The sequence below is a fragment of the Gopherus flavomarginatus genome, chromosome 6 (assembly GCF_025201925.1).
Source record: "Gopherus flavomarginatus isolate rGopFla2 chromosome 6, rGopFla2.mat.asm, whole genome shotgun sequence".
Classification (NCBI taxonomy): Eukaryota; Metazoa; Chordata; order Testudines; family Testudinidae; genus Gopherus; species Gopherus flavomarginatus.
Window position 1 is genome coordinate 123,918,214 of NC_066622.1, and position 144,179 is coordinate 124,062,392.

General features: G+C 41.5%; 1 protein-coding gene and 1 long non-coding RNA gene across 3 annotated transcripts; one reads left to right on the forward strand and one right to left on the reverse strand.

Annotated features, from left to right (window-relative positions):
* Nucleotides 1-37,138: 37,138 nt before the first annotated feature.
* On the reverse strand, nt 37,139-42,349 carry LOC127053790 (uncharacterized). The gene is made up of 3 exons (XR_007775118.1): nt 41,127-42,349; nt 40,309-40,482; nt 37,139-37,284 (listed from the first exon to the last, which is right to left on the reverse strand). It is a non-coding gene; the product is annotated as an uncharacterized LOC127053790 (long non-coding RNA).
* Nucleotides 42,350-42,481: 132 nt separating this feature from the next.
* On the forward strand, nt 42,482-115,566 carry CACUL1 (CDK2 associated cullin domain 1). Of its 2 annotated transcripts, XM_050959047.1 has the most exons (9): nt 42,482-42,961; nt 53,208-53,334; nt 62,182-62,284; nt 72,495-72,590; nt 84,600-84,702; nt 98,129-98,218; nt 104,470-104,608; nt 110,763-110,806; nt 111,900-115,566. In XM_050959047.1, exons 1-9 carry the CDS (start codon nt 42,637-42,639, stop codon nt 111,938-111,940), a joined length of 1,068 nt encoding a protein of 355 aa, XP_050815004.1. In that variant the 5' UTR covers nt 42,482-42,636; the 3' UTR covers nt 111,941-115,566. The 2 variants fall into 2 exon arrangements, with proteins under 2 accessions (XP_050815004.1, XP_050815005.1); XM_050959048.1 differs by lacking the exon at nt 72,495-72,590.
* The last annotated feature ends 28,613 nt before the right edge of the window (nt 115,567-144,179 follow it).

Genomic DNA, 144,179 nt, shown 5'->3' on the forward strand with positions numbered 1-144,179 from the left:
GAATAATTATGCTGCTTTGGATTTGAAATAATTGGAATAAAATCACTTTTATTCTGGAATAGAGTGTCCACATGAGGTAGCTATTCCAGAATAACCATGCTGGTCAATTTCTCTCACATAGACAAGCCCTAACCCATGACTAAGGCCTTTTCTACATGGGGAAGTTTAGTGGCATGAATATACTGGTATAGTTACATTGCTACAGTTATTCTGGTACAGAGATACTGATATAATTATATCAGTATAGTAATACTGACAAACATCTTCGTATAGACAAGCCAAACCTTAAAATGCCCTGCACTGAGAACATTCTTCCGTCTTCCCCACCATTGTACAAATTTGGGGATGATTGGTGAAATGGCTTCAGCTGATCTCTGCCATCAAGTCAGAGTCTGAAGTCTTCCCCAACAGCACCCAAACCATAAGATGCTTTGGCTAGAGCTAAACTAATAATCTGCAGCAAGTACATTTGTTGACCAATCTACCCCTCTCTTTTTTTGTTCACAAACTGTCTGTCAGACACTTACAGTTTTCACAGGTTTATAAGATATTAATAAATATTTAAATAATTTCTGCAAACAATTCTTGGTCTGTAGATCTCTCAGGCTACAGATCTACTGGCTTTACAGCCACTTTATAATGCTGGAACTAATGGCTCTTAAGGCAATGGAGATTCTGCGCCAGAACGTGTTAGTTTAGAAAAAGCAGAGCAATACTCCCAAACTAGATAGGAAGTATTATACTTATTATAGCCATAGCTAGGGCCCTACCAAATTCATGGCCATGAAAAACATGTCACAGACCATGAAATCTGGTCATCTGGTTTCCCTCCGTGAAATCTGTAGCGTATAGAGTAAAAGCACACAAAAGACCAGATTTCACAGGGGAAACCCAGTGTTTCTCAAATTGGAGGTCCTGACCCAAAAGGGAGGTGGAGGTCACAGGAGTATTTTAGGGGGATTGTGGTATTGCCACCCTTACATCTGCGCTGCTGCCTTCAGAGCTGGAGAGTGGTGGCTGCTGACTGAGGGTGGCAAGAAGTAAGGCAAGAAGTAAGGGTGGCAATACCATACCAGGCCATATTTACTTCTGCGCTGCTGCTGGCAATGGCTCTGCCTTCAGAGATGGGCTCTCAACCAACAGCTGCTGCTCTCCAGCTGCCCAGCTCTGACGGGAGCACCACCACTTCAGCAGCAGTACAGAAGTAAGGGTAGCAGTACTGTGACCTTCCCTGCACAACTTTTTTGGGTCAGGACCCCTACAATTACAACACCATGAGATTTCAGATTTAAATATCTGAAATCATTAAATTTATTATTTAAAAAACCCTATGACCATGAAATTGACCAAAATGGGCTGTGAATTTGGTAGGGCCCTAGCCATAGCTAAAGAGATTCTGAAAATGGGTACGATACAGTTGTAAGGTTTGTTTTTGGTTTTTAGCTATGGGGGTATGAATTAACTGGGGATTAATTAATGGGGGATAATCCAGAGAGGGGGAAATTTGGGCTAGTCTTCACTACAGGGAGATCAGCGCAGCTACAATCGATGGAGCAGGGGCTGATTTAGCAGGTCTAATGAAGACCTGCTAAATCGATGGCAGAGCACTTTCTGGTTGACCCTGGTACTCCAACTTTCTGAGAAGAGTAAGAGAAGTCAATCGGAGAGCATCTCCCATTGACGCAGCAGAGCAGAGACACTGGGTAAGTCGACCTAAGCTATGTTGACTCCAGCTACATTATTCACGTAGCTGGAGTAGCGTAATTTAGTTCGATTTATCCCCATAGTGAAGACAAGCCCCAACATACTCTAAAGCTGAAGTGGACCTTAAATAGTGTATGTGACCTCTGAGGACCCTCTGTATAGGGGTGAATTTCATCCCACATCGACAGCATAAGTATAATCTTGCCCATGTGATAAAACTTTTGATCCTACAGAGCTTGAACATGCAAAGTGCTGTGTGTCTCTTGTGATGTGCTGAATGCCCACAAATCCAGCAGCAATTAACTGTACTTTTAGCACCTTGCAGAATCAGGCCTTCACTAACTTAAGAATCACTGTGATGTTACATTCTCTTAATTTCAGTGAGCCAGATCCTCAGCTGGTGTCAAGTGATATAGCTCCATTGATGTCTGCATTTCCTCTGGATTGAAACCAAGTGCATTTATGTGGAGCTATGCTGATTTACACCAGCTGAAGATACGGCTCTATATGTTCACAAATCTGCCACTCGCACCAACAAATTTTTCTTTTGGAGAAATCTTCCTAGTTAGGACACAGTTAAAAGTGGAATTACACCAATATTTATATGACCCGCTACCCCAATTTTCAGTGGTCACTTTAATTTGAATTTCAGCTGCTTTGTTCTCATATGAGGCACCTGGAATGTTATGGCCAATAGGCACCATAAAAGCAAATTTATTATTATTAGCTACGAACTTCACGGCACAACAGAAAAACAAAATGATAATTTGTGCCACTGCATAAAACAAATAATGACAAGGAGCATATTTTATTACTTTATGCCATATTCAATTAGAAAATTACTGCACTTTTTGACCTCGCACTGTAGGCACTTGTACAATGGTTCCAGGGTCAGATATATAATTTTGTATGACACTATTGCTTGGTATAAAATCATAAAACTTATCCCTTAAGACCTAAACTATTCTAGAAAATGTTTACTGAGAGAGCTATATTGGCAAACCCTCCTAGTGTAGATGCAGTTTATACCTGCAAAAGGGTATTTTTGCTGGTAGAGCTTATACCAGACCCCAAATGAAATAAGCTATAGTACCAAAAGCCCCCTTTTTACCAGTATAACTGAATCTACACTTGGGCTTTTGCTAGTATAATATGTCATAAAAATCACATCCCCAACCAATATTAATACACCGGTGACAGTTTCTAGTGTTGATCTGGCCTAAGAAGCTAGCCAGTTCTCTAGCTTGTCATCTGAAGCCTGGCTTCCTAGAGGAATGAGTGCCTTCTTGGTAGTATTTGGATTCTCTCTTCTTCCCTCTCCTCTCTTTTCCCTCTTTTCTCTCTTTTTCTCTTTTCTTTTCAAATCTCTGTCCATTATGGTTGTTGAGGCTATACACACTATGGGGACAAGGGACTATGCTAGCACAGCTATGGCACAGTAGCTATCCTGGCATGGAGCCATAACTATGCCTAGGGTGACCAGATGTCCCGATTTTATAGGGACAGTCCCAATTTTTGGGTCTTGCTATCTGGTCACCCTAGCTATGCCAACATAGTGTGCTAGTGTAGACACACCCTATGCTGATGGAAAGAGTTTCTTCATCAGTGTAGGAATGCCACCTGCCTGCGCTGTGGCAGCTAGGTCAGTGGAAACATTCTTCTATTGACTTAGCTGGGGGTTAGGTTGGCATAGGCACATCACTCAGGGGTGTGAATTTTTCACAGCCCTGAGAGATGCAGCTATACTGACCTAACCTCAGTGTAGACCAATGCTAAGTTGATGGAAGAATTCTTCTGTTGACCTAGCTACCACCTCTTGGGGAGGTGGACTGCCTACACTGACAGGAGCAACTCTCCTTTTGGTGCAGGGAGTGTCTACACTGAAGCAGTACAGTGGTGCAATATGTTAAGTGTAGACAAGTCCTAAATTTTAAATGTAAACCAGGCCATAATGAACATCTGAAAAGTGAATGGGGTTTAGATGTTTGTGGAGAGCTGGAACCATAGTTCTGAGGATTGTGAACTGCCCTGTTATTCTCAGTGAGGTGTTAACTCAGTTGCTGATAATCTAATGTCAGCATTAACTATCCCTTTTCTCATGTGAGAAAGGAGAAGGGAGTGTCACAGATCTGCACAATGTACTGTGAGTGATGTCTCATTTTGGTGCCACAAGTAGGTGGCATTTAGAAAATACCGCCACTTATTTTTTTCCTCAGTCAAGAAGGAACCAAGACCAAGGAATCCAGCATAACTAATGGGCATATTCAAGACCTTTCTGCCCCACATTGGAGGGGAGCCAATCTCAAGGAGCCCAGTGAAGCTCATAAAGCTGCACAATTATATTTTGAACATCTGCACAATCGACTCTGAGCAGTATCTCATTTTGATGACTCACGTGGTTGGATCTTGCTTTGTGGGCAGAATGTGGAAGAAGACCATTGCCTCCTCTTCTCTTCCCCCACCCATTTCTCTGCCCCAAGGATGCACAGTAGCAAGGAGAAAGGATGGCCAATATCATTGGGAAACAGGGCCCAATCAAGACTTATGTCTCCCACTGGATGTCCTGAGGATTGCTGACTTGCCAGTGTTAGGGACCATGCCCTCCCCACATTGCCCTCTCACTATGCTCTAACTCCTGCTACTGCCGTGACAAGCCTCAAGCCAAGAAGTATTAGGTGATAGCAGTACATACCGGTAGCAGAAGTTCGTGTAAAGCCTACAGTAGCTTCATTCAGGAAACCAGAGTTTGCAAAACTGGGAGACATAAGTAAATGGCCAAAAGTATAACTGGGTTAAAAAAAGAATTTACTAAGTTCATGGAGGGTAGGTCCATCAATGGCTATTAGCCAAGATGGTCAGGGATGCAACCTCATGCTCTGGATGTCCCTAAAACTCTGACTGCTAGATGCTGAGACTGGACGACAATGGATGGATCACTTGTTAATTGCCCTGTTCTGGTCTTTCTCTCTGAAACATCTGACATTGGCCACTGTCAGAACACAGGATACTGGGCTATATGGACCATTGGTGTGATCCTATATGGACACTCTTATGTTCTTATGAAGTGCCCTCTCCTCGCACTGTAACTGCTCCTGGTTAGAGCTGGTTGAAATTTTTTGCAAGGAAAGATTTCTTCCCTCTTAATAAATGCCCTTTATTTTTCAAAACTGATTGTTTTTGTGAAAAATTGTGAGCATTATTAAAATTGCCTATATTTTGGCTACATTTTCCACAATATTTACCAAAATTGTTACAGAAATTTTGGTTAAAGTTTCATTTAAAAATATTATGAAAAAATGTGAAAAAGCTTAAATGGGTCCATTTTGAATCCTGTGCAATGGAAACAATGTTGCCCCTCCCCCCCACTTGTTTTCTGTTTTTCAGCCAGTTTTAGCCATGCTAGGTTGGTGTGACAGATTGGTCCATCATAGACAGCGATTTCTGATTGGTGGGAGTCTAGTGATGGCGGGGTTCGGGAACTATAAAGCTTTCTCTAGCTTTGAATAACAATCTATTCTGGGAACTTGGCTTAGACAGAGCTTTGGCCTAGTTTTGGAAGACTTCATTAGACTGGAACTAAAACTGGCCTGGAAGCCTGATGTAGACAGAGGCCTGCACAGCTTGAAAGATTCCTGTAGCCCTGAAAGACTTTGTTTAGCCTATGGGTTTGGCTTAGACACGGGCTTACTCCAGACATGAAAGCAGTCCACCTTGGAAGTTGAGTGTAGGCAATGATTTGCTCTAGTCCAGAATGACTTCGTGTAGTCAGGGAAGCTTGGTTTCAGGAAGAGGCCTGGACCAGCCCAGAAATATTGTGTTCAGCCTGGACAAAAGCTAATTCTAATTCTGTAGGGACTTTTAGCTGGAAAATACATTGTCCTCAGGGTGTATGGAAACCTTTGGCATCTAAATTTCAGTTTCTAGGGCACTTAAAATTTTTAAAAGTATATTTTACCTATTTTGCTGCCATGTCTCTTTCTGCCTTTTTCTGCCTTTTTCCCTTTCACTGGATCTCTATCATATGTATTAGACTGAGTGTTTGGGGTTGGGACAGGGTAAAGATGTCAGGGGCCATCGCTTTTGGAGAAGAAAAGGAATGGTGGAAACTGGCACACAAAGAGGATGTGCTGGGTTGAGAGTTGGGAGCTACTTCAGGTTGAGTATATCACCTTCCGGGCCAGAAGGGTTAAAAACATATTTCTTCTCCTTCTCTTCCCTGTGCCCATCCCAATTACCATGACATCTAAATTTGAATGTGCCGTGATTAATAATTCACTAGACTCCGATCCAGAGGGAACATTGATGCACTTTAGAGTTCTAAAGCACAACATCGCTAGACATATTGATGCAGGAAGTTAAAAAATTAACAACATTAAACATGTTTATTACCAAAACATTATACACCAGTAGTGACATTAGGGCTCTCTTGCATTTGTGGACTTCCAGTAGATGGGCGAGTGCTACTGAATTGTTTCGTTATCCAGAGATCATGGCTTAAGTCCTTTCATCACAGATACCATGGTGATAAGTCTGGCACAGTTGCCCAGAAAGATAGATCAAATTAGCACTCAGTTCCTGGAGCTGGATATAAAGGCCTCCATTCCATATGTGCAATGTTGCTCTTGAGATAAGGAAAAACTGGCCTATAAAATTCTCATTGACCTAACAAGTCAATTAAAGGTACAAAAGGAGCAGTCTGATGGCTCAGTGTGGCAGTGGAAAATATTTGCTGTTGATCAGCTTGGACCTCAACAGTTTCACTGCTTGCAGAGCTGAATAACTAAGTGGGCTTTCAGGGATAATGCAGCCACAGAAGAGAGAGAAACCAAATCAGGAAAATAAAATGGGCTGAATTCATCCGTGGTGTAACTCAGTGAAATGGCACCAGGTATTAAATGTGTCCTAACACCATTTACGTTCCCAAAGAGCTAGCATTACAGGCTTTATTCATCAGCGTCTGATGAAATATAAAGGATCTGTATCATTCAGAAAATCCTTCGGAGGTCAGAAAGTGCATTGTTTTACTCTGGGGTTTTTAGTGTCAATGGTAGATTTAGTTTCTAAATACCAAGGGAAAATCTAATGACTTCCTGATATGGGCAGGAGGATGCTAATAACCAAGTGAAAATTTCCAGATTAAAATCAGACATGGATATGGGCAGCTCAGCTGCCCTTTCTGCTCACAGAAGAATTAATCATAAGAAGGATAATTTACATCATCCTTGTGTGAGAAAAAAGCAGAGACATTGCTACTACTTGCTAATCCACATCAACAATAACATGGCTCTGTGGAAGGGAACTGGCAAAGGTTATCTCTGACCTACTTCTTCTTTCATAATTTTAAAACCAGCCCTGTAAACAAGATACAATGGTGAAGCAAAGGGCTGAGTTGGATGAGATACTGAGAGCTTCTTGCCGAGTGTTGTGTGCCACTAGGTCAATGGGTGTTAGGGATATTCAGCATCTTGCTGGATAGTTCTCGAATTCACATAGTCTCAGGTATGCAATCTACTTGTGTATTCTTTTAATTGAATAGCCCAGAATAGTCAATGGGTTTATAGCACCAATGTGCAGTAACTTAATTTTTACATGGCAACTGTGAGGCCCTCAGCAATTCTCTTTCTTTTTTTTAACTGAGTGTTCATTAACATTTAAGTGAAGAAAGGGAATTCTTTGTGGAATCACTTTGAACTTTTTGAGCTTGCTCATTCTCTTATAGAGTACCCTCCAGTTGCTCTGCCCACAAGCATTGATAGGGCTTAGGGCTGGCCAAAAACTTTCCATCAAAACTGAGTTTTTGAGAAAATAATTTTTTTGCATGAAAAATGCCTCTATTACATGGAAAATGTCAACTTTTTTTGTCAGGAAACTCAAACTCCAGAAAACTGAAGTAAGTGTATTCAGAAATGCTGCAGTAGTGCCTCATGGAAGTTGTAGTTAAGTTTTGTCTTGTCTCCATTCTCCTCTGTAGACTGAGCTCACTAGCTGGACTACATCTCCCATGATGGACCACAACCAAGAACTGCCTTGTTGCAACTGCCTCCCCTCACCATGAAAGGCAATCAGGATGCATTGTGGGAGATGTAGTGTAACCCTGGCACCCAGCCTACAGAAGAGAAAGGGAGCTGGAGGCATCCAAAGTACACTATGACAGTGTTTGTAAATTACAATATATTGGTTTTTAGTTTTTTTCATTGAAAAGTTGAAATTTTCCACTGGGGAGGGGGAATTTCCTACCAGTTCTAATCTTGGCTGTCTACTATCCAGTGTGAAGCACAGATATAGGAATATATTTTATATAAATTTGACATGATAAAAATTTACAGGAAATATGACATTTAAATAAAAAATTTGTTTTAAAAAGTGAAGGCATGGTTCTGCCACCCTTACCCACATCCAGAGGGATCTTACTCTGTGAACAGTTCCACTGACATCAAAGGGGCTACTCAAGGTAGTACTTACTGTGAGTAAGGGCTTAATTATGCAATTGTTGCTGACCCTGTTACCTCTGCTGTGCCCCCACAAGGACAGTCTAGGGATAAATTAGTGACTCTGGGCCATATTCTATTTTCACACCAGTATAAATTCAGGGTAATCTCTTATTTACATTGTTGCAAATGAAAGTAGAATTTGGCCCCTGAGCTATAAACAGAGAAGATTTCAGGCCTCCATTCTATTCTCTTCCTCTTCCTCCTTTTTTATCTCTCTTACCTTTCCTGCTCCTCTTCATTCTCCTCCATCTCCCCTCAGATATGACTGCTTTCCAGCTAAGACTGAAGGGCAATGTGGAATAAATACATTAATCTCACACACTTTCATGAACATCAATTAAAACTTGAATCCCAGAAGATTCTTCTTACTTTTGGTAGATCTGAGGCCTAATTCCATAGTCTTTACTCAAATCTTTTCTCTGGGGGGTTTCTCTTGACTCGAGTCTGCCATCTTTCCCTCCAAGCATGAGGGTATTGGTGGAATTTTCTTGCTTTTTCCCCTTTGTTTCTATGGATATGATCATCATCAGGAATAGGAATTTCCCCTTCTGTCCTTGAAAGGCAATATTCATATAAGTGCTTCGATAGACTTTGGAACACAGGGAGGAGTATAAGCCTATGTAGTTCAATTACCCTCGAATTTAGCTCTTTCATGTGTGACCAGATATCATGGAGTTTTTCCAGTAAAACTGAAGTTTAAAAGGAAAGAAAAATTGGGGGTGGGTAGTGTTAACTGGCAGAGTTACAGCCCTGTCTCCCAGTTGTACATAAATGCTTCTCTGATTTTGTAGTCTCTGTGGTGTTAGTTTCAAATCTTCCTGGCAACGAAAAGGCCAACAACATAAAGCAAACGAACTCTATTCTGTTCTGCACATGAAATCCCCCTTTGCTTTCAAAGAATCCAATTTTACGCTCAACAAAACTCTCACTCACTTTACTGCAAGCAGGAAAAGGCCCAAAGACAGATGGTAACTGGTCCAAGTTATTATTAGTAGTATTTACTATTTATTTGTATTGTGATACTGCCTGAATGCACCAGTCAATGACCCCATTGTGCCAAGCACTGTACAAACACGGAACAAAAAAGGAGACCCAACCCATAGAGCTCACAGTCCAAGTAACACATACAAATAGTGATCCCAGCAGTTTTGATAAGGGACAGAGTTGTTGATATCCTAGTCACAACTCCTTCCGGTTACACTCCTAACATTGTTTTAAAATGGAGAGTAGGGAACGTGAAAGCTGTGCGTAAAGGGAATCTGTCATTAGACCTGCTCAGGAAGTCGGCCTTAAAAATGTCTACGTGATTCGGGAAGGGTGAAAATGTGTCAACAAAGCCCAAATGTATATCTAGCACTCCTAGGTTAAGGTCTTGTAGGCTGGTGAAGTTTTACAGCCAGAGATTGCCATAGGAACGCTGACCTTCAATTATAGCAGAGATAATGGGCATTGCTATAATAGAGAAATAATTAAAAATAAAAGCTTAAAATGCCAGTTTAAATAAACAAAGTATTTTGAAATGTGATCATAGTTTCTGCTAATGGAACAATACCATGTGAGCCTATGCACTGCTGAAGTATGTCTTATCTTTCAGATAGTAAGGGCATATTTACATGCAGAGTTGGACTGGTTTAAGTCAAGGTGTGATTTTGAACCAGCGTAAAAGACTGTGAGGACACTTTTATTTCATTTAAACCAGGTGTATTTTGATTGATCTTAAACTGATTAGGTGCCCTTCCCCCTCCAAAAAACCTGTCCACACAGGGTGTTGCATGAAATTAACTAAACTGGTTTAAATAAACCAATGCAAGTTTGTTTGTAGATGAGGTCTGTTTATCAGAGCGTAGATTCCTTTATAGAGTGTAGTCCACTTAGGGCCTGCTCCTTTGAAGTGATGAGTATCTCCATTTCCCACATCAGCAGACATTGAGGTGCTGTGCTTTTCTCAGACTGGGACATTAAATACCTATTTTTTGATGAAATGGAGGCTACCAAATGTTCTTTATTTGTTTTGTGGCTTGAAAATACTTTGTTTTATTTTCTAATGTGAAATTTCCCAAAATTGTATGTTCCGTTTCCAATAGTGCCACAAAGCTTAATTTGAAGAAATTATAGTTAATTTATATTAATTTAATTTATATAATTTCTTTATAAATTAAATTAATTATATAAATTAAATTGATATAAATTAACTATCATTTCTTCAAATTAAATTGGCATGTTGGAATGAGATCAGCAAACCAAACAAGGGAAAGAGAGAACTGTTTATCGTTCTAAAGGCCCTGTAATAACAAGATGCATAAACTTAAGACCCCTTGAAGTTCATTCATCACTTTTAAGGAATTTTGAGGATCTGAGATTTTTTGGATTTTTGGGGGGAGGGGGGTAGGGAAAGGGGAAAGCTCTATCTAGGTTTTGTTGACAAACCCGGGCCTATGCAGAAGAATCAATTTGTGCATTGTTTTAAAATGTACCAACAGTTGTAAACTTTGAAAAGCAGCTCTATTATTATGCTAGTCAGGGCTAATGTTACGATACAAGTTACAGAGAGAGCCTCAAAAGTTTGAGGAACAAATGTCTGGGTATTAAAAGTAACCATACCCCACCCATGTGCATATTCTTCCACAATAGAATCTTTTTCCTATTGCTGTTGACAAACTTTGGCTAATGTTTCTGCTCACTAAATGTTTTCTGTCAATGCAGCAGCATATTGCAGATAAAACCTAATGAGCTGAGTTCAACAAAAAATGCCATGTGGCTTTCTCACAGTGATGCCCATCTGTCGGCTTGGTGAAGCAGCAGTGCACTGCAGCTGTACTCCTTTTCTTTTTATCAAATCAAAATAAAGCGGTGCACCCCAGAGTCAGGTATGATAAACAGGCTAGCAAATTGCCTTACATGGGTATCATACAGCTCCTTATCTGTCTCACTTTTCAGTGCAGCATAACCAGATGGCTTCTAATAGTGGGTGAAAATTTCTCCGTTATGTTTTTGGCATCGAGCTAGAAGGAGGTAGTCCAGAAGTCCACCACCGAAACAACAGATATTTAAATTGGACAGGGGCTGAGATTACAGCCTGCAAACAGAACTTTTGAAATTAAAGCAGATTCCATTAATAGCAAAGGAAATGCCTATTGAGAGCAGGCTTGGTGTAACAGAAAGGGCACAAAACAAAAAAGAGGGGCTTTGTGTGCAGCCTTCCAGAACAACAGGGGCACTGGCTATGCTCCAATCACCCTACTGGCTAGTGCAGCATGACAGCTCTTTCCTCACCCTCTTGTTCATGAGCAGGTTGTTGTTACTAGGCTCAGAGACTCCTCTGACCGGTAGGTGGTCCCTGGCTGCCTGCTCACTATTTCTCTGTTCCTCTCTGGTGTTCAGAAGTGCAGAGGGGACAAATAATCATGCTGGTCTTTGGAAGAATGGTCATTAGGGAGGTCTGGAGATATGGAGCAGCTGTATGCGGTTGCAAATACTAGCTGAGAACTGGAATCCACAAATTTAGAGCCAAGGTTTCTCCTGGATCACCAGCCAGCCATGTGGCCAATATTTCTCTTGTTAATCTTCTCAATTTGTTGTGGCAAGATATAAAATGTAATGTGGAATTCACTCCTCTTTCAGTGGAGCACCACACAAATACTGGTTTTGGTAATCTGTGGTCTTGGCTTCAAACCCAGACTTGGCCTACAGACAAAAAAAAATTTCAACTCTTACTCAGGGAGAAGACAGTCCATTTATCTTGGCAGCATTTGGCACGGGGGTATTGTCAACGCATGCTGCGTCCAGGTTGTGTCGTTGTGTGAGGTTTGGAAGCTGGGTTGGAATTAGGTAGGATTTCAGACATGAGCAGCAAGCTCACCAGTTTGCTGCATTGTATGACAATGCCTTCATCTGGAACAGATTTAAACAAGTCAACAGCCCTTGCTCAAAATGAGGGGGAAAAATATTAAGTCAAGCTGGTTGAAATTTTCCAAATTTTGAGTTTCCCATGAAAATGTTCATCAGATTCAGTTTTTGATTGATAAAGACCCAGTTGAAAATTTTGTTGAAAATGTTTGTGTTTTTTTTTGTCCATCTGTAGTACCAACTTTGCCAAAAGAGGGGTAGGTAATTTAGACCTTACAAAAAAGTTGCAACATCTTCAGTTGAAGGCTAAGAACTAGTGCTTCACCACTGTGATCAAATCTGTTTAAGGTATGAAAGGAATGAGATCCAAGTTTGAAGAATTTGTTCAAGGTTTTATCTGTTGGATGTGGTCAGGATTTTCAAACTTGGGTGCCCAAAGTTAGGTTCCAAACTCCATAGTTAGGCACCTAAATGATAATGGCCTGATTTCCCAAAGCACTGAAGTCCCACAAGGTTCTGCTGATGTCAGCGGAGTTTGAGAGACCTCAATACCTTTGGAAATTCAGGCCATTTTTGTTTAGATACCGAACCATGGAGTTTGGAGCCTAACTTTGGGCACCCGGGTTTGAAAATGGTGACTCTTTCATCCGTAACACAAGAACTACTCTTCAGTAAAATTTATTTCTGTGACAGTGTCTGTTGAAGAAGGCCAAAGACAGATCTGTGTTGTAGAGATATTAAAGGCCATGCTGAGGTAGCTTTGGAATCTCCAGTAGGTATAAAACCAGCATAGCTGGCTCTTACGCTACCCACCCCTTCAGTCCTTGGTGTTAGGGGGGCATGTCAAGGATTTGAGCACACTGAGCTCTGTCTGTCCATGGCTGATGCATGGCCCCTTGGAGGTCATAGCCAGCTGATATAGATTAGAGAAGGGATGCTTTAATCTAGATCGAGGCAGGACCATCATATAATGGGTGTCAGAATCAGGGAGCCATAACTAATTTCTTTTTCTCTGCCTGTCTCCCTCCCCACAGCAGTTGCATCCAGCAGAGGAGAGAAAATGAGCATGCAGAACTCCTCAAAAGGGTCTCAGTTAGCTCACCCTGCTTTTCAAAGTAACTCCTGTCCAGCACTGAGAAATCCATATGTGGATCTTCATTCCCATGTTCACCTGATACACTGGAGCCTACATCTGCTTTTACACAGGTGTAAATCAGAAGTAGCCCCACTGAAGTCAGTGGAGATATATTAGTATTAGTGAGGCCTGCCCACTAAGTCTAGCTGCTGGTTCTAGTGGCTTTATTAATTGTTTTTATTTTCATAATAATAATTACAGCTGATTTAAAAAAAATACTTGAAAACATTTTCAGTAGAAATTGGCTTTGACATTTTTGTTGATACTTTTTGGCTTTTCCATGGAAAAATGATATGATTTTGGTTTTCAGCAACCAATAATTCTATTTTTTAACAAAAACCATTCAGTCTCTGAGGGTTTTTTCTAATTAAAAGCCCCAAAAATTGAAATAGAAAAATTTCAACAAATGGGGGGAAGTGGGCATTGTTTTTGACAATTTTTTACAAGAAAAAAAATCCCAACCAGCTCGCTGATTGAATTATTTTTTGATTTGGTAAATTAGATCAGTCTATCTAGGTACTTAAATGGTCCTCATCACCATCTCACTGCTCTTGCAATTGCATCTGTCTGAGCTTTAAAAATTAAACACTCCAGCTATTTAGAAAATCCTTTATTTATGAGACTGGATGGCGAAATATGGGATGAGATTAGAACTGGGTGAATTTTGGGGAGCAAACAGTTTAGCCTGATGATTAAAGCCCTCATCTGGGAGGTAGGAGATGTGGATTAAAATCCCTCCTCTAATTCAGGCGGAGAGAAGATTTAATCCACATCTCCTATCTGCCAGGTGAGTGCCTGACTCTATAGCCTGGCCCTAGTGATTAATTCTCACTCACTCTGTCTTTAGTACAATGAATAGTTAAGTATTTATACAAAGCGGAACAGCTTTAACAGAAGAGATTGAGAACAGCTGACCTCAGAATAGCCTAGCTTATAGCCTGCTGGTTAGACCATTTACCTAAGAGGAGGGGGATCTGAATTCAAGTCCTGCTCCAGAGTTGGGATTCAAACATAGGACTCCCACCATCCAGACAAGCGCCATCACCCCTGGGCTAAAGCTTTCAAAAGAGGAAAATGTGCCTGAAATGAAATTTTCCAATTTGCGAACAGATTCCAAACATTTGAGCGGACTGAACCAAATATTTTCCCAGATTTTGTCTGTTTGCCGGCTGAACTGAAAATGTAATTATTCACCCAGCTTTAGATGGGATTCAAAGCCTTTCAGCTCTATATCCCTTGTGGAAATCTAGCTCAGGTTGGCAGTGATGAAAAATCATTATTCAGAGACCATTTGGTGGGTCATGAGAGAGAGAATCTGGTCTCGTCACTGGCCAGTTCTTAGCAAGCCGGCCACATTTCAAGAACAACTACCATGATGAGGATTACTTAACAAAGTACTAATGGTCTCCTGGAGTGCAGAGTAACTTGGCAGTATGAGGAGAGAATAATAAGAGGCTCTTGCCCAGAGGATCTTGCATCTAGGGTCGGATATGACATGACATGAAGCAGGGAGAGGTCATCTCTGCCAAGAGGGAGGGAAGAGGTCTGTACAATGGGCACTAATTGGTAGTACTGGTGTTGGCAATCTCAGATGAAAGGCTTAGGATGGACAAATAAGGAGATGGATTGCCTAGTTCTTAGATGGTGAGAATGGTTCCTCCAAGTCAGCTTGAAGATACATGGGTGGGGCATTGTGTGCTGAGGAATCTTGCACTGTAGGCAAGATATCTCCAGGGATGTCAGACTAGCATTTTTGTCGTGAGCACTAAGTTCACTTACATCAAAAGAGAACTAATTGAAGCAGTAATGAAAAATAACCTCTGAATGGATCTCCTCTCCACTCCCCCAGCAAACGTACACCATCAAAACACTTTGACAGAGATTTCAGCTTGGCCTAATTTCATAAAACATCAAATATTCATGTAGCAGTTTTTCCTCCTCCTCCTCCTACTGTGGTGGCAGCTGACACCGATTACTGAAAGCCTTTGACAGAGATGATAATTGTCCTTGTTGAATCTTGTTTCTATTTCAACATCTCGTATAGCGACATCTTTTCACACCTTTACAGATCTGCACATTACGCCCATTATTCATCTTCAGCAGCTTTCAGCTTTTGAAGTTCCAGCGTCTCACAATAAGCAAGTGTGCGTGCGTGTTTTTAAACACAGAGCATATCCCAGTGGAGCTAACTTGCGGCTCATACTCTTGACAATTTTGACAGAATATGCATTAACACATCCCGGCACCTTTTGTACAGCTGACAAGTGTGGTAATTTTTAAGAGTTATAAATAAATAAAAATCAGGTGTCATATTAATGACCCTCTGCTCTCTTGTCAGCATTGTTCCTCCTCATTATACAGAATCATTGGGTGCCTGCAAAATTTGATAAACTGCAGCACTTCACACATATGCAACTGGCTAACTTGATTACTGTAGTACTGCTTGATATCAATCAGCTCTGTACACAATAAGATTAATTAATACCATCATTTTGTCAGTTATATAATAGGAAGGCACGGATTCTGAATGACAGATGCAAATTTGTGGAGGGTGCTCGCCAACGTTTAAGTCTGCTAATGCTTCTCCCCAGGGAAAGAAGTTCTACAAAAGGTAAATTGATCTGAGACTCAAAGCCCATTCATGATTTGAGATTCTCACCCACACCCGGTCTCTGCTAAATTCCAGTGGAGAGACTCTACTTGTTGATATCTGTGATAATTTCCTTATTCTTTCAGCCAACATTCAAAGATTAGATTTGTCCAGGCAGGTAAACTCCATGTGATAAGTTATGTAATGATCAGCACTTGGAATAGCTGCTCCAATATTTTTGTTTTCAAGAGACAGTCTGATCTAGTGGTGTTCCCCAAGGGTCAGTCCTAGGACTAATCCTATTCAACTTATTCATAAATGATCTGGAGAAAGCTCATGCTCCTATATGTCTGTTAGTCTATAAGTTAGTCTATAAGGTGCCACAGGACTCTGCTGCTGGAGAAAGGGGTAAACAGTGAAGTGGCAACGTTTGTAGATGATACTAAACTGCTCAAGATAGTTAAGACCAAAGCAGACTGTGAAGAACTTCAAAAAGATCTCACAGAACTAAGTGATTGGGCAACAAAATGGCAAATGAAATTTAATGTGGATAAATGTAAAGTAATGCACATTGGAAAAAATAACCCCAACTATACATACAATATGATAGGGGCTAATTTAGCTACAACTAATCAGGAAAGAGATCTTGGGGTCATTGTAGATAGGTCTCTAAAGACATCCATGCAGTGTGCAGAGGCAGTCAGAAAGCAAACAGGATGTTAGGAATCATTAAAAAAGAGGTAGAGAATAAGATGGAGAATATCTTATTGCCCTTATATAAATCCATGGTACGCCCACATCTTGAATACTGGGTACAGATGTGGTCTCCTCGTCTCAAAAAAGATATACTGGCATTAGAAAATGTTCAGAGAAGGGCAACTAAAATGATTAGGGGTTTGGAATGGGTCCCCTATCAGGAGAGATTAAAGAGGCTAGGACTTTTCAGCTTGGAAAAGAGGAGACTAAGGGGGATATGATAGAGGTATATAAAATCATGAGTAGTGTGGAGAAAGTGAATAAGGAAAAGTTATTTACTTGTTCCCATAATATAAGAACTAGGGGCCGCCAAATGAAATTAATGGGCAGCAGGTTTAAAACAAATAAAAGGAAGTTCTTATTCACACAGCGCACAGTCAACCTGTGGAACTCCTTGCCTGAGGAGGTTGTGAAGGCTAGGACTATAACAGGGTTTAAAAGAGAACTAGATAAATTTATGGAGGTTAAGTCCATTAAAGGCTATTAGCCAGGATGGGTAAGGAATGGTGTCCCTAGCCTCTGTTTGTCAGAGGATGGAGATGGATGGCAGGAGAGAGACCACTTGATCATTGCCTGTTAGGTTCACTCCCTCTGGGGCACCTGGCATTGGCCATGGTTGGCAGACAGGATACTGGGCTGGACGGACCTTTGGTCTGACCTAGTATGGCAGTTCTTATGTTCTCATCTATATATACAGTTGGAGCCTGATTCTTTGCACCTTGTATAATAATTTACACCAGAGCAGAATGGCAATGTACAGCCATTTTGAAGTAGTGTAAATGGTTACTTGGAATGAGGAACTTCCCACTGATGACAAGACAGTGGAGTAGACTGCTATGCCAGCTGCACAATCCTCATTCCCACCCTGGCATAGGGGCCATGTTGGGTGCATGATGGGCATATGGCAGAACAAAGTGCCATTGCGCTGATTCTGGACTGGCATAAAGTCCCTTATGGACCTTTTACCAGAGGAATAAGCTAGAGCAACCACTCAGCTGCTCTAACTAGGAGTGGGTCTGGGCCAGCTCTGAAACAGAGCTGTAATAAGTTTCCTAATGACCCCACCCTTCCCCTGTATTGAGCAGAATTTCACACACTAACTCAAAGGTAAAGGTTGTCTTCACGAAGCAGGCTCCAGGGAAGTAGAGCCAACCTTCCCGTTGACACCCATTCTTCTGCAGCCTTCCCAACAGATTTTTGTCTTTCTGGGCCTGATTCTCCTCTGCCCTGCACCAGGAGTGTAGTAATTTACACCAGTGCAAAGGGAAATAAGATGCCACCAGCAGTGTGAGTGAGTGGAGATTTCTGACTTGATTTGATAGCATTTTATACCCATTTTGCCCTGGTGTAACAAGCTGACTACACACAGGGCAAGACAGGGGAGAATCAGGTCTTTGAGGGTGGTTTTTAAATGTGTGAACACATGCAGTTTTCTGTAAACAAGCAAAAGAAAAAATGTGTGCCTTTATCTGTGATTAAAATGCTATGTACATTTATATGGAAATTAGATGCAGCCACACAGTTCCTGCCAAGTTGCCAATGCGCCTCTTCATTCTGCATATGTTGTAGACCACTGAGCTAGGTTAATTAGGGTGTGCTCTTGGAACTTGATTCAGATTCACTTAAAAAAAAAAAGTGGCGAGACTTCCAAGCAACCAGGAACTGAGTTTTTGGGTGAATATCGGAAAATAGGCAGGGTTAAAGCTGTTTTATATCACTAGGTTTTCATCAGAAATGAGCTCGAATGAGAACCCCAGTGTGATGTGGCAGGTCAACTGCCATGAGTGCTGACAAATTCGTTGCTGGGAATCAGTTTTTCATCTCTGTCTTAGTATGGTTAAGACGGGTATTGGACTTATACCAATGTGTTTAGACTTTATGAAATGCTTGTAAGATGCTGCATGCATTAATCTCACTTGTAATATCTTTATCATATGCTATAAGGTAATATTTAAATTTTTGCTTTGTGAATGTAAACAATGTTTGCTCTGTGTAAGAAATAAGGCCCCAGGCTGCCTGACAGACTGCCCTGCCTGACTGACTGAGGAAGCCAGCAGGCTGGTTCTGAAACTTAGTAGCAGTAATTGCTTCCTTGCTACCCAGGGCACATGCCAATGGACTCCCTACGCTTGTCTTTCCAAGCCCTGCTCCAGCCCAGATCCTGCCCTGCACCCAGCCTTGTTCCTGCCTCAGAACCAGCCCCGCTCTTGCCTTCCCTGACTCCCAGTAATCTGATTCTGACCCTTGGCTCTGACTCCTCACTCTGCATCTGCCCCAACTCTTGGTTCTGGCATTGGACTCTGAGTTTGGCTCCGACCCTCAGGTCCGATACCTGACTCTGACCTTTCTTGACCTTTCGCTCTGGCATTTGGCCTCTGACCACTAGGCCTGACTGGCTATGACCTGGTCCTAGGATTGACACTCTGAAACTGTGAAGCCAGTTAGGAGGAATTGCCTCCTGCCTATCAAGAAGGCCTATCAAATGGGCGATTGTGGGACATCACAGTACAAAGACTTTAATTGCCTCCTTTACACCTACAAAGAGGTTACATGCAAAAAGGCTTGTCCCATCAGCTCAAATTGTGGAAGAATAAAAATAGTTGACAAGAAATTTTTTGTGTGGTGGTGTTGTAACCATGTCAGTCCTCACCCATCTTGTCTCTCTAAGAAATATTTTCATCCTTTGCTGTTTGGAGTCTCACAGGGCCGGAGCTACAAATGGAAGCAGAGCCAGTCCCCAGGGTCAACCTGGGGCTAGCCAAAAAGACATTTGGAGCTGGCATATTACTGCAGCTCTGTCACCTTTTGAAACCATAGACTGTAACTCATTTGTGTATATGTGCATGCCTGTTTTAACCATGTAATAACACTCTAATTTCTTTTCTTAGTTAGTAAATCCTTAGATAGTTTACTATAGAATTGGCTACAAGAGTTGTCTTCGGTGTGAGATCTAAGGTACAAATTGAACTGGGGTAAGTGACTGGTGTCTTGGGACAAGGAGCAACCTGAATATTTATCTTTGGTGTAGAGCAACCATCTATCGCTACGTCCAGCTTGGGTGGCAAGATAGACTGGAATGCCCAAAGGGACTGTTTGTGACTCCATGGTAAGACTGTTATAGTGCTTAGGAGTTCATACTTGTTGCTGGGTTGCTGAAATCTAACTATGGAGCATACAAGAATTTGGGGTCTCTGCCCTGCTTCTTGACTGTCTGCCCTGACACTGGCACTCACGGTTGTGCGGCACTCCAGACAGCATGACACTCAGATCCGACACTTCTGCATGAATTTTTGAAAAGTTTTAGATCCAGATCTGAACATTGTGGCTCAAATCCATCTCTAGATTTTGAGCTTTAGGTTTAATGCTGAGCACAGCTAGAACTTTCCCATCAGGGGAACAGTCATGGCTTGATTGGACAGTACTTTCCATCAACTAGCCCCAAATCCTGAAGTCCTCACTCATTGTTAATTATTTAGAGTGCAGTATTGCCCAAAATGGGATAGTCCTTTTATAAATAGAGGGAAGAGACAGTCCCTGCCCTGAAGAATGTACAGTCTCAGGCCCCGATCCTGCAAGCCACTCCATGTGGGTGGATTCTTCTGCTCTCTTGGAGATCCATTGAAATCACATGTGTGGGGGTCATTTTACCTTGAGCAGCTTGTAGGATTAAGTCCTTCATTCTTGCTCAGGCAAAACTCTTACTGAAGGCAGTGGGAGTTTTACCTTAGTAAGAGTGTTAGGGATTGGCCCATTTTTATATAATTTAAAAAACCACTTAAAATCCCTGGGCTAGATTCTGATAGTGTGAGTGAGGCTGAGTACCACTTTGCTTCTAGTGAAGTCCATGGGACCAGTTGTAAAGTAGGATGCTATTCAGTGTCAGTAAGGCTATCGGAATCTGGCCCTCTGGGTAATCGTTCTACATTTTTCTGGGTAATCAACTGTTGTAGTAGATGTCTCTGCTGGATTGAGCAAGCCAATGGCTTAACTCAAATGTTTTTGTTTGTTTGTTTTGCTTGACAGAGCCTGAGTCTTCGCACCAACATGCCAAAGAAATGGTATGCCCTTCCTAGCACCTACTAATGTGTTTTGGTACATTAAATCTCATTGACATGAAGCCTGTAAATAGGAAAAAAAAATGTCCTGGAAAGAAAGTAAGTTTAAACACTTCTGGACAATGTTGCTGTTTGCTCATATGCAAATATAAGATGTGCTTTTTAACATTATTCAATAGAATCCTTTCAGATAAGGAACTTTTAACATTCATAATTCTAATTTGTGGGGTCAGTTTTAGTTGCAGAAGAATCCACGGACATAAGCTGAAATGTGATTATATGTACTGAACCAGAGCTATGCGGCTACAGGTCTGAACTAGGAATCAGGACAGCTGGGTTCTGCTCCTGGCTCTTTTACTGACTCATATGCTTGCATATACATTTTCTGTGCCTCGGTTTCCCACCTGTAAAAACTGAGTTAATGCTTATACACAATGCTTGGAAATCTACAGATAAAAACCACCAAGTACTATAAAAACTTTACTTGCTTGTTCCCGTAAGAAACAGGGTGTTGCAAAACCACTAGTAAAATACATCGTGTGTCATGCACAGCTCTTGTTCCATTTGCTTAATATACAGTACATACATCATTACCATGACAGGTGTGCTATTATTGACTAACAGAGCTCTGCCTTCAATATATCACATACACATGAGAGCTTTGCATTATGAAGTCATTAATATAACATGATGATCCCTGGCATTGTTTAGCACATTTGTTTTAGAATTGCTTTGATAGCATAGTCTATTGTTGATAGTTATATCTGCCATACTGTGTAATTCATGGTGTCCTCCTCCTGAACATTTACTACATTTAGAGGAAATGAATAGTGATAAACTGGAGAAATATATTTAACCTTAACTGTTAAATTGTCATTCATTCACTGTTTCAGCTGTCACTAGCCAGATACTTGCTAATGACTTCTGCTTTTAAAATACAGTTTGATATTCCTTAAATCCATCAGAGACAGTGATTCAGGCAGTCACGCTGACATTTCCTATGGCAGTAAAAGGGACAGAAGGGAGAGGAATGAGCTTTTAAAGATCACATAGGAGTAGGGTGACCAGTTAGAAACTGTGAAAAAATGGGATGGGGTCAGGGGCAATAGGAGCCTATATGAGAAAAAGTCCCAAAAATGGGACTGTCCCTTTAAAAACGGGACATCTGGTCACCCTACATAGGAGATGCAAGCATCAGCAGCAGTTCACTTGCAAAGTCTGCTACTCTGCTCCCCTGAAACTGTGCTTTGGGGTGGGGCCATTGATGATTGCTTAGGGGTGGGATTTTAGTCCATGCTTATCCATGGAATGCAATGAGGCTTTCTGTGACATTTCCTGGCGTACCCAGGACTGTGAGTCATCTTGTCACCCCTGCCTCCAGCTAGAGAGAGTCATTACTGTGTTCGGCTAGACTTGAACAGGGGACCTGGGGGGAAAGACTTCACCATTTTTTTTGTCCATTCAGTTCCACAATATTTATTTTTATTTCACAATGTTCTAGTATTGGTAGTTTTCTTATAGCATCATTTAGTACTATTCTTACCTACCTTGCTTTCACTCAAAAGATTCTTGCTACAAACCAGCCATTCCTGCATCTGTTCAAAGTAATCACAGACTTACTGCTGATATAGGAGGTCAAAGTGTCACTCTGTTGCTGCTTTGAACAGAAGACAAAAAGACTATGTACCTGACAATGGGAAAAGCAGGAAGGAGATGAAGAATTTATCTCCATGACGTGAGTGGTGGATTGGTGAAGGGGACCTTTTGTAAAGGACAGAGGGGAGAAAGCTATAAATCAATATTTCTCTGTTCCTTCTGCTACTGTTTATTTAACGCCATTTGTTTTTCTGACATATTTCCCATGTGGTTGGAAATGTTGTTTCCTTTGATAATATCAGCAATTGATGTGTTACGTTTGTTGAACAGCTAGGCAAAACCCCGGCAATGACTGACATGTCACTTTGATTCGTCTGCTGTTCAGGGCTTTTTTTTTTTCCTAAACGTGACTTTTCACTTTCATCTTCCAACGGTAGCAATATTGTATGTTATATTCTGAACTCCATTGTGCAATGATGCTATTCCTGGGAAGAATGGACTGGCAGATTGTCATGGTACAATTCCCCACTCTGAATCTTAGCGTCCAAAAGATGGGGTACCAGCATGAATTCCTCTAAGCTTAATTACCAGCTTAGAACCTGTAGCGCTGCCACCAACCAGGAATTCCAGTGCCTGGTACACTCTGGTCCCCTCAAAACCTTGCCCGGGGACCCCGCAAGATCCAGTCCCTCTGGATCTTAACACAAGGAAAGCAAACCCTTTCCCCCACCATTACCTCTCCCAGACTTCCCCTCCCTGGGTTACCCTGGAAGATCACTATGATTCAAACTCCTTGAATCACAAAACAGAGAGGACAATTCACCTTCCTCCCTCCTTCTCTTTCCCCCTCCCGACTCTTCCTGAGAGAGAAAGTAATCCTGGCACAGAGAGAAATTAGCCTCTCTCTCCCGCTTCCCTCCTTTCTCCCCACCAATTCCCTGGTGAATCCAGACCCAGTCCCCTGGGGTCTCACCAGAATAAAAAACAATCAGGTTCTTAAACAAGAAACTTTTAATTAAAGAGAGAAAAACAGTAAAAATGATCTTGTAAATTTAAGATAGAATAGGTACAGGGTTTTTTTTAGCTATAGGCACTGGGAACACCCTCCCAGCCTAAGTATTCAAGTACAAATTAAAATCCTTTCAGCAAAAATACAAATTTGAACTCCTTTCACCCAAATACACATTTAAACTCCTTCCAAACAAATACACATTTGCAAATAAAGAAAATAACCATAAGCCTAACTCGCTTTATCTACCTAGTACTCACTAGTCTGAATCTATAAGAGCCTGTATCGGAGAGATTGGAGAGAAACCTGGTTGCACGTCTGGTCCCTCTGAGCCCCCAGAGAGAACAACAACCAAATTCTAACAGCACACACAGAAACTTCCCTCCCTCAAGATTTGAAAGTATCCTGTCTCCTGATTGGTCGTCTGTTCAGGTGACAGCCAGGCTCACTGTTCTTGTTAACCCTTTCCAGGCAAAGAGATATGAAGCACTTCTGTTCTATTAACTCTTACTTATCTGTTTATGACACAGATAGAGAATGACTGAGGTATAAACACTATTTTCATTGCATCAGAGCTTTGACATTTCACTTGATACACAGCATCTTTTAATGAATGTCTTTAAAATCTAGCAGGTATGTTGGTGGTGCTCAGTGCCAAGCAGTGGTAGGAAAGTGGGAGCATCAGTAGTTATGTGTTGCTCTAAGCAGCAGCAAAGTGTCATCATAATCCTGAGTTGTGTGTACACAACACAATGGAAGTAATATGATGAAATGATTAATACATACAGACAGATTTTCTAAGCCTCCTAGGCGATTTGGATGCCTGAATCCCATAAAGCTAATGGAAACGATGTCAAAAACTCAGTTTTGAAAAAGCAATGGGAACAAAGTCATCTTTGCCACAAGAGGTGTAACTTCAATGCCATCCATAGAGTTCAGCTTGCTGTTGTCAATGCTAAATTTAGCTCAAGAGTTTTTTTATTTACTGTCACAGGATTCACTGCTGGGGCACGTCCTTGTGGCCACATCTGGGGATTAGATTTCTCATGATCTAGTGTCCCTTCCTTTGGTTGTTCGCACCATGGTGTCTCTCTGGACCAGGGATGATCTCTTTTTGTGACCCAGGTGCTCCTTCTTGGTGGTTTGGCCCTCCAGTGAGGCCAGTATAGATTTTCAGATGGGGAAAACTATACTGAGGTGGAGAATCCATATTGTACTTCCCTTGGAAGTTTGTTTCCCTGGTTAAGCACCCTTCCTGTAAAATAAATAAATAAAATTGTGCCTTATTTCTAACTTGTGCCTTTTTTCCATTCATTGACAATTCATTGACTGCAGTGGAATTACACCAGGGGCTGATTTAGCCCAATATCGTTAAAATAAACAAATAATAGAATGCAGGAATGAGGGAATAGTAGTAGAATGAAGTTTTGAAAATATATAGAAATTACATATATTGGTAATAATGGAAATAATATAGGGTTTTAAAATATGAGCTTTGAAAATATAGTTTAACTAGACCTATTCACTTGATGATCATCTACATAGGTATAAAGTACCAGCCATCATGGCCTTTTCTTGTGGGAGTTGTGGTTAATTGGTTAGTTCAGAACTGGATTCTGAAGTGTGTTTGAAGAGTAAGAAGGGAGGATAAAGTTCCTTTTCAGTATATTTTCTGAAAAGATATAATATTAATCCTAAAAAGACAACACATGCAGTAATAATTTTAATAACTATGTGCCTATTTATGTGAAAATGTATCCCAGTTTCACACACACTCTCTCTCAAATGTGTTATTGTGGCTGGAAGAAGGAATTATAACTATTTTTTCAAGATACAACACAAGAAAAGCTTTCCAAAAATTTAGTGTAGAAATCTTTTAGTCCTGATTTTGCAATGTCAAAACAGAACTATTTGTGTGGCATAAATCTTTTTATTGGGGTGTGGGTGGGGGAACATTTCCCTTGTGCGTCTCTTGTTTTCAGTGACCCAGAAATATGTACTTTTAGCCTTTCCCTTAATTACTGGATATCCATTTTTTCTTATGTTCAAAAGTGGAACCAACAGGAGGAGATCTACTCAATACTTTGTCAAATCTGAATCAGTATCAGAAGAAGAGGAGTGGGTTCTTTTCTTTGTGAAAATGGTCTCCCAGGGTTGTTCCTATCCAGCAGCTGCCTCAAAAGAGGACCATTTAAATGTAATTCTCTATTTTCAGGAGGTGCTTCTGAATAAATCCTATACCCTCCCTAGTTGGATACCAGCCTCTTAAAGGGAATTCTTTTCTTTTCAAAATGAATTTGATTGGATTGCAACCAGGAGTAACAGGAGTAGCAGCAGCAGCTGCAGATATTAGTTATTTCCTCAATTTGAAGGATGCTAAAATAAGTCGATAAAAATGTAACTTATTGCCATTTACTTAGGCTTAGTGCCCACTGCTCCATTTCCCAGTGGAATAGTTAATCTGGTGTTCAGGTGTGTTAAGTCTGTGTTAATGGAAATATACCACATTCCATATCAATACTATCCACTGCCACTCTATTTGTCTGTTTTGTCTACCTCTTATTTCCTGTCTGGTACCTACCTGTACAGTAAGCTCCAGAGGGCAGGGACTCTCTACTTGGTTACTTGTCCAGTAGCGACTAGCGCGGTGGGGGTCGTGAACCTTGCTTCAGGTTCCTACATGCTACTCTAATGCAAATAATCAAGAAGACTGTTATTCACTTTCCAACTATTCTCATGCCGACAATGCTAAACTAAATGCGAGTTTGGAAAAATATAGTCAGTTTCATCGTGCCAATGAGATTACCAGGCAAATGGCTGAGAACGTGTGAACAAGAAGGGGCTTGTTCAGGTCAGCTTGTGAGCAATTTTGGTTGGCTCAACTTTACTGCATTGTATAGAAAAAGATTTCTTGCTTTGGATGCATTGGTATCATTTAATCTAATGAGCTTTTGTAGAGAGCAGTGTACTCTAGTAGACTGAGGCGGTGTATATACTCTGGGAGCCAGGGCTGGTTGGAAAATGGGGGAAATTCACAAAAATGTTGTTTTCTCTTCTCCTTCCCTCCCCCCATTTTTGGTCAGTTTTAGTGGGAGTCAGAGTTTCAACCCTGGTTCTGACATCCAACTTCATTTGTGGCTTTGAGCGAGCTACCCGTCTGCCTTTGTTTCAACTACCTCTGAAAGGAGAATAGTAAAACTTAGTTCACAGTAATGTGGTGAGGCCCCAGTTCAGCAAAGCATTTAAGAACATGATTAACTGTAAGCATGGGAGTAGTCTCATTGAAGTCGCCCCATGGATAAATTTGGCTCATTATATGGGTGGCCAAGGTATCTGGAGGAGTCTCAGATCTGAGCTATATTTGGACACGTGAATGCAGTAGACACAATGGGTGTTCTTGTCTGTGCAAAGAATAGGTGGGATACACTGGGTTCTCTGAGATACAGTGGTTAGGAGAGTATTGTAACTGTTGATACTACGTGAGGTGTGATCTCTGGCCCATATCAGAAAGTTGAACTGTAGGTTGGCTTCAGATGCAACTACTGTACAGTCTCTCTGGATTGTATATTTCACATTTAAAAGAGATCAGAATCTGACTCATTTACTTTATTCTTCAAGTCTATTCATTACATATTTTGCTTATACAAATAATCCAAAAGAAACCTAGAGTCACTTTTGTATTTGAAGCCATTCCAGCTGGCTGCGTAAAGGCTGCTTTTATTAAGTAAATACTTTATTAATAGCATTTGGTTGAATTCTGTGAAACAAATTAAACCCATAATAGTGATTTTTGCAGAGCAGTTAACTTATTTTATAAAGCAGTGTGTAGAAGTTCATTTACACAGTATGATACTTCACATTTCACCTCTGTGAAGAACACTTTAAGAAAGCCACATTAAAGATAATTAGATTTAATTTAGATTTCCTGCTACTACAGTAACTAGCCTGTAAGTTTTTTTTTGTATACACTCCATCAATTGCAGCAGTTTTCCTGAAAAATTGTCATACATCTTACGCCAAGCAGGTAATAATATGTTATTTTTACTGCATTTTTCCAAGTGTCCATTTGTTCATAGTAAATAGGGCCTTGGTGTCAGAATAGGTTTTCTTTTGTTGCTCTTACATTGTTTTCCATTTACTCTATTATTCTCTAGCACCTTAGTCCCAATCTTGTATCTTCTGTGATACTAACCTTTTCTTGAGCCACATCCTCAGGTGGTGTAAATGATTTTCAGTGAAGCACCAGTGAAATCAGTGGCTCTCCACTAACTTACACCAGCTAGAAGTTTCTTGAGCCTTCAGTGCTTTGCCTTCCAGAAGGTTAACACTATTGAACTCTGTAATTCAGCTAGCAAAGGTTGCTTTAGAAAAGAGTGCTGGTTTGCATAGTTCCATTAAAATAAATTTGTTCTCAAACCGAAAACCACAAACTTCCACCACATATATGCAAAGTGGGTTATTTCTGCCAATTGAATTGTGCTCTGACATCAGATGAGACTTCTATAAAGCCAAGGTGATAGGATCCTAAATAAGAAACCAAATCTATGATGGTGAATGATTCTTGGAGCCCAGCATGTGGCAGGGATGGGGAGAAACTCCAATTGTCCTACAGCATATTTTGCTAACGTTGAATTGATTGATCAAACTATGGGTTACTAGTTTAAGCACTACAAGTCAAATTACTTGATGTCAAGTTGAATGACACATGACCCTAAAGTGTAACTTACTTTTTGTCATTTATGCTCTTTGTTTACATTTTGCATTTGTTAATCTTGGAAAATGAACTGGATTAGTCAATTTCACTCTCTTGCTCTCAGAAATTAGCACAGTACTGTAGTTACAGCTCTGTGTTTTAAATGGAGGAGGAGAGTAACTGTTTTCAATAGCATAAAAATGTGTGTTTTTCATATTGTAATCTCTTCTGCCCCACCCGCGCCAACCCAAAAGCATATGAAAAATTTTAGGCATAAACTTCTTGACATTGTTCCTTTTAAATAAATCCTATTTACTAGACTCCAGAATACTATTGGACTTAGTTGTATTGTAAATCCTTTCAGATTTTTTTTCTTTATATAACTTTAATTGTTTTTGCATCCAAAGTCCTTTTTATATTTTAATTGTTAGATTCAAAGAAAAAAAAAACCTGAATCTACAAAATAAAGAACCAAAATCATAGTGGTAAAGTGCTGGCAGATTCTTGGAAAGAAAATCTAACCTAATTTACTCCATGATTAAACTTTATTTTACCAGAACCAAAGTTGTTAGTTAAATGCTCATGCAAATCCTTCAAATAAGTGAGAAAAAAATGAAAAACATAAAGATACAAGAAAACCACCCTGTGTTCCTGAGAAGGCTAGGGTTTCCTTTTTGCTTTTAATCAAGAAGGAGTTGAATGATAAATGGTGTGCTTTTAGAAAGCTTACAATAGACTGGACACACAAATGAAGGTTTAGTAATGGTGAGGGAGATTACCAGGAGATAATGAAGCAAGTCACATTAGAAAACATGATGAAACAGCAGAAAATGTACATACTGTTTTGGTTGTCCCCCTTGGCAAAAATAAGACCACAGACATTATTATGTTTGTAGCGTTATTATACAGGAAAAAGCTGTGTTACTAGTTTCTGGCTGCTAATGACCTACAGAGCAGTAGCCAACCCAGCAATCACTCTAGTGAAATATGTTTATGCTTAATGTTAGGCCATAAAAAACAAGGTCACTTGGAATTTTGAAATATCATCTGTGGTACATTACCACATAAAACCTGCCAGGCTTTCATAAAGAATCTAAATTTGTGATGGGAGCAAAAATGATATGTGTGTGTGTGTGTATATATATATATATATGGAGAGAGAGAGAGAGAGAGAGAGAGAGAGAGAGAGGTTGGCCTAAATGAAAACACATTGGTGCCAATTCAGTTCCTCTGGAACACAGGTGGTGCATATTATGCAGTGAAATCAAGCCAACTCATTTTGATCAGGCAGGAGTGGGTCTAAACCAAGCTTCTGACAGGCAGCTAGCCTTTCAGAATGGAAATCTGAATGAGAAACCTACAGCAGACTTGGTTTAAAGCTACTGATTTAAATAAAGTGTGTATGCAAGTTGCATAATGTAACCATTTTCATTTTGTATAAAGATGTTTCATTTCAGTTGTGAAACATAATGGCCCCCTGGTGGCAATGATTGATAACAAAAAATATGGAGAATGCTCTACAGTAGTCTAGTATTGCTCCACTGTCAATACGTTTGAGTTGAGTGTTTTCATGAAATATTTAAACCCGTTTTTAACGTCCAGCATGTTAACAGATATATTTGATCTTATGTTTTAAAAGAACTTACTATAAAGGACTTTCTCTTTGTCTGATTATGCAGAAACCAAGATGGACACTCTGCTTTCAGCTATGAGCAATAAATTGGCAGTTTCAAAAGCATCCCCTCACCCTTCTTCACTTCAAAGCCCCAGAAGATCCCCGACTTATTACATATTCCAATCTTGGGCTCAGCAAGAAGGACCCCTGTGAGAATAGCTTTAATTGTTTTTGTATTTTTTTTAATAATACATAAGCACTGATGTGCACAAGATAGCCTTTGAATATTAGGTTTTCACATATTTCATAAGCACTCAGCTGCTTTTGTAATGTATTGAACATGCCATGACTTTTCAATGAGTTCACATTACTGCTTGTATTGGTCAAGTGCAGTGGAAGGACGATATTTGTAATTTTTAATTATTATTAGGGCTTGTGGCAATGGATCTGTGTGTGGTTGATTAAGGGGCAAGATTTAAAAAGATCCAGTTTGTAAGAAATTAAAAATGAGATTAACAGTGAATTAAACAACAAAATGTACTAACTATGGGCTTAATCCAAAGCTCCTATGATATCAACCTATGGGACTGAATGACACAGGAACAGAGGTGTGCAAAATATTTACAGCAAAACAGCATGTACTCGAAATACTAGAGCTTTTCACCTTCCATTATACATAAGAAAATTCATAGCTTTTTCCTCCAAAAAAAGAAATATTGAGTTGAAATTAAACTATTGGAGGGCGGGGAGAGCTAATTTTCAAGTGAAAATTGAGCTTCTTTTTGAACAAATGCAGATTTTGCAGTGAAAATATCCTAACATCTTCAAAGGAGTTTGATATGAAAAAAAAACCATTTTGGTGAATTTTTACAGAGTAGCACAGTTCAGGAGTAAACTGTGAAAACTAGTGTATACAAGGCTACAAAATTAGCCTACAATGCAATGGCAAAAAAATTCACAAATATTTTAAACTACTTATTCACACTTCTGCTCAGGAATCTGGCAAAAAGGATTCATAGTGGCCTGAATTCTCAGGTATGCTAAGGCCTCTTTACATTGCTGTGGTGGTGTGATGGGCACCCAACTTTACACCAGTGAAAAGGGATTTTAAAGGTGCTTTAGAATAAGTGAGAATCAGGCCCATTATATTCAGCTTGGCTTGGTTGTGAACAAATGTTATCATCTGCTGGCATATGTGAGATGAGTTTGTGCAGTTCAGATCCACATCAGGAAGACTCACCAACACACTTTGCACCTCCTGCTAGCAGTCTCAGCAGAGAACTCAGAGCTACAGACTAAGGGCTTGTCTCCACTACAGGAGATTGAGGCAATTGATGCAGCAGGGGTCCATTTAGCGGGTTTCATGAAGACCCACTAAATCGACACCAGAGCGCTCTCTGGTCAACACCGATAAGCCAGCTCTCCGAGAAGAGTAAAGGAAGTCAACCAGAGAGCGGACAGCAGCGCAGTCAACGCAGCGCAGCGAAGACACTAACTAAACTCTCATTCAGCTTTCTTCGCTACCGGGGTAAGTCGACCTAAGTTACATCAATAACGTAGCTGAAGTCGACGTAGCTTAGGTCAATTTACCCCGTTGTCTTTACTGCGCTGTGTTGATGAGAGACGCTCTCTGGTCGACTTACCTTACTCTTCTGGGGGCGCTGGAGTACTACAGTCGACTGGAGGGCACTCTGTGGTTGATTTAGTGGGTCTTCACTAAACTCGTTAAATCAACACCTGCTGCATCAATGGAAGCAGCATTGATCTCCCTGGTAGTGAAGACAAGTGAAGAACTGAGGCATCCTGGCAGGCTTGGTGTGGGGAAACCTGTACTTTTATTGCCTTTGCTGTACTTATTCTGTGGATGAATTGAGGGTTGCAGTCTCTGGGGCTATCAGTTGGGTATCTTTCACCAGGGGCTCCATCCTCATCTTGGAGGTTGAAAAGACTGGTACTAAATTCACCAGTACTAAATTAACCACCCTCCAACAAATCTGTCTCTCACACATATTATAGGTGGGCCTGGTAGCACCTCTTATTACTAAGATTGCCCAACACTTTTTGTTTATAAGACCCTGTTTTCAGTTGATTATTACTTTGCCATTCTTTAACTGTTTGGGCTGAAATTTTCCGTGCTGGGTGTCTGCCCCAGGCTGAATGCTTTTGGAAAATTTCAGCCAAAACAGTCCAGCCATTTATGAGAACAAGGTTAGAGAAAAATATATTGTTTTGCAATGATAAAAAAGATTCAGATGACCTTTTATTTTGAGATGCTGTAGTGCCCCCATGCTTTGGACCAGGGACTTGAAACTTCTCAGGGGAAGAGGATGACTTTCTATTAGTGATATGCCTTTTGCTGTTACTATGAAAAATTGGCCAAGTTATAAACCTTGGGAAAAAAAAATCTCAGTTTGCACATGCTCAGGAGAGACCTCTTAGAGTTTAGCAGTTAAAATCACCAAAGATTCCATCCTCACTGAGCATGCTCCATCCCCTCACAGCTCCTTTGTATGATCAGAATGCATGTGCACCATGCCCACAGCGCTGAGTTAGCAAGCTCCAGACCAAGGCTACTGGTGTGAAGCCAGACTTTCCCTGTAATGATTGCTCCTGCTGCTCTGGGCTGGGCACTGGAACTAAGAGCAAGGAGTCTGTTTCTCCTGTGTTCGCAATTATTATTTTTTTCCTTCAGTTTGCATTTTTAAATACCTAGGTAATTGTGTCTGCACACACACACACACACACACACACACACACACACACACACACTTCAAAAGACTACTTGAAAAGACTATTATTAATGTTGCAAAGCCAGACACTCAAAAGTCAGGAAATTCCAGGATTAAGGTTGCCTTTGCAATTTGTTGGGCCAGTTATGCTCTAAATTTCCAAACAAATACAACTGTGGGCTGGGTTACAGTATGAAAAACCTCACCCCAAAAGAAATTTAAGAAAAGAGAAAATCAAATAAGGTGTTCAAAATGGAAATTGGAAGTAAATCTTAAGCACTGTGGGTCCTATAATACGCAACAGAACTGATAGAGTAATCTCATTATGACATCCTTGGGTGAATGCATGCCAGCTGATGTGTGCCTCAGTTTTGATACTTGTCAAATAGGAATAATAATTATCTGCTTCACAAAAGGAACATGTAGCTCAATTCTTTAATGAACTGCTAAATTACGGCTAAATCTTATTACTAATTCTTCTGTCACAGAGCTTGTCTTCACGAACACTTAGTTTGTGGCAAGCTGAGGTTTAAAGATATCCCACAGGAGCCTGCTGCACACAAAATGTCTGTGTGGGGCTGCACTAACACTTCCCTAGTGTGATTTAATTTACTCCCATTTCAAAGCAGGGGTAGCTCAAAGTGCACGAGGGAACTTTTAGCGTGAGGCAGCTGGGTCCATACAGCCACTTAGTGCACGGCAGGCTAGTGTTGGGTAGAGTTACACCCCCAGCTTGTGGCAACTGTTTGTTTGTGTAGACAAGCCCTTACTAAATCATAAACCAATTCCAAAATACAACTATTCTTTCATACTGGTGAACTTAAGTAGAGAGAGGAAATAATTCCTATGATTGATTATGACTGAAATAGGGGGGTTACAATGGAAGCTGGAATTCAACCCTTCCTGTAGCCTCATTTTCTGTTTGTGAATCATCCATAGATAGTGCAGATAATTGCTATAGGCCCAGGGGGAAATAGAAATCCTGTGCCCATGGGGCTGCCTAAGTGTGCTTAAATGCTTTATGGATCAGGGCCGCTGAGAAGAGAATAGATTTCTGCTGAACGAACCAGTCTCACTTCTGGATTAAGAGATTCAGTCATTCAGATAAGATGTCATTGGAAGTACAGGCAAGTAGCGTGTAAAACGAAAACCACGTATAGTGAAACACTCATTGAGTTAAATGGCGAGTGGAATCGCCCAGTACAAATGCAGTTTTTATATTGTTATTTTTCTTTTTTCCCCGTTTTTGCCGACCGCGCAAAGCTGAATTCGCGCATGTTAAATGCACCTAAGATGCGACTTGCCTGTATTACATTTAGTAAGCACTTGGCACATCTCAAGAGGGGATACAATTGCTCTTTGTGCTCTTCTGTCTCAGGGATGTCCTGCTGCCCCATCCATTCCAGTTATGGCAGTCAGGAATTGCTGAGGTACAAGGACTCCCATCCTGGCACATGATAATCCAGCCTCAATTATTCACAGCTCTGTCACTTCTTGGGTGGACTATAGCAATGAGATATAGTGAGGTATGCAGCCAACTCCATTTAGTACAGCACACTGCAATGTATCTCATCAGCAATACAGGCTACACAAGGACATCAGACCTGTTCTCCGCTCTCTGTACTGTCTTCCCATAAAATCTGAATCAAGCTCAAGGTCTCAATCCTTATTTTGAAGGTGTTCTATTGCCTGAGTCCAGGGTACCTGCCTAAAGCTCCAGGATGAAGACTGCGGTCAACAACTGCACTCCTCTGGCACAATGGAACTTTCTCTACAATAAAGGTGAAGTTCGTTGGTATAGGAGAGAGAACTTTTCAGGGAACTGCTCTGAGACTGGAATGAACTTCCCCAGGAGCAAAGGACCGACTTAAACCTTACCACTTTCTGCTCAAAGTTCAAGGCACATTTCTCTGACCTTGCCTTCTCTACATAAATATATAGCATCACCCCTCCCCCCAGATCCTACCAAAATAAGATGCCCCTCTACACATGCTTCTCCACCTGGGGAGACTATGAGAGAACAAACACCACATGACAGATGTGTGGTCATGTTGCTCATAGTACTGCTGGAAGGCATTCAGATAGTACAGTGATGAGTGCAATATAAGAGCATATATCAAATAGACTATATTAATATTAGCTGTAAAGGACAAGACAACATTTTCGTTGTATAGAGCTAAACAAGCAATAATATACCTATAGCTATCCACACACACACACACACACACACACACACACACACACACACACACAGAGTCTGTCATATCAATTTGTCAACAATGACAAATATTTATTTTTAAATGCTCTGTTCACCATAAGTGATGTGGTTTCTAGCCAGTTGTTGAACTAACGTGTTAGTGTTTTCTCTTTATAAATTTGTGAAGGGACTTTATTCCTGGAAGTAGTTATTGGGGCAGGAGAGGTCCCGGGCTCTTTCTATTGTCTTTGTTTTGCTAAGTTTATTTTGCTGAATATTTATCTTTCTATGGGATAATAAAGCTGCTATTATCTTCAAGGAAGAGTAAACTAACAAAAACATACATGAAAAGGAATACCTAATGGAAAGTACTCCCCCGAGTGGATACATGTATAAATTGTAAGAAAATCTCCAAATGCAGCCCCTGGGACTTGAATTATTTACACTCTTTTAATCCTCTTAACTTCAAATCAAGATAATTCATATTGCTTTAAAGTCAAGCTTTCAATTGTGTGTTCACAAATAATTTCCTTGTCATTCACTGCATTGAACAAACTTGTAATCCGCTCATATTTTCAACATGGAACCGTTTGTCTGTTTATCCTACAGCCTAACAACTCTCATCTTCATCCCTACTTACTATTCTCAAAGTCATGTTTTCAAGTTCTCTGCCCAAATTTCTTTATGCATGAATAAAACTGTCAACAGTAAATAGGAAACTGAATGCATTGCTTCTGTTTTAACCACACCTGATATGAAATAGCTTTCAGGTTGTAACATGTTCAGAAAACAGCTAAGGAATTCAAAGTTGGATTGGACAGTCTACCTTAAAAAAAGAAGCATTTCAGTGATGGTTATAAATTTGTATTGCTTAGTACCTGACAGTCTGGAATAGCCCCAGAACTGTTCTTGTTCACCGGCTAAATATGTTTCGAGGGTGAAAGATTCCTCTTCGTGTTTGGGGATTTGCATGTATAATTACTCACACATCCAAGATGAGAATATGCCCTTTTGGCAGTTTTTACTGATTATTATTTATCAGAGACTAGAGTCTTTGATTGAATATGTATTTTAACACTTAACTACATTAATCTTAGAATGATTCTGGATGGTTAAATATATGATTTTGTAAGTACATATGGATTAACTGTTGAGTTATGCAAACGTAAGTACATAAGACAGGCAGTAGGTGTACTAGGATTATACAAAAAAAAAATCTCCTTATGTGACATAATTACATCTCACATATATAGCAGCTAGTTTTCAGACTGTTTGCTTTCCATTCCAAAAAGACCATATAATGTGCTTGCTTATCAAACAATAGGTTACTCAGCTGTGAAAAAAACCTCTTGAATAAAGAGTTCTTAAAACACTCACATAACTCAGAAACGGCTAACCACAGACTGTTTTTTAAGTTTGGAAAAAAATCAGTGGTACTGGTCTCAGACCTGACTGCTGTGTTTTGGGCTAAAGTGAAATGCAGCATTCCATATATAAGCCAGTTAGTTCACATATTGCCCACACCTAAATGAGTCTCAACTTCCCAATAATGTCACTGGGAGTTGAGGACACCTAACATTATCCTCTCAACAGTTCTGAAGAAAAGAACCAACAGCCAGAGCATCCCGGCTGACTTACGCTGCCATGAGGGGACATATAGTAAAAGATGGTTTCTTAGATAATTGAGTCCTAAACTATTCAGGGCTTCACATATAATCAACTATACACTGAATTATCCCTGGAAATTAACAGAAAGGAAATATATATATATTCCAGCACCAGTGCTCAGTTTTTGCCAGCATATCCCATGAAGGAGGCAGGCACAAATTTTGAAGGGCTTTCAAACTCAGTTTTAAGTAGAATGCATTGGAGTAACAGCAATAAATAACCTTTGTGAAGCCTTCAGTAGAGAGGAATGGTAATACCACCTTGACAGCAGTAAACAATCAAAGGTATTATGGACCATTACCACTACCCGAGAATCTAAGAACAGTGGTGGATCACTAGACTTGCACACCATTTTGGCAAAAGGAAGGCACACCCTCAATAGTTGGTACATGCTGTCTTTCAACTTCTTTATTAAATGCCTCCCTCTTCTTCCCACTTAGCAGTATTAAATCTTGTCCCTTTTAGTTACATTTAGATATCTTCCTTATTCGGTCATGGGGGAAGTAACTGTAAAATCTGAGTTTGAGGGAAAGGAGACTTAGACCGAAGTATCTGCATGTTGATAACAGTGAAGCTCACAACGTCTAACAATGTCTCACAGTAGCTTCGCATACATGTTGAATAGGAGTGGTAATAAAATGGAACCCTGTGAAACCTCAAGCTTGAGAGCCCTTGGGGAGGATTGCTTAGCGTTAACTCTGGGGTCACTCAAAGACGAAGGACTAAATTCATTGAAGGGCCACTCCATCCACCACATAGAAGAGTGGTCAATATTTCATGAGCATGGTGTCAAAAACTGCTGCTACATGTAATAAAAATCTAAATAGGCACCTTAATGGTGATCTATCAGTAGGAGATCAATCACTGATATAAAAACCTGTTCTATACTCAGGTATGAAAAAAGTAAACCGATAGGAATCAAGGAAATATGTGGAATTCAGATGCAGATGGAGGTACCCCTTCACACCGTCTTTGTTACCTTCCCCAAAAAAGGAGGTTTAAGATAGAATTAAATTAGCAAATTTATTAAAGTCAAAAGATAATTTCCCAAGCAAGAGCCTAACTATGACCTGGTTAACAGCAGCTGGCATTTACCCTCCACAAACATGGTGGTAATCTTCATCACTCAAGCTCCCAAAGACTCTCCAGTGTCTTCTGCAAAGACAACAATACCAGGTATGTGCGAAAAGGGAAAATGATCTAGAGAAAAGAAAAAATCCCAGGAATAAATACATTTTGGTCTTGTTTTCATTTTTCACTTTCCTCAACATTGACTAGACAATTTATAAATAAACAGAATAAAGAAACAATTATGCTGAGGACAGATATGTTCCTAATGCTCACCTTGGCTCATAATTTTTAAACACTTGGCCTTAGATCTGAGAGTGTTTAGCTAGATCAGCAGGAGAAATGACTTGATCTGCAGGGTAACAACACAAACACTTCCTAGTAGCAATTCAGATGTGCAAACATTATTTACATATCTTTGTGATTACTAGAAAATAGACACACTAATCTAGTCTAAAAATGGTTTGCTGATTTAGATTTCACCATAACATTCATTATAAAAGGCTCTCTTCATATTAAATATTACACACCACCTGCTGCACAAAGAAAGCTGTGATACAGAGACACAGTTCAAGTTAACAACAAAGTAAATGATCAGTCCTTCATCTTGTCATGGTCAAGACACAGCAACAGATCTCCAAAATGGGATGGTGGGAGAGGGACCATTATCTATCAAAACCAACAAGGAGTCCAGTGGCATCTTAAAGACTAACAGGTTGCAGCTGAAGAAGTGGATTTTTAACCCACAAAATCTTATGCCCAAATAATCTGATAGTCTTTAAGGTGCCACCAGACTCCTTGTTGTTTTTGTGGATACAGACTAACACGGCTACCCTGTGATACTTGACATTATCTATCAATAATCTGAGCTCTACAAAAGATATGCCAAAGCCATGTTTGACCTCTGAATCAGGCTCTGTGGGAAACAGAAACAGAAACAGAAATTCCAGAAAGCTGCAACTATAGCTTATTGAATTTTGGTCTGAACAAAGCCTGATGGAGTCGTTTTTATTTCTGCCAAACTGATTATACCTAGATCAGATATATAACAAAAAAAATATCACTGAATGCATCCAGGCCCCTCACAACAGGCCAGTTCCAATGGCCATTGTAGTCTAATGGTTTCAATAAGCATGGATCAGACCCAATGTCATTTAGGCCAAAAAATGAATGGGCATGAATCCTGAAGTACCTTTACACACCTCTCTAGAGATTATCTCACCAAGTTAGGATTTATATCAGTGACATGACATTGAGGAGCTGTTTGTACTGTTGCTGTTTGTGCTATATTCATTTTGTACATAAATAGGGGGCTTGCACTTTTCATGTTGTCAGCACGGAGAAGCATTTAAGCAACTAAAAACCAGTGCTACTGAGGATGGAAGATCATTATAGCGGGTAGGCATATATTGTATGTAATATTATTTGTTAGAAGATTATAGAAGCTATTCTCCTCCATCCACACACAGTAAGACAATTCCCTCAAATAATACAATTCAAATAAAGACAATGTAGGTTTCTAATAGAGATGCTAGAAAAATGCCAATTGTTTTTCCATTGGAAATGTTTTTGGGGAAAAAAAAGTTCCTTTTTTTGGTTTTGTCAAACCTTCCCAAAATGTTTTTGGTTGCTTTTTCAGTGAAAAATCAAACCCATAATATCAGCAGCTTTTGAAAAAAACATTATTTTCCAGTTTTCCACTGAAAAACAGAAAATGTATTTGAAAGTTTGTTTTCAATTAAAATATTTTTTTTTTTGGCCAAAATTACTTTTTGACAATTTTTTTCACCACTTCTAGTTTTAGCTCAATCTTCAACAAAAAGTTCCAGGGTGCTCTACAATTCAAGTCCAAATACAGATGATTTGATGTACAACTTTTCTTTCTCATTTGTCTAAAGGTGCCTGAAGCCAACAAGGATCTGAATTGCAGTAGTGCAAAAGCTGGTAGCAAAAGACACTACCTCATACCTCACTGCTGGAAACCAGCTTGTCAAGTACATCCTGAGAGATTCTAACAGAGATAAGTCAGTGGCAAGTTCAGCCATGTCAGCAAAGTGAGTTTGGAATCAGACACAACAACTAACAGCATCACGCCCTCACTCATTCACAAAGGCCCTCACCCTGTCTCAAGTTGGTGGCACAATTTGAATGACAGATTGAAATTTTCAAAGGACATGATCAACATAAAATGACAATTCTGTCTGAAATGTTTTACCTACTATCATTACTATGGCCATGCCTTCACCTACAGTGCATCTGGTGAAGATGCTCTGGCGATGGGAGAGAGTTCTCTTTCCTGCAAGCAGCAGAAGCTATGCTGATGGAGAAAGTTCTCCTGTCGTCATTAAAAACACCCCCTCATGAGCAGCAGAAGCTATGTCAGTGGGAGAAGCTTCTCTATTGGCATAAAAAACATACCCCTACGAATAGCAGAAGCTATGCTACTGGGAGAAGCTCTCCTGCTGACACAGCACCTTGCACAGTAGCACTTCTGTTGGTGTAATTTATGTCAATCAGGGGTGGAACATTCACACCCTAAGTGACAAAAGTTTTGCTGACATAGGTGGTAGTGTAGACATAGCCTTATATTATAAACTCTTTGGGGCAGTGACTGACTTTCCTGTGTTCGTACAGCACCTAGCACACTGGGGTTCTGGACCACTACTGGTGCTCCTAAGCACTAAAATAATATAAATAAATAATAATAATTGCAAGTAACTCCTAAGATTATTATAACTGAAAGAGACTGGAAAATGTTTTCTGTTTTGCATTGGCCAGTACTCTGTACATAGTCAGTGTCACTGTATCACTATAATCAGTTCCCCCAGTTATTTGTGTGGGTTTTTTTGTATATAGTAATATGGGAGTGGGGAAGAAAACATTCAAAAATAGGAATATTTTGAAGAAATTTTAAAATCACAAAAATTAGGCGGGAGACAAGGTGGGTGAGGTAATATCTTTCATTGGACTAAGTGGGTCCAATAAAAGTTATTACTTCACCCACCTTGTCTCTAATATCCTAGGACCGACATGGTTAGAATAACACTGCATACAAAAAAATGGTAAGGGCTGTCTAAGGCTGGTATAGCACCTGAAACTACTTTAAACTCAGTTTTTAAAACAGACTAGATTTCAATTTTTCATTTCAACACTTACATAGAAATCATATGCCACCAGAGGGCGACCTTTCCAAATTGCCTGAAAATGAATCCAAAATGAGTCTTTTTGCTTCTAAATAAATGGGTTTCTGCAGGTCTTGAACTGATAAATACTGCTGGATCCCAGTGGGTGGAATTGAAAGAGAACTCTTGAATTTTTCCCTTTCCTCACCTTTCAAGTTAAAAACATAATTTCTTAGTTATAGGAGAAATATTACCCCCCTCACAATAACTAGAGAAAACAACTTCTGAAGACTAAAATTCCCTCCCTCCTGTGCAGTGATAAAACAGATCAGCTGTAACTCTGCTGCAGCTTGGAAAGGCTCTGAGCGGCAGCAGGGGCAGTGGGGCTGTTTGTAGTCTCTTTAAGACAATCTGCAAGTAGGGTTGCCAACTTTCTAATTGCACAAAACCGAATACCCTTGCCATGCCCCTTCCCTGAGGCCCCGCCCTGCTCAGCCCCTTTTCCAAGGCCCCATCCCCACTCACTCCACCGTCTTCCTTACTTGCTGTACCCCACCCCCACTCACTCTCACCATGCTAGGGCAGGGGACTGCGATGTGGGAGGGGGTGAGGGCTCTGGCTGAGGGTGTGGGCTTGGTGGTGGGCCTGTGAATGATGGGTTTGGGGTGCAGCAGGAGGCTCTGGGCTGTGGATGAGGTGGGTGGGGTGCAAGAGGGGACTCAGGGCTGTGCAGAGGGTTGGGGTGCAGGCTCTGGGAGGGAGTTAGGGTGTGGGAGGGGGTTCCGCCCTGGGGCAGGGGGTTGGGGTGCAGGGAGGGGTTCAGGTTGTGGGCTGCGGCTAGGCAGCACTTACCTCAGGTGGCTCCCGGTCTGCAGCGCAGCAGGACTAAGGCAGGCTCCCCGTCTGCCCTGGCTTCACACGGCTGCTATGTCCGGCTCCTAGGTCGAGGGGCCAGGGGACTCTACATGCTGCCTGCATGCACTGTCCCTGCAGCTCCCATTGGCCACAGTTCCCGGCCAATGGGAGCTGTAGAGCTGGTGCTCAGGGCGGGGGCAGTGCATGGAGCCATGGTGTCTAGGAGCTGGACATGCCTGACACCTGACAACCCTATCTGCAAGGGGTAAGCAGATAATGAGCTGAGACTACTGCTCATTATGCAGAAAAGCACTTTTTGACTGTTACCTTTTCCTTCCCTCACATTTGCCTCAATACTGCCAAACCCAACTGTTCAAAAATCACAAGTGGCTTAAAAATCATGAGATTTTATTTAAAAAAAAAACCCTACCATTTTGGGTTCTTGTTATTTGCCTTTTGGTTTTTGACTTTTTTTGGGGTGGGGGGTTACACTCAGATCCCTTTTTCAAACTTTTCTCCACAACCATGAGGGCTTTTTAAAATGAAAGCTGCTTGTCTCACAGTCACATGATTACTGGAGCTGGGACTTTAACAAAACCACCCAATGTTGTGAGAGGTGTGATGAAATTGAGAGTGGCCTACTCTGCATCTCTTTCATCTACCATTGTGTCTTATCGGGAAACTAGGTTTGTATGCGCTCTGAAGCAGATAGTGCCTAGCACAATGGCGACCTGATCCTTGATGGGCCCACTAGGCACCACTGCAGTGCAAATGACTAATAATTGGATTGCACTTCGTTCACGTTTGGAAGGTTTTCCCTGCTGCTATCAGGGCTAGAAATCCTTTTTAAAGGACAGCTGAAATTCTGCAGCGGTTAGCAGCCCTGGCCCGGCACTTCCTCCTCCAGCGAATTTTTCAAGCTATGTCTCACGGAAAATCACAAAGCAAAGCCCTTCCCAGCAGAGAGCCCTCCAGCAGATGGCAAATGGGGAGCGCCTCCCCCAGAGTAACAATCTCCCCACTTGGGAAAAGGGGGTTCCCCTTCCCACCCATCACTACAGAAATAACTTAATTCCCTGACATGTGGGAGTCTCCCCTACACAGGCTCTGTCTGTCCGCCAATGCACAGCGAGGGTACCGCCCACCACCCCGGATGTGAGGCTGAGCAACTCCCCCTATCCACGCCTTGGCCCTTTGCCTATAGTGACATGGCGTCGGGAACAATACCCGGAGGCCACGTCACGTGATCCCTCCTACCGCCTTTGTGGCCTGGTAGACTACGATCCCCATAGTGCCCCGCGGAGGCTCCGCTTCAGCCGCCGCAAAGTGTCGCGGCTTTGGAGCGGCGCTTTACGGCTGAAGCTTGAGCTTGCTTTTCCGCAGCTTTGCCCTGCCCTCCTGAGCCGGAGGTCCTGAGCCCTGGGATGTAACGTGCAGGATGAGAGGTCGGTTGTGAGCCCCCACCTCCCCCAGCCGGACCGAGCGGGGCCCCCCTCCCCCGGGCAGGATGGAGGAGGAGAGCATGGAGGAGGAGGGGGGCAGCAGCAGCAGCTATGAGGCCATGATGGATGATCAGAACCATAACAACTGGGAGGCCGGTGTGGATGGCTACAGGCAGCAGCACCCTGCGGGCCATGCCCAGGCCCCCCTTGGGGACAGGGCCCTGCAGCTGCCCGCGGACAGGAAGGGCCACAGGGGGCAGCAGGAGGAGGAAGAGGCCCAGATGGTGCCAGAAGCCAATGGCCTGATGAAGGGCTGTGACTCTGCAGGGGCTGCAGGCAAGGGAGGAGCCGTCGCTGCTGCCATCATCAACACCTCCACCTCCAAGTTCTGTGAGTGACAGAGTCTGGCCTGCCCCTCTCCTGTCCCGCCCCAGAGAGCTCTGCACCCCACCCCGAGACTGCCCCTGGGTCCACCAGCTTCCCACATATACACCCAGTGACCAGGGGGCCCTGGCCTGGAGTCTGTACCTGTGTCACCACACACACGCCCTGCCCCTCGCATACTCGCACTCTGTGCCTGGGGTCTCACACCGTGTCCTCGTATTACACATGCGAGTCTACCCTAACTGCCACTTCCCCACCCCCTTCTGAACAACTGGGCTATAGCTGGGACTTCACCTGTGTGTCTGAGCCACCCTTCCCTCCACTTTCCTGAGAATAGGCTGAAACTGTCTTCTCTCCCACCATGTGCTTGCCTCTCTCATTCTACTGCTTAGCTAAAACTGTCACTGTCTTTCGCTCCTCCTTCCGTTTGAACATGCACTTTCCTCCACATACCTAGATAGGTCTTGAGTCTGTTCTCAAATTGGTCCACTTCCCTGACTGTCTCAGCCCTTGCCTATATGTGAACTAAGAACAAAAATATTTGAACGGTTGACTGTGTTGGAAGTGGAAAGCATCCCTTCACACTTATGCTTCCCACTTGCCTCAGAGCTTGGACTTCTCATGCTGCCTGGCTCCTCACCTGGTGGGCAGTTGGGGCTCCAGGTAGTTTTGATATCAAGTATCAGAGGGGTAGCCATGTTAGTCTGTAGCCACAGAAACAACGTGGAGCCCGGTGGCACCTTAATGACGAACAGATTTATTTGGGCATAAGCTTTCGTGGTTAAAAAAACCACTTCTTCAGATGCAGTTGAAGTGGCGGCTTTTTACCCAGGAAAGCTTATGCCCAAATAAATCTGTTAGTCTTTAAGATAGTTTGGTAGTTTCAGAAAGGTCAAAATGGAATGTTATTTCAGCTTCTGAATGAAATTTAGGAATTCTGGTTCTGCAAGAAATCTTAAAATTTAATTTTTCATTCTATTTTGGAGCAATTTTGTTAAAAACAAAATTTCAGAACTTTCTGTGTAATGTGAATTCCAGTTTTCAGACAACTCTGTTTTTTAGGTTTGAGGGTGAAGGAACTACTGTTTGCTTTTGTGTTGTGTGGGTCTTCTAAAATATAGATATGTCATTAAAATGGTAGATTTCTTCTTTTTTAAGCATATTTGAGCATTTGTTCCCAGAGCTCCCATGAAATAGCTATGTACTAGAAGGTATGCATACCTTCACTTATCTTCAGAATTCCCTTATCCAGTACAGTACTGCTGTGTAAACTAGTAAAATGGTTTAATCAGAATATTTATGAAATCATAAGTGTTTGGTTCATTAGAACTCCTCAGTGTCATAGATCAGTGGTTCTCAACCGGGGGCCTGGGGCTTCCTGGGGGGCTGCAAGCAGGTTTCAGGTGATCCGCCAAGCAGGGCCAGAATTAGACTCGCTGGGGCCCAGGGCAGAAACCCAAAGCCCAGTTGCAGGGGGCTGAAGTCTGGGGCATTGAGCCCTGCTACCTGGGGCTGAAACTGAAGCCGAAACCTGGGCAATGCAGCTTTGTGGGGGCCCCTGTGGCATGGGCCCCCTGGCAGTTGCCCTGCTTTCTATCCCCTAATACTGGCCCTGGCTTTTATATGCAGAGAAACAGTAGTTGTGGCACAGGTGGGCTGGGAGTTTTTATAGCATGTTAGGGGGAGGAGGGGCTCAGAGAAAAAAAAAAAAGGTTGAGAACCCCATGATAGAGCACCTTGGCCTGTCACAGATAAACCTTGGTGGTATGTGTACATGGGCAACATAGATCTTAGCCTCTCTATAGAGGCACTGTGATCTGAATGCATGGCCAGGGACTCCTGTGTTTTAATCCTGGCTCTGACGCTGACTCTATTCTTGGCCTTGGATAAAGCATTTAATCTCTCTGCCTTAGTTTCCACATCTGAAAAATGGGAATAATAATTACTCCACAGGTGTGTCCTGAGGATGTTTTGAAGAGAAAAGTGTGTGGGAGTGAGGAGATGGAAGAGGAGAGACAAACCAACAGTGTTTCTCCTGCCTTCTCCACCTCAGCAGCAGCTTACTGTCTTAACCAGGGGTTCTTACAACAAGTTTTTTGGTGGCCTCAAAGTGCGGCCACTAACTCTTGCTGGTGGCTCCTCTGACAATTTTTCCTAAAATACTTAATTAACTTTAGGAGAAACAAATAAATATGCACATATACATGTGCAAATCATTGTAATTTATTTATACAGTAGGAAGGTGGTAGTAAATAGAGCTCCCCATTCAGCACACCCGGAGTGTGTCCAGGAGCGGGAGCCCCTCACCGTGCCGGGGAGCTGCCAAGCCTGTTGAACAGCTGTGGTACCTACAACAATGTAAACAGTGAGTGCGACCCCAGGCGTCGGAAGTGCCAACCCGTCTTTCTGTTCCTGCTTCCTCTGGCACTTCAGCTAGAGCCTTCCCCTGGGAAGGTGGGCTGGGAACTCACTGGCCACCGGTGGAGTCCCAGGCTTCCCGTGCCCCAGCTGGGTGGGAGCTGCCCAGGAGACTGCCCCAGCGATAGTGTGCCTTGGCTGCTTCCATTGATGAGCTGCCTCTGGCACTGGCCCCACTTGTCTCCAGAGGTGCTGCCCGGAGCCCCCAAGGAGGTTGTGCAGTGCAGGGCACCGATCCCTGCTGGCAGCACCAGCATAAACACCAAAGTGCTGCCCTTGGTAACAGCTACTCAGAAGCAACAGCTGGGTGCTGCAGGGAGGGACTGGTTCTTTGTCTCCCCCCCCCCCACCCTTTTCCCTCTCTGCCCATACTTTGGAGGCTGTCATGGCTGCAAAAAAAAAATCCACTGGTGCAGCATTTGAGAAATGCTGGTCTAAACTACTGTTCAATCGTGCAGTTTTCAGCATGAGTGCAGTTGGATCCATTGCTGATCCTCAAGGGGCAGTTTTCCAAAGGTAGATGATTTTAAACAGACTACTCCCAGGCAGCAGAGAAGAACTGACTAGGAGCATGTTAATTTCACTCTTCTTGCTCTTGCCCTATACCGTCTCAATCCCCCTGTATATGGTTTTTCCATCTCTTGATAAATTTGAAGTCGGTAACATTTGAGTAGATCCCTCCCTCTTGTTTCCTTTCTGCAAAATAGAAAATGACCGGTGGTGTACTATTAATTTACTTGCAGTGTGTTGGTTTTGTTCCTGGTTTAGTTGCAGACCAGTGTACTTTTTTTTGCCTAACTGCTCCTGCAGGCTTGTAGGGGGAGATGTTGAAGGCTGTCCCTTTTACATACATATAGGAGGTCAAATCTAGTTTAATATGTAAATGATATTCTGGTAGGGTCGGTAGACCTAAAACTAGATAGACTGGATATTGCATATTTAATTTCACGCTGTCCTCCTTTTGTTCCCATAAAAGATTTAAAATAAATTACTTCTCTGGTGCAAGCTGTGTTGTTCATCGCCAGATACATGATTATAAACCTAACATTTATAGAAGCTGTTCATTTAATAGGTTTTTTTCTGAGGTCATTAGAGAGTCAATTCATGTCGTTTTACTTAAAATATTGAGAATTTATCTATTGTGTTTGTAATCAGATCGTAGAATAATTGTAGAGAAAATGGGTAGAGCACAGTTTGCATCAACGCTCAGTGTGGCTGTAAACTGTTTTAAGTTAGGCTTTAACCCTACCTGCAAACATGGCCAATATGGGTTTGTTGCTCAGCTTAATAAATCCTTGTTTGGCGGTGCAGATAGCAGCACGCGTGATTGTCAGATATGCTGACATGTGTTTACCCAATTTATGTAAGAACTTAGTTATAAAGCATTTGGTATGTTCATTTTTCTGTGTGAACAAATACATTGATGTAGACAAAAAGTTTGAAATTTACTCTTGGGAAGCATTCGGAGTGGGAAGTAGTGGTGTGATATGCAACCGCAGAATGGATTCATAATCTTGCTACATTATGCCAGGCCGTAGCTGGGGAAAATGCCATTGGACATTCTTTTAACTTCCTATACTACTTTGTTTAAAACCAAAGGACAATACGGAATGGTCATTGTATGAAAAGCAACAATTCCTACAGGTAAACTCTTCATACAGCATATGACAGAATGTTTTCCAAAAGCATTCATTCTTAGAACTAATTTGTTATAGTTGTGAATGGTGATTGCAGGAGGAAAACTAGAGTTACTTTTCTGTTATTGTTGAATGAATAAAAATATGAGATGCAAGGTGTGCTTGGATATATTGGTATATTTGAATGACACTATCTAGCAGGCTTTTCTAATTTAGTTGGAATTCTTTCAAGTGTGCTTTGCAGTTGCCTAGAATGCAGTTTCTTCCAAGTGGCTCTTCCTGATCTGCATTACCTAAGACCTATTAAATAGGGCTTGCACTGTGGCTGAGAATAAACATTTACATTACTCTTGGCACTTCTGGATGATCTTGCAGGAAAATGTGCTGGTTGCTTTCTTGCTGAAAAATGAGTCAGTTCTGCCATTGGCAATATGGAGGCCCTGTGCAAACCAGTTTCAGTCAAACTTTCACCTCTCTCATTTAACACTGCTGATGAATCTTTCTGCATTTTCAGCTCTCACCCTCTCTTATGCTGAGTTTTCTTTGTTTTGGAATAATGCACTTCACAAATCCACATGGACTGTGAGACTTTTGTGAACTAACCAAAAGACACGAAACATCTGATTTAGCATTTAGCCATCATGACAGTTTGCAGACACTGTTTGGATGTTCTCTCTGAGAAGGAGTGGGTCCCTATAGGTGCTTTAGAAACTGTAAAAGCTCTGCTGTTGATTGCAAAGTCATCTGAGCATAGGTAAGGTTGGATACGCCTTTGGAACTGATGAAAAAGTTTCTTTAAATTTCTGTAGAGCCGCAGAGACCAGACCCATAATGGTAGCCACAAGCTGATGTGATTGGATTTTGTATCAGGGAAGCCGCAGGATTCTGTTTGAAGATAATGGTGTTTCTGGAAGAATTCTTGAGTTTTCACAGTGTGGTTTAGGGTTGTGTTAGGTATTACTATTTTCTCAATATGATTTAAAAAGTGTGCTGTACATCCTCACATCAGAAGTTTGGGATTATTCCTGCTAAATTCTCTCTCTGCTGTCATTTTATTTTTGTTGTCTGAATAAATGACAAATAACCCCTTGTCAGACCTTGACATGCATAGGCATCCTTGGCAATTAGGACACAATATTCCTCTGTTGTACTTTCAGATGTATAATTAATACCAATAAGTAGGCACAGGTTTTTTTTCTACATGGATACATGTAGCTATTGTTGGCTCGCTTTTCACATTAGACTAATCACCTTGCATTAATGTCCATGTTAACTTTTTTTTCGGTTTTCCTTTAAAATTTCTTCACTTAGTGGATCTGTGAATTTAAATCTGTCTGGAAAAGAGTGTTTGGAGACAGAGTGCTTCAGTCTTTTTTTAATTTGTTGCTTTGTGCTATACAGGAAGTGATGTTAGCATAAAAAGAACTCTACAGCTTTCTTATCAATTTCAAGTTTATTTTAATGACAATTATTGATTGCCCTTTGCTGTTTTTTTGGCATTTAGACGGCTTCTGAATGAAGTTGATGTGGAAGAGTTCGTGGAAGGCCTGGAACTTGAATATTTTTTGACTATATTTCAATTATGACCATGACATTGAAAATCCTAGTTGCAGTACAAAACCCATCAGCATTCTGCTTTTCAACTTCAATAGACGACATTTAATTCAGTGGGACATTTGACTTTAGGCTCTGAAGAAACTGAATTTCTGCACTTTCTGAGATGAGCACTAATTCCTTCTATCTTGCTACTTTTCAGATCTTGGCAATGTTTACAATTTACCTGGGAAGAATTGTTTGCTTTACTTCTGTCCCTTCAATCACCAGTTTTCTGCCACTTGTTTCAACAGTAGTCATAATGTGTCAGATAAAATCATACAGTGATAGCTGGTAATTGGTAGTTTGCAGGATTGATCAGCGGCTTTCACGTTTACTGTGGTTTGAATGTGAAATAGCCACTGGATGATTTCAACACTGAAAAAATAAATAAAAAAAGCTTGCCAGATTTATGTAGAACCATGTTATCAGCTGCCCTTTGGAGAATTGTATAGAATTTTCTTGTAATATTTTAGAATGTTTTCACTTACAGATTGAAACTGGAACCTAACGATGTTGGTGTTTTAAAAACAAAATAAAACCCCAGGCCCCCTACTTTCAAATATTTGCGATATTCATAAACAAATGGAAAAAATACAAATAATTCCCCTAAGAACTCACTGAGTTGGTCTTCCCACCCTCCACTCTGCCCTTGCTCTCGATAAAACTGTTTTTGCACAGTTTCGATGTTACCCCCACAGACCTGATCATCGGGCCGTATTGTGCTAATTCAGCATTTGTTCTGTGTTAGTAGGCCTGAGTGGGAAAGAAAGGGATGTGAGGTATGTGAGAGCGAGAGTTCTTAAAACTCTGGAGTAATTTTTTTTTTTTTAAAGAATAAAATGAGCAGGAATTGAACAGTTTATAGTCCTTGGACTGTTTGATATATAAACATTTTGGTTGGCTTCAATTCAAAGCTGTGTGGTGGCAATCAAGTGCACTTTACTCCTGAATGGAATAAATAGTGTTTGTAATAGCTTTCTAATTAAAATCTACTACACAATACTTCCAAAATCCATAGATTCCAGCCAGTTAATACACTGCAACTGCTACTTTTATCAGAGGTTTATTTATAAAAGTGTCACTTTACCCTTTCTCTCTTCAGGACTGAAACTGAATAGGTTTTCGGGATTCTAGTGCTTAATTCTTTGTGATGCCACAAAAAAATTGATAAGAGCTTATCACTCTGTTTAAAAATTGATTCCATTTAGTTCCAAATTAGTTCTTAGGTCACTCATTTTCTTTGTCACTATAGCTTAGTTAATTACACTCAAATCTACGCAAGGATTTGGACTAATATTTAGTGTTGACTGCATGGAGGCATTATCTTTTGGGTGAGACTTTAAACTAAAGTCTCTTTTTCCTCTGGTGACCAAATGGACTTTAAATATCCAAACATTCTTTTTAATAAAAGCAGATTAGGCTGTCCAGAGCTACATGTAAGGTATTGTTGAGAATAGCTACCCAGACACTGGACTGCTATGAGTTTTAGGGCTAGATCCATAAAGCAGTTTAAGTACCTAAATGCCACTTGGAGCACCTAAATCCAGAAATTAAATCCTCCTAACCCCTAGTCAGCTGCCACATAACCATGTAGGTGCTTACATTCTCACTGTCAAGTTCCCCTGGCTCCTAAATTTCTGTTGCTGGCCATGTGCACAGCTGCCTTAGTCCTGACACCACTGAGCAGCTTGGTGACTAAGCCCTGGAGGATGCTCAGACTAAATATTTCCCTCCCTGTCTCTCCTGGAGGGCCAAGTCCTGTAGGCATGCTCCGAGGCATCCTACTGGATCAGGCTATGCATAAAACTCCAAGGAGAAGGAGGTGGTGTCCCTTCCGCACAGTAACCCAGTGGTTAGGGCATTCGTCTTGGCTGTGAGAGACCTGGGTTCAAGTCCCCTCTCTGCCTGATTTCAGGAAGGCTCTTGAAGCTAGGTTTCCCACCTCCCAAGTGAACACCCTAAGCATGGGTGTGGGTATTATTCTGTCAAGTTGAAGCTGTTCCACTTTGTATAAATTACTTATATTCATTGTGCCAGAGAGAGTGAGACTGATTCTCCAGCACAGCGGTGCAGGCATTCCCTTGGGAGGTGGGGACTTGAACTTGGGTCTTATGCTCCAATGACTATTTAATTATTTATATTGCTCTCCTCAGCATTTCCTGTTGGCTAGCTTAGGTGGCTCCCCACTCATCTTGCTGGCTTTTGTGGATTCCATTCTTAGATGCCTCACTCTCCCCAGGCATTGCATAGGGAGCCTGGGTGCCCAGCTTGGGGCCATGGATTCCGTTAGGTGACAGGGCACCTAAATGTTACATGTTGTAATGCTGAGCTTGTCGCCTTTGTGGCTCTAGTCCTTAGTGTCATAGATAACTTTCACTTCACAGATTTGCTGGAGTATAGTGGCCTGTTGTCAGAATGAAGGTTTAGGTGTGGCTAAGGCAGGTTACAATACTCGATATGAGTGCTACATACACTGCTGAATGTCCTAAAGCCTCTAGTGTCCATCTATTTGTAATGAACAGAATGTATAACAAATATTAAGCAAGAGTGAACAGATGGTTAGTTTTGCCAAGATGGGCTGGCAGTGTAGCTTTGTAGAGTTACCCAGTCGGCAAAACTGCTGAATCTGAATTAAATGCTATAAGAAGAAATATGCAAAGTGCCATTCTACTGAGAAATCTTTACAGTTCAGTTCTGCTTCTGCTGCTGCTGTTCAGATACTTGCCTGACTCACACCTCTTTCCATGCCCTTTGTATCTTCCTTTTCTTGTGTTAGCACCTTCTTTCATGTTGCATGTTTTGCCTGAAATTCTCTCCCTCTTGTTGCACTAAGCTACCACGCTCCCTTCATTCAAATCCCAAACTAAATCACGTTTAGTTCACTAATCCCATCAGTGTAAATCCACCAAACAGATAGTGATGCTACATTTAGAAGTGTATTTAAAATACCTTCATAGTTTGACTATATCCCTCTCCAAAATGTTATTTGAATTAGAATATGAGCTATTTGGAACTGGAGCATCTCTTCTTCTGTTCTGTACCGCACCAAGCTCCCTGCTCAGATAATAATAAACTTTTGAACTGATCAGTTCAGATTTGGTAAGAAGTATGCTCTATATTGTATTGTATTGACTATCTGGTGTCTTTGAGTCAGTTGGAACTTGTGTTCAAGCTCTCTGAGAGCAAGAGCTAGCAGGAAAAGGTGTTGTCCATTCTAGAATTGTTCCATGGGTAGTTAATCAAGCTTGCTTGTCTGAGAAGAGAGAGCGAGCTTTAATTTCAGAGGTTAGGGGCTTGACTGTGCCTTTGTGGATACACAAAGTGTGTTGGGAAAAAGACACAAGGAACAAAAGTGGGATGGTGGTGGAGCTTAGTAGTATATTTAGTCTTAGGTACTTATGTCCCCCATTACCATAATATCTGAGTGCATTGCAATCTTTAATGTATTGCTTCCTGCAACATCCCTGCCAGGTATGGGTGTACTATGCCTCTCTTATAGAAGGTGAACTAAAGCTCTGATAGATATAGGGCTTGTCTACATGGCTCCTTACTTTACAACCCAGCCAGTGGGAACTAATGTTCACCAGTGTGCTGTGCAGTAAGTGGCTCATAAGGCCCCTTGCTGGCATGCACAAAAAGTTCCCTAGTGCATGTTAATGGTCTACATCAACACACGCTAGGGAACTTTTAGGGTATGTCTACACTGTTTTAAAACTGGTGGCAGTGAGTCTAGAGACTTGGGCTCATGCTATGGCACTAAAATCATCTGCGTAGATGTTCAGGCTGGTACTGGAACTCAGGCTCTGAAGCCTGGGGAGGGGATGGGTTTCAGATCCAGAGCTCCAGCCTGAGCCCAAATGTCTACACAGCTTACATTTAGTGCTGTAACATGAGTCAGTCTGTAGACCTGGAATCTGAAACTTGCCACAGATTTTGAAACACAGCATAGACATACCCTGAGTTTGCACCAGCCGGGTCCACATAGGCCAGTTAACACACAATATGCTGGTGCACATTAGAATTCACACTCCACTTAGTATGGACTAGGGCACCAAGTAAACAAGTCCTAAATTGTAGCTGCGTTGACCCATGAACCTTGTAATCAAGAGAGTTGATGGTCTCCTTTAACATGGTGGTTGTTTGCATACCAATTGATCTGAGAAACTGTTGCTCCCAATCTGCCCTTGTTCTTCTGGTGTGGAGAGCTTAGTGTTAATCTTTAATTCTGGTTTCCAACACAGTTGCATAATATGTTATATGCCAAGTCACTGAGCCACTTTCTGTTTTGTTTCATTTTGTCATTATTGGAGCTTCCAGGATGGTGATTTTTCCCTTTCACAGCAGAATCGGTAACTATTTTTTTGGAGCCACAAAACACTGACTTAGCAACCTTTCCATTTCTGTAAACATCAGATACAAATTAGAGTATAACCACTGTTATGAAAGATGGGTGTATCCCAACAAAGATTAAATGCAGTTATTCATATGAAGTTCTTTGCCTGCTTATCAGGTGTGATCTTAAATTGCTGACAGTTCCCCAGCCTCTGAGTACCTCTGCTAAAAGTGCAATAAAACACAGCTTTGTCTTTTTTTCTTTATAGTAATGAATGTTATAACCATTGAAGATTATAAGAGCACATATTGGCCAAAGTTGGACAGTGCCATAGATCAGCTTTTAACTCAGAGTCCTGGTGACTACATCCCCATCTCCTATGAACAAATATACAGGTAAGGAAACCTTTAAGCACTACATAGCTTCCTTTCAATTGAACGTATGTAGAAGATCCTCCCTTACATGCTTTATATATCGTTGATTTTGTCTATTATATAAAGTGCAATCCATTTAGTACTGATGTGATTAGAATGGGAAAAAATAAGCTGTCCAAATACTCTTGCATCTCCTGTCGGGGAATATATGCATTTATGTGTGATCTATGTAGATCAAAACCAGGATCACCTTGAATAAGTGAAAACTATAAAAATAAAATACGGTGTCCTCACAGAATTTTGATATAATACACCCAGAAGTGTGTAACACACCATTAATTATGGCAGTTGGGGGAGGCGTTATTGGAAGAAGTTGAGTGAATGCCTCAAGTAACCTTTTAGGGTATGGTTACACAGCAGAAAAATCCCCACCTTAACAAGTCTCGGAGCATGTGTCAACTGACTTGAGCTTGTGCTTCAAGGCTGAAAGTAGCAGTGTAGACATTCAAGCTTGGGCTGGAACCCAGGCTCTGAGACCCTCTCCTCTTGCCAGGCTTCAGAGCCCAGGCTTCAGTGTGAGCCGAAACGCCTACACTGCTAATTTTAGCTCTGGAGCATGAACCAGAGTCAGTTGACCTGGTCCTGAGTCTCACTGCTGCGGGTCTCTTTTTGTGGTGTAGACATACCCTTAGAAGCCTGATCCTGCAAGGTGCTAAGAGACTCCTCTAGAAAAGGATTAGTGATTTATATTTCTAAACCTGGGATGAAAGGGAGTTTTTGTCTTGTGGGTGACAGCAATTCAGGGAGTTGGAGAAAAGCTGGTGGGAGGAGATGCAGTTGCTTTTATTGGGTAAGGGGCTGACTCTTGCTAGTGACACCAGCGGATTAAAGGCACCTTCCATGTTCCTTAGCAGAGGACTGGGTTCTAAGCATGGGTGCCAGGAATGCAGTCCTATTTCAGCTCTGTTTCATGGGGCATGTGGCCTCTCAGCTCTTGTCTACTGCCACCACTTGGACATAGCTTTCCACTTCTCCCTCCCCATTTCCCTAAGCTGGATCCTTAGGAAAAGGAGCCAGATGGGGAAAATTAAATTACTGCCACATTGCATCTTGGGCATTACCTGTTGCTGCTCTACTTGTTTAATAAAAAGTATTTATAATTTTTCAATAATTACAAAATTAATCACCTCTACCCTGCTCTCCTCTACCCCGGCCCTGCACTTAGAAAATACCCTCATCAGTCTCTGGACTGCAACATCTGTATCAAAAATTAAGAGGGATAAGTTCACTTTAATTCATTAGATGGTTACTGAATCTGCATTCTTCAGAAGTAACAGATGTTCTCCTCATCTAGAAATCTCAAATGAGCACAAAGCAGCAATAAAGACAAGCTTAGCACTTACCAACATTGACCTATGAAACAATAGACACAGCAAATCCAGACTGTTCCACCCGTCCAGATAATTAGACTAACTCTTTACTCCTTTAGAAATAAAAATAATTTGTCACAATCATAAAATGAATGATCTGTTTTCATAAGAAACTAATCATAAGGATAAATAATTTTAAATTTCTCCCAAAGATTTTAATCTCAGAAGCAACAAATTAGTATTCAGATTGTGATAGTGCTACAGATCCCAACAGAGATCAAAACCTTAGGCCTTGGCTACACTGGTGCTGCACAGAGCTGCAACTTTCTCGCTCAGGAGTGTGAAAAAACACCCTCCCTGAGTGCAGCAAGTTACAGCGCTGTAAAGCGCCAGTGTAAACAGTGCCCCAGCACTGGGAACGCAGCTCCCAGCACTGTAAACTAATCCTCTCGGGGAGGTGGAGTTCCTGCAGCGCTGGGAGAGCTCTCCCCCAGTGCTGGCGCCGCGATCACACTCGCACTTCAAAGCGCTGCCGCGGGAATGCTTCCACGGCAGCGCTTTGGAGTTTCGAGTGTAGCCCAGCCCTCAGTGTTCTAGCCACCATACAAACACATAGTAAGAGACAGTCCTTGTCTCACAGAGTTTACAAGCTAAATAGGCAAAGTAGACCAAGCATAGGGGAAAGGAACTGTATATTTTTGTATACTGAGACACAGAGAGATGAAGAGACTTGCCCAAAGTGTTGCAGGAATTCAGTAAGAGAGCCAGGACTTGAATCCACATCTCTTGTTCCAGTTCAGTGCCTTAACCAGAAGACTGTTTTTCCTCTCCAAATCTACAAACAGCTGCACATCTTTACTTTTCTCACTGTCTGAGAAACAGATAGGAAAAACAAAGACCTTCTGGACCTTAAAACCTAAGGTGTACTAAATAAAGGAGCCAATCCTCCTCTCTCACACAAAGTAGTTTAATAAAGTCTGCCTATACACTGATTATTTTTCCTGTGTCCCTGGGGAGTTAAACAGAACAGAAACAATTTGTAAAGAGCATCTCTCAGAGGAAGAAAATCTGAGGTAGATGGATCAGTTGTAGTTCTAGCACTTTTTGTAAGATCTCTTTAAATCTAATGAAAAATTAGAATTTCGATCACTGTTGTTAGAAAATTTACAAATCTCAGATTATTTTCCATTCAGTTTTCTTTTAATTGTTCTATCTGGGGAGTTGATAATCTCTCATTAAAGTGTGGGACTGTGCCAAAAGAAACAACAGTCTGGTAGAAAACTTTTTCAGCTTCCTTAGAGTAATATCAGAGTGGTGATGACTCAGACTCAGCCTGCAGTCGGGAAGTGGAAACAGGATCTGAAAATGGGAAATAAGTTCTAAAATAGAAACGTTCAGATAAAAACTTCAGCACACAAACCTATATGCATATACAAACATTGCTGTCTAACTAGAGCTGTTTGCTGTTTAACTATGTAAAAAACTGCAGAAATTCAGGGCAGGAGTAAATATAGCAGCAATTTAAAGTACAGACCTGCAGAATGTCACGTAGAACTTTGTAAAGTGACATACTATTTCAGATGAATCAGTCCACTTCATGTATTGTGAGAGTGGCCATATATTATGCTGTGTCTGAACAAATAAATCCCACAGCCATGTGCTGTCTTTATCTAAATGTAGGTTTAAGAGGTCACAAAACCAATCTCATTAGTCTTATTCTATCTCCGTCTCGCTTGATCCAAATTACTCTGTTGTTTCTGACATTAATGTATTGTATGATATATTTCTACCTGGTCATTCCCAGTACAGTTATTGCTGTCATTAGAATTTATGCTAGACGATTGAACTCCTCAGTATGGAGGAGTAAACATGAGAAACTATAGGGAGTTGAGTTGAAAACCAAATGTATGTAAGAGGATGAGCAGCAGTTTCTAAAAAGAGACCTGTTGGATAGGGAGGTAGCAGTGTAGGTGGCCACTGGAGGAGACCTTGAAGGGGATGGACAAAATGTGTTCTATAATTAAAAAAAAAAAAAAAAAAAAAAAAAAAAAATTGTCATGACTTTGTAATATCTCTGAAGGAGCTATTAGTCTGTCATGATAATTCTACCAAAATGCCTCTTCAGTGATCTGAGAGCATGATATAGTTACTGAGTGTGCTTCTCTTTTTTCTCATCTGTGAAACTGTGAGGTTAATTCTTAGCATGTCACTAGTGTTAGAGTTCTTGGAGGTCTTATCCTATGATTCAGTGTGTGATCCATATTACATGTTTATTGGCAGTGTTAGCCTCTGCTGAGAGAGGGGAAAAAAAGCAAAGGAAGGAATTGGAGAGTTGTGTACGCCTGAGGACATTCTGTGCCAAAAAATTAAAAATTCTGAAACAAAAAACAAATTTTGTGCATAATATTTTAAAATTTTATTTGTCAAATAAATGTGGAGGCTCCAGCATGGCATTGGGGAACACAAGATGCTGGGTACACAGAGGTGGGAGATCACATGTGCAGCTCTTCCCCCAGGACATAGACTCAGCGTTGAGGTTGCACCGAACCCTGACAAGTGCAAGGACCGGGCCTGCCCCAGGGCACTACCCCTCCTTGCCAGGTGTGGGCAGGCAGGCTCAGCAAGGCAGGATCCAAGTGTGGAGGGGCTTAGTGTCGGGGGATTCAGGTATGGGTTGAGAGGGTTCTGTGTGGGGCAGTTTGCGGGTGCGTGCAGCTTAGGGGGGTGTGCGAGGGGGGATCTGGATGCACAAGGGCTTGTTGGGGGGGTTCTGGGTGCAACAGTAATGGGACTCTGTGGTGGGGGGTCCAGGTGAAGGTGATTGGAGCTCATCATGGGTGTAGGGGGGGATAGAGTTCTGCAGGGGGCTATATGTGTGGGGGGCTCAGTGGGCAGTCCAGATGCTGGGGCAGTTGGGCTCAGTGGAGTAGAGATCCAGGTGCAGATGGTTGGGGCTCGATGGGGTGGGGATCTGGGTGCAAGTGGCTCATTGGGTGATCCAGGAGAGAGGGAGTGGGGTTTGTCGGGGGGATTCTGAATGTGGAGTGGGTGAGGCTCAGTGGAAGGTTCTGGGCATGAGGGTGTCTGGCTGCATGGGGGTTGGGCAGACGGGAGAACAGCTCCCTGTACAGGGATCCCTCCACCTGCAGATGAGGAGCGATGGGTGCAGGTAGTAGGGGAGGTGGAAAGGGGGTTGGCAGACTTCCCACAGTCGGTGGAGACATATGGGGGTGGGTCTGACCCGGCTCCAAATGCCGTGCAGGGGAAGAGGAAGTCCCATCCTCCCCATTCCAGCCAGGACTAGCAGCTGAGCCTGGTGCAGGATAGGAGCCACTAGCCGGGTCTTTCCCAGTCCCACCTCCTGCCCCACAATGATTTACCTCTCTGCTGGCTGCCCTGGGCCACTGAAACATACTGCTGGGGAAGGTCGCTTGACCGCTCTTGTGCTTCCCTTTGCTTCCCTGTCAGAAAGTCATTTTTCTGTGGGGAAGCAAAGAAATCTGCGGGGGACATAAAATTCTGTGCATGTGCAGTGGTGCAGAATTCCCCCAGGAGTAGTTGTAGTTGAGATTTTGGCACTTCAGCAGAGGTGTAGAGAAGGTTGTTTATAGTTTGGCATTAGCTTGTTATAAATTTGTGTTATAGTAGCACCTAGAGACCTCAATTGGGATCAGAACCCCATTGTGCTAGGTACTGTACAGACACACAGTAAGAGGCAGTCCCTGCTGCAAATTGTGTGCATTCTAAATAGATAAGATGGACCAAATGTGGGGAGGAGAAACAGGCACAGAGAAGTGAAGTGATTTGCCCAAGATCATACAACAGGTAGTGGCAGAGACAAGAGTAGGAACCAGAGTTCCAGTCTGCTCTCCTATCCATTAGTCCATGTTGCTTTTCAGTACTAGAAGGATTAGTATTAGTATTAACTTTCAAAAGAGCCAAATTCACATAATTAAAAAAAAATACAAGTTGTATTAATATAACCGCAAAGGTTTTTGGTAGGGTGGATTGATTTTTAAATCATTAATTTAAATGAAGTGGGAAGCCTTGATTAAAATCAATGATTTAAACCAACTTTTCCATTTGTGTTAGTTATTTTCTAGAGAGAGGTGCATTCTTATTAATTAATATAACCATTAAAACATGTTGGTTTACAACTAAATGAGCCTTTATGCTAGAATTGGTACATCTTTTTGCTACCAAGGAAGCACAACTGTATACATTTATAACTATATATTTACTTAAGGAAATGTATATTTTAATATTTTCAGATTAATAATTATATATTTTTAATTTGTTAGAAGATGGAGAATGACCTACTGATTTACCAGATAATTAACTTTTTTGCTCATGATTTGTGTCAAGTTACATTAAGATGGTAACTGAAATTTAATTAAACACATGAGTGTTTAATTAAACACATAAGAGTTACTTTGATTAAACAAAACAACTTTAAATGTTTTAGATACATAAACTTTTCTTACCAAAACATGTTTTATGTTTACAACTAAATGATTTATTAAACAAAGGGATAAACTATAGTAAATATGCCTAAATTAAAGTGACTGAAGCTTATGTTCCTACTCGCCTAAGTCTCTTGAAAATGACGTCGAAGTTACATAGGCTTGATCTATTGTGCCATTTTTTAAACGCTTGACCTCAAAAGTTAGCTATTTCTCCCCTGATTCTTTCTTAATATAGAAAACCAGCCTTTAACTCAAAGTTTGATTAGAGGCTCGTGGATTCAGCATATTTATTTTTTTATTTAAATGTTTTAGGAGATTATAATTTTAGCCCTTAACATATTTTGTATTAAATTAAAATTTCATTTTAAACAGGTTTATTGTTAGAAAAATTTATAGTTTAAATAACAAAATAAAAAAATCAAATTTAAATAAAAAATCTGATTTTTAATTTTAAAAAAAGAGAGCTGTCGAGCAATTACAAATTAATCATGATTAACTGCGCGATTAAAAATTAATCAGTATTCATCACACTGTTAAACAATAGAATACCATTTATTTAAATATTTTGGCTGATTTCTACGTTTTCAAATATATTGATTTCAATTACAACATAATACAAAGTGTACAGTGCTCATTTTATGTTTATTTTTGATTACGAGTATTTGCACTATAAAAAACAAAAGTAATAGTATTTTTCAGTTCACCTAATACAAGTACTGTAGTGCAGTCTCTTTATCATGAACGTTGAACTTACAAATGTAGAATTATGTACAAAAAAAACCTGCATTCAAAAACAAAACAGTGTAAAGCTTCAGAACCTAAAAGTGCGCTCAGTCCTACTTCTTGTCCACCCAGTTGCTCAGACCAACAAGTGTTTACATTTACAGGAGATAATGCTGCCCGCTTCTTGTTTACAATGTCCCCTAGAAGTGAGAAGAGGCATTCACATGGCGCTGTTGTAGCCAGCATCACAAGATATTTACATGCCAGATGCGCTAAAGATTCATATGTCCCTTCATGCTTCAACCACAATTCCAGGGGACATGCGTCCATGCTGATGATGAGTTCTGCTTGATAACGATCCAAAGCAGTGTGGACCGTTGTATATTCATGAGTCAAATGCCACCAGCAGAAAGTTAATTTTCTTTTTTGGTGGTTCGAGTTTACAGTTTCCACATACGAGTGTTGCTGTTTTAAGACTTTTGAAAGCATGCTCCACACCTCGTCCCTCTCAGATTTTGAAGGCACTTCAGATTCTTAAACCTTGGGTCTAGTGCTGTAGCTATCTTTAGAAATCCCACATTGGTACCTTCTTTGTGTTTTGTCAAATCTGTAGTGAAAGAGTTCTTAAAAAGAACAACAGGTGCTGGATCATCATCTGAGACTGATATAACATGAAATATATGGTAGAATGTGGGTAAAACAGAGCAGAGGACATACAATTCTCCCCCAGGGAGTTCAGTCACAAATTTAATTAACACCTTATTTTTTTAGTAAGCATCATCAGCATGGAAGCATGTCTTCTGGAATGGTGGCCAAAGCATCAAGGGGCATATGAATGTTTAGCATATTTGGCATGTAAATACCTTTCAGTGCCAGCTACAAAAGTGCTATGCAAATGCCTGTTCTCACTTTCTGCCATTGTAAATAAGACACTGTAAGTAAGAAGAGGGCAGCATTATCTCCTGTAAATGTAAACAAATCTGTTTGTCTTAGCGAGTGGCTGAACAAGAAGTAGGACTGAGTGGATTGGTAAGCTCTGAAGCTTTACATTTTTTTTGGTTTTTGAGTGCAGTTATATAACAAAAAAAAATCTACATTTATAAGTTGCACTTTCACAACAAAGATTGCACTACAGTACTCGTATAAGGTGGATTGAAAAATGCTGTTTCTTTTATCATTTTTACAGAGCAAATATTTGTAATAAAACATAATATACATTTTAATTTCAGTTACAACACAGAAGTCTCTCTCTCTCTCTCTCTCTCTGAAAATGTAAAAAAAATCCAAAATATTTATTAAATTTCAATTGGTATTCTATTATTTAACAGTGCGATTAAAACTGCAATTAATTCTTTATAGTGATTACTTTTTTTGAGTTAATTGCATGAGTTAACTGCGATTAATCGACATCCCTAAAAAAAAATCAATTTTTATCCACCCTGTATTTTGGCAAAGGTAAGCTGTGTCTAATCTTCAAGACGTTTATGATTAGCTTAGGGCATATTCTTGCTGCAAGTATTGTATTTGTTTTATTACTGCTTAAGTATATTTCTAATGTGTAATTTTGTTGCCATGGGGGAAAATAAAATCTTTTAAAAGAAGAACTAATGTTGATGATTTGACTTAACTGCTCATTTTAGGATTTAGTTGGTTTAAGGTTCCATTTATTGCCTCCTGAATTCATGTTACTGTGGAGATAACAGTTTTATGTCAAAAGTCTTAGACCAATGATTGGCAATTTGTAATATGCTCTCATTCTAAGGCAGTCAGCCAAGTTTTATCCTTGGCAATAAATTCTGTAGCTTTTGATGGTTTAAAACAGATTTTTGTGCATTTTTATTTTTATGACTGGTTGACAGTGCTGTATATCTTATATGAATTCTAGAAGCAGAAATCTTTTAAATGTATTGGTAATTTCAGTGGAAAGATTTTATTATTAAAGTAACTTGAAAAAATCGTGAATTGAGTATGTGAAATGGTAACTTTAATGCTGTGTATGGAAGGAGAAACAGTCAAAGTGTACTGTTGACAGAATTACCAATATACTTAGAAATGCAAAATTACTTCCTAGATAGCATTAGGTTCTGATCCTGCCCTGAGCTCCATTATGGTGGGTCTTCATTGAAGTCAATGGGGATCCATGCTGAGATTTCAGGACTGGGGCCTTAGTCATTGGCTTAGTGTACAAGCTGTTAAAGTGTCATCTTATTGCCTTCTAAGTTGAGATTTAAAGCAGTATTTTAAATGTTCACTGCCCTCCATTGCAAACTGTTGTAAATTCATCATTGTTCCTATATTTGTTTCTGCAGTTGTGTGTATAAATGTGTATGCCAGCAGCATTCGGAACAGATGTATAGTGACCTAATAAAAAAGATAACTAACCACTTAGAGAGAGTCTCAAAGGAGCTGCAGGTAAGAAGCTGCACAATCTAATTTTGTTGTTTTCCTGGGATCTACCATTGTACTGGAACCAGCATTTAGGAAGGGGTTGCTATCAAGATTAGTGCCTGCAATTCAGGAAATTGATATCTAATTAACAGACAGAGATTTAGACAATAGCACAATCGTAGGAAAGTTTAGACTGTATAACACTGGTTTAGACTTGGTTCATATTTGGCAAGTTGTCATTGCAAGCATAAGAGCTGAGAGTTAATAGATTTTAAAATGAAAGCTTTGATAGTGGAAATCTGAACATAATGCAGACGACAAATGCATCAAACAGGTGCTTGACTCAGCTTTGCTCATCTAAAGCACACAAGGTCACTTACAATCCACGTAGATCAGAAAGTGGAGACCTTTGTGCATATTAAAAGAAAAAGCTTGGTGAGTTATGTATGAGATGGTAAAAAGTAGGTGTAAATTGTGTACCGTTAAATACAAATTCTTTGAGATAGAGACAAATGTGCATTTTTCTTACCTATCCCTAGATGTCAGTGGTTTACAGCAATCATAATACAGCTTGTGTGTTCCTATCACACTCTGCATTTCTGATATTTGTACAGTGTCTGTCATCCATTTCTTTTGTGTGTTGTGTTATGTTTGGAATTTCTAACATGGAAATTATAATGTAGCATTCTCCAAATTGTTATCACTTGGTCAACTGGAAGTCTAGGGCAGCCGGAAGGTTTTCAAACAGCAGGCTGAAAATGGAAAACTATAGCTGTACTTTTATTGCTATGCTGTAGGTAGTTCTGTTCTTGTTTATTTCAAGTGAATGTTGCACTGACATTAGTTGTTAACAATTAAACTAAAATTACAACAGAGTCATGTAATTGACTTTAATCACTTTTGAAAACTGATATTATAGTTACTTGCTGACTTAAAAGTCAAGCAGTAACACAAAACATATAGGAGTCTTCAAATATAGCAGATCTTTGTTTTCACTTGGTGAAAATATAGTACCATGCCTATAAACCTCACTTTTTTTTTGCACAATGCTTCAAATTAATGATGGGGTTTTTTGCTGCTTTTAATTAAGATCTGTTTTTGGTTTTTAAATATAAATGAACACATCAAAATATGTAATAATGTGATCATGCTGATGTTACTCTCATCTAAATTAAGGCTGTAAGCATTTTGGGGCAGGGGCTCATTCTTTGTCTACTGTGAACTGCCTAGTACACCTTTCTGTGCTGTAAAAGTAACCAAGAAATAAAAATAATTTCCTTACAATGTCTTCCATCCCCACATAAGAGCCATCCCAGCAGTTCTACAACATTAGTTATAGTTACTGGTTGCAATATCTAGAATTAAGTATTCAGCTCAGGTCCTGCTGAATTGGTGCTGTATACACGTTTTTGCTTCCATTTATACGAGAATTGACAATCATCGCACTGGTTCAGCAAGTCCTCCTAATTCCATCCTACGATGCAATGCTTTGTGTTCGGAAATTTCCTAAAAATCCCTTGCTCCCTGCTGTAGTACTGGCTTCTGAGAGAGTTCCTTCAGGAATTTAAGAATTTACTGTTTTTAAAGGCGTTTGTGCATGGACGCACTAAATTCTTCTTCTAAAAATAGCTGCTATAACCTATTGCAAGAATAAGTGAGACAACTATTTCGTGCAGTCTCTGTCTTTGCAACAGCTTCTTTGCTTAGATTGAACACACCTTCTGACAGGTGATAGAATTATTATGGTATGATGTAATGTCATGACCTTTGACTCTAGCTATAATATTTTGTTTCATATACAACAAATCATATAATTTGGAACGTGCATGGGCAAAGATTCCTCACTTAGCCTGGGTTCCTACAAGAAAATCTCAGTAGAATAAAGAATGGCCATACTGAGTCAGACCACTGGTCTATCTAGCCTAGTATCCCCGTCTTCTGATGGTGGCCAGTGCCAGGTGCTTCAGAGGGAATGAAAGAACAGGGCAATTACTGAATGATCCGTTCTCTGCCTTCCAGTCCCAGCTTCTAGCAGAAAAACTAATTGGCAATAATTCTAGTAGGCAGTTTTGTCCGTGTCTACTAGGCCCATAGTTGCACACTGGCATTTTGGAGAATGCTAAATTCTCTTGCTAAAACAATTCATTTTTTTTTATGTACTCATAATGAGGGAGGTGGGACATTTTGGTATTTTAATCATGCCTTCTTATTTTCACAGTTAAACTCCGCCAGTTTATACTTGCGTGTTTTCAAAATATATCTTTATACTCTCTAATGTAGAACTATACATTCACTAAGTGATCAAGAACCAGTTTAAAGATGTATTATGAAATAAAACTGAGCATCTTGGTTTCTTGTTAGGACAACAGTCTTGTGTTTTTTCAGCTATTTTTATACTTTCCAAAGTATTTGCAAAACTGACTCTTGGGGAGTGACATTTCTGCTGCTTACCCTAAACTCTCTTATTTAACTGAAAAAAATCTGGCTTAACGTAACATAAATCATTGTCAGTGTCTTCTTATTTTGGTTTAGTTTCATACATTAAGGAGCTGACTTAAACTGAAACAATGTTATCCAGCTTTAAATTGGTTTTAAGAATGTCCATACAGGAATTTGCACAAGGTTTAACTAAATTCACTTTTTAAAAAGACGTTCAGTTTAAACCACTGCAACTCTGTTTAGAACAGGCCTTAAGTGTTAGATTATTTGTCAGGTATCTATCTCTGAACCTGTCTGGGAAACCTCTAGCACACCATTAATGCTATACAAATAAATAAAAATTATTGCTGTTTAAATCTCAAGATTATGGAATGTCGTATTCATAAATATAGTTCTAGCTTTAACTTCAGTGGATAGAACTCCCTGTTGTGGAATGGTTACGTGTAGTTCAACTCATACATAAAAGCTTTCACACTGTAAAATGATGGAGTGTGTGTGAAAGGATTCTAACACTCACAACTTGAGGTGATGTTAAACAATTTGCACTGTGGGTCTGATTGTACAAGTTCTCTGCAGGTGAACTCACACTGAATTCATGAGAGCTTTGCTCACAGAAGGTTTCCAGGATTGGACCTTGAAAGTGGCTTTAGTAAGCAGAGGATTTTGTGCTATACGACTGTCGTGGGTTCCCAATCTTAGCATAGTAAGCTAGTAGCATTGTACAAAGATTTTTGCCTGCATCAGCCAATTTCAGCTGCCTCTCCTTCAGTTTTGCTTGCTGTAATCTGCACTGGAGCTTGGGTTACTCCAAATGACAGTTTCACAAAGCAAGTTAGACTGTGTACAACTCAACTGTAGGTGGGTATCAGCGGAGTACTGGGTCCAGAGCAGACTCATCATAAAAGGTCCACTTGAACACCTATTGAAATAAATGAAAAAACATCTGCTAATTTTAATGAGGGCTTGCTTGTCTCAGAGTGCAGATCAAAGCGTGAAATTGTATCTAGTAACAGGTACCAGATGTGTGAGTGGGACAGGAATTGGTGTGGCATTTATAAAGGGAGACATGGTTGGGGGTATTTGTAGCTGCTGCATAGCATGTAAACATTGTTCTAAAATACTAAGCAAGATGGTTAAGTTTTAAAGTAAACCTCTACCTCGATATAACGTGACCCGATATAACATGAATTCGGATATAACGCGGTAAAGCAGTGCTCGGGGAAGGGCTGCGCACTCCGGTAGATCAAAGCAAGTTCAATATAACGCGGTTTGACCTATAACACAATAAGGTTTTTTGGCTCCTGAAGACAGTGTTATATTGAGGTAAAGGCGTAGTATCAGTTTTTGGCAATTTTTTGTTGCCGGCTGCCAGTCTGGCACCAACCCTCCTCTTTTTCAGTTTGGCTTGGAACCAGCTATAGCAGACTCTGGCAAATGAGTAGGAGCAAATAAGACCTGGAGGAATACAAGGATGTAAAGAAATTGGTCAGGAATGTAGTTGCAAAAGCAAATATATTCGAAGAACTTTACACAAGACTAGGAACAAAGACTTGACACAAGCATCGGACAAAGGACTAAAGATATAAAGGAAGTGAGGTTCGTCAAAGATGAAACTGGTGTGGTGTTGGCTGACGGTAGTTGCATAAAGATAAATGGAGAAGGTATTCTGAACATCTTTTAAATGAAGCAAACCCAAGAGAGCAAGGCAACTTTGATATGATGAACTTAGGTGTAGTGGAGCCTATCACACCAATCTACTGTGGTTGGAACATTTTTTTCCATGCCTGACTGAAGATAACACATTTACTTTTCCTATAAAAGGGGGATATTTCAAGTTTTTAAAGGACTATGTGTCATTTAAGTTGGAGCAGGACAGATTGTAGTCTGGAAACTACCTATTACTATCTAGCACTTAAAAATTCTTAAGACATGTAGTATTTCAGTGCATAGATGGCCCACAGCACGGCAACTATTCTACAGTACTGTAGCTGAGCAGACAAACGCTTGCCTAACTGGTGGGATTTATTAGGGATAGATACAGAAGATGGGGCCTTGTACAAGGTGGTAATAGTATAATTTTGTGTCAAGAGAGTGGGTGATAATTGAAATGGCAGGCTTGCAAAATGTCATCTCAGCAAGCAGAGTAGTTAGCAGCAGTTGTGTAACAGCTGCGTTAGAGAGCATCTGTGTATAACTAGTATGCCAGAACAAACTAGTCATCCTCACATTGAAATTTCTTATTGGGAACACTGAACAAAAAAAGATTGTAAAGCTGTCAAATATCTGAACATAATGCTTGAGCATTTGATATCTCCGGACAGGCTTTTTAGTTTTGCTGGTTTCTAGTCTTATTAACACCTATCCTCTATCTGTAGTGGGTTTATCACAGAGATGCTTTTACTTGACACAGTTCCTTCTAGACTAGAGAGTATTTGTCCCATGTACATATTCTTTTGAATACTGCATTAAGGGGCCAGTTCACCGTCCATTGAAGTCAATACAAAGGCTTAATGATTTCAGAGGGGTTGAAAAGAGCCCTAAAAATGCAAGAGGAAATGGTGTTTATAAACTTAGAATCTTTAGCTTTCCTAATGTCCAGTATTACTCCTGGTTATCAATTTGAGATTGATGAAGTGGTTGCTAGCCCACGAAAGCTTATGCCCCCCAAAATGTGTTAATCTCTAAGGTGCCACAGGGACTCCTTGTTGTTTTTGCTGGTACAGACTAACACAGCTACCACTCTGAAATTTGAGATTTATAACTTGTACTGTAGATGGCAGTAGAATCCAAATAAGTTTAGTTGCAAAGTAGCTTAGACTTTGCAGAGGGCTGTATTTTAATTTTGACACAGGCAGCAGTTCTGTCTAGAATGAATACTGCTATACTAATTGCAAACTAAAAAAAAGACCAATTAACTTTTTTTCTTAACATTAATGGATCACAGCCACTTCTACACCCCCGTTAAAGTTACAAAACATACAGAGTACAATGTATTGCGTCAGTATTCATTGCCTCCCGTCTCCTCTGTTTCAAATTGATTGCCAGGCTCCCACTTCATACATTCTTTGCTGGAGAAACTACAGTGTAAAGGGGTGGATGTAAAATGAATGTACAAGGCTGAATAACACTTCATTAGGTGACACTGAAAAGTTAACAGAAACAGAATAGGAAAATATTGCTTAGCTTGAAAGAGTTTATTCTTGGATATCAATAGTAGGGTGGGCTGGTGAGCAGCCCAAACCACAAACAGAAGCCAAAGTATATTTAATTAAAATATATAATGTATGTGCCGCTTGTCATAGATCATAAACTTTATAAGATAGGGACTGTCGTCCCGTTTGTGGAAAGTGCCTACATTTTGGGTGCTACTAGAATTCAAATAATATTGATGTAGTGGGAGGAGAGAGTTGAGCACAGGATGGCTTCCCAGCTGCTTATACTGCCATAGGGGTTCTCACCTCTCTGATCACCATTTATTGGAGTGAGTGGGTCTGTTGAATGGCCCTTCTCTTTCGGGTCCTCTCTGTTGCATCTGTGGAGAGACTTTGGGCCAGGATTTCTTTGTCTTATCCCCCCTTCCTTCCAGCTAATAGGCAGAGAAGGTGACTGTGTGCCCCAGTAAAAATGGAGTATGCTTATTGAACACTTTTCCTAAGAGCCAGATTGCATGTGTGAGGTGAGTGGGCTGAGCAGAATTTCAGAAATGAGGCAGCTGAAAAATGGCTAATTTGTCATTCTTTAGACATTAATAGAGACCTCCTTCCGGTCTGTCTAGGCAGAGGGCTTGTGGGGTTCCTTTGGCTTGGCAGCCCTGAGTTCAGTTTTCTGATGGACTTAGTCCCAAAAAGCTGAAAGAACTAAATTTAATCTCATAATTTTTAGTGGATATTTTGTTGGAAAAACTTAATCTTTAATGGATGTGGCCATGAAAAAAAAATCAACACATCTATTTCTGTTGTAGAAGCTTGACAGATTAATTTTCCCAGTGTGAAAAACAGCAAAAATTAATTGCACTTGTGGATGTGCCTAATTAGACTGTGACAGTGAGAGACGTGATCATTCCTGGTATTGCACTTACGTAAGTTGCTCTAGTTGGGGAATTATTTGTTACGCTTTCCTTTTTCAAACTAGTAGTCAGAATTTTATTAAATATGAACGTCTCACTTTGAAATCACTAACTTGAAGTTATGTTGGTCATTTACTTTTCATCATGATTCTCTGTAACAGAGAACCGTCCCTACTTCTTATCAAAATGGGTTTATTTAGTAATTTTTTGGTAATGTTTTATCACGTTGCTCTAATGGCTTGCACCAGGTTTTAAAACTGTATGGAAATAGATGTGTGGTGTTCTAGCAGTTAATTGTTTCCTTGTGGTAATCTTTAGCCATGATGCGTCTGTCAAGCAACTAGCTGTCAAACTTGGAAACACTCTATGCATCCACCTTAATTTGAATTTCCATTTAGTATCTCAGTTTAACGAAGAGCCATATAAATAAGAAGCTAAATTCTTAAAACTACCAAATAATTTATTGTTAGTGTTTGTTTGGAGTCAAACACTGATTATTAAATTATAAAATTTAGTTATAAAGAACTTTTTTTTTGCAAATATGGGACCTTAAAATTCTAAAGTGCAAGAAAAGCATCTCAAAATAGTATGTCTAGGTAACGTTCATATGAAAAGGTCATCGCGTCTATCTTTTCAGTTACAGCCGTATACATTTCTAAAAATCGTCAGAATTAATTCTAGTGCTAGGAAGCCAAACCTGGCGTAGCGTAGAATTATGCTAATGAAATTTTGGCTGTTGTATGTCTTCCGCTTTCAAAGCGTCTATGCTCCGTCCCTACCCCAACCTTAGAACAAGTCTCCATACGCTGTCCTAAACAGTCTTTTCAATCCATGAAAACAAGAGTTTAATCATTAAGGTAACTGAAAATCAATTAAAATTAGTGGAAGGTAGGTGTCTCAATACCTTTTGAGGAGCTCTGCCAAAGGTCTTGTCTACACTGGCAGGTTTCTATGCAGTAAAGCAGCTTTCTGCGCTGGAACTCCCGAGGTGTAGAAACTGCCAAGCCACTTTGTATGCAGAAATAGCGCAGGTGCAGAGCTCTAAAAACCGCAACCCAACGAGAGGCTTACGGCTTTCTGCGCCGGGGCTAGAGCGCAGCCAGTGCCAGTGTAGACGCCCTGGTTGATTACAGTGCTGTGATAGACCTCCGAGAGGTGTCCCACAATGCATGTTCTCACCTCTCTGGTAATTGGTTTGAACTTAGTGACCTGCCCTCAGGTGACCAACTGTCATCCCCACCCCGTACATTCCTTTGCAAATTTGAAAGTCCCCTTCTTGTTTGCTTGGTGATGCATGCAGTGGTCTCAGCGCATCTTTCCAGGTGGCCATGTCTGCTCCACGCACCAGGCGATCCCCTGCTTGGAGCAGTGCCGAGCTGCTGGACCCCATCAGCACCTGAGGAGAGGAGGCTGTGCAGTCCCAGCTGCACTCCAGCCATAGGAATTACGATACCTACAGAGAGATTTCACGATGCATGATAGAAAGGGGCTATGACTGGGACATATTGCAGTGTAGGGTAAAAGTGAAGGAGCTGTAGAACACCTGCCACAAGGTGCGAGAGGCAAACCACCGCTCCAGTGCTGTGCCCATGAGCTGCCGGTTCTACAAAGAGCTGGACGCGATACTCGGTGATGACCCCACCTGCACTGCAAAGGCCTCTAGGATACTTCGTTGGCTTGCATGCCAGTCGAGAGTGGACTGAGCCAGGAGGCGGAAATCTTGGACGAAGAGGCAGAGGTTGACTCTGAGGCCAGAGATGTATGGAATGATTGGTTTTGAACATATTAGAAGTAGCATTAGTGTTTCTTTATGAAAATACTGGCAACAGTGAAATTACCTTTTTAGAAGTTAGAATTCTGGCTTGTGAAGATGAGGCAATATTTGAGGTGTGGCTAAATGACTGCACACCTAACTGCAGGAATTAATTTAATGCAAACCATTCTGAGTGAGCACTAAGAGTCGGTGTGGTAGATCCGCTTGAGAAATGTGCATCTCTTTCTGCCACTGCACAGGGCTCAACCACTGTTGCAGTCCTCATGCTCTTCTCAGCATAAGAACTACCTGCTTCTCCTAGCACTGTGGGAAGGAGACGGTGCAAGGGAAGGCATGTTACCTGTTCAAGTTTAATAGCAAACTTGGCTGGCCTTGGAGAGTAGCAAACCCGTTGAGAGTGGTGCTGTTGCTTCTGCCCTAGAAACTTCATAAGGCATTATGTCTCTCACCACCTCCAACTAAACGTCTGAAATGCCTTACACTGAAAAACTCAGCAAAACCCAGACACACAGTTCCTTGAGGAACAAATGCTTCCTGGATTCCCACTTGGGCAATGTGGCTCCACGTTACCGTATATGCTGAGCAGTGGCTTAATGTCACTATAAGGCCTAAGAGCTAGATCAGGGGCAGGCAATTGGGTTTCCAAAAATATACAGAAGGCCAGTTAGGGGAGGCTATGTCTCCCCAAACAGCCAGGCGTGGCCCGATCCCCGCCTCCTATCCGACTCCCCCTGCTTCTCGCCCCCTGACAGCTCTCCGGGACTCCACCCCATCCAACTCCCCTGTCCCCTGACCACCCCAGACCCCCCACTTCTGACTGCCTCCTGCTGCCTCATCCAACCCCCCCTCATTCCTGACTGACCCCCCTGGCACCCTTGCCCCATCCAACGCCCCTGTTCCCCACCCTCTGACTGCCCCGACCCCTATCCACACCCCTGGCCCCAACCACCCCCAGAATTCCCCTGCCCTCTATCTAAACCCCACTCCCTATCCCCCGCTCCTTGCCCCCTTATCGCGCCACCCAGAGCACTGGGTCAGGCTGTGGCTCTGCACTTGCGCTGCCCAGCTGCCCAGAGCGTTGCGCCAGTGGTGAGGCGAGCTGAGGCTGTGGGTATGGGGGGATAGCAGGGGAGGGGCCGAGGGCCAGCCTCCCGGGTCAGGAGCTCAGGGGCTGGGCAGGAGGGTCCCGTGGGCCGCAGTTTGTCCACTTCTGAGCTAGATCCTAAAAATGGATCTATGCAGGCACACTTCAGTGCCCATACAGATTCATTGTCAGGATCTAGCCCTGACAGACTAAACCTTTCAAAAGAATGTTTGGATGCTTAGTTAAATGTACATACTTGATTGTTCTAGATAATGGTTTATTTTACAGCCATGCTGGAGGTATAATTGGACATACTTGTCAGAATAATGACGCATTTCTGGGTGGGAAACTGGGTGTCATAGGCTGAGGCCTGGTCTACACTAGGGGCGGGGTCAATGTAAGATACGCAACTTCAGCTACGGGAATAGTGTAGCTGAAGTCGAAATATCTTATTTCGACTTACCTCCCGTCCTCACAATGCAGGATCGATGGCTGCGGCTCCCCCTGTCGACTCCGCTACCGCCACTCGTCCTGGTGGGGTTCCGGAGTCCACGGGAATGCGTTCGGGGATCGATATATCGCGTCTCATCTAGACACGATATATCAATCACTGATAAACCGATCGCTACCCATCGATCCGGTGAGTAGTCTGGACGTACCCTAAGTTTTTGCTGGGTGTCTTGGTGGAGGTTGTTCTAATTCTAATTGGAAATAGGAATTCTAGATTAATATGTGACTTGTCCCTCTTGGACCAAGTGTTGCATCCTTTTTAGCTTTGGGAGTTTTGAGTTGAAAGTGTCGTTCATGGTGTCCTACATTTGTGTCTTCCTTTGTGTTAAAATTACTCCTTCCCTTTTACCATTTCTTGCAGGCCAGCCCTCCAGATCTGTATATTGAAAGATTTAACATAGCTCTTGGACAATATATGGGAGCATTGCAGAGCATTGTGCCTCTTTTCATATATATGGTAAGTTTAGAACATTCTTTTTGAATAGACTATGTCCATGCACATTGAGATGTTAACTGAAAGTGGAAAGAGCTAAGTGCAACTTTAATGACTTATTTTCATACAGAATTTAGTAGTCATTGCTTTTGCTGCTGGTATCACACTTATGATCAAATTTAGAAAGACAAGAAAAGCAATGCAATTAAATTGAGAGGCGTTTGCTATTTTTCTGCCTCGCCAGTGTCTTCAAAGCAGAAAGACTGATTTTTTTTCTTTTTGTATTGACAGCAAAAAATCAACTTTTGTGTAATTTTTTAAATGTACTATGAGTTTGACCAGCTCATAGGCTTGTTGTATGTTGGCCTGGTAGGTTGGGTGCATTATGGAGAAGATGATTTCTCTCTTTAGATTGCACGAATTCTCTAGGCCTACAATGGCTTCTTGTAATCATGTAGCGGGGGGAACCACACAAACAAAAAAACTAAAACAACTAACCCTATCATATGGTCTCTTGGAAGTATAAATAGCCATATTGATAATGGAATTCAGCGCATCATTTGCACCACACAAATTTGTTTACAAAGCTTACAGTTTGCAAGTATTTTTGCAGAAGTTCTAAACTCGTTGAACTGTAACTATTGATCTTCTAGATTTTCTAAATTCCTGCCTGTGGAGTTTATACACTCTTTGATACCTATGCAGAAGGTTATAATAATTCTGTGGGAACCTGTTGAAGCTCCAAGATTTATATTTTTGTAATGAATAACTAAAAACAAAAATAGCATGTGATCTCATCAAAGATAGTTTATGCATTGGACTTCACTCAAGAATATGAATAGAAGGAATATTTCATATCTAGATCAAGAAACTGTTAGATAATATTTTCAAAAATATCTTATACTTTTAATCTGAAGCTCTGTTTAAAAAAATTCCCTTTCCTAGATGCAAACATTTTTTGTTAGAAGAAGGAGGAGTGCGTGTACGCATGTGCTTAATTCATTTGCCACAATTTTAGCTAAGGGGTTACTCCTGTATCTTTATTATAATCCTGCAAATTATAAAAGGAGATGGGGATTCTTCAGTCTCCTCCACGTGGACCAGTGAATAGTAGAGCCAGGGATCACAATGAGGAAGTGAGGATTCTCCAGTCCTCTCCTTGGGAGCTAGCACTGTCTATTTTGCCCAGCTTAATCTCTTGTGCCAACCCATTGTGCGCCCCCCTCCCTCAAAAAACGCCCAACCCCCCACCAACAACCTCCTACCCCAGAGATCTACTTGCTGTTGAAGGGATGTCTGTTCAGTCCCTTGAGATGGGGTATGAAGGACTAGGCAGAGATAGCTGTACCTCTTGATTTACTCATCTTTGTTGTGATGAATTGGCTCTCCTCAGGAGCGTGCAGTGCTTGCTTTCTGCGTGCTATGTAAGAATCAGTTGCATTATCTGTATATGCCTTGAGTTGTCCTTTATTCATGATTTAGAGCCCATATCTAAAATAATATGTTCTTAATGTTCAAGTACATGCTTTTGTCACCAGGAGGTAGGTTTATCGTGTAAAATCCTGGTAAAAGCTCTCTTTAGCAGATTACATTTGGGCATTGCAGTAATTGTATTCTCTTATTCAGTATTATAATAACTTTTTTTTTTATTTAATCACAGTTTCTGATTGCATAGGTTTCCTCATCCCGTCTTTTGTCTTTTTATATAGCAGTCATAACAATGTTATTTCAGCCTGGTGTGAGGGGAAACTTTTTTAATTCTGTTAGTTTCTTGATAGAGAGTTTTTAAGAGTACAGTTAAGTGTCTGAAAATGGTGACAACAAATAAGAAACTGTGATTGTAAATCAAGCTGTCAGAACTTACTGATTAGACACTATATATGAGGGCTATGTAAGCAGTAAACAGGCAGATGGTAACAGAATCTGTTTTTAACTCTGTTTTAAAAAGAAAAATAGAGATTCTTCTTCAAGTAGTGTCCTTATGGGTGTTCCACTGAAAGCGTGCTTGCATCCCTGCACTGCTAATCTGAGAACTTCAATAGCAGTGTCCGTTGTGCCCGCACATACATTGTCTCTCCTCGTGCTGTGCCATGAGGCTAGCCAGCATGCGTGGCCTAACCCTCCTCAGTTCCTTCTCAATTGTCCCTGCCTAGAGATGGAGCCATTAGTAGTCCATTAAGACTATCATCTTAATTCACATACCTATAGTTACTAGTTGTTTTTCTATTTTTATTTTATCCTTAAAAAAAAGAGACAACTTTTTTTTTTCTTCTGGCCTTTTCTCCCCCATTGGGGACCCTTTCCCCCAACGGGATATGCCCAGTTTGCTGGGCTTTAAGAGTTGCCTCACTTGTGAAGAGGTGATTCCAGTCGCAGTAAGCATACTCAGTGCATTCACTGCCTCAGGGGAGGTCACGTACAACAAAAGTGTTGCCTTTGCCAACAACTCTGGCCAAGATCCTGCAAAGACAGAGAACTCTGCCAGAAGATTATCTTCATGGAGGCAGCTCTCCGACCCCAGTTTCCTGATAGACCTGAGTCTTCCCCACAGCCTTCTACATCTAAGGGCTGTGGACCCCTCTCACAAATCATCTAAGAAGAGAGCAGGAAGTCCCCATAGTGAGCGCCGAGATAGCTGCAAGTGATTACCATCTCACTCAGTATCTTTGGCACTGGTGCCATCTCAGTCCGGCACCCATGGCTCATGGAAACCGACAGCAACTGGTACTGCTGACGGACCCAATGGGCATGGGCACTGAGTCATCGGCACTGAAAGACAGGAGTAAGCACAGTTCTAAAAGACGCTCCCAGCCTGCATCAATACCTCCAGTGATGGCTCGCCAGGCAGCCAAGCGACTGGTGCAGAAAAGATCTCTGTCCCCCCTGGCACCACTACCACCATTGGTACCAGGGGACTGGCATGATTGGTACCAGGGGAACTCCGCCATTCATCAAGATACATCCACATCACGGATGCACCGGAGTCCCCTACTCTCAGTACCGAGACCTCTGCACTCATGCTTGGCAGAGTCTTGGAAGTATCCCCACTCCCATGCCATGCTCCTCTGTTCTCTAGCGAGAGTTCAAACAGTGAGCCTGAGGAGGTAGTGTTGCAGTACTCCTCCCAAGCTCCATATGGTGCTCACTACCAAGAGAGCCCAAGGATATATCCACAGATGGTCCCAACACCACCATCCTGGTATGGCTACCCATGGGTGCCACCACTGGGTTCTATGCCACCACCACCCCAATGGCCATATTGGGACACTTGGGTGGCGTGCTGCTAGCATGCCTCTCGAGCTCCAAGCCTCGCTCGAGAACCCTTGAGGCACAGTCCCTTGGCCACACTATCCAGGGCTTCGGAATTGTCTCAAGACTTAAAGGAACAGGAAGCCAGTACTGAAGAGGAAGTGATACCAGAGACCATATCCTCCGTTTCTTCAGACAAAGCCGTTATGCCTTCTCCACAATCTTTCGCAGACTACTTTTTTTCCCTTCAGGAGTTGACAAAGAGGGTGGCTGATGCTTTCTAGATTCCATTGAAGGAAGTCAAGGATACCCACCATCAGCTCCTTGATACTCCATTCTTCTGCCTCCCCAAAGATCACCTTCCTGATTCAGGCCATTTTAGACCTGACAAGGGACTGTGTGGCACACCTTGGCATTAGTGGCCCAACCTGCAAGTGAGTGGACAAAAAAATACTATGTGCCCACTAAGGAAGCTGTATTCCTATTCTCCCATCCACCACTCAACTCCATCACACCATGAACTCCCATGGTCGACAACACCAGTCAAGAACTTCTCCATATGCAAAGGATTGGAAGTGCCTTAATCTGTTCATTAGAAAAGCGTACTCCTCAGCCACTCTACAGTTTCGTATTGCCAACTACCAAGCCCTCATGACGAAATACGATTACATAAATTACTCAAAATGGAATGACTTTATTGAAAAGATGCCAGAAGCACATTGTGACTCATTCAAGGCCATTATCCAGGAGGGCCAATTAGTGACAAAGACATCACTTGCCCACATACTCAGGGTTTAGCTGATTGCCATATTTGGGGTCGGGAAGAAATTTTCTCCAGGGCAGATTGACAAAGGCCCTGGGTTTTTTTTGCCTTCCTCTGCAGCGTGGGGCACAGGCCACTTGCTGGAGGATTCTCTGCACCTTGAAGTCTTTAAACCATGATTTTAGGACTTCAATAGCTCAGACATAGGTTAGGGGTTTATGACAGGAGTGGGTCGGTGAGATTCTGTGGCCTGCGTTGTGGAGGAGGTCAGACTAGACAATCATAATGATCCCTTCTGACCTTAAAGTCTACCACTGGAATCTGCCCTCGATGCAGCCAACATGGCAGCTAGATCCGTCTCCCTGACTCTGGTGATGTGACAAATGTCATGGCTCCATTTATTGAGCTTTCCAAAAGAGGTACAGTCCACATGTGAGGACCTTTCCTTTGAAGGCATGAAGCTCTTTGCCAGGAAGACTGACATCTCCCGTCACACCCTGAAAGACTCCAGCGTTACCCCTGTCCTTGCATAGACCACAGGCATCTCAGTACCAACTTCACTGCCACTACGAGTCACAAAGAAAGAAAGGGAAATTCCCTAATCGCAAACCACCTGGCTCCTAATCTTCATCCTAGCCCTCTATGTCTAAGCACCACTTTTGACGGGCAGGTTGAGGCACCATTAGACCACTCCCCCCGACTGACACAGCTGACCATTGTTCTATATCCATTTGGCCACTAATTGGCAGCATTCAAGCCTAGGAATGCATAACATTGGACCAATGGATCCTAGAGATTATTCTAACTGGGTACTCCATCCATTTTTACCTCCCCATTCCTCTCCACAACACCCTTCCCCATCCTCCTTCAGGGACCCTTCTCACAAGAGTTTACTATGGCAGAAGATAGATCTCCTCCTCCGGTTAGGAGCCATAGAACCAGTACCTAACATCTATGAGGCAAGGAGTTCTATGCTCGTTATTTCCTAATACCCAAAAGGAAGGGAGGTTTGAGACCCATACTAGACCTCAGAGCTCTCAACAAGTTTGTCAAGGCTCAAAAATTCAAGATGGTCGCTTTAGCAATGACAGGAACAAGGAGACCTAGATAGCCCTAGACCTACAGGACACCTATTTTCATATCTCAATCCTACCAGCTCAGAAACAATTCCTTGGGTTCACTCTGGATCACAACCGCTGCCAATACCTCCCCATCAGTCCACAGAGTATTCTCCAAGGTTATCAGTGGTGGCCGCTCATTCACATTCTCAAGGGATACTGATCTACCTCTCCTTGGACGATTGTCTCCTGAGAGCCCAGTCTCTTTGAGAGGCTCTCCCCATCACCAAAGCTACAATACACTTCGCAGAACTGGACCTACAGATCAACATCCAGAAGACAATCCTCACTCCAGTGCAAAGCCTGGAATATGTAGGGGCCATCTTGACTCGTCGCACTCATAGACACTGCTCAAAGCAGCCCACAAATACCAACCAGACTCTGCTTCCAACTCATAGGGTGTATGGAGAGTGGGGAGGGCAGTCATACCACATTCCAGGCTTCACATTTGATGTCTCCAAATGTGGTTCAGCTCAGTTTACAGACCAAACAAGGACAGACTGGACAAATCCCTGTTGTTACCCACCAGGATCAAAAACTCCTTGAACTGTTGGAAGGCCCAGACAATGTTTGCAAAGGGATCCCCTTCTCAAACATCACCGCCATTACTCCTCATCACCAGCGCTTCACTCATAGGGTGGGCCATGCACCTAAACGGCCTCACAATGCAAGGCAAATGGTAGCCTTCAGAGATATCCCTCCACATCAATGTGCAGATAGCGGTCAGGAAAACCTGCACCCATTTTCTTCCGCTGGTCACAGGATCACACACAAGCCATGTTGTCTTTAAGGATCTTTATGTACTACATCAGTTGGCAGGAGACGTAGATAGCCCTCACTATACACAACAGTGATGAGCTTATGGAATTGGTACATCTCCCACAACGTTACAGCGTCTGCAGCGTACCTCCCAGATACACAAAACTTGATAGTGGACAGTCTCAGTTGCAAATTCCCACACGACCATGAGTGGGAGGTACACCCGACAGTACTTCACAAACAGTTCAGGTGATGGGCGGGATATAGTCTACACACCTGTTTGCCACTCACCTGAACAAGAAATGTCCACACTACTGCTCTAGAGCGGGGATGGGACAGCACTCCATTTCCCCTGCTGTCGATGGTCGTGCTGAAAATAAAAAGGGATGGAGCTCGTGTCATTCTGATTGTGCCTAGTTGACCGAGTCAGACCTGGTACCCTTACGTGTATCAGCTCACGACGTGCTCACCAGTCTCTCTCCCGGCCATTCCGCACCTCTTCTCATAGAACAAAGAATGTACATACCCTGCATTCCAACTTAGGAATTCTCCACCTCAAGGCATGACTCCTGCTTGGTTCCAACACCTAAAAGCTCCTGTTCAAGGGAGATACAAGAGGTTATGTTACACAGTAGAATGTCCTCGGCATGATGTACTTACCTGCAGAAGTGGGTGAAGTTTCAGATTTGGTCCAGGTTCCAACAGATCTCCCCAGCATCCGTGGCTCTTCCACGTATTCTAGATGATGGAGGAGGAATAGCTCAGTAGTTTGAGCATTAGCCTGCAGAATCCAGGGTTGTGAGTTCAATCCTTGAGGGGACCACTTAGGGATCTGGGGCAAAAATCCATCTGGGGATTGGTCCTGCTTTGAGCAGGGGGTTGGATTAGGTGACCTCCTAAATTCCCTTCCAACCCTGATATTCTATGATTCCATTATTATTTTTTAGCCCTAAAACAGTCCGGACTATGTCAGCTCTCTGAGGGTCCACCTAGTCTAGTGGCTATTAAGCCTTTCACCTACTTTTAGAGGGATACTCAGTGCTGTCACACCCAACTACAAAAAGCTTCCTCAAGTGTATAGTAAACCTCTTCCCTCAGCCTCGACTTCCTATCCCCACATGGAACCTGAACCTTGCACTGAAAGGACTGACTAGGCCCCCCTTCAAACCCATGGCCACCTGTTCACTAATGTACCTATCAGTGACAACGGCCTTCCTGGTAGCGATTACCTTGACCAGGAAAATAGGAGAGAGAGCAGTTCTGATGGCACATCCTCCCTACACAGTATTTTTTCTGGACAAAGTTACGCTCAGACTGCACCCAGGATTCAAAGCCAAGGTAACCTCTCATTTTCACGTGAATCAGTTGATTCACCTTCCAATCTTCTACCCTAAGCTTCACCAAGACAAAAGAGAGGCTGTGCTGCATGCCCTGGATGTCAGGCCTTCTACCTGGACAGGACGAATGCCTTCAGGAAGTCCCCCTGGCCTTTCCTCTCCATGGAGGAAGGATTCAAGGGCTCAGCAATATCAAATTCAATATCCATTTTGGTCAATTTCACGGTCATAGGATTTTAAAAATAATAATTTTTATGATTTCAGCTATTTAAATCTGAAATTTCACAGTATTGTAATTGTAGGGATCCTGGCCCAAAAAAGGAGCTGCGTGGGGGGTATCACAGAGTTGTTGTGGAGTACTGCTATCCTTACTTCTGTGCTGCTGCTGGTGGCAGCGGTGCTGCCTTCAGAGCTGGGCAGCTGGAAAGTGGTGGCTGCTGGCTGGGATCCCAGTTCTGAAGGCAGCGCTGCTGCTGGCAGCAGGACAGAAGTAAGGGTGGTAATACTGCAACCCCCCTAAAATAACCTTGTGACCCATTCCTGCAACTCTCTTTTGGCTCAGGAGCCTCAATTTGAGAAATGCTGGTCTCCCTCATGAAATCTATAAAGTATGGGTAAAAGCATACAAAAGACCAGATTTCACGGTCTGCGATGCTTTTTCATGGCCGTGAATTTGTTAGGGCCCCATGCATAAAATGACATAGCTTTGCTTCCTAGATATGATTTTCTTCAAATATTTGCATCATGGGCCCTGATTCTGCAATCTGATCTGTGTGGGAATGTTCTAGCACCAGGCAGAACTCCAGTGACGTCAGTGGGACTCTGCATGGATGGAAGGGTCCACTTGCATGGATCAGATTGTAGGACTGGGGCCACTCCCAGTGGCCAGTGTTTAAAAGAAGTTACTTGTAACTTAAAACGGGAACAAACTAATGCTTAGAAAGCTCCATATGTATAGTATGAACCTAAGTTACTGTTTAGCTTTTACTTTCTTGCTTTGGATTTTCCCTGTCCTGCATCATTTTGGGTACAAAGCTTCCTTGTTTGATGATGGTCATGTATCTTGCCATTCCTGAGCTGGGCCATATTCAAATTTTGTTTTGTAGATTTTTTTTTCTTAGATCTTGATGTGTATTCCCTTCTCCCCCACCCTAAGAAAAGAAAACGCTTATGTATCAGCACCCTCTTTTAAAATAAAGCAGTCTGATTCATATGCAGAATTTGGAAAAGGCGCAGAGAAGGGCCACAGAAATGGGGGAGGGATAGCTCAGTGGTTTGAGCATTGGCCTGCTAAACCCAGGGTTGTGAGTTCAGTCCTTGAGGGAGCCACTTAAGGATCTGGGGCAAAATCAGTACTCAGTCCTGCTAGTTAAGGCAGGGGCCTAGACTTGATGACCGTTCAAGGTCCCTTCCAGCTCTATGAGGTAGGTATATCTCCATATATTATTCTAAAAATGATTAGAGGGATGGAACTGCTACCCCCACATTCCTCCTCACTGCCCCCCACTTTTTATCTGCTCTATATAAACAAAACCAATATGATTCATCCATTGATGAACAACTTGAGTGCATCTTTACTTGCTTCTTTCCTCCAATTTTTTTTGAAATCGTTCAAGGTAAAAAATTATGCCTCTATATCTATGGCAAAAGGGAAGAGAGAGGCTTCTTCTCTTCATCTTGCAGTGAGTCAAGGGCAGCGGTGCTGCTCTTGTCCAGGCCTCTTCCTCATGGGGTCCCCAGCTACTGCTGCTGGAGAAGGAGGGCAGGACACCTTACCCTTTGCCCCACATCCTGCCCCACCTCTCCTAATTCCCTGACTCTGGGTTCTGTGTAAATACAACTCTTATCCCATCCCTTTCTGCCTCTTGCTCTGTGGCTGGGCCTTCATTAGGAGGAGAGGTGTGTTCTTATCACATTGCCTAACTCATGGTAAAATCCTAATGAAGTAAAAGCCGGTTGTAATTTTAATGTGTGTAAACAGCTCTAAATACTAGATCCCAGGTGTTGATCTTGACCTGTAAACTGCCTTGTCATCACTAGGATTTTACCTTTTGCTAGTTACATATTAACATCCTTTTCCCCCAATTTTTGTGGGCGGTAGCCATGACACAGGGGACGTGGTCAGAGTTGAAGGGGAAAGCTACTAAATTCAAAAATATTGCTCCCAGTAGAATTCAAACCTCTCTCCTCCCCCTTGCATCAGTGGCTAGACTTGTTTCACCTTGTGTTAATTCAAACATATGGACAAGAGGGATCCAGTGGACATAGTGTACTTAGATTTCCAGAAAGCCTTTGACAAGGTCCCTCACCAAAGGCTCTTACGTAAATTAAGCTGTCATGAGATAAAAGGGAAGGTCCTTTCATGGATTGAGAACTGGCTAAAAGACAGGGAACAAAGGGTAGGAATTAATGGTAAATTCTCAGAATGGAGAGGGGTAACTAGTGGTGTTCCCCAAGGGTCAGTCCTAGGACCAATCCTATTCAATTTATTCATAAATGATCTGGAGAAAGGGGTAAACAGTGAGGTGGCAAAGTTTGCAGATGATACTAAACTACTCAAGATAGTTAAGATCAAAGCAGATTGTGAAGAACTTCAAAAAGATCTCACAAAACTAAGTGATTGGGCAATAAAATGGCAAATGAAATTTAATGTGGATAAATGTAAAATAATGCACATTGAAAAAAATAACCCCAACTATACATACAATATGATGAGGGCTAATTTAGCTACAACGAGTCAGGAAAAAGATCTTGATGTCATCGTGGATAGTTCTCTGAAGATGTCCACGCAGTGTGCAGAGGCGGTCAAAAAAGCAAACAAGATGTTAGGAATCATTAAAAAGGGGATAGAGAATAAGACTGAGAATATATTATTGCCCTTATATAAATCCATGGTATGCTCACATCTCGAATACTGTGTACAGATGTGGTCTCCTCACCTCAAAAAAGATATTCTAGCACTAGAAAAGGTTCAGAGAAGGGCAACTAAAATGATTAGGGGTTTGGAGAGGGTCCCATATGAGGAAAGATTAAAGAGGGTAGGCCTCTTCAGCTTGGAAAAGAGGAGACTAAGGGGGGATATGATAGAGGTATATAAAATCATGAGTGATGTAGAGAAAGTGGATAAGGAAAAGTTATTTACTTATTCCCATAATACAAGAACTAGGGGTCACCAAATGAAATTAATAGGTAGCAGGTTTAAAACAAATAAAAGGAAGTTCTTCTTCACACAGCGCACAATCAACTTGTGGAACCCCTTACCTGAGGAGGTTGTGAAGGCTGGGACTATAACAATGTTTAAAAGGGAACTAGATAAATTCATGGTGGCTAAGTCCATAAATAGCCAGGAAGGGTAAAGAATGGTGTCCCTAGCCTCTGTTCATCAGAGGATGGAGATGGATGGCAGGAGAGAGATCACTTGATCATTGCCTGTTAGCTTCACTCCCTCTGGGGCACCTGGCATTGACCACTGTCGGTAGACAGATACTGGGCTAGATGGATCTTTGGTCTGACCCGGTACGGCCGTTCTTATGTTATTGCCATGCAGCTCCAGGTACGTTCTACATTTGTAAAGGCTGGTGTGGATGTTCCCTTGCATTTGTTCCAGGTTATAAATGTTTGTTGCCTTTATCAAAATCAGTTGGATTTAGTCATTTTTGCAGACTTTACCAGCATTGTTTGAGCAAGGAACCAAGGTGCTTTAAAACACATAATTATGTGGTAATTTAAATCAAAACAAACACTTTAATGTTTCAATTTCTTTTCCTAAATTCATTTCAAATTTAGCACTGCTGTTAACATAAATTACTAATCAAAATTGGTGCTTCAAAATATGATAGTGCAAAAGAGATCTGTTTCTGGTCTATTTAATGTATTGCAGATTATGATTAGAGAATGGCAAGTGTATTCTGCTGTAGTATTTCACGTTTCCTTTCATCCCTGGTACTACTGGGAAGAACATGGCTTCTGTTTTGGCATGTACTGTACTGAATGTTCTTACACTGTCTACTATGGTTGGTTTAAACTCCTCCTGGGAATAAGATGTGTTGATTGGTGCTTGTTGACTGCCTCTTTGACAGCAAAGGAAAAATATTGTAAAGTTAAGTGTAAATAGTGGTTGTGCAGTGGTGGTTTTCTCTTGGAATAGTGAATTAAAAACAGTTTACAAAAAAGACTAAACCAAAAACAAATCTGCAGGACCTTTCCAATCAGATCATAATTTCAAAGTCAGTCAATTTTGTTCATAAACTATTTGGCAATCTTTAATGAAGACTTGTATAATCCTCATGAAACTACCAGTGCTGGCACAAAATCTGTTAACATCCCCTTGCCATGAAGCTGATGAAAAACACTTCAGATGTTTTTTACACATGCGCGCACCCTCCCCCGCCCCAACACACATACCTCACTCCCATCCTTCAGAAACAAGTAGGTGAGTAGATTTTGCAGATAATAAATCACATCTTAAACATTTTGATGCCTTTAATAAACACATCATTGCTATAAACATGATATCCACACTTGTTTTGGTACTGTAATCTGTTCAAAACTATCATTAAAATAAAATGTATTTTGCAAACATGAATATGCTTAACTTTAAGGATGTCTCATTGGCTTCAGTGGTACTACTCATGTGCTTAACTTTAAGCATGTTGTATGTTTGTAGAATCAGGGCTGTTTTGTGTAATATGAAACAATAGCATTATTACAATTTTTAAATTTGAACTCCATTTGGTGGTAAAGTATATTTGCTTAGTCTGCTATTGTAAAGTAAAATATAAAAACCACTGTCTGTATTGTTTTCCAGAATAAATTTTACATAGAAACCAAGCTTAACAGAGACTTAAAAGATGACCTTATAAAGCTGTTTACGGAACATGTTGCAGAAAAGCACATTTACAGCCTAATGCGTAAGTAAATTTATTGGACTTACTTAAAATGGGGGGCAATCAGATTCTGTCACAATTCTGGGCAATTATAATATTTTCAAGTGTAGGTTTTAGGAGAAAAAGCAGAATACGTAGGAACAAAATGGCAAAGAACTAGAGGATTTAAATACAGATTCCAAGAACAGTAATTAAAACAAGATTTAAAGATAGGGGAAAGGGTGCCATACTGTGTGTGTGTTGAGGGGGGAGTTGGTTTTCCAGTAAAAATGCAGTGTAATAAGGTTGGTTATTTATAAAGCTATAAATTTAGTAATGTTTTAGGAGAAAGAATGAGGCATATTAATGGCAAAACAATAATTACGCTTTCACAAACATCATTTTGTATAGATGTCGCTGTTGTCCAAGTACTTCATACCAAAGATGTCCACCTTACGATTACAAGGAAATATTTTATTGTCCAAATGCCTATGGTCTTTTCTAGTTTCAATATCAAAATGCTAAGTAAAATGTGACTGGTTGGTTGGAGGAATCAGGTGCCCAGATGTGAAACATGGTGCTCGTCTTGCTGTACACCCTATCTCCCTTCCCACCCTACCGATTAAGAAAAAGTTGGGGGATGGACAAAGTAGTGGCTAGCGTAGCCTTCGTTTTCATCTGAAGTTAATTTTAGTGATGTTATATTACACCATTGAGGTATAATGGTGGCTACAGTCTCAGGTTTAACAGAGTTATCTTGGTTTGTTTTAGATCTAGAGCTCATAGGAACACATGAAACCATAGGCAAATAACACATAATCACAAACCACTATCTTTTATCCATTTTTACTAAAGTTACCGACAAAGTAATGAATGTCAGCATATACAATTCCTAGATATTTCCAGGTTTCAGACTAGCAGCCGTGTTAGTCTGTATCCGTAAAAAGAACAGGAATACTTGTGGAACCTTAGAGACTAACAAATTTATTTCAGCATAAGCTTTTGTGGGCTACAGCTCACTTCTTCGGATGCACAGAATGGAACACACAGAAAGAAGATATTTATACATTCAGAGAACATCAGTGGTTATAACTACAGAAATACTCACATCCTCCTAGATGTTGTTAGGGTCTGGTGGATCTCTCATGAATTGATCATTAGTAGAGGGATGGTTCCTGCTAGAGTTTTCCCATAGAAAGCTCAATTTTCCCACTCTGGGCACCGCATTTTTATAATGCGATTCTGCCTATAACTACATTCTGCACATGTACGTGAAAGTGTCAACTCTCCTTTTTTCTTATTGGTCTAATGTACCCTAGGAACTTAAGGGACCCCGATTTCTATAGGTTGTATAGGTTTCTCTCTATTCTCATTAACATTGATGCACAACCTGTATCCTGTGATTAAGGCAGATGTGCCTCTACAGCTTTTTTGTGATTTAAATTAAACCTCCGGCTAATTTTTCACAACATTATCGCTTGGTACCTCTTTTTCCCCATAATCTTAGGGCATCAGGTTATTCTTCGGTCACGTATATAAGAAATGCTAACACATCTCCAAGGCCTAAAAATCTTAAAGGCTTCAGCCTACAGGTCTTGTGTTTCAGCCTTCCTTACTTAGACATCTAATATATGGTTATACCTTCCAAATACTGATCAATCTTATACTTCTGTAATCTTACAGATTAACTCTATTTAACATACAATGATTATATATAACATGACATGGTAATTATTCATAACATCACACAATAAATGAATAATGTATTAAAATCATTGGCTATACTAGCCAAATGAACTATGTAATACTGACAGACCTTTCTCTCTAATGCTATTATGTTAATGCAGGTGCAGCATACTGAAACTATCAGATGACTTCCAAGAACTTTGGGCTGATTTAAACCCTGATTCTGCAATTAACTCCATGTGGGTGGGTACCTGCACTCCATGAAGCCCTACTGAAGTCAGCAGGCATCCCACATGGCAGAGTCAATTGCAGGATTGAGGCCTTATGAAAGTCACAGTTGGCTCTTTGAGTAATCACAAGAACACGCTTCAGCCATTGTTCCTACTTGTCTCTGTCTGCAATGGAAGATAGGTTTGCACTATATATGTATGTTTAAGGCATTGATAATACTTATATATATAATAAGATCCCAGGACTGACACACTGAAGCCTATTATGTCTGTTGAGTCATTGACGTGATGGAAGCAACTACAAGCGTGGCTGAGAGCTCTTGTTCAGAATATTGCTGTCTAATCATCACTGAGTTTTGTGGTCTGTTACCATTCAGTTTAAATTCTCGTCCATTTTGACTTTACGAAGTACACCCAGGCACTGTACAGCTACAGTAAGATATTTATCTATGACATGCAAAGAGTCCTAGACCATTATGCTATCATAGGTAACTCAGCCAATCACCACCCTTACCCTACAGCTAATTTGTATGCTATAATTTCATTAGTTATCTGACAGATGGAGGATTAAATGGGTGAATTGCTCCCCACATAAATCTCCAGGCACAACCACTCTCCCACAAGATATAAATCAAGACATCCACCCATATAACACAAGCAGCATACTGAATAACCTCAGACGCAGTCCCTTATGTTAATACAGACCACTCATTTGCCACATGACAAATCCACACAACCAGCACACTCAGTATAACCAAACGTCACCCTGAAGCATAAAATGTATGAGTCAGTATGTAGCATGGAAAGATCTACAAGCGTGGGTGATAGCTCTTCTTGTTCAGAATATCACTGGGTTCAATCATCACTGGGATTCATGGTCTGTTACCATCCAGTTTTTAAGTTCTCCGCCACTTTTGCCTCTCTTACCACACATGACTTTACAAATTACACCCATACGACAGCATGGGCTTTCAGCTACTAGTGTGATTTAATTTAGTATGACCTTCTGTAAGGAAATAAGTTCTGTAGCACTCTAGTTAAAAATATTAGATAAGAAATTCCTGATCTCTCTTGCCATATAATTTTTCTGTGAATTATAATTGCAATATTAAAAGCAATATACAAATAACAGAAAAAAGAATTTACCAGATAATATGTGACTTTTTCCTTTGATTACCACAGGCTATCTCTATCTTTCTTCTCTACTGCTTTGTGATGACCTGCAGAAATCAAATTAAAAGAAAATATTGGAAAAAGATAAAAAATTAAAAACTGCAGGAAGCAGAGAAACCTACTGTATGGCTTTGTGTGAAGTAGGGTTGCCAACCCTGCAGGTTTGTCCTGGAATGTCCAGGAATTAAAAGTTAATCTTTAATTAAAGATTGTCATGTGATGAAACCTCCAGGAATAAATCCAACCAAAATTGGCAACCCTAGTGTGATGTGCACTGTTAATGGACACCCTGGTATGACTTCATTTATTTAGTATCACCATTCAGCTTATTAGAACTAAGCCATTTAACATCTTGTGTTTTATTTTTAAACCTTTCACAAACTTTTTACTGTGATCTGACTTTCCTATATCCTGATTGTAATAGTGTTTTTTAAAAATCAAAGGTTAAAAAGTGGTATCTTAACAAAATTTTAAACTAGCTAAAGTATCCCTGGAAGTAACTGAGTGCATACAGCACGTATTATACTGCAGTAGGGAAATTGAGAAACATCTTGCAGTAGCCTTCTCAAACAGTCATTCTAAAATGTAATGTCAGAATAAATGAATTTCTTTTATATTTGAAAGGCTGTGTAACAAAAACAATATTATGTTGTACGCCAGTGACTATCTACGGTTTGACTCGATATCTTTATATAAATTGCATTTTTTAATTCAAAAAAATAATTTGGATGTCAGGTTACCTGCTGCTACAGTTCAGTGAGACAATATCATGAGAATAAATGTTCAAAATAGGCATCTACTTAGGCAAATAAGGTAACTTTAATTTGTGGGTCTCTTGGAAGATTGAATTTTCGAATATATTTGAAAAAGTTTTGATAAGATGTTGAAGCTGTCATTTTTTTTCAGCACCCGCTTACCCCCCGCCTCCGAACACGAACGAACACACACACACACACACACACACACACACACACACACACACACCGCGAATCTATCCATATGAAAAATGCTTGGAGATTATATATTCTAGGCTCAACACAAAGGAATAACTTTTATTTTTACTTTTGAAATTTGTTCATCTTTTTAATGCATTTTTGTTGATAGTATCTTGTCATCCTATTGCAGGCTAAAAGTTGAAATTTCTTTTTCAAATCCCATTCAAGAGGGAAAATGAGTATGGTTAAAATTTAATTGATTTGTAAAGTGCTCCTGCACAAAGGCACTGTCAGAAAAAGGAGAAATGGCGTGGAGCTTTCCACCTTTAATATGCTGTAAAGGCAAAAGTCCCACTGGCTAAGGCTGTCTACACTAGCACGTTTGTGGATAAAACTTCTGTCGGTCAGAGGTATGAAAAAAACATAACCCTGACCGTGGGCAGCCAGTGAACCTGGTAGTCCCCAGCCCCTCTCCTTCTGCCCAAGGTCTCCCACCCATCATCCTTCCCTTCTGCCTCCTCTGTCCCACAGGAAGCAGAGCATCCCCGTGGCCTTGCCGTAACAGCCCCGAGCCGCCCGAACACCCCCAGCTCCAGATGGGCCCCCAAACTCAGCCCCGGAGCGCTGGGCGGCGTGGCTGCGTGCCCTCATTCCTGAGCTCTGGATGGCACGCCAGCTGGCCCAGCCCTGACCAGCCTTGGCTACTAAAGAGTGGGAACTGGGAAGGAAGTGCAGGAAGGGGCGTGTAGGGGTAGAGTGAGTGGGTCACACCAGGCTGTTTGGGGAGGCACAGCCTCCCCCAGCCTATGATACCCACCGCCCATGCCCCTGACTGACATAAGTTTCACCAACAAAAGTACTGGTGTGGACAGCACAATGCCAACATAGCTAACACCACTCGTTGGGACTGGTTTAATTGTACCCACAGGAAAGCTCTCTCCTGCTGGCAAAGAGCGGCTGGACGGGACACCTCACAGCGGCATAGCTAGAGCAGTACAGCCGTGCCGCTGTAAGTTCCACAGTGTAGACACAGCCTAAAATAGGGCCTACTTCTTCTCCCTTATAGTTAGGAGTGAGAAGGGAATAATTAGAACTCTAATCTTACTTGGAATCCTCTAACGCACCTAGGCAGTTGGGGGTGCAATGGGTTCTGAGTTAAAGCCTATGGTTGAGCCAGGGGTTGAACTTGAGCTGCTAACTAGTATTAAAAGCTGAATTTCTGTGTCTTCGCTCCTATTTTAATAAGAGTTATGAACACACTTTTTATGTAGTATAGGCATACCCTGAGTTGTTGTTTGTGGTGGGTCTGAATTTAGAGTCACTGAAGGAAAAAAGAAACACTGGCATATGGCACACAGTCTTTTGTGACCAGTGCAGGATGGGGCCTACGCTCATCCTTGCTTTGCAGAAAAAGCATAAAATAAATGAGCTTTATGCAGATTTCTAGCCATGTTTTGCCTGTGCTCATACCCGTTCAACCTGATTGTCTTCGCAAAAATACATAGGTGTAACTGATTGCAGAACTTGGCTCTTAGTGTGCTATTTCTGGACATAGTATCATAATTTTAAAATTATTATATAGATGTGCACGCACAACTGTGTACATGTGTATGGAAATATACATGAAATCACACAAACAGAAATAATTGTCATGTCAGAGCTCTTTAAAGTAGAGACACATAAACTAAGTGAATATAACCATACTATTTTTCTTATGTGGGCTAAAGCTGGCTTAATTTGATAAGGCAGCTATATTAAATGATTAGTGGAGTATTTACTAACCGCAAAACTACTTAACTGTGTATAAGAAGGAGAGATACAACATCTGATTTACAGGAAGTTTTGGTAATATTGAGTGATGCAGATAATTCCTTCTCTTTTTATTTCATGAAAAAGTCTTGTTTGTTGATAGGATTTATGCATTAGATTATTATAAGTAACAAAATCCAGAAATAAGTAATAGTCACTAATCTAAACCACAATCACTTTCTTTATAATGTAAACCTAAATACAGGTCATTTGAAAGGCTTAATGTCATTCTTTTCAAACATACTAATATACAACTCTACAGTCATCCACTTTACAATAAACTGAGGTAGAAGATGGTTTTGTTCCTTTACGCTCTGTGCGAGCGATATGTCCCATTTGAAATGGTAGGAATGGAATGTTTTCTGATGATAGAACACCTGTTACCCCTCCCAATTTGCTCATTAACATTTAAAGTGGATTGTAGTTCAGGAAGCCATGCTTTTCTACAGGTCCCATTGGAGACCTCTCCAGACAGTCGTGGCTCACAGTTATGCCTTGTGTCCAGAAGAACCTTTAAAAAAACAATTACTTCGTTGGGTGACATCACAGTTCACTGATGGAATAATAGGTACCTGAAATTCTGTGGTTCATTTGCAACTTCTTATATCTGTAAACCTATCCAGATGCCTTCTTTAGTGGCAAAAGAAGGTTTTTAAGTAACAATTGAGGGCTTTCGTCTTTGAGATGAACAACTCCTTGGCACCTCCAGGAAGGGCTCACTACAACTCTAAAGTAGAAAGCTCAGTTGAGGGTCTGATTCCCAAGGAGCATAGTGTGTTTTCTGTTCATCTATGGATAGACCAGTGATTTACTATTATAAAGACTTGGGATAACCTCTATTCTCACTCCAGAAACTAAAGAAAGTCAGGCGAGTCTTTCCAAGAAGATGATGTGGTCCATGCAGCATCTAGATACTGAGAGAAATAGCTGTACTAATTTCAATTGATCTACTAAAGAACAAGCTAATAGGGAACAAACTGGATTTAGAAAAGTAGCTAAGGAAAAATAATTCTGATTATTCTCAATCTAGAGCAGTGGTACTCACTAACTTGTTTGGCTGGGGTGTGTTAGATTCTGTCCTTGGGACACCACCAAGAGAACTCCATAAGTGTTGGCATCATGCACTGCAAAGCTGACTTTCACCATTGCTGTTTTCATGTACACATTCTCCCCTTCCTTTCATGTCAGTATTCGAGCTGAGGAATTTTCAGAAAGTTAATTGGAGTTGGGAGGAACCTACCCTTGTAAAACATGTGATAATATCTGCTGTTTGGTGCAGTCTGGTGATTTCCAAAGATGAAAAGATTACCTTTCAAAAGCATCATTTTGATCCAAAGAAATAGCACTCCTGCCTTGAGCAGGAATCATTTAGCTGTAACTAGAGGAGGAGATCAGCTCCACCAGAGGAAATAAATTAATTTCTTCCATGTAGCTTCCCAGTTCCCACTTCCCTTTTCCATGGCTGCGGTGGTTGGGGGGGATGGGACGGAGGCTGAATCTTCATGCTTTCCCTTCACTCACCTGTCCTCTTATATGAATGGATGAGAAAGGGAAACCTCCAGCTGCCTGTTAGTACAGACGCTTTCTGACCTACGGATCTTACAGAACTTTTTCCGTAAGTGTGGGTTTGTGTAAGTCAGGTTTGCGTAAGCCAGGGAGCGTCTGTATAGGTGTGTAATAGAGTGTACCACTCATGCTGAGGAAGTACTATAAGGAAAGAGGAACCCTGGCTGCAATAACTCTTTTACTGACATACAGCCCTTTAGTCAGATTTCAAACCAGAAGTGCAAGATCTGAATAAAGATGGACCCCAGAAACAGAGTCCCATAAAGAACCAGAGTCTGAGCATGAAAATACAGGCACAAAATTATACTAATGGTTTACAATATAGTTCAACACTGATTTTTTTTTTCCTAGCCCCACACTTTTTTAGTCTCTGCTTTCCCAAGTCATAACATATACCTAGACAGTCATACAATTAGCTAATTGAAAGCTACTCATTTATTTGACAGTTTTGTTATCTACTGGCTGGCTCCCTATAATAGCAAGCAGGCATTTGGTTTATGTAGTACTCAGGTTCTAGATTTAATTTACTTAAGTGCATTGAAAGTAAATATTTACCTGAAAAGATAAATCTTGATATTGATCAAAAGTCGAAGCCAATATTTCTGTCAGTGTTTGTCACAAAAATAACTGGCATTGATTTGTGTGATTTACATTCTGAAGTCTGAGAATCTGACATTTTTCTCTGACAGGGGTCTGTGGTGTTTTTTGCCCTGACACTGGAACCACCTCCCCATCTCCCAGAATTCTTACTTTTGAAACATTTAATTGGTCCTATGATATATTTTAGTCAGAGTTGTCTTTTACATAGGACAGTGTTGTCTCTTTTCCCCAGTCATGTTCCCCCAGACTCAGCAAGGGTCTAAAGCTGCTCACTGTTTCACATTTAAAAAGGGCAGGATTTTTCATAATCACATATGAGAAGAGGGTTTGTTTTAAAAGGTCTGCTTTGACAAAGGTAGGGGGAAAGTGCTTCAACTAAAAATTTCAAGGAGGAAGCAGAAAAATTGACCTGGAGGCTGAATAAGTTCAGCGATGGCTTTTTGCAAAAGAAATCAACTCAGATCATCCTTTCTTGCTTCTGATATGGAATTAAAAAGCATAGATGCCATAGGAAAACACAGAAAAAACTAAAGCAGTTGGTAGCTGGTACATGTTGCAGAGAAAGGGGTTTTCTCTGCAAGAGGTCTTTCTCCCCCACCTTTTCATACCTCAGTTAATGGACAGGCAGGAGATTTGCACTCAAGTGTATTACTAACGGATGTGTAACTCTATACTGTCCCTCAGCTCATTAATGTCAGTGGAACAAAATGTACTGATTTGTTCTTTGTTTACTAAGAAAGAAGGCAGTAGTGTGACTCACTGTCTTACACTGATGTGTCCCATGCCCAGCTTTTATATATGGGAAGAGAGACTATGCAAAATACTCTGAGAAAACTGGACAGTATTTAATGCCAAGATCAATGCCTGAATGGGCTGGTATGGCAGAGAAGCTGGTGTCTTCCCACACCTCACCTTTTGGAACAGGCAGGCAGAACTCAAGATTAATCAGATTGAAGGATTTTGCTACCTTCCAATGATGACCTCTCTTTATTTCTCCGGTTTGAGTCTTCCTTCTCAAGGGGTCAGCTACAGGAAAGCTACCTGCAGCTGCACTGGCAAAGCAAACTAGAAAAGGGCCTGAAAAGAATATCTACGTTTTTGGTTTCCTGGCTGCCAAGAGGGATGGGGAATGCACAACAGTCTCATGGGTGCCCCCTTGTAAAGCCCTGCAAATCCATGGATATCCATTTTATATTCGTGGATATCTGCATCCATAGATGCAGATGGGGATATCCACGGATCATTTTTGTGGATTGGACGCGGATACAAATTTTGTATCTGCTCAGGGCTATAAATACAGGATTTCAAAGGCGGGAAAGCGGCTGTCTGCCGCTCATAGTCTATGCTGCTTCTCCATTATCCAGAGCCTATCTTCCGTCCCTCCCCTCCCCGCCCACCATACATACATACTTTGTAGAAGCAGCTGCCTCCATCTACAACTGCCTTGATAAGGCAATAATGAAGTCGGGAGAGGTTTCCTAAATAGCTTGGCTGCTTAAACCATGGCAATAGGAGCATGGGGGATTTTGCTGCCTCTCTTGATCTATCACCTCCCCTTTCTCTGTATACGGGTGGGGGGGAGAATATAGGCCGCTTCTCTGTCTTCCAGATCCCGCCCTTCCCCTCCGCCTGCCATACAGGGAAAGGGGAGGTGATAGATCAAGAAGCAGTTGTCTACAGCTCATAACCTATGAGGCTGCTTTCCTGCCTTCCAGATCCTCATAGGCTATGAGCTGCAGACAGTGGCTTCTTGATCTGTTATCTCCCCTTTCTCTGTATGGGGGCAGGTGAGGGAGAGGGAATATAGGATCTCGAAGGCGGGCAGGCAGCCTCATAGGCTTTGAGCTGCAGACAGCTGCTTCCCTGCTTTTGAAATCCTACAGCACACAGGCATGTACACAGGCGTGCACACAGATGCTCCTCTGAGTGGCACTGTCAGTGCGCTGCTGATTCTTGCTGATGTGGATTGGATGCGGATCCACATATTTGTATCTGCACAGAGCTCTACCCCCATGCTTGCTTTACCTTTAAGATAGGGTTGGTACTGCTCCTACTTTCCTTTTCACTCCCACCTCACTGAGGAAATTAATCTGTGTTGTAGGAAAGGAACTATTTTTATTTCTCATTTAGATGGCTTGGGCCCAGCAGCTGTGCTGTCTCAAAATCAGTACAGTTTGAGCTAATCATCCAGAAAAGCTTTCTTGGTGAGCTATTATAGCTTTAAGGCTGGTGCAATCTGCCTACCAAAAACAAGTGGTGGTAAATGTTGGTGAGTCAAGATGTAGTAAGGTCTGGGGAGGAAGGCACAAATTCACTTCTGTTTAATGAGAGGATGGATCTCCAGCTGAACTTGCTAATGAAACTTGTTTAGAAAAGGCAGGTGCAGTAATCAATAAACCCGCACAGAGATTACTGTTCACGTTTCTTGCCACGTATTGTGGTCTTCAAATACTACGTATTGTGGAATAGGATTATACCTCAATTTGAAAAAGAAATGTTGCTATGGGAAAAAAAATCTAAACTAGTATTGAAATACTGTAGTCAGCAACTACAATTGTGTTTAAGTCTAAACATCTCCAAGCTATGGGTTAGTCATGCAAACAGTCCTAACTTTCAGGACTAGTTCCATTGACTTCAGCGCAAGTTAAGGACTACTCATGTAAGTTTGCAGGTTGGTTCATGAGCTGTCATCTCCTGTGACAGTGGGGTCCCACCTGTGGTCCAGTGTCCGCTTGTGCACCTCAAGTGTCTAAACTGTGCCCTTGGGCAACTGTCACTGAGAAAAAAATGTGTTTTGTGTGTTCTATAAGCTGTTCCCCATGATTTTTAAAGTGTTTGAATCAGCTCTGTCATTGCAGGGGGCCAGTACTTCTCTAGCTGCCTCCCATTGCTTCCTCAGCAGCCCCAGAATTAGCTCTGATGTGAGCTGGGAGCACTTTGAGCAGTTACTGTCCCTCTGTTAGCTTCTCTGAGGGCTTCTTGCTGCATTGTACGGGTTGAGGACTGAGTTGCCTGCTTACTTACCAAATTGTGAGAGCCCCAGGGAGAACACAGCAGTTTGACTCTGCCAGTGTCTAAGGGAAGGAATGCCTGTTGATGGATGGCTCCCCTTTCTCCTCCTCACACAGCCATGCAGGGTAGCCCAGGAGAGGAAGGGCAAAAAAGCTGAGAACCTGCAACCAATTACATCTCCCTTATCTCTGCCCCAGCCCTATCACAGAAGAAAATAGCTTGAGGGGTGGTTCTAACTTGTACTTGGTGGAGTGCAGCGTGATCCAGCCATGTTTCATCCCTCCTTCCCCCGACATGCCTCCTGTACCATGGGCTGGGGGGACAAAGCTGTAATAGCCAACGTTGTTGGCTCTACATCTGTTAGAGACCCCCCCCCCCCCATACAGCATTTTGCTTGGATCAGATGTGCCTTAAAAGAGAAAAGATGTGTTTTGTGTCTCTGGGCACTTGGAGGCAAGATTTTGTTTTCCATAATGTGAAAGCAAATATATAAAAAGGTATGATTGGCTTATAAATTTGTTTCAGATTTCATCCCAAGAAGACTGTATCTGACTCTGATTTTATTTTATGTGGTCAGAGGCATCTAAGTAATTTGCAGCTTGAAGCATGTTTTATGCACCTGTTTAGGGAGCTTACTTTCCTGACTTCTTTCTGTGTGACTGATAGGAACCTAACATTTGGCAATACCGTTCTTCTCTGTGACATTCTGTCTGTCCTCCCCCATTTTGTAAAATTGGCTATGATGAGTGTTAGTCCTACTCAAGTATGTTTAAATATCCTATATGGGATATAAGATCAAACACTACTACAAAGCAAGATTGGCTATTGGGTTACCTTTTAATGAAGTCAGTGAATTATGTCCAAATGGTTTGAAGATACTGTCAAATGCCATATATTCAGCTTCTCTTAGCTATGAACTTTCTGGCTTTTGTTGAGTTTACGTTCATTTTAATGTTGTTTAAATGTTTGTTTGTTTACCTTTGATGTGATGATTATTTTCAAATAGTCTTCTCAAACATTTTAAGGAGGAACTTGAAAAAACCTTTTAAAACTAAATCCAGTACATATGTTGGTTTTATTTTAGATAGATCCATTTTACAATTGCACGTAAACAGCTGTTGACTAGACTAGTGTTTTAGATGCATGGTATAGCTATAGCTTAATCTCTTCTAGACCATATTTAGATCTCTCTACACATCCTAATGCAGCTTTCCTGACTAGCCTAGGGACTGCTGCAGGGAAAATCTGTTGGGGGAAGGTTGCAAAAATCTCATTGAATGCAAATCACTGTCCTTTCAAAACTTCCAGATTTAAAGGGACACTGTTCTTTTTAAAATCACACTTCTGTCTGAGACAAATATACCTTTAATAGCTACAAATGGCACTTTGGATTACTGTAATTGAAAGATTAAAGAGAGAGATTTCTCTTGTCGGTTTCCACTGTTTTGTGCAGGTCTTTTGTACAACAGACAGGGAAGAACTTAAAATAATAGAAGTTGTGATTGTAAGTGCGATGACTGCCATCTTGACCAATATTGGGGATTGAACCAGGGACGCTCTAAAGCTAAAAACATATGTTTCTAAAGTGTGAACTAAAGAGGCAGGACATTGCTCTGTGGATGGGGCAGAGAGAGGAGTGTGTAACACATGAGGACCGGTGGCTTCTAGAAACATACAAAGATTAGCAAGAAGGGCTTGGGGCAGGTATAGCTCTTTAACAAAATGGATTACAAGTAGTTCATATTGTAGTTTATACAGGTACAACATTAATCAAATCCACCTCATGTTTAAAACTAATGCCGCATAATATGCTTAATAATAACAGTACCAAATCAACTAACATTACGCACAGCCAAAGAAAAAGTTATTGATAGTGTCTCCTGGTTCCGTATTAAGACAATAAGTGCATGAAGAATGAAAGATAAATATTCTCTCCTATTTAAAAAAAAGAAAGCACTCTTGCTTATAGCTGATTTTTAAAAGAAACTTTTTGTTTCAGGATGAGTGTTCATGTTCGGACTTCAAATCCAAAGCAGATATTGTTGCCAGGATGGTAAATGCCTTAAAACAGTTATTAATGGAAATTCTTATGCTTACCATAGCAGTGTGAATGTTACTGCTAAAAATAAGTTGCATTTCAATTCTGTCTCAGAATCATTGAAACACAGTTACTTGCCTGTTTTTCTGTACAAGCCCTATATACTTAGCTGTAACAGGAGAAGTATTATTTCACATTTTTGCCACATAAAACTTTATATTGTATATTGCACTTTAACTAAAAGGTTATATTTATACCTGTAAGAATGCAGTATCTGTCACTTGGTTCCCCCATTACGAACATCGGGTGACAGACAGAGCAGGGAAAAATAACTTACTTTCTTTAACTGCCAAAAATATATGCAGAGAACCTAAAGTATTTAACCAAGGAAATGGCTAATCAGGCTTCTCTTTTTGTTTCAGCTTTACTTTTAGAAGCTCAGTCAACACCGTTTCAAATAACCCCTTCGACCATGGCAAATATTGTGAAAGGCCTGTATACACTTAGACCAGGTAAATATTCATTGCTTCCTTTTTGGAATCTCCCATTATACTATAGTGCCAAATCATTCCACAAACTAGAATATTATGCGAGGTTCTTGATCTTATCTGTCCGTCAGTGTTTAGCTGTGTTGTGTAATGTCACAGCAAAGCCTTGGTTATGAATGCAGTAGATCTGTGTTGTGACCTGCAGGAGGATTGATTCTTGCGTTGGGTTCCCACCTTCACTTAAATAGGTTAAAATAAGAGGGGAAACAAGCATGAGCACTGTGCTTCTTTGTAGTACTATAAAGGGATGAGGCTGCTCAATAGGACAACCATGGCAGATGTTCAAAAACAAGATAGATAAAGCAGTGGGAATGATATGGCCTTCCCATCTAAATGGCCTTTCCATCTATGATGCTATGGTGATTAGAGAAGTAATTTTCCTATAACAAAGAAATAAATAAATAATTGATTTCATGGTAAAGTTTTATTTTGCCCTTGGGTAAAATTTATATACTGTGGGCTTCAGGTCCAATATTAGTTATCTCAACAAGCCCGGAAAATTGTTGTGTGAGGATATGTCTACACTGCAATAACAAACCTTTGGCACTGTCGCAGATGGCCTGCGTCAGCTGTCGAAGGGCTCTGGCTGTGGGGCTATCAAATTGCAGTGTAGATGTTCCCATGAGTGGGGAGGGTCTCAGAGCCTGGGCTCCAGCCTGAGTGTCTACACTGCAGTTTTCAGTCCTGCAGCCCGGGCTCTACAAGTCTAAGTCAGCTACCCAGGCTCTGAGACTTGGTGCCGTAGGTTTTTTATGGCAGTGTAGACATACTCTGAGATTTTTCATGCATTAGAAATTTAATATGAAATTGAGAAGGTCCTGTAAAGTATCATTTGGAAACTGAAAGGAGCCCTACGCAAGGGACAGTATTCCCAAGGAGCTTAATGGTGCAGCAGCAGGTAATTAAAATAACAATTACTCACTGGTATATGTAGTTTGCCATGTGGTGAGCTCTGCAGTTGTTATACTTACTAGGCATATAATAAAATATGTAATTTTAACAATATTATAATGAGCATATTCATTATGCTTTAGCTAGTGACCAGGTATAGTCTCTGCTGTAAATCTCTACTGTCAACAGCATCTAACTGGTGGTGAGGAGAGGGAATGTTTTGGGCACCCTGTGAAATTCCTGGAATGAACATTTCTCATGCTCCTTTATTTTTTCTGCTTCAAAAACACAAATACCAAAATGGGCCTGGTTTTCCTCTTACCTACAATGCCAGTTTTAGCTCAGTGGAGTTATTTTTGTTTTGTACTCGTGTAACTGCGAAGAGGATTGTAGCCAGGTGCCATCACATCTTCTTTTCTATGGCATTGCCACTCAAAGAACCAGAAATGACAGAGGAAGCATTATGAAAATTTCAGAGTCTGGCGTGTATGAGGGCCAGTAATGTGGTGGTCAGACTATCTACAGAATTGACAGATTAATCACTCTGTGCAGGCATGTCTTCTTTTTATCAAACATTAAAAAGTATAAGTAATAGGAGGTAGGGGAAGGAAACTGGTGATGACTTTCATCTTTACCCTCTCTTTTACTTGTCAGTGCTGGAGAAGGAAAATGTATTTGAAAAGAGCACAAAGGCATGATTTCATTCTAAGTTGAGCCGATCTGGAAGATTTTGATATTATATCCTATTTTATATCCCAAAAGACAAGAGTATTGAAAACCTTACAAAGCCTGTCAACATTGAGTGGAACTTGCCTTGCCTTTTCCTTCACAGACAAAGTTTAGGTTGGTTCAGTACTGTCATTTCCCTCTCAGATTTTCAGTATCCTTATTGTGTTCTAAAGGATATTTAAATAAGATTGTTACCAGGTCATGAAAAATCTATTGGCTAGTGTTGAATAGGAAGACCTAAGCCATTGATTTTCTTCTGAATATAAGCTTTCCCTTAAAAATTAGTCCGCTCATGATACTTGCTGTCAGTTACCAGCTGCTCCAACTCCTGTGGCAGTGCTCTTGCAAACCCCTGCCTCAGTCCTCATGTGACAGATTGCTCAAGCCTTCCATTTGACCCAATAAATGACAACTAGACGGGATTGTACAAACCACCTTCGCTCTGCACCTTCCTAACATGAAGCGACTGGATTTTGTATTACCAGACATTTAAAAATCATAAGTTGTTGTCACGGTGTCACCGTGTAGTGCTCTGGAACTACTCCATATGAAGCCAGTCGGGACTCTCGGGGAGCATGCCTCCTCTCTCTGACCATACTGTTGCCAGGGCAAGAAGCTTACATACAGACCTTCCTGGATCTGCCCTCAGAGCATTCAGCATCCCCTTCCACACTGTATACTTCCCGCAGCGAGTCTGCCTGGGCGGGGCTCCTGGGGAAGCCAGAGAGCCCTGCACCCCAACTCTGCAGTCAGACATGACTCAGCCAGAGTAAAATGGAAGGTTTATTAGTCGACAGGAACACAGCATAGAACAGAACTTGTTAGCACAGAAATCAGGGACTTTCGGCCAGTTCCATCTTGGGGAGTGCTGGGCCAGAAGCCCTGGACTTCCCCTCTTCCAGTCCCCCCAAGCACACTGCCAGCTTCCAGCGACCCAACCTCAGACACCCCCGTTGCTCCTCCTCCTTGTCTTTGTCTCGCTTCCTGAGCAAAGAGTCACCTGGTTGTCACTTGGTTGCATCCTGGGTCTCAGGTTACAAAAAGCACTGGTCAGAGCATATGTACAGGCAGCTGGAGAAGCCCCACCTGTCTCAGAGGTCACACCCCTATTCCCACTGCCACCAAGGTATTGCTGCAGCACACAGGGAAACTGAGGCACACAAAGTATTCATCCATATAGTAAAACTCACATAGGCTCAACAGTAAGACTCACATACAACATAGCAAGGGAAAATACCCACTTCATCAGTCATGTCCACAAAATGAGATTTTAAAAAATGATAAATTTGGGGTTCTTTTTATTTGCCTTCTGGTGTTTGAGCTTTTGGGCTTAACCATCTTAACTTTTCAGTCCCGTCTTCACAATCCCGAGAGATAGAAAAATGAAAGCTGAGATTCTCCTGTAATTGCATGACTCCAGAAGTGTAGGCTTTAAGAAAAACACCAAACAGCACAAGACTTGCAATAAAATCATGAGAGTTGGCAACACTTTAATTATAACTTAGAATATCTTTTATTCTAAATATACCCGGTAAGCTGCATACCTGTTGACTTTGACTAGAAGTACATAGTTGTCTGAGTAATCCTGCTGGACACTTCAGAAGTAAGCATTTAGATACATTTGTAATATTTAGAGTGGGCACTGGGAAATCTGTGAACAATGCTTGTGCTGTGGAAGAGAACAGAATGTCTTTGGTTAGCAATTAAGGAAAGAATATTGAGTTTATGGTATATAACACATCAAATTCTTAAATTCCATCTGTCAGACGTTCACTTTGTCATGGCTTTAGTCAATACCAATATAGTAAAACTAATTGTTTGGGTTGAAAAGATGAAGATAAGGATACTATGTGTATGCCGTTCTAGACAGACTGGAAGTGCTCTAAGTCTGTACCAAGAACAGTTCCTCTGTATTGAAAGATGTTCTTTAGTAGAGTCAGTCCTTGATGACTTGGATTCTAATGTGTTCAGAGGAGCAGGCCCCTGGGAGGCTGTGAGACCATCTCAAAGGTGGGAAGCTGTTCCAGTTGTATATGATTGTTGATGCCACTTAGTCTGGAAAAACAAACCAAGGGAATATGAGCTTCAAGAATTATCTCTTCTCTACGCTCTGTCTCCAAATGTTCTATGAGACTAGGCGATTGACAGAGTAATAAGACAGGCTGGCAAAGGGAGGAGAATTGGAGAAACTTGACAGGCACCGAAGTACTCTGATCTGGGCTGAAGTCAGGGAGCAAAATATGTCCAGCAGCTGAGTTCCCTGTAAGCTGCGCAGTAGCCTATTTAGCTCTGTGAAGGTATTCAGGGAACCACCCAGCCCTGGTCCAGACCTGCCGCAGCTAGGGGAAGGGCAGCCCAGACCTGCCGGGGCGCCCCTTCCCCATCTCCAACTCAGCCCTGGATCTGCTGAGGCTGGGGTGCCCCTCTCCCAGCCCCAACTCAGCCCTGTCCCGGACCTGCCATGGCCGGGGGAAGGGCAGCCTGGACCTGCTGGGGAAAGGGTGCCTATCCTATGGCCCCAGCCCCGGAGCTGCGGCAGTGGGGAGAGGTGCCTCTCCCCTCTTCCCCCCCCCCCCCGCCTGCCCAGGGAGTCCTTTCTGTCTCCACTGTAGCCCTGGAGCACCCTCCTGCACCCTAAAGCCCTCATCCCTGGCCCCACCCCAGACCTGAGCCCCTCATCCCAGCCTTACCCCAAACCCATACTCCCAGCCGGAGCCCTCTCACCCCTGCACCCCAAACCTCTGGCCGAGCCCTGAGCCTCCTCCCATGCTCCAAAATCCTCAGCCCCATCCCCACATGAATTTTGTTATATGCACCAATATGAAGGTGATGTGTCACATATCACCTCATATTAGTGCACATAACAAAATTCATTCTGCACATATGTGGGAAAAATTAGAGGGAACGCTCTCCAGCAGCTCTCCTTAAGCAGCTCAATCTGCTTTTTCTCGTGCTCTCTTTTCTACCTACTCTAGCATGCCTTTTCTGGGGGAACACAGAGACACTAGTGTAGATTCCTCTCCAGATCTCCAGCAGCAAAATTTGCTTTGATTATTGTTGGGGATGGGAAGGGCAAAGGGTAGAGAAAGGAAACCACATAGTGGAAGGAAGGAGACAGAAGAAGGAAAGAGAATAGGGGCTGGGAGAGAGAAGAGGAAGGAGAACTGAAGGAAAGAGGTAAGACTATGAATGAGCAACATGCACAGACAAAAGAGATGAGAGGGTGAAAACAGAACACCAAAAAAATGGCAGGGGTGGGGGCAGAGAAGAGAGGATGGAGAAGAACAGGTCAGATGCAGTGACCAGCCAAGGCTTGGGGTTGAGGTAACTCGCACTCGAAGCTCTTGAAGATGTGGGGGTTAATGTGGGTTTAATCAGTTGTTCTAAGAAAATATGTAGACATTTTACACAGTGCATTTGGCTGCTGTCCATAACTTTCCTTCATTGGTAAGGAATTTGTAAGATACTGATCTCTGAGGCTTCTCACCATTAGAGGATTTATTGTTATAGGTTTAAACACTTTTTATGTCACATGTTCAGTGGCAATGGCACAAAAGAGCTTGTCAGCAGTATTTCATGTTAAGAACTTAGCTTGGGCTAACTTGTCCGATGCTAATAGTCTAATTGTGTGTGTGTGTGTGTGTGTGTGTGTGTGTGTATTCATTAAATGCTACAGAACCTTTAACTTACTGTGCAATGTGAACAGTGGTATTGTTTTGTGTATAAGTTATTAGTGAACCCTACTATAGTGATGAAGGTATTGATTTATGCACTGGTGTTCATGTGTAATGCCATGTCTACACTAAGAACATGGTGTATTTTTAACACTTTAGGTAAGGCATGTTCAGTGGTCAAGTAAACCCTGTGAGGGAGCCTAGGGTTTACCTTAACCAATGAACACATGCTAAAAGTACAACTTGCCTTTTCTACACTAGGATTGCAACAGTTATTAGCAAACATTCCCTTCTTTTCCAAGCAAACTCAGCTATAGATACTTGCACTGTTTCTTTGTGGTACTTCTCTGTTTCTCCATGTCTCTAAGGCAGGTGCTGTATGCTACATTATTTTTGCTTTTGTCTCTTCTGAGAGTCTATGGCTCAGCCTGGAGGCATGGTTGCTTCAGTTAAGAGACCCTTTCTGTGGAGTTGCCTCCTGGAGGATGTACCATTCAGACTTAGTATGCAGTGTAGTTGTTTAAAAGCTTGTCTGTTTCACCAGAAGTTGGTCCAATAAAAGACATTACCTCATCCACCTTGTCATTCTGACTTAGTAGCATTTTATACCCTCTTGCTCTGGTTACAGAAGGTATAGGGCAATAAAGTATATGGCTTGTACTATTTACAGCTGTAGGCGTCTATGGCCACCATTGGCTCTTGATGGAGAACCACAGACTCTTGGGCCAAAAATGTGTGTGATTTTAAGACTATCTAGTCTTTTAAATTCAAACTATTAAACAATGTATATACTCTTTTAAAAAACCTTCAGTCCTCCTTCAAAATAATCATTGCTAATTTTTAAAGAAGAAATTACCACTCCTAAGATTTTTCTTCCTATTCTGCATGTTTCATCATTATTATTTTTCCCTTTTCACACAGAGTGGGTTCAGATGGCACCAGCTTTATTTTCTAAATTCATCCCAAACATTCTCCCCCCTGCTGTGGAATCTGAGCTTCAAGAATATGCTGCTCAAGACCAGAAACTTCAAAGAGAGCTTATGCAGAATGGATTTACCAGGTAATAATTATTAGCCTTCAACGGCAATTGCACTAGACAGTGCTGAAGCTACTAAAATGCATATACTTAAAAAAAAAAAAGTAAACATTTTAAATATTGTATTATATTCAATAGAATATTAAATATTATTCTAAAGACTTGAACCAGAATGTTCAAATCTGGGTATTTAGGCACCTAAATCCATAGTTAAGCACCTACCAATGTGGCCTAATTTTTCAGAAGTTCTGAGCACCCACAAATTCCATTGAAGGTAATAGGAAGTAATAGGTGATCAGCATCTTTCAAATACTTTCAGATAAAACTGAGATAGTTCAGATTTGTTTATACCTTCATGGTATTTTGATTTATTTATTAGTGGGTGATAATCTTCACTGTGAGTTCCCATTTAGCATTGGTCTTTGAACATTGCTTTTCCTTAAACTAGTAAAAGAACACCATCAGTTTGAATTTTTGTTAGTTTTAAAAAATGTGCGGCCTTCTGTGCACATCTTCTCCTCCCCCTCCAGTCCATGTTCACACATCTCACCGGCCTATTGTCTCTCAGTGAACTTGGCAGGCTGCAGTACATGACTGCCTCTCCTGACCCAGTACTCCTGGCTCCCTCTGCAGGAGCCAGAAACACCAAAGTTAGGCTGAGGAAGTTAGCAAGCCCAGATCTGTTCACAGGACCATCACTGCAGAGTTAAGAAGCTAATGCACAAGGCAGGAAGTGAAAGTGACCCTCAACAAAGTATTGAAACTGATTATACACAAAGTACTATCAAATGCACAAAGTAAACAAACTGAGTAAAAGGGAATTTTATTTTTCTCTAAATGTCAATTATTCTAATCCTAGCAACTGCTTATAACAATAGTAGGTATACAATATTCTCACAGAAATGGGAATTTATAGATGATAGTCTTTCTTAAGGCCTTCAGTTATCACTTAGGTCAATATTATAATATTTCAGTTAATGATCAGTATTTCTGAGAAGCTCATTCTTTTATCTCCTAGCTAGAATAACATCATGTCTTGTATGTTGGCTGTCAGGATAGTATGCAAGGAGACAGAGAACTTTGTTCTCTCCAATCATAAAGAGTACACATAAAACAAAAGGTCAGGTCAGTCTTCACACGTTGCTGTTGACCTTCAGATCTCTTTGTGATCTCTAGCTGAACACATCCGAGCTACTTTTAAATATCCGCGAAGCGTGCATTCCAGTTACTAAAGTAGAAATGTTACTAGTAAATGTTCTACTGTTCAAAGCATCAATGCTAAAGAATAATCATCTGCCTGTCTTTTGACACAAAACCAGCACTCTGTATTTAATATTGGCTTCTATTGATGGGCAGCATCCTGGCATTAAGATTCATGGGAGTAGGATCGGGTAATATTTTAAGTATTTCTTACATGCTCACTGCCTTGGTATTTAAGTGGTAATATGAAGACTCACATGATAGCTCAGTGGTTTGAGCATTGGCCTGCTAAACCCAGGGTTGTGAATTCAACCCTTGAAGGGGCCATTTGGGGATTTAGTTGGGGACTGGTCCTGCCTTGAGCAGGGGGTTGGACTAGATGACCTCCTGAGGTCCCTTCCAGCCCTGATAGTCTATGTTTTCTACTGTGGTTCATTAAATACTGCTTGTATATATTGAATAGCCTAAGAAAATGAGAGGGTGTTTATATTTGGAAATTTAGTCAAGCCTTTTAAGTTTTGACACACTTCATTTCAAAGACCATAGATAGAGCAGAATTTATTTAAGCTGTTTTTGAGAAAAATTGACATCATTAAAAAAATCCTCCTATTGGTCTCTTGAATTATGGTTTGTTCTCACTTATGGTGTTGTTCTTGGGGAGTGGAGAAGTAGAGGGGAGATTGGATGCTCATTTTGTGTGGGCAATATTGTGGTCAATATCAGAGTGAATTGTGCTTATTGATTCAGCTAAGAAAAGTAGAAAAAGTTCACGCTGCATTAAAATCCTCATTAAGAATGTGTGGTTTAAAAAAAAAATCAAGATTAGAAAAGACTTTAAGGGCATTTATCTGCATAAGAACATAAGAACGGCTGTACCGGGTCAGACCAAAGGTCCATCTAGCCCAGTAACTGTCTACCGACAGTGGCCAATGCCAGGTGCCCCAGAGGAGTGAAGCTAACAGGCAATGATCAAGTGATCTCTCTCCTGCCATCCATCTCCATCCTCTGATGAACAGAGGCTAGAGACACCATTCTTTACCCTTCCTGGCTAATAGCCATTTATGGACTTAGCCACCATGAATTTATCCAGTTCCCTTTTAAACAATGTTATAGTCCCAGCCTTCACAACCTCCTCAGGTAAGGAGTTCCACAAGTTGACTGTGCACTGTGTGAAGAACTTCCTTTTATTTGTTCTAAACCTGCTACCTATTAATTTCATTTGGTGGCTCCTAGTTCTTGTATTATAGGAATAAGTAAATAGCTTTTCCTTATCCACTTTCTCAACATCACTCATGATTTTATATGCCTCTATCATATCCCCCCTTAGTCTCCTCTTTTCCAAGCTGAAGAGGCCTCTGCAAGATGACTTGAGATTTCTAAAGCTTCATTTTTGCCAGTAAAAGTATTTGAAATGATACAATTACATCTAATCACTTAAACCTTGAAATCTGATTATGAAATATGTCTATTTTTAATTGAGAAGTTAAACTATATTTCCTCAGAGACCATTCATAAGCAAGCTTTGGGCTGAGCTTTTTAAACACTAGCAGTATTCCAAGTGCTAATAAATTTGATTTGAAAGATCTTTTTCCATGAAGCCATAGGTCAATAATTAATGATTCATAGTTTTGTCGTAAAGGGTTGAACTCTTCCCCATCAAACTATATTGCGAACACTTTGAGTGGAAGGAAAAACTGTGAAAGCGAGTGTCCTGGTATATAGCTATTTAAGCATAATTTCTGACATCACCACTGCAACACAGAGCTTTATTTAAAAACCTACATAAAAATTATGTAGATAACCCAACCTTTGTTCTTATCCTATTGGTTATTCATGTAAATCTGTGTTCCCAGAAAACTCTATATTTATTTGGTCAGAACAGTTTGATAAATTCTAGAGTGTATATTCAGTCTGGACTGCAGCACTCTTTCTCTTTGATCCTCCAGATTGTCACTTTGCTCCTTTCCAGTCCACCCCCAAAATTGCTGCAAATTTCACCTTTTCTCACCATGCCACTCTCCTCTTCCTATCCCTTCACTGGCTTCATCTCAGCTTCCATATAAAATTCTGACTTCTTGTCCATGTTTTCAAGTCTCTTTTCTGTTCTACCCTACCTCCTCTCTTATTTTCTTCTCCTCTTTGCTCTTACCAGCACATTCTCTCATTGTTCTGCTTTTTTTCCTACGCTGCTCCTTTGCCTGGAGTATGCACTGTAACCTCCATGGCCTGATCCTACCCTGGGGTTTACATGGGTGCAAGAAAATATCTTTACCTATTTGTAAAAGACTGATGATGTTGGTACATTTAGTAAATAATCCTAGTTTTTTCCCACTGACTCATGGGGCCCTTGGGCTTTAATATCTTTGTCTTCATTTTCTATCTGCATATGTGATGTTGGATAGTTTTTGGGTAAAACTGTCCCAATGTTTTCTGTGAAATAATAATAAAAAAATATACTTTGCTGTCTATTAACTGCTATCTGTGGGGGGGAAAAACCAATTCTTTGAACAAGAAATACCCACAATTTGGGTTTAGCCTTTGAATTCTAATATAATGTAACTGATTTTATTCTGTAAATATCAATATGCTATATGGAAAAAAGAAAGTATGGTTTGATTTGGGCATTTGGAATAAACAACTGTTATGCTTGAAAGAGCAGTATTAGAGTATACTATATATGCTTAGATCGTGCTTTACTGGCAAGCACTGGTGTTAATTTACAAAAAAAATTGTAATTTTCTTCTTTCCATTTTTAGCATTTAAAAGATTCCATCACTGGCTCTGAGCGCCCTAGCAGTAATTTAAATTCAGTCTAGTTAAAAGTGATTGACAATAATACTAATATTACTCAACAGTATATTACCAGTCCAAAGATATAAAAATAAAGGCCTCTAGTTTTACCATCTACATATAATCATCTCCTTCCTAAATGCTTGAAAGAGGCTTTGCAATATATGACTGAGAAGTTCCCCAATCTATACACTAACAGACTAGTGAGGGGACGTATGTTCAACAGTCAAGGGGCCCTTGTGGGGAACAACCTACCAGCTGTCTCCTATGGACCCCACAGCAAGTGCTTTGAACCATCAGGGGTCCTTGAAAGATAGTTTGTCAATTTCTGTTTTGTACAAAAATAAATAATTGCCTGTTCCTAATGTTACTGACCACTGTAGCCCAGTTCCAATTCATGTTGTCTCAATATATTACTTTTGGTAATGGTTGTTATTTGGGATGGGAATACCCAGGGTCTTCTGCTGCCAAGTTTTGGTGTTCTACAGTGCTTAAATAGAGCCAAGCATTGATGGTTGGTTCCTTTGAAGAGCAGTATTGGTGTCTGCCTGCAAACAGGCTACCTTGTCCTTTCTCTTACAGTTCTGTCTGTGACCTCATAGAGGCAAGAGGTCATACAGAAAGGGGGATGGTAGAACCTAGGAAAAAAAAAGGTAGATGATCCTCAAAACCTCTTTTGAGCAGCCTTTAGTCAAATGCACTATGAGAAACCACATGCTGAGAATTATATAGTAAATTAAAAAAATTAATTTGTATTAGGCTTTTATATTGAAAACGATAGGCTTATATTCAATTAGCAATTGGAGCTGCAAAGTTCCATATTAGTTCCTCTCTAATTTAATTGTATATATGATTTGCTTATGTAATTTACATTCATGCCGATGAAACAGTTATGCTGCTAAATTAATTCTAGAGTTGCTAAAATTCAGCTGAGTTTCAAAGGAATGTGCATTGGGATAGAGATAATTTCCTGCAATTAGACTAAGCTTCTGGGGTGCTGTTTAGTACTTAAAATTACAGATTAACTCGTTTATTAAATATAGATTTAAAAGCCATCAATTTTAGCAGCCTGATATATAAATTATGAAGTCAAAACAACATTCCTATTTTCCAAATGAGACTTTCTGTAAATGCAGCAGATTGTTGATATCTTCACTGCTCCACATCTCACACCAAAATTATCCACCATCAGCACCACTAATTACATGACAGGCACCCCTCTAGAAAATTTTCAGCAGTGATAATCAAATGACTAGTGCAACTGAAGATGGTGGGGGAGTTATCTAATCACTGAATGGTGAGTCTTGCATTAATGACCTTAAACAAAGTGCACACCGCAGGCTTAGCCTCAAAGAGGATGGATTTTATTAAAGTGGTTGACTGCTTCCTGTTGTGTCACATGAATGCCTGATCTGGATTGTCTGCTAGCAGAGAAGTGTCAGATTCTGGCTAGCATGAAGAAATTAAATAACATTGAGACATCTCTCTTGCCTCATAGCGGTCAGCTATTGCCATCTAACTTCAAATAAAACTACAAAGCAGTAGAGTTTTCTGCACATACTAGTTAATAAAGTCAAAGGGGTGAAGATGTCCTAATCCTTTTGAAGTGAATGAGAGTGTTGCTGTTGACTTCAGTGGAGCCAGGTTTTCACACAGTGTTTTTTTTTGTTTTTTTTTTAAATCCTCTATTTAGAGGAATTGTATTTGGACTCAGTAGATCAGAAGAATAAGATGATTTTGGCAACTGCTAAATCTAAAAATCTTTCAGACCTTCTAAAATAGCTTTATAAAACTGGTATAAGGAATTTGTTTTAAGACAAATTACTCAGCTATAGTCTGGTCTCAAATCAGACATTAAATAGTTTTATTTAAATCCAGAGGATGAGCTTTTTATTTATCATCAGAATTATTTTTAAAATCAATTTTAAAGAAAAGGATAGAGTAACTAAACTGTATGATTGTCCGGCCACACTTTTTATTGTATCAGGTGCATTGATTCTGGTGTGGGTTTTTCCCCTAATGATATACTTCAACTGTTGTTATTAGCATATTTGCATACTGTTTAATTTGTACTAAATGTCCGAGTTTTTCTTTTGTAAATTAAATGTGATGACTTTGCTGTCATTGGTCTCCACACTGGTTTTCTGTCTGATTCAGTGACCATTCTTTTCTCCCCATTCTTTCCCAGAGGTGACCAGTCACGCAAGAGAGCTGGAGAAGAGTTAACTTACAGTAAGTAAAAATCTGCTATTGTTCATTGTTTAGTTTAAAAAAATAAAAAGAATAAAACTGTCTTTGATCTTCTGTGCTAGTTGGGTTATGGGTCTTTCAACCAGCAGGTGGAGACGATATCATTTCCAAAGTATATGAAGGTGTGACTCTCCAGCAGGGGGAGGAATGAATACTTTCCATGTGGACTGCTTGAATACAGAGAAAAGGGTGGGTCTCTGAGGTCTGGGAGTGATCAGAACCTGAACTCCAATGTATAGCTGTCTTCCAGTAACCACTGCTAATGGTACGAACTCTAACAAGGCCTCCCGTGTTGCCTTTGAGACGACAAGATGTCCGTGGAGATGGGGGGGCCAGATTCTCCCACAGTTATAGCCCTTTACTCTATTAAGCACATGTAAAGGGGCCATAATTTGGCCAAAAAATGACCAATAGACAACTCTATCTATTTGTACAAGTGTATCAGATCTGGGCTCTGTACCTGAGTTTCCCACCTTATTCCCTTCGCTGCATAAGGGATATATGAAGGGAAGGAGGGAGGAAAGTGGAGCTTTGCTAAAATTCTTTGCTGGCTACCCTATCCCAAAGGCACAAATTAGAGCTGCCCAACAGGTTGCTTTAACTTGTGTCAGGGCTGGAGCTGTCCTGCTGAATCAGGGATTGATAACTAGGTCTTTGGTGTCCTCACCTCACTAGAGCTTTGGCACAGGAGAGAGGCTAATCCCATATCTTTAACGGTGAGACTTAAAAGCAAGGTCCTGATCACTTGACACTAAACATCCCTTGGTTCCTTTGGTAACTGTTAGTAGCATCACTCTTGTTGAATTTTGACTGCATTCTGTCTACTCAGTTTCTTCCAGTAACGTCAGTGGAATATGCCCCTCTTAATTTCCTTCTCTAGACTGATATGCGGCATTGCTCTGTGCTGCCATTCTTCTGTGCAGATGGGTGGTGGATGAAATGACTATAGAGCTGGCATATCAGATTCCATGTATACACAGTTCTTTAGAATCTGTCAGGATGGACGGGGCTACAGAAGTGTGTAAGTTATTATGAGAATTTCTGATTAACCATTTCTCTTTTATGTACATTTCAGATGGCTCATCAGCATGTGCAAGCTCCAGAGGGTACAGATAATGAATATACCGGATGTGCTTTTATTCCTAGCCAGAACAGACACTGGAGGAGCACAGATGATATCCAGAGCCTCAGCTGGGGTCTGCTGATATTCAGGAGCTCAGTCACAAGTTATACCTGGAAGAGGAGTTTGGACTTTCTTTGTTATGTAATAAAATGTCAGTTGCTGCTACACTTGGGATAACTTTGAAAGACATGACTCTTTGGTTTGGTCTCTCAGCAAGTTCTTATTCTCTGATTCCTTGAGGAATGCGCCTTGAAAAACAGATAATTTCTAAGTGAAAATTGGCAGCCAAAATCAGCAGCTTCCTCCAAAAATGTTATAATGGAAGAATCTCTTTTGCACTCTTGTTTTTTTATTATGGACATTCTTTAAACTAATTAACACATCAGTGTATTAGTTTTAAAACTTCAAGGTATTTTCTGAAGCTTTTACTTAAATAATAAGAGTAAAGATTTGTTACTTTGCAGTATTTATTATTCAGTACAAAGTGACAGCAGCTTTAAGAGTTGGTCCTTTCTAAATATAATTCTGACAATGAGTTTTTGATTCCGGATTTGTTTCTTCCATCTGTTCTTTCCTAATTTCTTTTCCTTTTTTTGTATGTTTTTTGACTCTGTGCCTTCAGCTTGTGCACTTGGCAACTTTACCGACCATATTTGGTGAATGCAAAATGTGTTCTTAAGGAAAAGCTTGTGATATTGTGAACAAATATGCTGCAAAGTCACAAGTTTCTCCTGCATTACTAGGATATGAATTTAGAAAGGAAGAAAAAGTTTAACCTGACAGTGTCACTGATAGTGATTTGGCCCCCTTCCCACTTTGTATTTTTCAAGTGTTTATTTAGTATTAACAGTGGGACCAACTCTTGTAGAAACATCCCCCTGCCCCTCCCCTCTCCCTTTTCTGGTGAGTTTGTTGGCCTCCATAGTAGTTACAACAGATCAATGTGAACTCCAAAATGAATGCAATGCCATGTTTTGTTTTGTGTGTCATTTTGGAACATTAGCTGCCACAGCTGAGAGTTGGATTATGAGCAAGATTCTCCAGTCTCTTAAATTAAGCGATGTGCCCCTCTGGCAGCACTGAGCAGACTTAACCCTGCTGTAGTTGGTCAGTGGATGACAGCACCCATGCAGGGCTGCCGGAGTGGCTCTGACAGGCTACCAGCATAGGGAGTGTGACTGGGGAAAAGGGATATGGCCCTGCATCCAAACAGCCGGAGTGCAAGATACACAGCACCGTTCAGGATCAGGGAGATACCAAGGTGATGTACTGCATATGTGCATGCATACACCCTCTTCTAGACTTGTGCCAAGCTCAGCTGGGCTGGGCTGGTAAATCTGGACCTGTAGTCTTAATCGTAATGGTTAGGAGATGAGTTTCAGTCAGCAGTATGGGTAATCGAATCCACTTAATTTAAATAGGGAGAGAAATGTACTTGCAAAAGTAATTTTGATTCCAGATTCCTTTTGTCATCTTTAGTTAAGAAGAAAAAAAACAAAACCCTTAGTGATATCAGAAACCTTTCTGAGCTGAGACAGAAGTGTATCCACAGTTCTGTCACACATGGCTGTCGTACCTTTAGAGAGATTCTCTAAGCTTGAATGAGTTGTCTATAGATTGCAGGAAAAAGCAAAATATACATGTGGCAGTGACAAAGAGTTCTTTTCTTTCCAACGTTGCTTTGTAAACAGACTGTATTCCCTTCTTGTTTAAATTGAGAGTCAGAGATTCCAAAGCCAGAAGGGCCTATTGTGATCAAGTAGTCTGACCTCCTGTATAAGACAGGCCACAGAACTTCCCCAAAATAATTCCCAGAGCAGAGCTTGTAGAAAAACATCCAATCTTGATTTAAAAATTCAGAGATGGAGAATCCATCATGACCCTTGGTAAATTGTCCCAGTGCTTAATTAGTTTCATTGTTTAAAATTTACTCCTTGTTTCCAGTCTGAATTTGTCTAGCTTCAACTTTCAGCCCTTGGAAGGTGTTGTACCTTTCTCTGCTAGATGAAAGAGCCCATTATTAAGTATTTGTTCCCCATGTAGATACTCGGACTATGATCAAATCACCCCCGATCTTCCTTTTGTTAAGCTAAATAGTTATATCATCATATGGCATGTTTTCTAATCCTTTAATCATTCCCGTGGCTCTTCTCTGAATCCCCACCAATTTATCTATGTCCTTGAATTGTGGGCACCAAAGCTGGACACGGTATTCCAGCAGCAGTCGCAGTAGTGCCAAATACAGAGGTAAAATAACCTCTCTAGTCCCACTCGAGATGTATGCATTCCAGGGTTTCATTAGCTCTTTTGGCCACAGTGTCACACTGCGAGCTCATGTTCAGCTAATTATCCACCCTGACCCCCAAATCTTTTTCAGAATCACTGTTTCTCAGGATAGAGTCTCCCATCATGTAAGTATGGCCTACGTGTTTACATTTAGCTGTATTAAAACACACATTGTTTGCTTGCTCCCAGTTTACCAAGAGATCCAGATTGCTCTGAATCAGTAATCAAAAACAAACCATCAAGGATAGGGTTTTCAAAAGCACTCAGCATTTAGTGTATCTCTGTTTTGACTGAAGTCAATAGTTTTATCGTTGGGAGCGGAGTTAGGCCAATGTCGATTGTTTTTTGTAAATCCTACCGTGAGTGAACACCGTGGAGAAAGTAACAAATACTGATAGAGAATGGCTACCTTTTTTAATTTTTCCAAGTTCCAAAATTTTATCAAGAACAGTTTAAAAAAATCAGATTTCAAAATAAAAACCTTTTGACAGTGTCCTTAGTTGTATAATTACTCTGTATACTGTGACAGCAAATATTCTTGAATTAAGAATATATACATCAACTAGTTGATTTATTACATCAGTACCATTCTAGTTCATATGATAGTATGCAAGCTCCCAGCTTTATCATGCCATTACGAGTTTGCTCTGTTTTTTTTTACAAAGGGTTTACTGATCTAGGGTTTGTAAATAACTTGTAGGACTTAGGGCCTCATATTTGAGGCAGTGATTTTAATTTACTCCTTTATTGTTGCATTACACTTAGGACACAGACTTTTGAAACAATAATTCTATAAGAAGGTAAAATAAAACATTCCTCTTAGCGTGGACAATATTATATGCACTATAACAGTACTTGAATGCTTTTCACCATCTGGCGTTCTCGTTTGGCCAGCGGACATGAGAACTCTCCTTGTAAAGCATTGTATTATGTTGTAAATTGGCATTAAAATTTCTGTATGTTTTGGCATTATTAACCTAATGCGGAAGTATTGTTTATCTTGTCTTCTAGAGTTTTACCATTGTGAGCAGAGCATGAAATGGAGTATAGCATAATATGCTAAATTATTTTGTTTCTTTGTAAACTTGAATTTTACTTACAGTAAAACTAACTCAACCAATTTGAACATTGATGCTGTAAAACCATGACTACAAGGCAGCATGGTCCTAGTTACACTAGTAACTCTAACCAAATAACAACTTTGTGGTAAATTTGCATCTGTTGCTTACCATGAGACTAAACAGTAAATTTGGTTATACATCGGGTGTCCTCTTCTGTGTCGCACTGGTTCTCTAGGCAAACTTGCTATATTAAAATATTTTTAGATGAATTTCATTTCTTGCTTCTGAAAGTTGAAATATTTATCTTATTCCTGTTAAGAGTTGTGTTTGTAGGAAGTTCTTGACTAAACAATGTTTAAGGCAGTTTTGGACACAGAAATAGTCTGTGGTACTGTATGTATATGGCCCAGATTGTGCAGGTACTGAGCGCTCAACTCTGGTATAGACTTTGGACCTGACTCAACATCTTATGTAGTCATTGTGGAAATGTAGTGCAGCTAGTGGAAAAGGTGCAGAGAAGTGCAATTTAAATGATTAGGAGGATGGAAGAGCTTCTGTACCAGGAGAAAGAGAAAAGACTGGGACTGTTCAGTTTAGAAAAGAGATGACTTTAGGGGGTATGATAGAAGTTTATAAAATCATGAATAGTGTGGAGAAAGTGACTATAAGAAGCAGCAGGTTTGCAACAAACAAAAGGAAGTACTTCACACAATGCACAGTCAACCTGTGGACCTCATTTCCAGGGATGATGTGAAGGCCAAAAGTATAAACTGAGTTCAAAAAACAATTTAAGTTCTTGGGGGACAGATCCATCAATGGCTATTAGCCAAGATGATCAGGGATGCAAATCCATTCTCTAGGTGTCCCAAAACTTCCAACTGCCAGAAGTTGGGAGTGGACAAGGGGATGGATCACTCATGATAGCCCTGATATGTTCATTCCTTCTAAAGTATCTGGCACTAGCCACTGACAGGATTCTGGGCTACCTGGATCATTAGTCTGACTCAGCATGGTCATTCTTGTGTAAATATTTGGGTCTTTCTCTCTGGGATAATTACTGGGCAGAAATACAGTCTATCAGATTCATCCTTCAGTGGAATCAACCAAGGTGAATTTAGCCCAATATTTCCTTTTCACACATCAAATACAAGGTCCAGTTTTACAAGCTGCTGAGTGTCTTTCTCCTTTTAACTTGACTAGACATGATTCTTCATCATCTTTCGTGTTGAGAACTCCCTGACCCCAGAACAAAAATTACTACGTTCTGAATGATTGAAAAATGATTCCCATGTATTCTGTGCCATTTTTCTGTGGAAAGAATAGGTTTTATAGGACTAGCCTAACTTAAGTACTTGCAAGTGCACTCCTCTCCTCGGGTCTGGTTGACTTGTGCTCAGTGTAGACTCCAGTCAGGAGAAAGATAGATGGCTTTACACCACATTTGTACTTCCCCAATGCTTGGGGCTGGTTCAGCCCCCAGTGCAGGTTATAGCAGTCTCAGGGTTGTTCAGATTTACCAGCAGTGGCTTGCAAGGGTCCATGGGTTATCTTACAACACTGTGTTCTCCCTTTAACATCCTCCTGGCATGTTCCCTACACCAGGGACTTGTGAGGGTGGTGGCATATTTATTTGCACTGACATTGTGCCACTGGGGCATTGCCTTATGCTAGAGGAGGGTGCCTTGTTGGTCACATAGGCCAGGTTTAAGACTGCTTTTAACTACTGGAACAGTGTGAAAACAGTCTTATTGGGGCTGAGGATTTGGCCCATACTATCAGTGTTTTTTGTAGGTATGGCTCTGATGCTGTCACTGGGCTCCTTGTCAGTGTCTGATTCTAGTCAGGGGAGGGATAGCTTAGTGGTTTGAGTATTGGCCTGCTAAACCCAGGGCTGTGAGTTCAATCCTTGAGGGGGCCACTTAGAGATCTGGGGCAAAATCAGTACTTGGTCCTGCTAGTGAAAGCAGGGGGTTGGACTCAATGACCCTTCAGGTCCCTTCCAGCTCTACGAGATAGGCATATCTCAGTTTATCTTATCTATCTTAGTCTCTTGTCATCTTGGCTGCTGAGAGGGAAGGGCCTCTCCTGGGCTCGCTCTCCCACTTCCAACCTCTGCTTTCTCAATGCTGCAAGAGAGAAGATATGTGTTGTCTCATCTGAAAACTCCACACAAAGGAAATTCGTGGTGTTTTATGGGTTTTTTCTACTATACCAAGCAATGAGGAAGGATTAAATCAATCTTGTCCAGATTTTAATTTGAGGGAATCCAGGAATGTCATAGCTGATGTGTAAACCACTGAGGCATCCCTCCTGGCTCTTCTTCCATCCATCTTTGGAATCCTGTTGGCTAGCCCCCTGGTTCTGAGCTTCTGCTAAAGGATTTTTAATTAGCATAACATTGGAAGTGCTGAATCCTGTACTGATGGGATAAAAATAGTGGCAGCTACTTCCTCTCTAGTATTATTTAAACTTGTTGCTTTTAGACCCAGAATATGTAACTTGTGAGGTGACCTGTGCGGGCATTTCCCCAGAAGTTCCTCCAATCTCTGTTAACAGACAAATGGTAATTTAATTGATAGCATTGCAATCTCTCTCTGCTTGCTATCAACAGGAGAGCTGCTGTTTGCACAAAGGGAACAACTCAAAATTGAAAAGCACCAAATATTTAGTTGATGTTATCTGAATTGAGGCCTTAGTGATGTGGGCTGCACAAGGGAGTAAGGAGGAATAAGAACCTCCCTTAATGCCCTGCTTCTGCCCCCAGGCCTTGGTCTGGCCACACAGGAGTAAACAGTAATGCTGTGTGCCTACTTACAACTGACTGGAGCCGGTGAGAGAGGAGGGATGGGGAATGGGTGGACACTTGGTTTCAAACCTCTCTCCCCACTGGCCAAAGTGAGGAGGAAGCAGGAGAGGGATTGTGACTCTGGGATATCTCTGAGGCACAATGCTTTCCAGAGCTTCCCTACAGGGTTGGGGGTACAATGTACACACCATCCCTTGCTCAGGTTTGTATCTAAGGGCACAATCTAGCCCTTAGTAGCTGTTATTAAATGGTCTTCTCCATGCTGTACATCTGAGGTTTGGTGGAGTTTGGAGGACCTTCTCTATGTGTATGATGGTCCTGTACACCACTCCACTCTAAATGGCTATCCAGACACACCTTGTGAGAAATGGTTCTGCCAGAGTTCCTTGTTACACTTTCCTAATCCTTTAACTATGAGTTAAAAAAAAAAAAACACTATCAGGAGCCTCCTTATGGAAAAGTCTTTTTCAGTAAGAAGGCTAGAGGGCAAGGTGCATTGCTGTAAGGAAGAAGGCTAAACAAAAGTCTCTAAAGAAATTTGGAAAACAAGCTTAGTTCTTGACTAATCCTTTACATGCTACACTAAGATCACCATTCAACAGTTCCTGATATTACTAAATCAAAGTTTCAAGAACTCTTGAAATCAGATTTCAGCCAGCTAAGTTTTGGTTTAGGACATTCGTTTTCATGCAGAGATATATTATAAAGTTGAATTTCTTCCTCTCCTTTCAGATTTCTTATTACAAAGCAGGAAGGGAAATTTCCAACTGACAGCTGGGTACTGGTTTTAGGGTGTCATAAGGCAGGAACCCTTTGTCTAATTCAAGTATTAACTTAAGCTGACATCTACCTTCATGATTTTGAGGCTAATCTGTGGAGTGCTTTTGGGCACGTACGGGGTACCTGTTGGAGGAGGACAACTGAAGTGTAATTGAATTGCTGTTGAAGCTTTATTGATGGGGCAACAGCCATTGAGTAGCACAGAGTTAAATTCAAGGTTGCGTCAGTGCCTTTCAGCTCTGCATAGAGTGCCTGAGGCTGTTGAAAGTACCTTCTGAAAGCAGTTGCTCCTACGTTTAGTTTTTGAACCCTTCCCCCATGCGAACACTTTTTTCTCTCAAATCTCCTCTCAAACACTTGTAGTCATTTCATAGACTCAGAATATCAGGGTTGGAAGGCACCTCAGGAGGTCATCTAGTCCAACCCCCTGCTCAAAGCAGGAACAATTCCCAACCAAATCATCCCAGCCAGGGCTTTGTCAAGCCTGACCTTAAAAACCTCTAAGGAAGGAGATTTCACCACCTTCTTAGGTAACCTATTCCAGTGCTTCACCACCCTCCTAGTGAAAAAGTTTTTCCTAATGTCCAACCTAAACCTCCCCCACTGCAACTTGAGACCATTACTCCTTGTTCTGTCATCTGCTACCACTGAAAACAGTCTAGATCCATCCTCTTTGGAACCCACTTTCAGGTAGTTGAAAGCAGCTATCAAATCCCTCTGCATTCTTCTCTTCTGCAGGCTAAACAATCCCAGTGTCCTCAGCTTCTCCTCATAAGTCATGTGCTCCAGCCCCCTAATCATTTTTGTTGCCCTCTGCTGGACTCTTTCCAATTTGTCCACATCCTCCTTGTAGTGAGGGGCCCAAAACTGGTCACAGTACTCCAGATGAGGCCTTACCAATGTCGAATAGAGGGAATGACCATGTACCTCAATCTGCTGGCAGTGCCCCTACTTATATAGCCCAAAATGCCGTTAGCCTTCTTGGCAACAAGGGCACATTGTTGACTCATATCCAGCTTCTCATCCACTGTAACCCCAACGTCCTTTTCTACAGAACTGCTGACTAACCATTTGGTCCCTAGTCTGTAGCAGTGCATGGGATTCTTTCATCCTAAATGCAGGACTCTGCACTTGTCCTTGTTGAACCTCATCAGGTTTCTTTTGGGCCAGTCCTCTAATTTGTCTAGGTCCCTCTGTATCCTATCCCCACCCTCCAGCGTATCTACCACTTCTCCTATTTTAGTGTTATCTGCAAACTTGCTGAGGGTGCAATCCACTCCATCCCACCAGATCATTCATGAAGATATTGAACAAAATCGGCCCCCGGACCAACCCTTGGGGCACTCCACTTGATACCGGCTGTGAACTAAACATGGAGCCATTGATCACTAGCTGTTGAGCCTGACGATCTAGCCAACTTTCTATCCACTTTTATAGTTCATTCATCCCGCCCATACTTCTTTAACTTGCTGGCAAGAATACTGTGGGAGACCATATCAAAAACTTTGCTAAAGTCAAGGAATAGCACATCCACTGCTTTTCCTTCATCCACAGACCCAGTTACCTCATCATATAAGGCAATTAGGTTAGTCAGGCATGACTTGCCCTAGATGAATCCATGCTGACTGTTCCTGATCACTTTCCTCTTCTCTAAGCATTTCAGAATTGATTCCTTGAGGACCCGGTCCATGATTTTTCCAGGGACTGAGGTGAGGCTGACTGGCCTGTAGTTCCCCAGATCCTCCTCCTTCCCTTTTTTTAAAGATGGGCACTACATTGGCCTTTTTCTGGTCATCTGGGACCTCCCCCAATTGCTATGAGTTTTCAAAGATAATGGCCAATGGTTCTACAATCACATCCGCTAACTCCTTTAGCACCCTCGGATGCAGCGCGTCCGGCCCCATAGACTTGTGCTCATCCAGCTTTTCTAAATAGTCCTGAACCACTTCTTTCTCCACAGAGGGCTGGTCAGCTCCTCCCCATGCTGTGCTGCCCAGTGCAGCAGTCTGGGAGCGGACCTTGTTCAAGAAGACAGAAGCAAAAAAAGCGTTGAGTACATTAGCTTTTTCCACATCCTCTGTCACTAGGGTGCCTCCCTCATTCAGTAAGGGGCCCACGCTTTCCTTGACTTCCTTCTTGTTGCTAATATACCTGAAGAAACCCTTCTGTTTATTCTTAACATCTCTTGCTAGCTGCAACTCCAAGTGTGATTTGGCCTTCCTGATGTCACTCCTGCATGCCTGAGCAATATTTTTATACACCTCCCTGGTCATTTGTCCAATTTTCCACTGCTTGTAAGCTTCTTTTTTGTATTCAAGAGCAATTTCAAAGCCTCCTCTCTTCTCAGCAAGAATAAGCTGAAGTCTTTCCTCATAACTTACAATCACCATATCCGGTAACACCGAGCTGCACCATGCCCAGTGCATCCTATATTGGTGACATGACGGCCAGCACTGAGCCCAGCACTCTACATAGAGTTAAGAAATCAATTTATTTCTTGGCATTACTCTGAAGCTCATCACAATAGAATCTCTGCCTCTTATAGTGTCTCTATAACTCAGTGTTCTGGAAGATTGTTCTATTTAGGACATTTGGGCACTTTCCCCTCTGGTGCGCAAGAGGGAGCAAAAACACTGAAATTCAGAAGAAAAAGGAAATGCAGTCACAGAACATGGCTCCCTTCTTAGATTTCTTCTATGCCTGTAATGGACAGTTCTGTGTGAATGGGGGGAGTATATGGGCAGCCGAGGGGAGAAGTTGCCCTGAATGGCATAATCCTCTCTGACATTAAAAGTGACTGGCTGCCCTGAACCAGCTATGCCCTCAGTGTTCTGGGAGAGAAGCTAGATGGTACATAGGAGGTTGGTTTTGCTCTTTTGGAGATCGATCCTGCTCCATGTAAAGTCAAAAGCACCAATTCCATTGACTTCGATGGTGCAGCATCTAGCCAGTGACTGGAGATCCCCAAGGTTTGGGTATTGTGTTCCTGTGGATAGCCAACCAATGGGAACGTTTGTAGGCCCTGCCTGTACTTCCCACCCTGCCTCACGAAGGGGAGCTTGAAGTAGAACTTGCAAGGCAGGGCTTCCCTTCCTGTGCAGGTGGAGGAGGATGTATGTCTTTTGGGTCCTTCCAAGACTAACTTCATTTCACTGAAAACTAAACATAAATCTATTTCCCATCTGCTGCTTGTGCAATCCAGCTTCTTTTAGAATGTCTATATTGTTCTTCCACTATCTCTGCCCCTGTACACCTGAAGATACTGCTTAATTCTTTTGTCTGAACCACATGGGTAAGTATAAGAGGTGAATGTGTGTTTAACCTTTTGAGATGTCTCTTAGCCCTTTTATTGTTGCACTTGCTATTATGGGGGACCAGTGCTCTTATGCTGGCCGCTTTCCAGTCTCCTGGAATCTGTCTCACTTAAGATTTTATAATCCTGCTTATTAATTTTCTTTAAAATGTAAGAATCTACAATTTCTGGTGCTTAAACTATTTATAATGCACACAATCTTATAGTATTTGTTCACTCAATTACAGCTCTTCAGAGAGCTTTCTAAGAATCAGAGAAGCAACTGGAAAGCACACAGCTTGCTACTTCATGGCCACGGAATGTTACGGGGAATACTGTGGTATTGAGAACACAGTTATGTTTATATTGACCTGTAATTTGAAAATGAAAATTCATTCACAACAGATTTCTGTGCTCGGTGTACCTATTAATTACACCTCTACCCCGATATAACGCGGTCCTCGGGGGCCAAAAAATCTCACCGCCTTGTAGGTGAGACCGTGTTATAGCGGGTTCAGTCCGGTATGGCATACTGGCAAGAGCTGGTACGCTGTGCTGGACTGGACTGTCTTCCCTCGTGGCGATTTAAATGGCCCAGTGCGCCAGCCACTACTGGGAGCCCCGAGCCCTTTAAATCACTGTCAGAGCTTTGGCTGCAGGGCACAGGAGGGAATTTAAAGGGCCCAGGGCTCCCCGCAGCAACTGGAGCTTCTGGGCCCTTTAAATCTCTGTCCGAGCCCGGCTGCCAGAGCCCTGGTGGGGATTTAAAGGGCCCAGTGCTCCAGCTGCTGTGGGGAGCCTCGTTCCCTTTAAATCACCACCAGAGCTCCGGCAGCGGGGCTCGGGCGGTGATTTAAAGGGCCCGGGGCACCACACAAATTCAGATATAATGCGATTAAAGCAGCGGGGCTCGGGTGGTACTTTAAAGGGCCTGGGGCTTCCTGCCTCTTTACTGCGTTCTATCCGAATTCATGTTCTATCGGGGTAGAGGGGTAGTGTTATGCAGTAGGGGTGCTGGAGGGAACATTCAGCACAAAAAATAAGTTTGAGCTTTATTAACATTATTTTCCTAAAGTATTATTTTCTCTTTGTATTATGTATAAGCCCATAAGAGCTGGCCCCTGCCCTGAAAAGCTTCCAATCTAAAATAGCCAAAGACTGGAAAAGAGTCACAGGAAACAGAGACAATTTACCTAAGATTACACAACAAGCCAGCAGCCAACCTGGGCATAGAACTTCGGTCTCCTGACTGTCACTTAAGTTTCCTAGCCATGTGAGTCAGTCTACATTTTCAAAAGGGACTAGTGATTTTTGGGTGCTCAACCTGAGACATCATAAAGGGCCTGACTTTCAAAGAGTAGGTGCTCAGCTGTTTCTGAGAAGCAGACCCTCTAAGGTGTGTCAGATTTGGTACCTGAAAACAGCCTTCAAACCAGTAGTCACTCTGGAAACCTAGGCCCTCATTACTCTAGTTCTAATGTATTAACTGTAGCATCTAGGGATCAATGAAGAGACTCCAGAATTAACCATTGTGACATCACAAGCAGCATGAATGGTAATGAGAATGTGTCACTGGGATATTGTTAGTGAACCAGGGAATACGAGGATTATTTCCCAAGAGAGAACAAAGTGAAAGAATGAGTTACTTTGTGAGCTCACACATTGCTTCAGCATTCTCTGCTTTGATCCAAAGTAAATGTTGAAATAATTATTGAACTAGCCCTCTACCATTTTTTTTGTCTGAGTTGATTTTAACCTATTTAATTTCTTAACATCTGTTCTTTCAAAAGAAATCTTTATTCTGGCTGTCTAACCCTGAGGCTTGTGCAATACTGAAGAAACTACTGTACTGCTAATCTGTGATGGGCTAGACTGTGCCCTGGCCTCATTTAATCGAGTAGGTAAGCAAGGCCTCCTTGCTTGCCAATCTCTTACCTGATTAAATCTACTTGGGTCCGGGTCTGCTTCAGAGGAGTAAAGTCCTTGCTGTACAGATGTTCCCTTCAGTGAATGCTGGCCCAGGCATGGATAGGAAGAAGTAAACTGCATCCTTTCAGGAAGGAATTATGCCTCAGAGAAACCCTTGTGAGGCACCATGCCTTCAGTACTGCTTTGGGGCTGGTGCATTTACACCGCAGTCCTTACTCAGGGCAGTGCCTACAGGGATGGTCAAACCCTGGCTAATTAGCCAACCTACTGCAGATTATTTTTCATGAGCTGGGGGAAAGATAAGATTTCAAAGCAGTTTATTTTAAATTATGTATTGCAGAACTTGGAGAGAGGTGGTGACCTTGGTCAAAGCCATATGCAAAATTCTGCATTAACACTGATATTTCAGTCACAGCTACAGCATGAAATGCAGAGGATAGATCCCCACAGTGGCACTCTTAGCCTACTTGTACATACTACAATGGTCTGTTTTTAATTAACCTGATCATGCAATGTATAGGCATTAATACAAATTGCAGATAAAATGTGAAGTTTAAACCTGAACCATGAATATTTGTTACACCAATTTACTGGGAGTGGGGTGGAATCAGTATTAAAATTCAGCTTAAAATGTAATTATCAGAAAAATGAGTGGTATCTGCTTACTATTAGGCGACTTACCAATGCACACGTTTCACCAGTTTAATCATTTTCTAAATTGATTTAAACTGCTGCAAGTCCCTGGTGTGGCTGTTTTTAAACTGGTTTAAAAATGATATAGATTTTTATGCTTAATTTATCACCACAAATTACTTTTTACAGCTGTAACTCCTTGTTGAAACTAGCTCAGCTGTGGAATATGTATTTCTACAGCAAATACGTGATTTATTTCAAACCCCACAGATAACATTCCTGATCATGGTGAACTCATTAACTGAATAAAAAAAATGCCCTGACCACCAGTAAAAATTATTCCTTTCCCCCCCTTTTCTTTTCTTTCCTCCCTCCTCCCCCGATAGAGATATGCAAACTAAAACAGACCTAATCTGCTGTTAGGTGGGACCATTGTGACTAACCCACCCCTATTGTCAAAGCAGTGCACCTCGGACCAAGGAATGATTTTTTAATTATTATTTTTACGAGAAAGTACTTCTTCTGATTGACAGGTAACAAGATAAATTCCAAGGAATAACTGGCTCACAGTTCAGTTCTTCACCATCTGAAGAACTAATTCATAATTTAAAACCAAAGAAGGGCAAGTGAATATGCCAATTCATGATGAGTTTTGTTGTTTAAGGAGCAAGAGGCACTCCTTCTTGGGGGTGAACTTATCACTGCCTGAATCCTGAGAGTGTCTAATGCTGTTGTAAATGTACGCTCTGGTCAGCCACGGTTTCCACATTCTCCCCCTCAAGGAGCTGGCAGAATAGGAGCAGAGCCCTAGCATGGCAGGAAACTGAAGCAAAAGTTTTCCAGCTTGGATGCCAAATGACAGGCACCTAGGTACCCTTCTAAATAAGTGGCCTTATTCTCAGAAGTATTGAGCACACATACAGCTTCCACTGAAATGAAAATGCTGGTCTAGGCACACGGAGTTGGACGGTCCCTGGATGGGCTTCCCAGACCTGGGTCCAGAGGTAGTAAGTGGGTGCTTACAGGTAGGGTTACCAGATAGCAACTGTGAAAAAACAGGATAGGGGGTGGGGGGTCATAGGCACCTATATAAGAAGTCCCAAGACTGTCCCTTTAAAAACAGGACATCTGGTCATCCTACTCACAGGGGATAGATCACTTGATGGTTACACTGGTCTACAATTTGAGAAGTCGTCTGCTTCAGAGATTAAATGTGATATTTATTATTTAATTTTGATGTGCTGAATTCAAATATGACAATTAAAACAACTGATTATCTTAGAAACAGTAGCCACTTAAGTTTTTACATTTTATGTCTATGTATATTGTGTAGATAGAGTTTTAATCATAAATTGTAAACCTAGGTCTTTTCATGTGTTTATGGTTGTTTTACATGATAATATTTCACCTGGTCCTGTTTATGTAACACTTTAAAAATCAGCAAAAGAGTTATATAAATAAAATTTATTATGAAACAAAAGGCAAAAAACTATTATGTACATAGTTTAGTCCTATTCAGTGTCTACTCGGCGCTTCTTGGTTTGTCTCTTGTAGTCATTAAATGGAGCATCTCTTGTCACTGTCCAGCAATAGTCTGCAAGCATTGATGGGCTCCATTTGCCCTGATAGCCTGCCAGGAGATTCCACTGCTGTAGTCTGGAGCCCAACAGCTCTGTCTTACTCTTGGGTAGTTCCAAATCCCTGACAAGGTCATTCAGTTCACCTTGTGTTATGAGGTGTGGTTCAGAGGAGGAAGATGGGAGAAAATGTGGGTCCTGTGACATTGATGGTTCAGGACCAGAAGTTTCATCCTCTTCCTCTTCTGACTCAAGTGAGAATGATTCTGGTGCATCAGGAACCAGCAGTCCTTCTCTGTGAGGTACTGGGCGTATAGCTGATGGAATGTTTGGATAATGCACAGTCCACTTTTTCTTCTTTGACACACCTTTCCCAACTGGAGGCACCATGCAGAAGTAACAATTGCTGGTATGATCTCTTGGCTCTCTCCAAATCATTGGCACTGCCAAAGGCATAGATTTCCTTTTCCTGTTCAACTACTGGCAAAGATTTGTTGCACAAGTGTTGCAGCATATGCGTGGGGGCCCACCTCTTGTCCTGATCTCCAGTTTTGCAGCCAAAATAAAGGTGATAGGCTTTCTTAACCATAGTGGTTATACTGCGCTTTTGTGATGCAAAAGTCACTTCACCACAAACATAGCAGAAGTTATCTGCACTGTTCACACAAGTACGAGGCATCTCTGCTCACTTTGGCTAAACAGAAATGTGTCCCTTTGCAAAATCAAACACTGACAAATAAGAGAGCACGACACTGTATGATTTCTAGAGTTGATATAGCGCAATTTGTTCAGCAGAGTGATGTAAGCTTCGTTATGATTGCATCATCCATGACTTCTAGGAATAACATGATGCAATTCATATCATGTATGACACAATACCAGCTTCAGATTGCATCATTGTTTTGCCTCAAAAGCAAGTACTGTCCAAACCCAGTCATAGATTTATTCATAGATCCAGTCAAAGATGTATTTTAGTCATTTCTGGTTAAATTGAGATCCCTTCCCTTTATAACGCACTTATCCTCTGCCGTTCCCAAGTCAAGGGTCGTATATACTGACCCAATAGCATATCTTGAAAACTAGAGCCAATCAACAATTTTAAGCATCATTTTCATTCTCAGTGACCCAGAATTAGTAAAGTTGGACTACATTTATTTCAGAAGCATTTTGGCTGTAGAGCAGTGTTACATGTTCTGTTCATTCCCTCTGTAGCACCTGACATTGGTCACTGTCGTAAGTCAGGACACTGGGCTGGATGAACCTTTGGTCTGACCCAGTATGGCTGTTCTTATGCTTTGTGCAGGAGTACATGGGAGCTACATTTTCCTCCCTCCTGCCAAGTAAGGAAGGGAGGAGAATAGAATAGGTGGAGTTTTGTCTCAGACCCTTCCCCATCCCTTCCTCCACCTCCTAAAGAACTGGGGCATGACCTGGGGCTTTCCCTGCACCCCAGCAATCCTTGGCTGCCTTAATAACCCCTTGATAACTTGTGTAATTTTGGTTGCCCTAATTCACTTTGTGGGGAGAGCAACTGTGCATTAAAGCTACCCTTGCAATCCTCTTTGAGTTGCACACCTTGGCCACAGCTGAAGATTTATAGGGCCCAGACCTTAGGCAGGACCTTGGCCACAGCAGGTGAGTTAAGGATGGTATGGCAGCTTTAATTCTGATTGCCTTTGGCGGAATTAAAACAACTGCCAACACATTTGGGTGCTCGATCTAATTTTTGTTACTGGGTGTTATAGCAGCAAAGATGAAAATATTGATGCCTTAAAAGTGCCAAAATAGTGCCAGATACTGCTCGTGTTGATGCAGGGCTCTCTGAGGTAGTGACAAAGGGGAATTCATTTAAATGTATTAAAATCTTCCACTGTCAGTGCTGGTTCATGATTCCCTAGGTGTTGCTATGCTGTCATTCAAATACTCACGATTCACTGATTCTTACATTATGCCATTGTCTCCTTTCATAATTCACGGTACTGCATGTCTGATGTCAGTGACTCAGATAAAAAGGAACTGAGCAGAGGTGGGTTTGCAGCAGTTCCATGATTCAAAGTGAAATACCTAGATTTTTTTTTTTTATTTAAGTTGAATTTCCTCAAAAGCCATTCAAACCCAGGACCTTTGATTCTGAGCCAGAGCTTTTCAAAAAGGCCTATTTTAGTGCACGATAAGTCCCTGGCTTTATTTATTTAAACTACTAACTGTTAAGTGCAGGAGCCTTTGGCCATAGCTGCAATATCATCACAAGTGAAGAAAAGATACAAAAACAATCATTTTAGTGGAACAAGTAAATGAGAATCTGCATATGGCTCATTAACAAGTGGAGTTAGCAGCCAGTGTTTAAAGGGTTGGAAGGCTTGGTATACCCAGCTTCTGTACTGGTATAACTATGTTGCTTTGGTGGGTCTGCCAAAATAGTTATACTAGTTTGGGGATGTAGACTGGGCCTTATGGGCATGGTGATTTTGGGTGATAGTTCTGGCATGTTCTCTTAGTGAATGGAAAGTCCCCACTTTAACATTTTTGAGGAGTTTAGGCACATAGCCAGGCTTGAGTTTAGTTCTTTTAGTTGCCTCTTTCTGGTTACAGCTTTCCAGCTACGTTGCAAAATATGCAGTCTTGGCCAGCAAAGCCAGCCTCTTATTAGACAGAATGGAAAAGGAGAGGGATAGGAAAGAAAAGAAATTAGGTGGGGAAAGAAGAAGACACCTGGGGGCAGAAGGGGAGAGAGACGAAGTCTCAGATCCCAGGTGGTGTTTGAGATTTAACTGGCGCTAGCAAAGGTGGCAATGTCATCTTGGTCCCTCTGCCTGTGCCAGCCTGGTGAGGACTTCTCTTAGGATTAGAACAGAGAAAATCTAGGGAGCCAGGAGATGGTGGTGTGGCAGCCATGATAGTGAAGAGGAAGGACTGAGCTTCATTGTCTTTCAGTCAGCCAAGATCACAGTAGCCTCCAGCTACTTGTCCATATCCCCCAGAGAGAGAGAGAGAGAGAGAGTGTGAGTGAGTGAGTGAGAGAGACACACACACCCAAAGGAGTAATTGTCATACTATAATTCCCAAATCTGGACCTTAGCGTCCAAAATATGGGTACTAGCATGAATTCCCCTAAGCTTAATTACCAGCTTAGATCTGATAGGCTGCCACCAGAACTTATGTAGAGTGCCTGATAGACTCTGGTCTCCCCAAACCCTTCCCTGCGGACCCCCAATACCCAGATTCCTTGAGTCTCACAACAAAGGGAAATAAACCATTCCCTCCCTCCCCTTTACCTCCTCCCAGATCTTTCCCGCCCTGGGTACACTAGGAGCTTACCCTGCTTCAACTCCTTGAAACACAACACAGAGGGATCAGGTTTCTCCCAGAGGCAATATAGATTCAGTGCCGTGAATCTAACATAAAGAGGAAATTCACCTTTCCCTCTCTGCTCTCTCTCCCTTCTCCCCACCAATTCCCTGGTGTTTAACTAGGAGAAAAAAATCAAACAGGTCTTAAAGCAAAGCTTTTAATAAAAAAAGAAAGAAAAAAGTAAAAGGTTTATCTCTGCAATTTAGATGGTAAACAGTTACAGGGTCTTTTTGCTTATAGAAAATGGATAAACAGCCTTATCTAGAAAAAATACAATTTAAACTATTCCCAGCAGACTACACATTTGCAAATACAGAAAAACAATATAAAAGCCTATATTGTCTTTCTACCGCTGTACTTACAATTGGAAACAGAAGATTAAAGAGCCTGTAGATTCGTGTGGTCACTCTCAGAGCCCAGAAAGAGAACAGACCAAGAACAAAGGACCCACACCCAAACTTCCCTCCACCCAGATTTGAAAGTATCTTGTTTCCTGATTGGTCCTCTGGTCAGGTGTTGTTTGTTAACCCCTTTCCAGGTGAAAGACATTAACCCTTAGCTATCTGTTTATGACAGTAATGGGCAGAATAGTCTAACCTCTCCTTAGGTTGTCTGCCATCAGCCTAATTTCTAACACACTAATTTTGGTATGTTGACTTTTGGTCTCATGTTGTCTTGTTTACCAGGCTCTTGTGTTAGAGCAGTCGGCCTTTTTGTTTATACTAATTCAGTCTTTGTCTCCATCTTGCAACTTTTCCCATCAACATTTATTGTTATTGGTTATCGTGACACTTTATGAACTTTCATTCACTTTTCACAGTTGAGCTCACAATTTGGGTAAATTTGTAGGCCCAGTGATCACAATAGACATTTTAAAATAAATGGGAAGGTTTTGATCCTTTGGTAATTTTACATTTAAACAACTGCATCCTCTTCATTCTTCAGCTGTATTGCCCCCTTTTTCTGTGCCAACAGCCATCAGAGTCCGCTTTTGAATGATATTAAATTGCATGGTAGTGGGAGCTGATTAATGCTCAGCACTTTTATCCTGTTTGAGTGCAGAAGCTTTTCCCAAACCAGTCATGTTTACAAAGCTGATATCCATCACTGTGCAGCTCTCAAATGTGATAATGCATTTGACTCATGTATTTGACTTCTCTCCCCAAGGTCTGTTGTGCTCTTATAAAATCATATTTTATGTACATGAACTGGCAAAGTCTTATTTAAAAAAACAGATAGGCAATGTGTCAAGTTTTCCTTACTCTGTTATACCTATTTCCCCGTAGACTAAATTTTAAAAATAATAAAATATTACTCTGCTGACTTAAATAACTGGCCAAGGTGACCTGCCTTAGACAACCACATCTTGCTTCAGTAGCTAGCTGAATCCAGAATCAAGCTGGGCTATGAAAGCTGTTTCTTATCCTTTGACCTGATCCAAAATCCATTCAAGACAATGGAAAGATGCACGCTGACTTTAGTGGACTTTGAGTCAGGGCCTTAATAATCATCAAGGCCAAACAGAACCTAAAGCCCCAATTCTGTGGTTGTTGAGAACCCTCAACTCTCACTAGAGTTTCTGAAGTGAAGGTTTAGTTTTAGATCAGTTGTCTGCTTAATGCCCCGGCCGGGTTGGGACTGAAGTGATCTGGATATAGTTCTATACTCTGCTACATACTTTGTGTTCTCTTGGATAAGACAGTTTCTCTTTTGTAAAATGGGGATGATATTTCACTACTTCAGGCCTATGGTGAGGATAAATTTAATATTTAGATACTGTAGGGAAGAGGCCCATACAAGTAGATCGATAGATCTAACAGCCTACTGCGTGCCTCAGAGCTGGATAAACATGTCTGCTTCTGAGTGCCTCTCTAAACAAGCTATGAAAAAGGCATTAACTACCTTCAAAGAACAGATAAAGGGAATGGTGATTGAAGGAAGCCAAAGTGTTCTAAACAGTTGTGTTACCACTTAAAAATGAAAGCAGCAGTTTGACTAATTACCCCTTCATCTAAGGGACCAAAGCAAATATTTAAAAACAATTCAAAACTGTTTGTTCCCTGGGTGTATATTTTCCCTTTGATACAGTGCCTCACAATCTTTAACGTTTGTAGCCTCACTGTACTGCTCTGAATAGGGGAGTGCTGTTGTGCTATTTTAGAGATGGGGAACGGAGGTGCAGAGAGACTAAGTGACTTGCCCAGGGTCACCCAGGAAGTCTGTAGTAAAGTAGAGAATTGAACCTCCAAGTTTCCTAAGTCCAAGACTTGTGCCCTACCTACTGGACCATCTTTGCTCCCCTTGGTCAAGTGTTATCATCTTCCCAGTAGGATCAGCTATTACACTTAAACAGCTTGGAAAATGGAGAAAATACGGAGAGCTACACACATGGGAGTCAAAATGTAGTAGTGCCACCCTTTATTGAAATGGCTATGGAAAAGCTCTGCTCCAGACACGCCTCTAAAATAGACTTCTGCAATCCCTGGGGAGGGTAGTGATCCTGCGGTCAGTAATCTATCATTACAATACCTGGCTCTTTAAGCTTTATTTACATTGTCAGACAAGCCTCCACTTTAGCAGTCACTATATCAAACAATCTTTTGAAATAGGCAGCTTTGAAGAAGTCGTTGGAAAAATGTAATGTGCACGTAACACCTCTGCTGTGAGGTAGGAAAGGCCAACTCCTCAGCTGGTGTAAATTGACATACTTTAGAGTTCAGTGGAGCTATGCTAGCTCATACCAGGTGAAGACTTGCTCCAAGTGGCTGTAGATACTGCTGTGTATTAAACAGATGTCTAGGCAGAATCATTGTAATTACTTTTTTACCTCGTATTCAGCACCAGTGACGTTACCATATGCTGCTGCATTCGTGCTCCAGGAGCTGGCAAGCCATTATAGTTCACCACTGTTCTTGGGTAGGTTCTCTAGTCCATATGTCCCCATTAATTCCTTGCTGCCCCTATACTTTGGGGTCTCTGTTAACCTCTAGATTGCCACCCATGAACATATCTGTTTCTGAAAAATTCAAAGTTGTTTCTTTCCAGGTTTAATTTCTCATAAGGAGATTGTTATCTGACTCCAGTAGACTTCTTAAAGGGGAACTCAAATAGTCAGGCTGCTGATTTCACCTGCTTCACAATAATAAGAACTTGGTGGGAAATGTCTTCTAGATTCTCAAGGCCTGATTTTTAAAGGATCCTCGAGCCAGCCTCCTTTTGTGAGGCCACAGGCCTGGATCCTCATAGGTATTTAGGCTCTAAACTTCAACTAAATCAATAGATGTTTTGTCCCTAAGTGCCTTTTTGGCTCTGGACCACATGTCTACTGATTGCTGTCTAATTACCCAATTTGCAGGTGCAATAAGGTGAGCATGGTTAATTGCAGGCACACACACAAAAAGAGGTTAATGGTGAAACCCAAACTCCAAATTTCTGGGCCAAGATTTTTAAAGATTGGTGCTTAAAGTTAGGATCCTAATTGGCTTTGTTTTATAAAGCACTGAGCACCCAGCAGTACCCTTAAAAAAAAAATCTCTGCCTTGCTTTCTCAGATCCATCAATCTGTTGATAACTGTGTTTGAAGCAAAGTGTAATCACCATTTTTATCCATGAGTGACAATAACTGTTCAGTATCAGAGGGTAGCCGTGTTAGTCTGGATCTGTAAAAGCAGCAAAGAATCCTGTGGCACCTTATAGACTAACAGACGTTTTGGAGCATGAGCTTTCGTGGGTGAATACCCACTTCCTCAGATGCAAGGAATCTGCATCTGAGGAAGTGGGTATTCACCCACGAAAGCTCATGCTCCAAAACGTCTGTTAGTCTATAAGGTGCCACAGGATTCTTTGCTGCAATAACTGTTCAGCTGCTTGCAAATCGCACTAGGAAGTAGATGGAGTACAAATTAACTAAAACAATCAAGGCCCTCATGCTCCCAGTATTGTTGTTAAGTCACAGCTGAACACTGCCAGCTCATGAATAAACTAATAGTTCAGAGAATAAATGTTTGTTAGTGTCACCAGGCTCATAGCCCCAGAACCTGCAGGAGTTCTTGTTCAGCTCCCATTTTGCCGGCATCCTGAAATGTGCTGAGATGTCAGGTTTGTACTCTAATGAATATCAAAGCTCTCCTCACCTCCTGAACATTAAATTCTTCTCCGCCTGTAGTGCTTGCAGAGTTGTGGGGATATCAGTGTGATGTTATAGACAACCTGTGACAGTATAGATCATTGTTGCAACCAGGGTCCTATGGTTGCACCAGTTCTTGTACAGAGGAGGCCAAGTGGGGTGTCTATGGGAAGGTTGTAGTTTGCTGGTTATGATTATGCTGTCTGTATATGTGTATCATTTTTGTATTTGAAGTTATGAATATTGGCTATGTATTTGTTTGATTCTAAGTAGCCTCAGTGAAGCATTTGGTCAGCTTCTTGAGGAAGGACTATTCTAAGTGCCCAATCAAGAGACACATAACTGACAACGGATTTTGGGAGATGCCAATCCACATCTGAGCTTCCCTGGGAATGTTCAAACTAACATGTAAACAATGGTGTTGGCCTGCAAAAAGCTGAATCATTCATAGACATTTGACTTGTCCAGGTGGCTACAGACTCCATCTTGTTACTGTGATTTTGCACAGGAGAACAAAGGGGTTTCTGCCCACAAGAGAGACTATAAAAGGCCCTGGAAACCCCTCCATTTTGTCTTGAGCTGGCTCAGAAGATAGCCTCTCCACCCCAAAGAGTTGCCTGAAAGAAACTGGAACAAAGGATAGTAACTACAGGGGTGTGAGTGATTGCTGGACCCAGACTAGGAAGGAGTCTAGTCTGTGACAGAATCTTATTAGCACATCTCTGAGGGTGAGATATACCTGCATTTAGTTTCCTACTGTTTTAGGCTTAGAATTACATGTTTTTGTTTAATTTTGCTTGGTAATTTAATTTGTTCTGTCTGTTATTACTTGGAACCACTTAAATCCTACTTTTTATACTTTTTGCTTATTAATTAAATCAGAGCAAATAATTAATACGTGGGGGAGCAAACAGCTGTGCATAGTTCTCTATCTGTGTTATAGAGGGCAAAAAAATTGAGTTTACCCTGTATAAGCTTTATGTAGAGTAAAACATATTTATTTGGGGTTTGGATCCCATTGGAAACTGGGTGTCTGAGTGCAAGAGACAGGAGCACTTAAGCTTTTTTCAGTTAAGTCTGCAGCTTTTGGGGACATGGTTCAGACCTGGGTCTGTGTTTGCAGCAGGCTAGCGTGTCTGGCTCATTAAGACAGGGCACTGAAGTTCCAAGATGGCAGGGAAAACAGGCTCAGAGGTAGTCTCAGCACATCAGGTGGCAGTCCCCAGGGGGTCTCTGTGACTCAAACCATCACAATCAACATCGATGAAGCTGTTTAATGCCTTCTGTCAAAGAGACCAGCATGCTGGCTTGTGCTCCCTCATAGATTCATAGATTCTAGGGTCAGAAGGGACCAATGTGATCATCTAGTCCGACCTCCTGCACAAAGCAGGCCACAGAACCCTACCCATCCACTTCTATAACAAACACCTAACCTATGCCTGAGTTATTGAAGTCTTCAAATTGTGGTTTGAAGACCTCAAGCTGCAGAGAATCCACCAGCAAGTGACCCATGCCCCATGCTGCAGGGGAAGGTGAAAAACCTCCAGGGCCTCTGTCAATCTGCCCTGGAGGAAATTTCCCTCCCGACCCCAAATATGGCGATCAGCTAAACCCTGAGCATGTGGGCAAGACTCACCAGCCAGCACTCAGAAAAGAATTCTCTGCAGTAACTCAGATCCCATCCCATCCAACATCCCATTACCAACCACTGGGCATACTTATCTGGTGATAATCAAAGATCAATTGCCAAAATTAGGCTCTCCCATCATACCATCTCTTCCATAAACTTATCAAGCTTAATCTTAAAGCCAGATATGTCTTTTGCCCCCACTACTCCCCTTGGAAGGCTGTTCCAGAACTTCACTCCTCTAATGGTTAGAAACCTTCGTCTAATTTCAAGTCTAAACTTCCTAGTGTCCAGTTTATACCCATTCGTTCTTGTATCTACATTGGTACTAAGCTTAAATAATTCCTCTCCCTCCCTAATATTAATCCCTCTGATATATTTATAAAGAGCAAGCATATCCCCCCTCAGCCTTCTTTTGACTAGACTAAACAAGCCAAGCTCTTTGAGTCTCCTTTCATATGACAGGTTTTCCATTCCTCGGATCATCCTAGTAGCCCGTCTCTGAACCTGTTCCAGTTTGAATTCATCCTTCTTAAACATGGGAGACCAGAACTGCACACAGTATTTCAGGTGGGGTCTCACCAGCGCCTTATATAAAGGTACTAACACCTCCTTATCTTTGCTGGAAATACCTCGCCTGATGCATCCTAAAACCGCATTAGCTTTTTTAACGGCATATCACATTGGCGGCTCTTAGTCATCCTGTGATCTACCAATACCCCAAGGTCCTTCTCCTCTGTTGCTTCCAACTGATGCATCCCCAATCTATATCTAAAGTTCTTATTATTAATCCCTAAGTGCATGACCTTGCACTTTTCACTATTAAATTTCATCCTATTACTATTACTCCAGTTTACAAGGTCGTCCAGATCTTCCTGTATGATATCCCGGTCCTTCTCCGTGTTAGCTATACCTCCCAGCTTTGTGCCATCTGTGAACTTTATTAGCACATTCCCGCTTTTTGTGCCAAGGTCGGTAATAAAAAGGTTAAATAAGATTGGTCCCAGAACCGATCCTTGAGGAACTCCACTAGTAACCTCCTTCCAGCCTGACAGTTCACCCTTCAGTATGACCCGTTGTAGTCTCCCCTTTAACCAGTTCCTTATCCACCTTTCAATTCTCATATTGATCCCCATCTTTTCCAATTTGACTAATAATTCCGCATGTGGAACCATGTCAAATGCCTTACCGAAATTGAAGTAAATTAGGTCTACCGCATTTCCTTTGTCTAAATAATCTGTCACCTTCTCAAAGAAGGAGATCAGGTTGGTTTGGCACGATCTACCTTTAGTAAAACCATGTTGTACTTTGTCCCAATTACCATTGACCTCAATGTCCTTAACTACTTTCTCCTTCAAAATTTTTTCCAAGACCTTACATACTACAGATGTCAAACTAACAGGCCTATAGTTACTCGGATCACTCTTTCTCCCTTTCTTAAAGATAGGAACTACGTTAGCAATTCTCCAGTCGTACGGTACAACCCCTCAGTTTACTGATTCATTAAAAATTCTCGCTAACGGGCTTGCAATTTCATGCACCAGTTCCTTTAATATTCTTGGATGAAGATTGTCCGAGCCCTCCGATTTTGTCCCATTAAGCTGTTCAAGTTTGGCTTCTACCTCAAATGTGGTAATATCCACCTCCATATCCTCATTCCCATTTGTCATCCTTCCATTATCCCTAAGCTCATCATTAGCCTTATTAAAGACTGAGGTAAAGTACTTATTTAGATATTGGGCCATGCCTAGGTTATCCTTAACCTCCTTTCCATCCTCAGTGTGTAGCGGTCCCACTTCTTCTTTCTTTGTTTTCTTCTTATTTATATGGCTATAGAACCTTTTACTATTGGTTTTAATTCCCTTTGCAAGGTTCAACTCTACTTGGCTTTTAGCCTTTCTCACTTTATCCCTACATGTTCTGACCTCACTAAGATAGCTTTCCTTGCTAATCCCACCCTTCTTCCACTCCTTATAGGCTTTCTGCTTTTTCTTAATCACCTCTCTGAGATGCTTGCTCATCCAGCTTGGTCTACAACTCCTGCCTATGGTTTTTTTCCCCTTTCTTGGGATGCAGGCTTCTGATAGTTTCTGCAGCTGCGACTTAAAGTAATTCCAGGCCTCTTCCGCATTTAGATCCACAAGTTCTTCAGTCCAATCCACTTCCCTAACTAATTTCCTTAATTCTTTAAAGTTAGCCCTTTTGAAATCAAAAACCCTAGTCCCAGATCTATTTTTGTTTATCCTTCCATCTAGTTTGAACTGAATTAGCTCATGATCACTTGAACCAAGGTTGTCCCCTACAACCATTTCTTCTATGAGGTCCTCACTGCTCACCAAAACCAAATCTAAAATGGCATCCCCTCTTGTCGGTTCTTCAACTACTTGGTGAAGGAATCCATCAGCTATCACATCCAGAAAAATCTGATCCCTACTATTCTTGCTAGTACTTGTACTCCAGTCTATATCTGGGAAGTTAAAGTCTCCCATGATCACACATTTTCCATTAGTGTTTACTTCTTTAAAAACATTAAAGAGGTCTCTATCCATATCCAAATCAGATCCCGGCGGTCTGTAGCACACCCCAAGCACTATCTCAGGGGAGGCTCTAGTAGCTTTCTTTCCCAGTGTGATTTTTGCCCAGACAGACTCTGTCTTGTCCATTCCATCACTTCTTATTTCTTTACAGTTAAACTCCTCATTGATGTACAATGCTACTCCACCACCTTTGCCTTTATTTCTATCTTTCCTAAACAGCACATAGCCTTCAATACCTGTACTCCAGTCATGACTACTATTCCACCACGTTTCTGTTATCCCTATAATATCTGGTTTCACTTCCTGCACCAGTAGCTCTAGTTCCTCCATTTTGTTCCCTAGGCTCCTGGCATTAGTGTACAGACATCTTAACTTTTGCCGTTTGGCTTCACTCACATTCTGTACCCTGTTAGGCACGGACATTCTACCACCAACATCACCTGCAAGTCTGTTATCTACACTACCCTTCCTCCTTATGCCAATTCTTCTGTCCATGGCTGTATCCCCTCTTACTTTACTTCCCTCTCAAGGATAAATTCCAGTGTGGAGATCTCCCAACCATTTCCCCCAAATTTCTAGTTTAAAGCTCTCTTAATCAGGTCGGCGAGCCTCCATCCTAGAAGTCTATTTCCCTCCTTGCTCAGGTGAAGTCCATCCCGAGAGAACAGTCTTCTGTCCGTAAATGCTTCCCAATGGCCGTATATCCCAAAGCCCTCCTTATTGCACCACTGCCTGAGCCATCTGTTGATCGCCATAATCTTGTCACACCTTTGTCGCCCTTCTCTAGGAACCGGCAGAATCCCACTGAAGATCACCTGAGCCTCTATTTCCTTAAGCGTCTTCCCCAGTCTGGCATAGTCTCCCTTGATACATTCCAGAAAGTATCTAGCCGTATCATTCGTTCCCACATGAAGGACAATCAACGGATTCTTCCCCGCTCCCGCTAGTATCCTTTTCAGCCTCAGGTCCACATCCTGTATCTTAGCACCCGGCATACAGCACACCCTTCTGTTCTCCCGATCAGCTGTAGTCACAGGCCTGTCTATTCTTCTCAGTAAGGAGTCTCCAATCACGTAGACCTGCCTTTTCCTGGTGACAGTGCGCTTCTCCGGTCTATCTCCCGCACCCACCGGCTGCAAATCCTCTCGATTCCTATTCCCCCTTGCAATCCTCCTGGGGCTCATATTTGGTGTTGCCTCCATTGACTCCTCCCCTCCTCTTGCAGGACTATCAGCTCTTCTCTTTTTCCTTGCCCTCTCTCCTTCAGCGACCACCTGCTGTGCCCCTTCTTCATTTTCCAACTCTGCAAACCTGTCCCTGAGTTCTATTTCTCCTTCACTGGCCCATCTTTTCCTCTGCCTGGTTCTCTTAGTCACATGCTTCCACCATCCACTTTCCTTCCCCAGCAGTCTCTCCTCTGAATTCTTTGGTCCTGTTTCCATCTGCACATCTGAGCTTATCCCTTCAGCCCCCTCGTGTCTGTGCTCCATCGTCTGCTCAAACCCCCTTCTGAACTCAACCAGAGTTTGCACCTGCATCTCCAGTCCTCGGATCTTCTCTTCCATCAGCTCTATTAGGCGGCATTTCATGCAGACAAAGCTCTTCTCAGGTGCCCCCTCCAGGATCATGTACATGCCGCTGCTTCCACATCCAGTCATCCTCATTGTGTCTTTCGCTGCTGCCTCTGTATCAGTCATGGCCTTCCCACCTGATGCCTGGTAGTCAACACAACACAAGCCCCCAGCAGGCACCAGACCATCACCCTATCCCTTGACTTGCTTTTCAGTTCCTCTGTCTTAGTCTCCCCTGCAACCTCCCCCTGGAAACTCCCACTGAACCTCCCCTGTTTACAGCTCTGTTTGCTGGCTCCTGTGCTGCTGCAGCTGTCTGTCAGAAATGGGGAAGTAGAACGGTGTGGGTGGTTCAGTAGATTAAGCACAGGAGTGGGTGTAAGCTTTTCTTTACATTTAATCCTGGCCTGTTACTCGCCAGTGCCTTCCCCGGGCTGTTGCAAGTGGAGTCCATTGTGAGGTCCCACACGCAGCTGAGCCAATGGGGTCTGGGTACAGTCTAGTCACTGTTTCTAGTGCTGGAATTCTAGGGCGCACTCCATGCTCAGACCTTTTGTCTGATGCCATACCTGTGTATGACACCTCCCACGGCCCCCTCACCAGTCACTTACACACACATTCCTTCAGAGTTCCACCTAGTGGTGGTCAGTTTGGGCTTCTAGTTTAAACCCTTTGGTGACAGTGTGGCAGGAAAGCAAGTAATGCAGCCTTAGCATGGAATTTCTTAACCATTATCATCATGGCAACCCCCCAGGGACATAGCCTCCTTGCAGAATGAGCACCACTCGTATCGATCTCTAGCTGAGTGCTTAGGATGCTCCCCCTTGCCTACCCGCATCACCTCCATCTTGACTGGATTGAGCCTTTAGCAGCCTTTCCCCTCCATGCTCCAGCTACTACCAGACACAGAGAGGAACTTAGCAACACTCTTTGGGTCAAAGAAGATGGAGGGAGAGTGAACTGAATGTCATCAGCATATTGAAAGGACTTTAACCCACACCTTCCCACTGGCCACAGATATACATAGAAGAAATGGTCAGTCTAGGCTATTTCAGCCCAAGACATGAAGAGGGCACTTCAGAGTTGTGGGCCTCCCCTCACATGTTCCACTCTGGGTGGAAGAGAATGTGAGAGAGCCCTTGGGGCAGAAAAATAATGGTCCAAAAACCACCTACTGGGATACGTCTATAAGAGAAAAGAACTAACTTCAGGTCAGCAAGCCAGTCATCACCTAATGATCAATGATAGCTAAGGCACTGCTAGTTGGAAGGTAAGATTTAATGGGATCATGACAATTGCCAAGCTTTAGATAGCCGATGCACAATTTAGCAATTCCATATTTATGAAGCTCTAATTATTCTCTGAATGCAGAAGACAGAACTCAGCAAGTCTAAACAAAGGAATGGATTGATTGTGAAGTGTTGAAGATGCTTGGTCCTTTTTTCTAGATGTCTGCCCTACACTGCAGAAGGAAATCTTTTTTTACTTTTTACTAGTCTTTTCATCACTCATCACTCCCATCTCCCTTTCCTACCTCACAATATACACGTTATGCAGTAATAATAATAAAAAATTCAGCTGAAGGCACATTAAAGATATCTACTCATTTTCCTTTCCAGTAATCTCATTTTCATCATGTTACAAAAACAAATCCAGTGTAACATGATTCTTTAATGAGTTGTTAATGAGTCTATGTAAATGAGAGGTAATGTATATCATAGGACTGCACTGAATTAAGAGACTGCAGTCAGAGAATGCTAAAAAAGTATTCCAGGATTTAGTTCCTTTCTTTCCTTTCTGGACTATTTTGAAAGTAATAAATATAACATTAAATTTTCTGTTTTGGTCCAATGACAATTATTTTAGACAGACTCAAACATTTTGCCTGAAGGGAAAACAGAATAAACTGGTAAAAATCACAAGGCTAAGAGTATAATCTTCCCACTGCAGTAAATAAGGAAGTACAATGTAATCAGATCTTTATCTGATGTGATCCACATGGCTCCACTGAAATCAACAGAGCTACACCAATTTACATCAGCTGAAGATTTCGTTTACTTTAGAGAATATACACTTACCTTAACAATTCAGGTCCCAAACACTTATGTATGGGAGTAGCTTGTGATTAAAATTGCATTATTTTGCCCACAGACTAGAAAGCGATCAAGTCATACTTGAGAAGTATGTGCATCAATTGAAATGTCACTGATGTTTTTGAGGGGGAGGGATCTGAACCCTGTACTTCCAGAGATGAAAGTAAGCTGGTACAGTCTGGTATGGTGTACTGGCAAGAGCTGGTCTTCCAGGCCAGACTGGACCGGCTTCTCTGGTGTTGATTTAAAGGGCCCAGGGCTCCAGCCTCTGCAGGCCCTTTAAATCAGCACCGGAGCTCCGGCAGCCAGGCTCGGATGGGGATTTAAAGGGCTCGGAGCTCCCGCCCCTTTAGCCCAAGCCCTGTTGCCCAGGGTAGCGGCGGCAGGGTCCCGCGGTGATTTAAAGGGCCCGGAGCTCTGCAGCGGCCAAAGCCCCGGGCCCTTTAATTCACCCCTGAGTGCTGGGGCTCCCAACTGCCTCTGCAGCTGGTAGCTTCAGCGTGATTTAAAAGCCCTGGGTCTCCCAGCCACAGGCAGAGCCCCCGGGCCTTTAAATCTTGAAAGCCACCTCTTCTTCCCATTGAGGCCCCGCCCTACCCAGGACTCCGGTGTACTGGTAAGTCCTTCAAGTTACTTTCACCCCTGTGTACTTCCCTCACCTCCCCTTTTGAATTGGCTGTACCATTCTCCTCACTGTTACCAAAGAAAACACTGTAACTGTGCAAGAAATACCTGAAAAATTTGAAGTAAAAAAAAAACTCATTGGAAAGCAGATTTTCTATAAAAGGAGCACAATGGAATGATGCCTACCTCTGAAGACACTGGTTTAGCTGAAATTGCTGGGACAACAGGTAACTCACTGATTTTCCAAAGAAGCTATGCCATGTAATTTAACACAGCTAAAACGTGTGCCTGGGGTGCACAGAGAGGTGTGAGGATGAAGGACATAGCTTCAGACCTGTCAGACCCATTTTCTTTCCTCCTGTGCCTCCAAGTCATGCATTGCTTATGTGGCTCCGCAGACGTATTCACTTCATCTTCAAGTGCACAGACTCTGTTGAGGGGTGTGACCTGGAACTGGTGTAACCCTCTGTCTTACCATCCTGGACTCCTCCTCACCCTGTGCTGCCATGACAAGCTGCAGACCGCTCCTGATCCTGCACTCCCACCAGCATTCACACAGGCAGGGACACACCCAGCTATAAGTTACATGAAAGCTCTGCCAGCCACTGCATTGAACCAATGATAGGCTCCAGCCAAAATACCCTCCAGCTCCTTGGCCTAGGACCCTGGACCTGTACTGTTCTAGTCAAAAGCCTGACCAGTAAAGATTATTACAATTACCCAGTCCACCCCTCCCTTGATGTGGAGAGGAATATGCATAAACTTTGTTAAGTGAGTTGAGATTTTTCCCCAAACACTTCACTTACACCACACTGTTTTAGGTAAAAACATAAAACAGATTGATTAACTACAGAGAGATAGATTTTAAATGATTATAAGTGATAGCAAACAGATCAAAGTAGATTACTTAAGAAATAAACAAAACACAATCTAAATCTTATACACTACACAGGATTTGAATCAAACTGTGTCTCACCCTGTTAGATAGTACAAGCAGTTTGTGCATGTTTCATACACAAGCAGGGCTTTCTTCTTTCCTGCCTAGGACTAGCACTTTCCTCAGTTCAGTCTTTGTTTCTCAGGTGCTGAGTTGTAGAGGGAGCGAGGACTTTTAGTGATGTCACTTCCCCTCTTTATAGCTTATTCCCTAGGGCGGGAAGCCCTTTGTTCCAAGCCAAGTTTCCAGGACAGTTTGTGGAAAAATACAGGTACCAAAATGGAGTTCAGTATCATGTGGTCTAGTCACATTCCCTTGAATGCTTTGCTGAGTCATAGCAGGGGCCATTACCTATATTCTAGCTAGAACGTCCTCAGGAAGGTCTATTAAGTGTGGATAGGAGTCTTCCATGCTCCATTGTGAGTTAAGTATTCTTTGATAGGCCATTAAACTTGAATAGCTGCTTCTCCATGTGCTGGCCAGACTAGAAGTAAAGCTTTGTGGGTGTTACCCAGAGCAAGCACATTTGAAATACAGATGCATAGTCAACATTCATAACTCCAGATACAAAAATGATACATGCATACAAATAGGATAATCATATTCACCATTGACACCTTACGTGACAAAGTGCATCATAATTATGTCATAATCATATCCTAATCATACCACTATGGTGAATATGGGGTGCAAAGTGTCACAAGGGGTATTTCCATTTGTTCTATAAAGGAATGGGCAGAAATGTCTTCTGTCTCCACCAGCCTGATCCAAACTCCTGTGAAGTCAATAGAAAGACTCCCATTGACTTCAATGGGATTGGGATCAGCCAACCCTCTAACTGACCCTTCTATCTGCACCACTCCCAACATTAGGCTCCTTTAGATTGCTAAGTTAAGAAGCTGAATTGGGAAGTGTAAACTATATCCCTTTTTGGGTTCCTACTGTAAAAGCTGCACTTAAATCTGGCTGCTGCTGCCCATTAAGGCCATACTTCTCAATTTG

Bases quoted from the DNA above. Each gene is read 5' to 3' on its own strand.
- CACUL1 (XM_050959047.1), top strand. From the start codon at position 42,637: ATGGAGGAGGAGAGCATGGAGGAGGAGGGGGGCAGCAGCAGCAGCTAT. The intron at 62,285-72,494 runs GTAAGAAGCTGC...CATTTCTTGCAG, and splicing joins GAGTCTCAAAGGAGCTGCAG to GCCAGCCCTCCAGATCTGTA. The intron at 72,591-84,599 runs GTAAGTTTAGAA...ATTGTTTTCCAG, and splicing joins TGCCTCTTTTCATATATATG to AATAAATTTTACATAGAAAC.